Source organism: Pelophylax lessonae, assembly GCF_965119305.1.
Source record: "Pelophylax lessonae genome assembly, chromosome: 5".
NCBI classification, from domain to species: Eukaryota; Metazoa; Chordata; class Amphibia; order Anura; family Ranidae; genus Pelophylax; species Pelophylax lessonae.
This window is the reverse complement of record NC_138772.1, coordinates 457,204,285-457,326,180: the sequence shown is the minus strand read 5'-3', so window position 1 is coordinate 457,326,180 and position 121,896 is coordinate 457,204,285. Positions and strand designations below refer to the sequence as shown.

At 43.9% G+C, this 121,896-nt stretch overlaps 1 protein-coding gene across 2 annotated transcripts; it reads right to left on the bottom strand.

Annotated features, from left to right (window-relative positions):
• Positions 1–10,648: 10,648 nt before the first annotated feature.
• PKIA (cAMP-dependent protein kinase inhibitor alpha) lies at positions 10,649–103,565 on the bottom strand. 2 transcript variants are annotated; one of them, XM_082259153.1, is made up of 3 exons: positions 103,402–103,565; positions 27,195–27,369; positions 10,649–11,749 (listed from the first exon to the last, which is right to left on the bottom strand). In XM_082259153.1, exons 2-3 carry the CDS (start codon positions 27,340–27,342, stop codon positions 11,667–11,669), a joined length of 231 nt encoding a protein of 76 aa, XP_082115279.1. In that variant the 5' UTR covers positions 27,343–27,369; positions 103,402–103,565; the 3' UTR covers positions 10,649–11,666. The 2 variants fall into 2 exon arrangements, with proteins under 2 accessions (XP_082115279.1, XP_082115278.1); XM_082259152.1 differs by lacking the exon at positions 103,402–103,565 and adding an exon at positions 63,149–63,281 and having other exon boundaries at positions 10,650–11,749.
• Positions 103,566–121,896: the final 18,331 nt, after the last annotated feature.

The following is a 121,896-nucleotide window of genomic DNA, read 5'->3' as shown; positions in this document are numbered from 1 at the left end:
GGGGCTCTGCCCCTCAAAGCACCTTGTCCCCATGTTGATGGGGACAAAGGCCTCTTCCCCACAACACTGGCCTGGTGGTTGTGGGGTTGCGGAGAGTGACTTATAGGAATCTGAAAGTTCCTTTTATCAAGAGGGCCCCCAGATCCCAGCCCCCTCTATGTAAATGAGTTTGGGGTACATAGTACCCTTACTTATTCACTCAAAAAAATATCAAAGTTAATAAAAACACAACATAGTTTTTGACAAGTCTATTATAAAAAAAAAAAACATCTATTCGCTTACCTAAACAAAAAAATAAAGTCTCCTGTTGAACATGACTGCTCCTGTCCAGGGACACAGCCAAATTAAATATAAACATAGGGGCGGGGGTTACCCGGTGATGTAATGGGGTCACCCAAAAAGTTGCCCGCCAAACACGACCAGGGATACAGCCGCATGACAGGTAAATTTATTGGTGAAGTTACCCGGTGACATAAGTGGGTGTTCCCTCCCGCATGTCTACCTCTCATTGGCCAAATGTCATTATTGGGCGGGATCACCCGGTGATGTCACCAGGTAATCCCACCCCATGCTTATCTGTCTTTCAGGAATGACACTCGTCCAATGAGAGGTAGACATGGGGGAGGGAACACCCGCTTATGTCACCGGGTAACTTCACCAATATATTTACCTGTCATGCGGCTGTATCCCTGGTCGTGTTCGGTGGGCAACTTTTTTGTTTTTGTTTGGGTCAGCATTTTTGTGGTCTTTTTAAAATAAAGGACTTGTCATTAACTGGTGCTGTGTTTTAATGAACCCTTTGAGCACTTTTAGGTGAGTGAGTAGGGGTACTATGTACCCCTACTCATTCACATGTGGGGGATCTTTCAAATTCCAATAACCCCCATCACCCGCAGACCCGTACAACCACTAGGCCAGGGTTGTGGGGAAGAGGCACTTGTTTCTATCAACATGGGGACAAGGTGCTTTGGGGGGAGCCCCCCTGATCCAAAGCACCCCTCCCCCCCAACTCCTTAACAACTAGCTATTCTGATTTCTGAAAATACAAAAGGAATGCCGAAGATACAAATTGAATTCCAAAATTCCGAAAACAAATTGGTCCAATATTGCGGAATTCTTTTTTTTTTTGTATTTATAGCATTATTTATTCAGAATAGCATGGAACCTTTTTTTTTAAAAAAAAATAGTGAAGGGTCCCCTCCCTACGTCAAGAGTAAAAAAATTATTTTGTGGGGTCCCCCCCAAAATCCATAGAAGACCATAGCAGCCCAGCAGGCCAGGAAAGGGAGCGAGACGCGTGAGCCACATGCCTTCAACATGGGGGGATGCTTTGGGGCATATGCCCCATCCCAAAGCACCTTGTCCTCATGGTGAGGGAAACAAGGGCCTCTTTCATACAATCCTGGCCCCAGATCCCACCACCCCCCTATGTGAATACATAGTACCCATACTCATTCACCAAAAATCTGCTCAAAGGGTTAGAAAAAACACAACACCGTTTTTTGACAAGTCCTTTATGAAAAAACCCATGAAAACCCAGACCCAAATGGAAAAAAAAAATGCCAATCTCCCCGAACACAACTGGTCCCGTCAAGGGCCACAGATGAATGACAGGTAAACATTGGTTCGGGGGTGATATAGCCCCATAATGAATCTTGCCCAGTGAGTTGTAGGCATGGGGATATGGTCACCCGGTTACATCACCGGGTAGCCCCTGCCCCTATATTTACCTGTCATTCGGCTGTATCCCTGGACAGGGGCACTCATATTTGGCGGAACTCCTTATCCCCAATCTGTCTGACTATCTCCTGCTCTATCAACCTTTAGGCAATTCCTGAAAACCTCTCCTTGGGCAAGTGTTATTCCTGAATGACAGACAAACATGGGGCAGGGTTACCTGGTGACGTCACCAGGTGATCTAGCCCCATAATGAATCTCGCCCAATCCCTGGACTGTTCCTGTCCAGGGATACAGCCGAATGACAGGTAAATATTGCGGTGGGGTTACCGGTGACATAAGCAGATTTTCCCATCCCCATGTCTTTCTCTCATTGGGCGAGTGTCATTCCCAAATGACAGATAAACATGGGGTGGAGTTACCTGGTGGTGACATCACCAGGTTATCCCGCACAATAATGACACTTGCCCAAAGAGAGGTAGGCATGGGGATGGGGTCATCCGGTTGGGTCACCAGGTAACCCCCTGCCCCTATGTTTACCTGTCATTCGGCAGTGTCCCTGGACAGGGGCACACGTGTTCGGTGGAAATCCTTACCCCCAATCTGTCTGACTATTTCCTGCTCTATCAACCTTTAGGCAATTCCTGAAAACCCATTTCTTTAGAGAAGCCTATCCTGCTTCTGACTAATGAACTGTCTTTCTTACTTTCTCTATCAGCTTATTACCCAGAGTTATTGCCTTTTTTATCACTTGACACTTCTTCTTAGATCGGAAGCTCCAGCGAACAAGAGCCTCTGATTTCTCTTGTATTAAATTGTATTGTAACTGTACTGTCTTCCTTCATTTTGTAAAGTGCTGCAAAACTGTTGGCGCAATATACTGTAAATCCTGTATAATAATAATCCCTGTTCCATTTAGTCAGTATTTGCTTATGCTTGAGTTCAACTTTAAAATGTGAGAGCTGCATTTTTTTATACATCAAATGTACAGTATGTGGAAGGGATAGTAGTAGGCTACATCAGTGGCATACCTGCATTTGTGCCACCCAGGGCCCAAGGCTCCGAGGGGCTCTTGTTTGCCATACCATTGTTGCTGGACCTTGTTCTTTCTGCCCTGCACTGAATGGCAAAAACACTACTTTGACAGCTGGGTCCCACTCTGCATGGCTGAAGCACAGACATTGGCTTAAACGCAGCCGGCAAACATTATATAATTTAATATCATTTTTAGTCCTAAACATACATATACATAAAAATGTATATCCAACACTCCACTTCTCCTTTACCACTTCAGGACTTTAAAACATCAAAAACATTTCTAGGACATATTCCCAATGCTCTGCTCCTCTGCCCCTGCTGCTGCTTCCTCTGACACTGTTATAGGCAACTACTGGCTGCCAAAATGACAGCCAGTAATTGCTATCTATAACATAGCAGGGGTAGCTGTCAAAATCCAGCTGCCCCTGTGTAAAATGACACTCACAAGTAGCCAGCATATTATCACACTGTAGTTAATGTTTCATTCAAATGTAGATCAAAGGTGCAACCTTTATTCTTCATATGACATCGGTTAAAAAAAAGTCTTATACAAATAGTATCTCTATTTAACTTATTCTCTCCTGGATAAACCTAAAAACTCCTAATGAACTCTTTCCCTTAGCTATGTGTTTTCTGCTGATTATATGTATTGTGATAGGAAGTCAGGTAAATCTGGGAATGTAGTCACAGGCAGGAGATACATTTCCACCTGATTTAGAAAGTTCACCAATTACTATAGGGTGTTGGCTACAGAGCTAGCCAGCAGGAAGTTGAACAGACTTCAGCTGTTCAGAATGAGGAAATGAAGGCCTCTATAATTTGTCCAAAGGAAGTCCTATTGATTGCTGCCTCCTGTCGCCGTGTGGGCTGGGAGAGGAGGACAGACAGATTTGTGCCTCCCGACGCTGAGGAAGCCTGGGAGAAGGACTGCTGCCTCCTGTTGCCGTGTGGGCTGGGAGAGGAGGACAGACAGATGTGTGCCTCCCGACGCTGAGGAAGCCTGGGAGAAGGACTGCTGCCTCCGGAAGCTGTCTCCTGAAGCCATGTGGGCTGGGAGAAGGAAGACAGTCAGATGAGTGCCTCCCGACAAGCTGTGTGGGCATGGGAGAAGACCCCCTGAAGTGATGTGTGCTAAGGAGGGTAACCAAGTGTGAAGACGTCTCAAAGGTGAGAAAACAAACTATTCCTATGTGAAAGAAATAAAGGAATGTTTGCCCTGTGAAGAGACAAGCCAAGAGACATTCTCATTGTGATGAGTTAAGCGACATGTTCAATGGACATTTGTGCTGTGTGAAGAGATTATAAATGAACTATTGATGGTCTGCTGTAGGATCAGCAAAGTCTGCCCAACAGTAGGTTGGGGACAGACTCTTAGGTAGGTTCCAGTGTGTGAAGGTAGCCGCCCACAGTGGCAAGGATTTATTTTGTCTTTTATTTTATTTTGCTGGTTTTTTGACGCTTGCAGTCTGGTGAAGAAAAAATGCATTAATAAACCAAACTGTTGTTTGCAACCACTTATCGGCTATCTTCTTGTGAAAACGCACCCCCCAAGGGGTCATCCACACCCGCCACCGAGCTAATCCCTCACATATGGTGGAGGTATGCAGTGGGCAGAAGCAGAGATCCCTGCAAAGAAGTGCATATGTTTGATGAACTTTTGTCTGGTGCATGAGATTGCACAATCTATGTGTGCAGGAGAGAAGATCCTGAAAGAGAAAAAACGTGTTTTAAAGAGACAGCGGTCTCAAAATTTTTGATGAACTTTGTTGTGTCTGGTGCAAGGGACTGCACAAACTGTGTGCGCAGGAAAAGAGATCTTGCAAGAGAGAGAAAAACTACATGTGTTAAAGAGACAGTGGTCTGAAATTTTTTTGCTGGACTGTGAAAAATTTGTTTGTGGAGTTACTGAAGATGGGGCGATCAAAACGCCTGAAAAATGCAAAGATAGATGAAATGAGAGACCGGATTCTATGGATGGAGGGGATGTTACGGCCTGAACGAGCCCCATCCATGCCTAAAGAGAGTCTACTAAAGAGGAAGGTTGTTGTCCCTAGCAACACTGATGAAACTGCTATGGAGACGCAGTGTGCTCAGATGAAAAGTAAACTCAAAATGGGGGAGATGCTGAAACAGCGGAGCTTTGCAGCTCAACGAAAGGCTCACCAAGAGAGCATGGCAGGCTGGAAACAGAGACGCCAGCAGCCAATGGAGGCCATTGGTTTGGAGGAAACCGAGTATGTGTGCAGGGCTGAGTTGGATGCCTTGCAACGGAAAATGGAAGAAAAGGAACAAGCCTTGGAATTGCTTAAGATGGAGCATAGAAACTTGCAGGAAACAAATGAACTACTCAAGTCTCATGCGTCACAGTGGGAAGAAACCACTGCTCTTCTTTTGGTCAAGTTGCAAAAACGTCAAGACACTATAAAGGAGAAAGATACCATCCTCATGGAAAAGGAAATTGAAATTCAGACTTTGCAGAAGCAAAGTATGTGTGAAATGTTGGAGTTGCGTAATCAGCTGGAAAAAAGTCTTCAGTGTTTGGAAGCTACAAAAATAGACCTGCAGGGGGCGCAGGAACAGAATGTTGCTCTGAAAACTACATTGTCTCTCAGCGACAACGAGAAAAGTGAAAGAGAGGCTAAATTACTGAGTACTGTGTGTGAGCTCACCACTTTGAGCATTGTGGTAGATGAATTATGTGCAGACTGTGAAAGTTGGAAAGGTGAAGTCCAACGTTTCCAGCAGCAGTTAAAGGAGAAAGAAGCCTGTGTGGCAGAATTACAGTCTCATTCCCAGAAACTAGCCAATGAGGTGAAGGCTCTTATGCAGGGAAAAGGAGATTGTGAACATAAGAGGGAAAAAGTAGAGGCACAGCTTCTGGAATCGCAAGTCAAGGTGTCAGAAGGTGACCGAGTGTGTGCTAAGCTGTCAGAGAAGGCAAACCGACTGCAGGTTGAGCTGGACAATGTTACAAATCAGCTTTCTCAAGCAGACAGCAAATCTAGAGAAATTGCGGAAGATTTTTCTATCTTGGAATCGCAGCTGCAAGACACGCAGGAACTCTTACAGGAAGAGAGGTGTCAAAGGCTGAGTTTTAGCACAAAGCTCAAACAAATGGAAGATGAGAAAAATGGCTTCCTGGAACAATTAAAAGAGGAGGAGGAAGCAAAGAAAAACCTATCAGAGCAAGTCGCAACATTGCAAGCTCAGATAGCGGATATGAAAAAACGCATGGAAGAAAGCGTTGGTTCATTAGAGTGTGTTGAAGATGTGAAAAAGAAGTTTGATCGTGATCTTGAGATACATTCCATGTGGAATTCAGATAGAGAAAAGGAACTAGGTGACCTTGAGCGGTCAAATAGTTCAGCAGAAAGTGCATTGAAGAAACCTGTAAAAGAATGTGTTGCAGTTCCATGCTTTTTCACTGATGCAGAGAGGAGGTCTATAATGGATACCACCCAGATCGCTGGGTTCAACTGTGTTGTTGCCTTTTACCCATATGTTGGTGGAAGGAAAGTTGATGATGTCTCTGGAAAAATGAACAGGGCTCACTTTGAAGAAATGTGTGACAGCCTGTTGTGGCAAATGGAAGGCCCTCTGCACAGCATCTTAGAGCAAGCCAAGCTCAAGAAGGCATATCTTGGAACAAAGCTAAGTGAAGCAGAGGTTCTCAAAGTGTTGTGGAAATCATTTGTTGATTGCAGAGAGAGGCGGCTCAAGAATGTTGAAGACATTAAGACTAGCCCAATTGAGTTGCCTATGGATCACGGTCCTCCATGGCGGATAGGACAAACTTGTATGCAAGAGAAACTTGAGAAGAAGCGAAATGATGCCAAAAATGCAGTGGAAGAATATGTATATGAGATGAGAGACAAACTGTGTGACATTTATGAGAAATCTGTCAATGAAGATGACAGAAACAGTTTCATCCGTCAGCGTGAGGATAATAGAAGGCTTATCAGTGAGAGTCAGCAGTGCTTGACACATGCGTGCCTGGAAATCTGTGTCCCAACCCTAGGGTTGAAACAAGAGGGGGGGGGGTATGTGACAGGAAGTCAGGTAAATCTGGGAATGTAGTCACAGGCAGGAGATACATTTCCACCTGATTTAGAAAGTTCACCAATTACTATAGGGTGTTGGCTACAGAGCTAGCCAGCAGGAAGTTGAACAGACTTCAGCTGTTCAGAATGAGGAAATGAAGGCCTCTATAATTTGTCCAAAGGAAATCCTATTGATTGCTGCCTCCTGTCGCCGTGTGGGCTGGGAGAGGAGGACAGACAGATGTGTGCCTCCCGACGCTGAGGAAGCCTGGGAGAAGGACTGCTGCCTCCTGTCGCCGTGTGGGCTGGGAGAGGAGGACAGACAGATGTGTGCCTCCCGACGCTGAGGAAGCCTGGGAGAAGGACTGCTGCCTCCGGAAGCTGTCTCCTGAAGCCATGTGGGCTGGGAGAAGGAAGACTTTCAGATGAGTGCCTCCCGACAAGCTGTGTGGGCATGGGAGAAGACCCCCTGAAGTGATGTGTGCTAAGGAGGGTAACCAAGTGTGAAGACGTCTCAAAGGTGAGAAAACAAACTATTTCTATGTGAAAGAAATAAAGGAATGTTTGCCCTGTGAAGAGACAAGCCAAAAGACATTCTCATTGTGATGAGTTAAGCGACATGTTCAATGGACATTTGTGCTGTGTGAAGAGATTATAAATGAACTATTGATGGTCTGCTGTAGGATCAGCAAAGTCTGCCCAACAGTAGGTTGGGGACAGACTCTTAGGTAGGTTCCAGTGTGTGAAGGTAGCCGCCCACAGTGGCAAGGATTTATTTTCAGGCTCCTCCCTCTCTTATTTTGTCTTTTATTTTATTTTGCTGGTTTTTTGATGCTCGCAGTCTGGTGAAGAAAAAATGCATTAATAAACCAAACTGTTGTTTGCAACCACTTATCGGCTACCTTCTTGTGAAAACGCACCCCCCAAGGGGTCATCCACACCTGCCACCGAGCTAATCTCTCACAGTATATACATTATATATATATATATATTGTGGGAGATTAGCTCGGTGGTAGGCGTGGATGACCCCTTGGGGGGTGCGTTTTCACAGAGAGATAGCCGAGAAGTGCTTGCAAACAACAGTTTGGTTTATTAATGCAATTTTCTTCACCAGACTGCAAGCGTCAAAAACAGCAAAATAAAATAAAACACCAAAATAAATCCTTGCCTCTGTGGGCGGCTACCTTCTCACTCTGGAACCTACCTAAGAGTCTGTCCCCAACCTACTGTTGGGCAGACTTGGCTGATCGTACAGCAGATTCTCAATAGTCCATGTTTTATCTCTTCACACAGCACATGTTCATTTAACAGGTCCCTTTTCCTCTTCTCATTGAACATGTCCCTTTGCTTGTCTCTTCACATAGCAAACAGTTCATTTATTTCTTCCACATAGAAATAGTTCAAGATCTCACCTTGAGTAGTCTTCACACTTGTTAATTTCCCCTTCACACAGGAAATGTCCATTGGTTTCTTTTCACCTAGAAACGATCCAAGACCTCACTTCGAGTAGTCTCCACACTTGCTACCTTCTTCAGCTTCACATCGCTTCAGGAGGTCTTCCCCATGCTCACACAGCTTTCAGGGGCACACGTCTGAGTGCTCTACTGTCCCCAGCCCACACGGCTTCAGGAGACAGCTTCCGGAGGCAGCCCTCCATAGACTTCCTTTGGACAAATTATAGAGGCCTTAACTTCCTCATTCTGAACAGCTGAAGTCTGTTCAACGTCTTTAGACATTTCTGCTGGCTTCTGCAGCCGACACCCTATAGTAATTGGTGAATTGTATCTCCAATCTGTGACAACACTCACAGATTTACCTGACTTCCTGTCACATTTACTTGATGTCCTGTCACAATATATATATTGTATGTCTACCATAATTATTTACATAGAAAATAAATGTTTTTTAAAATGTTTTATGTCTTTTTTATATAGAAAATAAAACAATTTTTGCAAAATAATATTGCAAAATAAAGCCTAGTCTGTCTAAAAACAATATACAGGAATAATTTGTTATCTTAAAGTGGTTGTAAACCTCATACATTAAAAATGAACAAAACACATCCCAGAAGGGTGAATGCGAACCGGAATTCAAAGCACAGAGTCTGGTTTCTCTAAAATTCTCTCCTCTCTCTGCATGACTCACTCCTAATAGATTAAAGCGGTATTGAACCCCAAACCAAAAATGTAATATATTACAGCTTACCAAGCATTAGATGTGGTGGCGGCATTTGTTTTTTTTTTTTTTTTTTTTAGGCATTTCCCCCTCTTTTTTTTACCTGGTGATTTAGCCAGTAACACACCTCCTGTAATGAGACACATTTCTGGAGGAATAAGAACAGGAGGCACAGTAGGCAGCAGCATTGCCATTCAGGGGGGAGGGGAGTGTTAGATGGAATACCTTATAATCAGTTACAGCAAACAGCTTTTTTCCTTTTTGGGATGAATAAATAAAAGCTGATTATTTTAAGCACCCCTGCAAGTGTTAAATGGTTTGTCTTATCCCTGTAACTACAGGAGAGCTTATTCTGTTGAAAAACGACAGATACTGGCTGGATCACCAGATGAAAATAGAAAAAAGAAAGCCTAAAAAAGGAAGCCAATATGGCCATCACATCGAATAATTGGTAACCTGTAATATATAAATATTTGCTTTTAGGATTAATACTGCTTTAAGCCGACACCATAGCTTCCTTCTCTGCACACAGCAGGTGACTTATAGGGAAGCAGATGATTCATAGATGACTGAGGGCAGTTCTGTGTTTCTCAGAGCCTGTGAAGGATGGGGGGTGTCACTTTCCTCCAGTGAACTCTTAGATTACACTCAGCTCTGTGCTCTAGCTATGTAGTGTGTGTGACTTCATATCCCCACCCCCTTTTTCCTGCTGCTAAAAAAAATACTTCCATCTGTGTGCTGAAGAAGGCTGTACAGGACCTATGGCAGCAGATAAACAGGCACCACTTATGTAGGAGGATTTGTTCAATCTCTGTGTATCATCTGAGGTTAGTTTCTTCAGTGGGTATACATCCACTTTAAAGCGATTGTAAAGGTAATTTTTTTTTTTAAATAACAAACATGTCTATACTTACCTGCTCTGTGCAATTGAATTACACAGCGAGGCTGCAAACTTCCTCCTCTCGGGTCCCCCGCCAGTGCTCCTAGCCCCTCCTTCCTGTCCAGTGCCCCCACTGGAAGCTGTTTCACATGGGGCACTTGTGTGTGCTCGTTCCTGAGCTCAGATCCCTTGCTCCCAAACTCTGATCCCTATGGAGTATATTAAAGTGGTTGTAAACCCTCACATATACCCAGTGAACAAACTCAGATGATACACAGAGATTAAACAAATCCTCCTATATAAGTTTTACTTGTATACAGTATCTGGAATCTTCCCCTTTCCACACCCTTTGAAAAGTGAAGATTGTTTTAAAAATCTTTCTTCATTATTCAGTAGTACATATGGGTGGGTGGAGAATCTGCAGTTACACTGTGTGAGAGTTGATTGGAGGAAAGGGACACACCCCTATTCCCCATAAGCAGAGAAAAGAAGGAACTTGCAGAGCTGTAGTCTGAATAGACAAGCTCCCTGCTTATCTACCTCTATGCACCCTGCCCAGGAAATTTTGAGCTACTATTATCTCATGTGTCGGAGAACTTGTCAGAAGTGACTCATGCGGATAACCGAGGAATGAAGCACCAGAGAGACACAACACTTAGAGCTTTGGAGAGAGATAAGTAAACACTACAGATATAGTTTAAATTATATGAATAGGGGTTACAACCACTTTAAACAAAACATTTAAAACAACCTTTTCTATATTAAAAAATATTTAGGGAAAGATACACAAGACAGCGCAATCATTTTTGTTTTATTTGGTTAACTTTATTGGTTATTATAACTGATAAAACAACCACACTATTCATTATTAAAACGTACAAACATTAAAAAGTGCACTATTACATTTGTAACAAGTACAGTGTTAGAAATCAATACTGATTCTGGAAGGAATAGGTGTGCTTGGATACCACCACACACTTCCTAAGTGCATTTATACTTTTATCCATTATTGTAGTGCATTACCCCTTTGTGTAACTATTCAGCCAAAAAAAAAAAAAAACACATACAGATTTTGTATAAGGTAAAAAAGTAACAAAAATGTGTGAATTTCATTTGCAATTTTGTGAAAAATTGACCTGTGAAAATTGGCTTCACCATTGTTTAAACATCAAAGCCACAGTGAAAATTTTAATGGACAAATCACATGACACAGTGAATTAAACTGCTACTGAACAGACTGTGTCTTGCTCTAGAAAACAGCTCATTGAGTATTAGGACTATGGTGATGAAATGTTATGTATTTCAAGGTGATTAAATAATCCATTGAATAAGAATATCCAGCCCTTCATTTGTGTGATAACCATATGACGTGTGCACATCTTAATTAGGGGCAGTGTAGCTTATTAAAATGTACCGTACAAAACATCTGTAAACAACAAAGCTATTGATATGCAAATACAATATTCTTGATTTTTTTTTTCTCATCTTACTTTGCTTTTCTACATTTGGGAAATCTGAATATGTACTAGAGTTCTAAAAATTTGTGGAAGCCTTTACAACAGCACAGAATTGAACCCTTCATGGGCTTCTATGCCACAACAAGAGTTTCTGTGGCTAGCCGTGGTGTTTCACTAACATCTCATGTGATTAAGTGAACATTGTCCGTATGTCAGCCATTGCTTATGATAAAATTGGGAAAAAATCCTTCCCACGGCTTCAGAGCCAGCCATTTCTTTGATATGATCCAGTCATTTCTGGCATCTATACCGTATTCTTTGCTTTCGATGCTAGTGGATTTCATATTGCTTTGAGGCTTATCACAGGTATGATTGGTTAAAAGCTATCACATTGAGTCGTTAGCTTTCCTGTTTTGGTGCTTGGCTTTGCTCATCTGTGGTTTTATCACTTGGAGTTGCTTGTTCATTTTCCCCATCACCCTCTGTAATAAAAAAAAAAATATACTAAATATATAAAAATATATAGAAGTGAGAAATACATTTTCAGAGCCATACTACTGTAACATACCACAAGACAAGCATAGGGGAGCACCAAAATGCACGCTCCCTTTTTTCATTTATTTTCTTAGCCATTTTCTCTGGCAAGCACAGGCCACTTGTATACAAATTCACTATCAAGAATAGGAGGGCATTGTATTTTCAATGGTTGGGCAACTTTTCTATGAAAGCAATAATAGTTAATTCTATAGTATGGATATATTGGGGGCTTAATTAATTTTGGGAAGGCATTACCTCCTATTGCCTTTACACAACATCAAATATGAGGTTGTGAAAATCATACAGAGCAGCATAAATGAATCACAAGACTCTTTGCAGCTCAGGCATCATCTCTATCTCAGCAGAGTTCCAATCTATGGATTGCGCATTCTTGCAGAAGCATGTGGTCAGGTCAGAGCTATCGTGAGTCTAGGGGATGTGTGTGCATCATGCAATGACTTGTATAAATGGGAGAAGGTAAGGTTTTTAATGTGTCTTACCGCTCCTTAGAGCAATGAGCATGGACCAGAGGCATGACCAGAATAGAAGTACAGTGAGAAGAACTAAGATTTAACCACTTGACCTCTGCAAGTTTTTTACCCCCATCATGGCTAGGGCATTTTTTGCTATTCAGCACTGTACTACTTTAAGTGTCAATTGCTCCATCATGCAACACTGTACACAAATTCAATTTATAAATCCTTTTTTCACACAAATAGAGCTTTCTTCTGTTGGTATTTAATTGCCATTGGGTTTTTTTTTTTTTATATAATTAAAAAAAAGACCACAATTTTTGAAAAAAGAAACCAATATTTTTTACTTTATGTTAAAAATAAAACTATAATACTGTATATAATATAAATAAAACAAATTATCTTTCTTCATAAATTTAGGTCACAATGTATTCTGCTACATTTCTTTGGTAAGAATAACCCAAACCAATGTGTATTATTTAGTCGTGTGAACGTTATAGAGTCTGCAAACTATGGTATATACTATATATTTGAACATTGAGAAATCCTGATGTACTGAAGACCTTTCTCATTTCCTGAGGCCCTAAAATGCCAGGACAGTACAAATAACCTCCAAATTGTACCTTTTTAGAAAGTAGACAGTCCAAGGTATTTAGTAAGAGGCATGGCAAGTTGTAATTTTTTTGCCACTATTTTTTTGAATTTTTGTTTTACAATCTTTCTTTACATAATGTCATCAATGCAGTACAAGCTATGACATGGTACAGGGTGCTGTGATTGGCTTAGGTACCATGTGATCACTGGTGACCAGATCACACACGCATAGCGGCCCAATGTCGAGCACCACAATCAGCTATGTCCATGCACATAACGCCACTGTGCACCCCCTCTCTCTTTCACCCCCTCTCTCTTTCCCCCCCTCTCCCTCTCTCACCCCCTCTCTCTCTTCTCCCCCCTCTTTCTCTCATGACTTCTCTTCTAGCCCCCTCTCTCTTTCTCACGCCCCCCTCTCTCTCTCTCCCCCTCTCTCTCTCTCTCACCCCCTTCAGCCCCTCTCTCTTACCACCCTCTCTCTCACCTCCCCTCCCTTTACCCTCTTTCTCTCTCTCTCTTTCTTTCTATCACCCCACCTCTCTCTCTATTTCACCCCCTCTCTCTTACCCCCCTCTCCCTCTCTCCCCCCTCTCTCTTTTTAACCCTCTATCTCTCTAAACCCCCTCTCTTTCAGCCCCCTCTCTCTTTCTCATCCCCCCCTCTCTCTTAACCCCCTCTCTCTCATTAATTCAATTTGTTTTAACAAACAATTGTTTGCATTTTAATTTTATTTATTTTCATAAAAAGGCCCACCAAAACCTCCACACCTGGCCCATGACACTCTAAATCTGGCCCTGGAAGTGTTGTCTCTGCCTACCGAGTGAACTAAACCTGCCCTTTTTATTGACCATGTCTCTGCCTGCCACCTGAACTGACCCATCTGCACGTCCGACTGACTATGTTCCTGCGAGACAATAGTCCTAGCCATCCTGTGGACAACTGCACTCTTGGAATCACAGCAACTCTTTTTTTCTTCCTTTCTTCAGCCTCCTGTACTTCCCCGCTAGTGACATGGTATTCCTGGGGCAGCCATGTACCAGTAAGCTAGGTTTCTTGGCTTATAGGAACTAGGACTTCTATAGGTGATGCTACACTAAGCTATTTCCTGACCATTCATACAGGGGTAACTATTACAGTACATTGGTTTTGACACAATTGTTTGACTGGAGGTGATACAGAAGATCACAAGATAGAATCGTAAGCAGGGCCGGTGCTTCCACTAAGCAAACTAGGCAGCCGCCTAGGGCGCATTGCCACTTAGGGGCTCAGCCATGACTCGGCACTCTCTCTCCATCATGAATGATTATTGTGAGCTGAGGGGAGGGGTGGTGGTGGGGGAGGAAGAAGGGACAGAGGAATATGCCAGGTGTCTTGGGCAGTGGCGGAACTACCAGGTCCTGGCTTTCCACCACTGTTGGAGAGGCCCCAAGAGGCAGGAAGGGAGCCCAACTTTGTGTAAAAAAAATTACTTTACATTTTATTTATGCTTTTAAAAAAAAAACGTGTGGCAAAAAAGGTAAGGATTGAAAAGACTCACCATGCCTCCTAAAAAATACTTTGTGGTGTTTACTCTCCAAAATGTGGCTATTTTTGTGTTTTTCCACTGTCCTGGTTCTCCAGGGCCTCAAAATAATAATAGGTATTCGGGAAATTAGATGCATAATTTATTCCCCTAGAAAGCTTAAAGGTGCTCCTTAGAATTTGGTTCTCTCTATGTGGTTTTCCTAGACATGTGATATTGCCACACTGGGAAGGAGTAGAAGAATGTGCTTTAGAGAGCAATTCTAAGTATGCCCATGCTGTGTGTTAGAAAAATCCTATTATTGACAACTTTGTGTAAAAAAATACATTTCCATTCCCCATTTTCCAAAAAAATGTGGAAAAAAGAGAAAGCTTTCAAAAGATTCACCATGCCTCTTAGAAAATACCTTAGGGAGCTTGCTTTCTAAAATGTTGACATTTTGTGGGTTTGTCCACTGTTCTGGTTCTCCACGGCCTCCAAAAATGTGATAGGTAGTCAGGAAATTAGATGCATAATTTATGCCCCTGGAATGCCCCTGGAATGAGAACAATGCTTCTCACACATGTGGTATCGCCATACTCGGGAGTAGTAGCAGAATATGTTTTGGTGTGTAATTCTAAGTATGCCTATGATGTGAATCAGAAATATCTTATTCATTGACACCTTTGTGCAAAAAAATATGTTTTCCTTTTCTTTCCTGCATTTTCCAAAAACTTGTGAAAAATTAAATATGCTTTTTGGAAAATACCTTGTTTGCTTTCCAAAATGATGTCATTTTGTTGGTGTTTCCTCTGTCCTGGCATTTCAGGGGCTCAAGAAATATGATAGGTAGTCAGGAAATTAGATGTGTAATTTATACTCACTCAAAGCCCAAAGGTACTCCTTAAATTTTGGGCCACTCAATGCATCTAGGCTGTGAAAAAGTCTCACACATGTGTTACTCTAAACTGAAGACGCATTGCAGAATGTGTTTTTGGGTGTAATTGTAAGTATGCCTATGCAGTGTGTGAGACATAAAATTACAACTTTGTGAAAAAAAAATGTATATTACTTAATTTTTCTAATTTTTAAAGAAATTGTGACAAAAAAAATGACAACTACAGAAAACTCACCATGCCTCTTAGTAAACACCTTGCAATGACTGTCTACTTTCCAAAAGGGGGTCATTTGGGGGGTATTTCTACTGTCTTGGCATTTAGGGCCTTAAAAAATGATGTATGCAGTCAGTATATTAGGATTTTCAAATATATATACCATAGTTCAGGAGTCAGCAACCAGTAGATCGCGGACAGGTGACAGGTAGATCATGGTCTGGCTTGCTGACCTGTCATTCCAAAGCATCAAACAGAGTGCAATGCAGAGGGGCTACTTGTAAAGTTGGAGCTGTAATAGGGAGCAAGGGACACATAAGCCAATGTCTCCTCTGTAGTGCTGGCTCCTGTCCCATGTGGAAGAACACCAACTGAACTCCACCTGCGGTTTTTACCCACACTGTGGGTGCTGTGCAGTGTACCTGCAGCTTTTCTGTGCTTAGCCATAGACTTATATTATATCCTGTGGGTTTGGTGCACTTTCTGAAAGTACACCACACCTGCAGGATATAATATAAGTCTATAGCAAAGCACAGCTGACCCAGGAAAGTTACAGGTGCATTGCGTTGCACCAGCGGTGCAGGTAAACCACAGCACATCAGTGTGAAAGCAGCCATATAGGGGGCTGAGAACAGTAAGGGTTAATTTACATTTGCAGTCTGGGGGGTGGCAAAAACCCCATAGTTAAGACGTGTTTTTATCACCTCCGCCCCAACCGTACCCCTTTAGCTGCAGTGGCCAGGAGTGTACACATGTTGCAGCCCCAGCAGGAGTAATACACCCTGTCATGGTTGGTGGGTGTAGCACCTGCCAATAATTGCCCATTCAAGTGAATGAGGCCCCTCTAAGTGCCTGCAACCTTGTGCAGTACAGCAAACAAGGGGTTAAAGCAAGCAGGGTTGTGTTGTTCTCATCACCTGCTTTAAGCCCTTGGACCCCGCAGAAGCATGCAGTTGCGGGGCACTTGCAGAGTGGCCAAATTTACTTAGAGGTTGTAATCCTCCCCAAAAAATAAAAACAATAAAAACCTGAAAGGCAAAGGCCTTTCAGTATTTCATAATGTGCAACTAGCTGAAATACTTACCTTAAAATGAAGCCCCCGCAGCGCCGCCCGCACAACACTTACACAGCGGACATGTTAACCCGTCTTCCTTCCGGGTTTGCGTCCTTCGGCCATCTGATTGGCTGGAGCTGCGATGATGTCACTACCGTGAATGCGCACGGGAGCCGCCGTTCACGGCACAGGGCTCTGAAGGAATGGCACGGACGGTCGTTCCTTCAGAGCGTATGCGCCAGTGATGTCACTGGCTGAATGCAAAGTAAATATCTCCTAAACGGTGCATGTTCAGGAGATATTTACAGTTCCTTTAGGTAAGCCTTATCATAAGCTTACCTATAGGTACTTCCTCTTTAAATGGGTTGCAATAGGAAGTCGATAGCATCCACCAAAAGCAACAGGGTGCCTTAATTACTGCTGCGGTATGTATACACCTTTGGCTGTTACCTGAGCAGCTAAAGGGGGTTAGGGATAATGAGCCCTAAGGGTGCCACTGCGGAATGCAACTAAGGGCTCATTCACAAGCGTAGCAGACACTGCTGCTCCTCTGAAATGTGATCTGAGTGTGTTTGACAGGTGGTGAGAGGGCGATATGTTGCCTCCTCACCACCTAATTTAAACCCAAATTTGCTGTGCAGTGCACATGATTGCAAAGCCGTAATTCGGCAATTAGAGGTTTAAATTAGGTCTGAGGGGGCAACACTGTGCCCAGTGATCTTTGACTTCCCCCATGTTGTTCAGGCAGATCTCACCTCTTTTAGGTTGCCTGCCCCTGCCATAGTTTGTAGACTTTGTTGTAAACTTTCACACAGGCTAAATAGTATACCCTGATTTGGGTTATTTTTAACCAAAGAAATGTAGCAGAATACATTGTGGCCTGAATTTAGGAAGAAAGGTTACTTATTTGCCAACTTTGCTAGGAGAAACTAAGAAAAACTTTCAACATTTTTAGTCTTTGTTTTTTCTTCCCAAAACTTTTTTTTAGCTAAAAATAAAAAAACTCACTGGTGATTACTTGCCATCAAAATTAAGCTTAATCTTTCTCAAAAACTGATAAAAATTTCATTTGTGTAGAGTTCTACATGCCTGTGTAATTGTCATTCAAAGAGTGACAGTGCTGAAAATTGGAAAATGGCCAGTGGAACAGTCTGGTCTTGAGGTGGTTAAAGGAATGGAGCGTTTTTCACACCTGAGCAGAGCCTATACCTGGAGATTTTGTACCTCTTTTTTCAGGTGTTTATCAGGCATTTTTCAAGTCTTTCTTCCCATGTTTTAAGCTTCAGGAATTTTTGTCCTGGGCTGGGCAAGGGGAGGAGAGCAGATTTATAGGAAGAGAAGAGTCATTCAGGCATAAAGTAATACAAGGAAGTGACCAGCGCTATGAAGTTAAATATATAGAGGGTATTATGTCATATAAATTAGGTGTGAGCTGCCACCAACCGACCCCTGGAGTGCAAGGGTAAGAAAGAAAATAATAGTGCTTGAAGGCTGGTTACGGGCGCTACCTATAAACGTGGCTCACAAATCAGTGAGACTGGGTGGTGTGCTGTGCCAATATAAAGTGACAAAAATGAGCTTAGCTCATGGTGCTACCCAATTCATAAAAAATGTGAGAGAAAGTAATGCGATAATCAAAGGTGCTTTAGAAGTTGGTTTATTAAAGTGCAAGTTGTAAACATAAAGGAGTGCACAATTTTTAAACAAAACTTAGGACAAATCCCGCAAGGATGGTGGATATATCCTCCAAATAAATGGTGAACCAAAAACTTAGTGGTGGTGAAACAATGTGTTTGCTAATATCACCAACTAATGGATATAAAGTGACCTGTGTCAACATGGACCAAAACCTCAGTCCCTAAGTGCCAGGTGTAAAACAAAGAAAAAAAATAAAAATTAAATAAAAAGTAAAAAAGAAAAAATGAAATTAAACCGTATACTGACAGAATCAGTGTGCATATCCGTGTGAAGCCACCAGATGGCGCACTTAAATACGACCTGTATTGGGCCAGTGGGGTGTTTCAAGAAGCAGAATACAAGCTCCAGCTTTGAAACACCCCACTGGTCTATGTAAATCTAATCCTAACTGCTGTACCACGAATGTTGTATTCAAATACTTTTCAAATAAACGTTTTTAAACAAAAAAAAAAAGAAACACCCCACTGGCCCAATACAGGGCCACTGAGGTTTTGGTCCGTGTTGACACAGGTCACTTTATATCCAAAGTTTTTGGTTCACCACTTATTTGGAGGATATATCCACCATCCTTGCAGGATTTGTCCTAAGTTTTGTTTACAAATTGTGCACTCCTTTATGTTTACAACTTGCACTTTAATAAACCAACTTCTAAAGCACCTTTGATTATCGCGTTACTTTCTCTCAAATTTTTTATGAATTGGGTAGCACCATGAGCTAAGCTCATTTTTGGCACTTTATATTGGCACAGCACACCACCCAGTCTCACTGATTTGTGAGCCACGTTTATAGGTAGCGCCCGTAACCAGCCTTCACACAGTATTATTTTCATTCAGGCATAAAAATGCATTGCATTTGCAAATTTAAAGGTGCTCCTACTGAAGTCTCTTGGACCAACAATGCCTAAATACACGTAAAAAAGCTCATGTACTTTTTTGAGCATAGGGTGACTGATGTTAAAGGGGTTGTAAAGGCAGAAGGTTTTTTTCTTAATCCATGCTTTGCACAAAAACCTTCTGTGTGCAGCAGCCCCCCTCAGCCCCCCCCCTTATACTTACCTGAGCCCCCTCTCGATCCAGCGATGTCCACGATTGCCTCAGCTGTCCTTGACTCACCATCCCGATTGGCTGAGATACAGCAGTGGCACCATTGACTCCCGCTGTCGTCAATCAAAGCCAGTTAGCCAATGAGAAGAGAGAGTGGGTGGAGCAGAACCATGGCTCCACGTCTGATTCGACACACAGAGTTGCGGCCCGGCTCGGGTGCCCCCAAAGCAAGCTGCTTACTGTGGGGGCAGAAGGGCAGGGCCAGGAGCACTGGTGAGGGACCTAAGAAGAGGAGGATCCAGGCTGTGCTGTGCAAAAACCAACTGCACACAAGAGGTAAGTATAACATGTTTGTTATATTTAAAGTAAAAAAAGGGGACTTTAGTATCACTTTAAAAGTGTGCACAGGGAGAATTACAAAGCAATGTATTCTGAATGTTGAGTGTAGTCAGGCATAGGAAAAGGAACAGAAAATGTGTGAATGGACTCAATGTTTTAGTTGAACCACTTCAGCTCCGGAAGGTTTACCACCCTTTATGACCAGGTGGTTGTGCAATGCTGTACACAAATTAAATGAATTTCCTGTTTTCCCCCACAAATAGAGCTTTCTTTTGGTGGTATTTGATCACCTCTGCGGTTTTTATTTTTTGCGCTAGAAACTAAAAAAAGACTAAAACAGTTTTAAAAAAATAAAAGATTTTTTACTTTCCGCTATAAAACACATCCAATAAATAAAATGTAAAAACTCAAATTTCTTTATCAATTTAGGCCAATATGTATTCTGCTACATGTTTTTGGTAAAAAAAAAAAATCACAATAAGCGTATATTGATTGGTTTGTGGAAAAGTTATAACTCTAGAAACTTTTTATGGAATTTTTATTTATTTATACATTTTTTTGTAGCACCCTCCAAGGTAGGTTCTAGGTAAATTATAGTGGGGCCTTGCCTGCTTAACAGCAGGGCCATATTGTTCAGCTAAGCTGACATGTGCGCTCAGGTGTGTCTGTTGTGTCAAGGAGTCTTCCCACTGTAACCCCATGAGGGCTCTCATTGGGCAGTAGAGGAAATCTGACCAATAGCACACCAGGGCTTGTATCCATCCTGGAAGGGCAGATTCTGCCGCACAGCATTCTGGGAGGGGGTACAAGTCTGTGAGGGGCGCATGTCAGATTGTCTTTGGCGGGAAGCCCAGGAGGGAGGTGACGGCTGTCTCTCCTCCTGTCAGGAAGAATCGGGTGTCCCAGGCAGCTTGCCTGAGGGGATACAGGGCTGAGCTGAGCTGCAGAGAAGGATCCGGGAGTGCTGAGGACCAGCGAAGCTGATGGGTATGAGTTTCATGAAAGCATTCTGAGTCGTGAGTACTGCAAACTGCCCCAGGGGTCTGCCTAGGAGAGGGGACCACTCCAGAGAAGGTCAGAGGGATCCAGGAGCTAGCTAGCCGGGCAGTGGTGACAGTAAAGGGGGTGCCAGAGTTAACCCTGAAGAAGAGTAAAGGGGGTGCCAGCGGTTGGGCCCTGAAGTGTAAAGTGTTAAGTGTTGCAGCAGTAATTGGAAGTGGCTACCTCAGTCAGGGAGGACTGGAGGAAGCAGTGAAAAAGGACTTTTGAGCTAACAGGAGTGTCAGAAGTCAGTTTCAGTTGAGTGACAGCAAGTCAATGTTCACAAGCGCCAGTAAGCGTTGGTCGGCATTCAGCCGGCATCAAGTCAGCGCTAGAAGGCATTTTTTCTCAAGTGTCCCATTCTTGTAACTAGTTGAGCCAGAGGAGTATCCCACTCATTCCCTTCTCCCATCCAAGTTCCTAAAATAAAACTAAAAACCAAAGATGCCAGACTGGTCATTGTCTCAGTATTCACACTTGGGCAACAAGCTTAAATGTGCTGTTGGTGTTAATGGCAGTGGCGGCTGGTCCATAGGGGGCGCCAGGGCGCCGCCCCCCCTAAAAAAAGAAGAAAAAAAAAGAAAGAAATTACAAAAGAAGAAATAAAGTTTTCAAAAAAAAAAAAAAAAGCAGTCTCGCACCGGCCGCCGGAAGAAGCTGACCGTCTGACGCGAGGTGACGGAGGACCGCAATGTTCGTCTCCGGCCGCGAAGGTAAGTTAAAGCACCGGGACCGGCTGCACTAGCGCTGGCAAGTGGCAATGGATGGAGCCATGGAGGATGGTGCTGGATGGTAGAGTGCTGCGGGAGGTGCATGCATGGCTGCACTGTGCACAGTGCAGCCTTGCATGCACCTCCCGCAGCACTCTACCATCCAGCAACATCCTCCATCCATTGCCACTTGCCAGCCCACTAGCCCAGTACTGTCTGCTTTGAAGGGGGCACGCACACTGGTCTCTGCATTGAAAGGGGGCATTATACTGGTCACTACATTGAGGGGCATGTACGCTGGTCACTACATTTAAAGGGGGCATGTATGCTGGTCACTACATTTAAAGGGGGCATGTACGCTGGTCACTACATTTAAAGGGGGCATGTACGCTGGTCACTACATTTAAAGGGGGCATGTACGCTGGTCACTACATTGAGGGGCATGTACGCTGGCCACTACATTGAGGGGCATGTACGCTGGTCACTACATTGAGGGGCATGTACGCTGGTCACTACATTGAGGGGCATGTACGCTGGTCACTACATTGAAAGGGGCATGTACGCTGGTCACTACATTGAAAGGGGCTTGTATGCTGGTCACTGCATTGAAAGGGGGCCTGTATGCTTGTCACTACATTGAAAGGGGGCATGTACGCTGGTCACTACATTGAAAGGGGCATGTACGCTGGTCACTACATTGAAAGGGGGCATGTATGCTGGTCACTACATTGAAAGGGGCATGTACGCTGGTCACTACATTGAAAGGGGCATGTACGCTAGTCACTGCATTGAAAGGGGGCATGTACGCTGGTCACTACATTGAAAGGGGCATGTACGCTGGTCACTACATTGAAAGGGGCATGTACGCTGGTCACTGCATTGAGGGGCATGTACGCTTGTCACTACATTGAAAGGGGGCCTGTATGCTTGTCACTACATTGAAAGGGGGCCTGTATGCTTGTCACTACATTGAAAGGGGGCATGTACGCTGGTCACTACATTGAAAGGGGGCATGTACGCTGGTCACTACATTGAAAGGGGGCATGCACGCTGGTCACTACATTGAAAGGGGGCATGTACGCTGGTCACTACATTGAAAGGGGGCATGTACGCTGGTCACTACATTGAAAGGGAGCATGTACGCTGGTCACTACATTGAAAGGGGCATGTACGCTGGTCACTGCATTGAAAGGGTACATGTATCCTGGTCACTACATTGAAAGGGTACATGTATACTGGTCACTACATTGAAAGGGGGCCTGTACGCTTGTCACTACATTGAAAGGGGGTCTGTACTGTGGGGTTTGTGCTAGGGGGTCTGTACTGTGGGGTTTGTGCCACTCTCAGTCAGTGTATCCCATAATAGGGTGTCTCTCACAGTATATCCCATAATAGGGCCCCTGCTTCCTATTATAGGATATACTAGTACTGATGGGCCCCTTAATATGTGATATATTGGGAGAATTTGTTCACGCAAGCAAAATACAGGAGACAAAATGGGTGGAGTCTATAAGGGGTGTGGCTTCTGAGAAATGGGAGGGGTCAAAATAAAAGGGCGGGGTCTTGCGCCCCCCATCTTAAAACTTCACCAGCCGCCACTGGTTAATGGTAACCATGGCAGACCCACATCCAGCACTGATGCTGGAAATACTGCTGCATTTACTAGTAATGAGCGACTTACTGTATATCAGGACTGTGACATTGCTGCAGACAAATTGGACACTAAGGGGTTTATTTACTAGAGTTAGAGAGGGCAAAATTTGTCACAATTCTTCAGAGAAACCAATCACCTTCTAACCTTAACTTATTTAATTAGGCTTTAGTAATAAAACCTGGAATCTGATTGGTTTCTCTGCAGAATTGCCTTCTCCAGCTTTAGTAAATAAACCCCTATGTGACACTTTTGATATTTTTTTGGGGACCAGTGACAATAATACAGTGATCAGTGCTAAAAAAAATGCACTGTTGCTGTACTAATGACCCTGGCAGGGAATGGGTTAACATCAGAGGCACTTCCTAGTGAGTGCTTTCTAAATGTATGGGGTGCTTTAGCTGTGGGAAGACAGAGATCCATGTTCCTGCTTAGCAGAAACACAGGATCTCTGTCTTCCCTTGTCACAGAACAGCAATCTGCTTTATTTACATAGGCAGACCGCAGAACGATCGGCAGGGTCTAGTGGACATAGGGTCCACCAGATCCAATGATTGGCTCCCGCTGTGTCCAATCACAGCAGGAGCTTGTCGCCGGCAGCGCACATGCACGCTGCAGACCTAAAACAGCAAGATTAAGTACCTGTATGTGATTTCGCGCAGAAGAGCTGCTGTCACGCACGTGGGGCAGTTGGCAACTGGCTAAGCATTAATAAAAATGCCTCCTGAAAAATAGGCATTGGTACATGCCCTCCCTGGCAGTGTCCAGCTCCCCATGCCCTTTGTTTGAAAAACCCTTGCTTTGAGAATGAAGAGACACAGATTTCAGAGTTTGGTTCCCATTGACATCTGTTGGGTTTACATTACCGTTTGCAATTTCTGAACTTTTTTATCAGTTTAGTGAATGTCCCACGCATTGAACCCAGGAACATCCCTAGTCAGTTCTGCAGAAGGAAGGATTGCGTGTGCCCCCACTGCCCAGTAGTATGCACGTGAAAAGATATGCAATCTGTAGCACTTTGTCTCTATGACCTCTTTCACACTTCATCAAACTGTGACAGCTGCAGTACCTCTCTAATAACTTCCTCTTCACCATTCTCTGACACACCCAATCTGAACATGATACTTGCATGGATCTTTGGCTAACAAATATCCAACACCACTCAATTTAAATTTCCTGAAGGAAGTGCTTTGATGTCAGCTACATGACAAAGGTCTGTAGACTGCAAAGCTGGCCATAGATGGATCATTTTGTTAATGAGCTGCACAGTAGCTCTTCCTATGTATGGATGCTGCATTATAGCATTTTCCGGTTCTGTATGCTGGGCATAATTCTCACCCTAAAACCTGGTCATAGGCGTGCGCACAGGGTGTTCCCGGTGTGCCTGGGCACACTCTAATTACCCTGTGCAGTGCCAATCTCCCCTGCTTCCTGGTGCTCCCATCTCCCCCTTGCAGTGCTGCCAGCTTCCCTCCTCTCCTGCCAGATGCTGTGGGTTATTTTTCAGGCTGGAGAGCGGGGGAAGAGTCCTGTAAATATTTATTTACCAGCCCCTTCCTTTTCTGAATGAACACAAGGAGTGATCTGTACCGGTAGCTCCTGTGTTCATTCTTAACTGAAGCATAATAAATTATGTTCACTATGCTTCAGTTTGTGAATGAACAGGAAGCCGCTCAGCACAAAGCACTTCCCATTAGTTCACTGTTCAGTGCAGATGAGGCTGCAGAGAATATGACTGGGGAGGCTCTGTCCTCAGTACCCTTCTCTGTCTCAAAAGTGAGACATCAGAGGTCTGTTTAGACCATAAATTTTTCGCCAAAACCCCTCAACGGGGCGTCTTAAAAAATTGTAACAAAATAATAAAAATAATATTATCAAAAAAAACCCATAAAAAAATAAAATTCTAAAAAAATAATAAAAATAAAAACTACTGACACCAACCTCTGCTCTACTGACACCAACCTCTGCTCTGCTGACAACGTCCACTGCTCTGCTGATATACATGCATGTGTGTTTGTACTCTGGGGTGCACACCCTAATGCAATAGCCTGGGCACACCAGTGAACCTGGTTATCTAGTTTGACATCTCTGCATGTTAAAATCATCCTATAGTTATATTACAGACAAAACCCAGCATTGGAGAGTGAGCCTCACCCTTACCCCTACATGTGGGTAAGGGATCAGCATGGAAAGGGGCAAGGTGATGGCATGCAAGAAGAGGTTTATTCATTTTTTTCTTTGGTTAAAGTATATGTAAACCCTCACCTTGAAAACAACCATTCAGTTTAAAATAGAAATGAAAAGCAAAATATTTGTATATACATATAAAAACATTTTAAATACCTTTTTTTTTCTTTGTTTTTATATTTTTATAAGTGATCACATAATCTCTGTTCTCAAGTGCATAAGGAGCTCCGATAGGGAAGAGAAACAACAGTACATTGGTCCTTCCAGTGAATGGCTGTGCAAGGGGGGGTGGCTTTCAGTACAGGTTTAATCTAATCTCATCATCACTAGTTATTGAAGGAGAGCAGGCTGAGTTCTCAGTACAGCCAGAAAACTGACCACTCTGTTTTCGACGAGTGACCCATACCAGGCCACATGCCCTCAACCTGGGGGGCTGGGTGCTTTGGGGCATGGGGACAACCGTGTCCCCATGTTGATCAGGACAAGGGCCTCATCCCCACAACCAGGGGGCTTATCGGAATCTGGAAGCCCCCCAGATCCTGGCCCCCCATGTAAATGACTCACCAAAAAAGTGTCAAAAATGTATAAAAACACAGATACAGTTTTTGACAATTCCTTTATTAAAAAATAAAAAAAAACAGTGTCCCCCAATGTAGATCCATCGTCAATCATGGCGCTGCCAGGCCCTAAAAAAAGAAAACAAAATGGTTCGCCATCAACTAAGGCAAACCGCTGAATGCCTGGCTTGCCGTTCGACAGTTCTTATATAGGTAAGGGACAGAGCCACCTGGTGACGCCACCTGGTGGCACTGACCCTCTTGTGACAACACCGACCACTGCATGTTGGGTCAGTGATGTCACAAGGGGGCGTTGCCACTAGGTGACAGTGCCAGGTTGGCCCCGCCCTTACCTATTTAAGAACTGTCAAACAGCAAGCCAGGCATTCGGCAATTTGCCTTAGTTGACTGCGGAGCAATTTTTTTTCCTTTTTCGGGTCTGGCAGTGCAGTGGGCATCATGATTGACGATGGATTTACATCGAGGGACACTGTTTTTTTACTTTTTTATTTTTAATAAAGGAATTGTCAAAAACTGTCTCTGTTTTTATTACTTTTTTGGTGAATGGATAGGGGTATTATGTGACCCATGCTCATTCACATAGGGGGGACCTGGGATCTGGGAGCACCCCTGTTAAATGAAATGTTGGGATAACATACACTGTGATTCTGTCACTGACAAAAACATGATCACTGATAGCTGTAAAGAAAGTTTACACCTGCTTCTACATGTTATTAACATAAAACAACCTACAATGTAAGTGGCCAGTGAGGGGTTGGATCATGCTTATTCAGCAATGAGAAAATGGCAGAACATTGAGTAAAGGCCCGTACACACGTACCGATTGTCGGCCGTAAATATTCGGCCAACGTCCGATCGGCCAATTGTCGGCTTGTTAGTATGATGCTTCCGACAACCGACTGCGACTTTTCGGCCAAACAAAATCTGGTGTGCAGGCTATAAAATTTTTGTAGGCAACCAAAGAACGGCCGATTGTTCGTCAGTCAGTACAGATTTCGGCCGACAAAAAGCAGATGAGCAAGACTGGGCATGCTCAGAGAAGAAAAAACACACGGAAAGTTAACCATCACATGACATCACTTCTGCAGTCGGTTGTTGTTGGCTGACAAAATTTGTGTGCAGTCTTTAGCACTTTTCAACAGACACGACAGCACCGGACAAAAGACAGCCGAACGGTCGGCCGACAATCGGTGCCTGTGTACGGGGCTTTAGTCTCAAACTGTTTGGCCCTGTAAAGCAATCCTGTTGTTGTCAGTGACAGAATTCTATGTCCCAACTCATGGCTGCTACAGAAGCAAATGATGGTGTCACACTATGGATTGTATAAGATGCAGATTCAATTAGGAATTGGCCATCCCAGGCTAAAATTATACAAGGACACCGTACCTTTCACAGTGGCAGACACTTACCTGATTTGTTTATGTCAAGCTCGGATAACTTTATGGCTAATTCACTTGTGTTCCCTCCTGCTGAGGTGAGTATATCATGGATAGCATTCCTTCTTCCAGTTCTCCCTGAGGCTATGAAATCTGCATATGTAGATTCCACATCAGTCATTGCTACCAAGTATCCACATAGCAGTGCCTATAGAGAAACAAAGAAAAATATTTATGAAATATTTTACAATTTAGAAAAGAATACATTCAATGCCAAAGGGTCAATCAACCCCAAACTGATTGTGAAAATGTACCCACAGTGACCATCAAGGTTCTGAATGGACACTTACTGTAAATGCAAAGAGATCTACAACTGCCTCAAAACTTTACAATGAAAAAACATCCAAGTTCTGCAAGGAAGTATGGATTTTGACCTATGCTCCTCTGCCTCATTACTGGTCAATAAATCTGCCCATCATATTGAGACGAAAACAGTGGGTCAAGGCGAAAATTCCTACAAATAAGGGCAGAGCCAGAAAAAAATACAAAAAACCACCTGATAGTGGTGTAACTCTTTATAGAGTTTGCTAAAAAAAAAAAAAAACACACACACACACAACGAAGGATGACTGCAGCAATATGGGTTAGCTAAATCTCAAACACCATCTTACCTACCTTAAGGCACTGCTTCGTCTGACACTTATGACAGAGTCATCTTAAGGGTTGTACACAATGAGAATATCGGATGAATGATCGTCCATTTTTTTTTTGCATGCTAGTCTCCGTATCAACAATGAAGAGGTTAACCAATTTACAAAAATTCTCGTACGACAGAATACAACTTAGGAAGTGATGTAATGTATTGTATTGTACTTTCAGATGAAAATTATATTTAATAAATGAAAATCATACAATCTGGTATTGTACGCAAAAAATGTTCGTATTTGACCCTTGGGAAAATTTTGGATGAACTGTCATGATCGGCTCTCGAAAGCTGAGTACTAAAAATCATATTATCGTACAATCGCTTCGAAAGCAGTATTTTTTGTACAATTGTCTCATCATGTGTACTAGGCTTTAGGCTGCTTGCACATGGACAGAAAAAGGCATAAAAAATATTGGGTGAAGAAATCTGAATGTTTTCCTCCCTGGAGCCGCAAGTGCTGTATGCAGAACTTAAGGCTCCCTCAGCACAGAAAAACAAATTTTTATGCCCAACATTTTTTTTATGTATCTCTCCGTCCATGTGCATGAGGTCTAATTAAAGGATCTAATAAATGTCAGCTTGAGAAATTGATCAACAGACTTTCTACAGCAGGTGGAAAAGATAAAGGAAAAACTATGGATAGAAGACTCCATAATGTTTATTCACAATATTAGATATTTATCTATATTTATGTTTTACATATATGTTTTCAGTCCTTACCAATTAAGAAAATATATACAAAACTCCTATACATTTCCTTAGGGCTCTTTCACACGGGCAGATCCGCCTGTCAGTTTTTTAGGCGGATCTGATCGGATCCTCCATGCAGCTCTATGGGGCAGCGGGTGTCAGCGGAGGTCACCTCCGCTGACACCCGCTGCCATCCGCATCCGATCCTGTGCTGAAATCTGGACGGATGGAAACCCTATTTTTCCATCCGTTCAGTAATCGGAGCGGAGCGGATCTGATGAGAGCGGACAAGCGGTCCGCTCTCCTCCGATCCCCCATAGAGGGCAGCGGGTGCTGAAACACCTCCCTCTCCGCTCTGCAAGTGGAGACGGAGCTGTCATCCGCCCGGCTCAGCAGGGATCGCGGATCGATCCCCGCTGAGCAACACGGATCCGCCTGCGGAGGCGGACCGTGTGAAAGAGCCCTTAAAGTTCCAAACAAATGCTAGCTTTCTGAATTACTTCCTGGCTTCGTTTACCAGGGGCGCTGTGCTCTCAGGTTTTCCTATTGGCCAGATCTTTTATAAGGGGCCTCAAGATCCCAGATGCTATATTTATTCTCCATGATAAAGAAGGTAACATGAAGACTAACACGTTAACTACTACACCAAGGAGACTCTGTAGTGAAGATTGATGGGGGCAGACCAGGAACTATCATTCATGCCTCTGAAATTTTTAAAGGATGAAAGCTGGCCATACACTATGCGATGAACTGGCTGATATTAGCTCCATGGTGGCTTTATCGCTATACTCCCACATGACATCCTTTAAATGAAAAATTAAAGAAGCCTCCAAAATTTTTGACCAAACAGCAGCGTCATCCAATCAGATGCAGCCACTGTCCAGGTATACTGACAGGTGGCCTTTGTAATATAATAGGAGCATTGGGAGATGCATCTCTCTGTGCTGTATAGGATGGATGGAGGAATCTGTTACATTTTTTTTGGTTCAAGATCACTAGGCTAATTTTAGGAAGCCAGAAGGTAATTCAGCTCATCTGTCCGTGAACAAGAAATGGGTTTTTGGTGCCCTCTACTGTTAGCTGCTGACATCATAGTATTATGTATACAGTAGTTATGTATTAACACTGCCTGTCTTGTGGAGGGGGTTTTGAAAACCCAGAAGGAGGAAATGAAGAGAAGGACGGAGATCTGAGCCACATGGTCTTATACACACTGCTTCTACTGCTGCTGTATTTTCACCCAGATCAGACTCAAAAGACCATTATGTAAGTATTCTCATGTCATAATAGTAATACAGACTTTTTCAACACAGAGAAACCCTTGAAATAACTTTTTGGTCTCAGGGAACCCCTGCTAAAAATGACAATATCTACAACTCATGATATGTTAGTGTGATGGTCAGTGGGAAGAATGCTCATTACATTTGTGGTCTTAGGGAATAATTGCCCCCTTACAGATAGCTAAAAATATAGTTGGTGTCAGTGGGAACGTATCTGAGAGGCAGAAATTGGTCTTTGCTCAAGGAACCCCCAGCAAACTTTGGAGGAACCCTATGGCTCCACTGAACTCTGGTTTAGAAACACTGGTATGAAAGTTTAACTAAAGCTGCCCATAGCTTCTCAAGTGTATTTCTAAATCTTTGCAACAGACAGCTTTTTTCTGTCCTTATTGCTATAATTTCATACGCACAGTGCCAGATAGCTAGGTGTGTGCTACTGTATGTGTATAGTGACCACCTTGCTGCATGTTAGTACTGTAGATGAACCTGTTTATTGCAATATAGTTTATAAGTAGCTCCTGTTATCTAGGTTAAACGTGTACCTTTGGGTCTGGGATTCTATAGCTAGTTTAGCCTAAGGCTAGATAACCGGCATAGGATAGAGCCAGGTTAGGTTTCCTTGGCCACATCTGTATCATAAGCATAGAGGTCCAGTTGCAAGCCAGGTTAGAAATTATTAGGAGGGACTAAAGTACAGAGAAGATAGGCTGACTCTAAGTTCCAGTGCCACACTACATTTCTTGCCATGAGAAGCTTCTTTTTTTTACCGTGTATTTTTTATTAAGTTGTTTTACAATGCAAATCACAATTCACAACCAAAAAGAAAAAAAAAAGAAAAGAAGAGAGAAAAAAAAGGAAAAAGGAGCATCCATCTACAATTCCTTCAATATATAGATATATACATAAAACGTGAGCAAGAAATAATCTGCACCATTAGTGTTCATAATCACTCAGAGCAATTAAAATACACAATTTCCTCCTTGGAATTTATATCCTTGCTAGTCAATCCTTTAATAACCAGTCTAGATGGTCCAAAATTCCCAATTTTTTAAGAACATCAGCATTGTGTTTAAAAACACAACGCCAATGCATTTTCATACTCATACGTTAATCTAACAGATGTTATTGCCTCCGCTAATTTATTGACTTCGATGCTTTTCCACTGTCTAGTTATCATTAACCTCGCAGCTACCAATATATGGACTATAATCCAGCGTATCTTTATCGGATATCTATCTATCCCCAGATTTAAAAGGGCTAATGCTGGGTTTGGTTCAATAACTGTGCCTGTTATTGTTGCTATAAAATTTAAAATTTAATTCCAAAAGCTTGTTAGATTTTTACAAGCCCATAATGTGTGGTATAAATTGCCTGTTTGTCTGCACATTCCCCAACACAGTGGCAATTGTGTCTGATAAAATTTCGAGAGTCGATAAGGAGTAAGATACCATCTAGAGAAAATTTTCTGTGTTAATTCCCAATGATTAACACACTGGGATATATTATAGGAATATTTGATGGCTTGGGCTCATTACGTATGCGTAAACGTTTGACACAGTTCTTCCTCCCATTTTAGCATAGGCCCTGTCTTCTGGAATATGGATTTAGAATTTCATGTGTTATAAAATAAAGAAATACCTTTCCTGACAGACTCCATGGCAGCATACGTATCGGGTTTGGCCCCGCCTCCAAACCTACCCATAGGACCTCACTCCCATAAATCTTTGCTCCTGTTCAGCACACGTGTTCTTTTTTTGTCCTCCAAAGGATTACCTGATATCCTACCTGAAGATGGATTCCGGGTGATGGATGGCTCTACCAGTCGGGTATGGAGCTCTCCAATAAGCCCCAGCTGCTGCGGGGTATGGAGGAGGGGCGAAGATGTAGCAGCCTTGGCCAAAAAGCCCAGCTGCTGCGGGTGGCCGGTACCCTTGAAGAGATAAGTCCGGTGTGCATCCATCCCTGGTGGTCTGCGGTTCGTGAGTACACTCCATGGCAGCTATTTTATATGCTTGTATTGTCCTGGATTTTGTATTTGTCTCTTACCTGGTCTTTCCTGCCTTCCCTGGTGGCTAGTGGTCCGGGGCCGGTCAGCGGTTCACTTCCTGACCGGCCGCCGGTGCGGTACGCTACTGCGCATGTGCAGCGCCTCGAGAACGAGGCTTGGCTCTCGCGCGTGCGCAGTAGGAGCTCGGCGCATGCGCAGTGAGTCGGCGTCAGTGGCGATCGCTGATGACGTCACCAGGCGCCATATTTAAACCCCAGAACTGTCAGCAGTGTTGTGTTTATACACACTGCTGATACTGGGTGTTATATACTCCGCATCCGATCGGTTTTTGGACGCCTGCTGTTCGCTGCCGCTCTACCTGCTAACCTCTGGTTCTTGGTGAGTACTGGCCCCAGTTTGGGAGCGCCCCCCCCCTCCTCTTTTGCTGGTTTTCTGACATTGCTGTCCGGCTCATTCTTGTAGGTCAGCATCAGAATGGAAGCTACTTTGCCCTCCGGTGGTCAGCCCGCCCCTAACAGGTATTTGGGGCTTCCTGGTGGGGTTGTGGGTCATAGGGGGTGGGGGTAGGAACTCAAGTGTTCCTAGCTTCCTGTCTGTTTTTTCTGTTTTTTCTCTTGTTCACAGCCCTCCTCGTTCAGAGACTAGGCACTCTTCTCAAAGAAGTGAAAGGCGCTCGAGCTCTCGCCACCGGCACTCTACAGGAAAGTCCCGTTCGGGCTCACATCATCGAAAATCGTCTACTTCAGCCAGCCACGCACGGAGACCTGACAAAGCAGGTTGCAGAGGCTGTGGCGCTAGTGTCCCGGAGAAGAAGCTCTTCTGTGATAGATGTTTCTCCCAGGCTGCGGGAGAGAGGGATACTTCCGATCAACGCATTGAGGCCTTGGTCAAGAGAGTGGTAAAGGACTCTTTGGCAGAGTTGGGTGTCAGTCGTTCTCAAGACACTGCAACGGCTTCCCCAAGCCCTTCCCCTGTAGCACTACAGGTACAGGAAGATTTCGAGTCGGCCCACACAAGCCATCAGTCGATGCTCTTGTCGGGTAGCGACTCTGAAGATGAAGATCCCTGCTTGGGTTTTGAATATACCTTGGTGCCTTCCCTGGTTAAAGCGGTCAGAGAGACCTTAAATTGGGAAGAGTCAGCTGTTCCCCCTCCCAAGCAGAAGAAGTACTTCAAACAGCTCAATAAGGAGCGTGTTAATTTTCCCTTCCTGGGAGAGTTGGGTGAAATCATCTTGGAGGAGTGGAGAAAGGTGGAACGAAAGAATTCCTTAGTATCCAAGATGGCTAAACTTTACCCCTTCAAAGAGGATGATGTGAAACATCTTGAGTCTCCTCCCCTAGTTGACGCAGCAGTGATGAGACTGGTCAAGCATGTGACCCTTCCCTTAGAGGATACGGTCTCATTTAAAGACCCGTTGGACCGAAGGATGGACTCTGATTTGAAAAGAATCTACCTTACAGCAGGTATGGCCTGTAAGCCAGTCCTGGCTTTAGCCGCTCTATCCAAAGCCATGGAGTCTTGGGCTGATGTGGTAGACGAATCGGTCAGATCGGTTTCGGAGGAGGTGGCCAGAAGCGCTCCAATCCAGGAGCTTAGGCTGGGCGCGTCGTTCCTTGGGGAGGCTTCCATAGACCTGATCCGTCTGTTGGCAAGAGTTATGCTGTCCTCGGTCACAGCTAAGAGAGCTCTTTGGCTCCGCCCTTGGGTTGCGGATCCGGCATCAAAGCAAGTTTGGTGCCGTATTCCCTTTGAGGGGTCCTCCCTTTTCGGGAATAAACTTGACGAGGCCATAACCCGGGCTACAGGCGGTAAGTCTGGGTTTCTTCCCCAGGATCGGCGCCAGTTCAACGTCAAGAAAGGACAGCCTACCAGAAAATTTGTGCCTGACCGGGCCAGGGAAGCTCGTTCTTATAGACCTGGTCGGGAGTTCAACCGGAACTGGAGATCCAGACAGTCTTCCAGGAAAACGACAAAGAATGTCTCCTCGGGGGACCGTGAGCCCACTAAGTCCTTTTGAAGGTGGGCCCGCTCAGACATGTCGGGTGGGTGCGCGTCTACGCTCCTTCCGACATGTCTGGGCGGCTTCGATTCAGGACCCCTGGGTCGTCAGGACGGTGTCCTCAGGCCACAAGTGGGTCTTCAAGGAGATGCCAGGCTCAAGGTTTCTGCCTACTGCCATTCCATCCCTAGAAGAAAGGCGTCAGATTTTGTTTTCTTACGTCGAAGCTCTCATGGCTCAAGGGGCTGTCATCTCCGTTCCAGAGTCCGAGCGAGGCCAAGGAATATATTCTCCGCTCTTTCTGGTCCAAAAGAAGAACGGATCATGGAGACCAGTAATAGATTTGACCTTCTTGAACAAATTCATAAAAAAAGAAAGGTTCAAAATGGAGACCCTGTTGTCCATACAGCAGTCAGTCCAGCCGGCAGATTGGATGGTGTCCATCGACTTGAAAGACGCCTACTTTCATGTCCCTGTGGACGAAGATTTTCAAAGGTTTCTCCGGGTCGAAGTGGGAGGATTACATCTTCAGTTTATCTGTCTCCCATTCGGGCTCTCAACATCTCCACGGACCTTTTCAAAAATCTTATTGGCCGTGGTGGCCCTACTGAGATTGGAAGGTATCCGTCTTCACCACTATTTGGACGATCTCCTCCTGTTGTCCCAAGACAGAGACCAACTATTAGTTCATCTGGAGCAGGTCGTGTCCACTCTCCAGAAGTTTGGTTGGTTACTCAACAAGGAGAAGAGTCACCTGACTCCAACTCAGTCCCTGATCTACTTGGGCGCTCTGTTCGACACAGAGAAGGCGACTATCTCTCTTCCAGAGGAAAAGATAGGGACACTTCGAGACAGGATTCGCTTTGCCCTCTCATCCTCTCATCTTCAGGCACGTCAATGCCTGAAGGTGATCGGGACTATGGTCGCAGTAGTCCCCATGGTGAAGTGGGCCCTGTGGAGGATGAGACCCTTCCAGAAGGGATTCCTTCAGCAATGGGATACGTGGCATCTGGATCAACGCATCTTCTTAACCCCTTCAATGAGAGCGAGTCTCCCCTGGTGGTTATGCAGAGGCCACCTGCTGAACTGCCACTCTCTGAAGCCAGCTCCGTGGGTAGTGGTTACCTCGGACGCCAGCAACATAGGCTGGGGTGCCCACTGTCTGTCGGAGGTGGCACAGGGCAGGTGGGAGTTTTCCACTCGAGGATTAGTATCCAACATACTAGAACTCCGAGCAGCATTCCAAGCTCTTCGGGCTTTTTCTCACCTGACAAAAGACCAACCTGTCATGCTGCGTCTGGACAACACCTCAGCAGTGGCATACATCAGGAAACAAGGGGGAACACGCAGCTGGTCCCTATTGAGGGAAGTGGAGCCGATTATGTCCTGGGCACAGAGAAATCTCTCGAATCTTTCGGCGGTTTATGTTCCAGGAGTCCAGAATGTCAAAGCAGACTTCTTGTCCAGAGTGGATCTGGACAACAACGAATGGTCCCTTCACAAGGAAATGTTCGACTGGATCCTAACATTGGGGCTCTCTCCAGAGGTAGACCTCTTCGCCTCCCCCTGCAATCACAAACTGCCGAGGTACTATTCAAGATTCAGAGATCCACAAGCATCAGGGATAGATGCACTCTCGGATCAGTGGAGATTCCACAGGGCATACGCCTTCCCACCGATTCCGATTGTGTTACAGTTTCTTCGGAGACTCAGGTCGGAGCCAGTGGAGGTAGTGGCGGTGATTCCCTTCTGGCCGAACAGGCCATGGTTTCCCCTTCTGACGCTACTCAGTGTCCGAGACCCAATCCCGCTACCCTTCAGACCGGATCTGTTGTCCCAGGGGTCTGTACTCCTACCAGACCGTCTACATCTCAGGGTCTGGATGTTGAAAGGAGGAGGTTACAGGCTTTAGGCTGTCCAGATACGGCAATCTCGACATTGCTTAGTGCTAGAAGAAGCTCAACGAATAGGGTTTATCAGAGAATCTGGGAAAAATTTTCTGCACAGCTGACTACAAGGCCTGATCCTCAATCTTCAATTAAGATCCAGGATGTGTTGAGTTTTCTCCAATCAGGACTGGACTTGCCTCTATCAGTAAGTTCGCTCAGAGTCCAGGTCTCGGCTATTTCCGCTTTTACAGGGATCTCCTGGGCCACTCATGCCCTAATTCGTCAGTTCTTCCAAGGGGCAGTGAGAATCAGACCTCAGAGAAAACCCAGGTTTCCCAAGTGGGATCTGCCACTAGTTCTGGATTTCCTGGCGGGTCAGATTCAAGACACGTCTGATTCTTTGACCATAAGAGAGCTTACACTGATAACAGTGTTTCTGGTAGCTATAACCTCAGCAAAAAGAGTGTCGGAAATTGGGTCCTTTGGGACACAAGAGCCTTTCTTAACTTTTTTTCCTGACAGAGTGGTGCTCATTCCCATGCTGGATGCGAGACCAAAAAGGACCTCTGTCTTCCATGAAAACATAGAAACAGTATTACCAACCTTTAGACAGGAAGAGGAAGAATCTTCGGTTCATCCGCTGGATGTTGGAGAGTGTATTAAGAAATATTTAGATGCCACTTCCTCTTTCAGAAAATCAGAACATCTTTTTGTTACTTTCTATGGAAAAAACAAAGGTTCAAGAGCCTCGACGAGATCCATTTCTTCTTGGATCATCCAGACCATCCAGTGGGCTTATAGGGCTAAGGGCTTGACCCCTCCAGCAGTAGTTACAGCTCATTCGACGCGGAGCATCTCTACCTCCTGGGCAGTATCCAGACATGTGGCTCCTGAAGTCATCTGCAGAGCAGCATCGTGGTCCTCTATTAACACTTTTTTATCCCATTATTGTGTTGAGCCAGCGGCTCTTTCTTCTGTGAATTTCGGTTTGCAAGTCCTGTCTGTTTGACAAAATGCATTAAACTTTTCTGTTCAGCACCTGCCCACCCTGTGTGTGCGGCGAGTTATTTCCCGATACGTATGCTGCCATGGAGTCTGTCAGGAAAACGGAAAATTTATATCAAATACTTACCGTAATTTTCCTTTCCTGATGGACTCCATGGCAGCAGGAGTTCCCTCCCGGATTTCTGTGGAGGATAGTTACAGAACACGTGTGCTGAACAGGAGCAAAGATTTATGGGAGTGAGGTCCTATGGGTAGGTTTGGAGGCGGGGCCAAACCCGATACGTATGCTGCCATGGAGTCCATCAGGAAAGGAAAATTACGGTAAGTATTTGATATAAATTTTCCGTTTTCTTCCTTTCGGGAAAGGCGGTATAGTAATCATATAACTGTTGGGGCAATAATAATGTTGGTAATGGGTATTGACTAAGAAATTTAGTTATTCGTATGTAAGAAAAATATTCAGATTTTGGAAGTTTATATATCTGCTGAAGTGTTTCAAATGATTTAGGTCTTATACCTTCTAGCAAATCTTCAATCCAGTATATATTATAATCTCTCCATTTAGAAATATATATAGATAGGGTATGAGAATTTCCATTGTTTCTATAGGTATCTCTATTTTTTGATTTACAGAGTCTGATCTATTTTTCGTTAGGAGAATTCTCCATGCTAATAACGATGTTTTTACTGTAATAGGGATATTTTGAATTGGGACCATTTCCAGTAGTCTGCTATCATCAAGTGTATTAGGTGCTTTGTTTTGGTTAAGGTTTTTTTCCACCTGAACCCATCGGGTGTCTATATCATTACAGAACCATGGCTTGAGAGATACCAACTGGGATGCCCAATAATAATCTTCCAAATGAACCATACTTATACCTCCTACTGATTTATGTTTAATCAGGTGAGACCATGCGCACCTTTGATGTTTACCCTGCCAAATATAATCTTTAAGAAGAGTTGTGAATTTTCTCATGATCTGAGATGGAATGGAGTGGTAGGGAACGGAAAACATATAGAATCTGTGGTTGACTCATCATCTTGAATGCCGCAAGACGGCCTATCCAAGATGGTTTCTGATCCAATTCTTTCTGTAATTTATTTAATAATGGTATATAATTAGCTGTGACCATGGACGATGTTGATGGGGTGAATATTATCCCTAAATAGGGAATCTCTTTAGATGTCCATATATATAGGGTAATTGGGATTTTAAATATGATCTATTGTGTGCCCGTACTCCTAGATCTAAAATTAAAGATTTTGAGAAATTAACTTTATAATATGAGATTGCACTAAATGTTTGTAGTACTTGATTGATTGCAGGTAGCGAAATAAGTGGATTTTTAAGTGTTAATATCACATCATCAGCGAATAAACTGATTTTATGTGGGGTATCTTGAAATCTAAACCCTAATATATGTGGGTGTATGCGTATCATCTCGGCCAAAGGTTCCATCATTAAATTAAAAATACTTGGGGACAAGGGGCAGCCTTGGGGGGTGCCATTGGTGATGGAGATAGTTCTAGAGTATGTACCTGATATAAATATTTGTGCTGAAAGATTGGAACACAATGCCCAAATGGCCGACAATATCCTGCCATGAAAGCCAACCTTCTCCAGCACCAATGCCATATTCCGCCAATACACCCTATCAAACGCTTTCTCAGCATCAACTGATAAAAGAATTGAAGGAATCTTTGATTGTTCCACATGATTGATAAGACTTATTACCCTTCTAGTGGCATCTGCCGCTTGTCTGTTTGCCATAAACCCTGTTTGGTCTTTATTAATTAGGGATGGAAGAACAACTGTTAACCGTTTAGCCAAGATTTTAGCATACACCTTCACATCTGTGTTAAGTAATGATATCTGTCTAAAGTTTGCTGGTGTATCAGGGACTTTTCCTGTTTTTTGCAGTGCTACTATGTGAGCGCGAAGCATCTCTGTTGTTAATGAACCCAATGTCATAGTAAAGTGAATTAACTTAAGTATATATGGTGCCAATATCTGTTTAAATTGTTGGATATACTCATTTGTAAATCCATCAGGACCAGGCGATTTGTCAGGAGGGAGTTGATCAATTGTTAATAATAGTTCCGTGATGGCCACTGGTGTATTCAAATAAGCCAACTGTTCATCAGATAGCGTGGGTAATTTTAATTTTTCAAGGAATTTGATTATTTTTGAGTCAGATGGTTTCTTGAATGTGGGATCCAATTTCTTCTTCATTATATAAAGCATCATAATAATCCGAAAACGCATCTGCGATTTCTTGTGATTTTAACAATTTTTTTTTTAGAAAAAGGGTGGTATACATAAGGGATTTTATTTTTTATTTTCAGAGATTTAAGTTGAGAGGCTAACAGTTTACCTGCTTTATTATTTTGAGAATAATATATTATTTTCAACAATCTCATGGCTTTATCGTGGTCTTGTACTAAGAGGCATCATAGTTCATTACGTAGTCTTGTGAGAACAAAAGAATCTAAAGAGTTAGGGTTTAGTTTATTTTTAATTTCTCTAATATGAATTTCCTGCAATATTTTAGCTATAGAGGATTGTAGTAATTTTTTTTATTTTTGTCCCTAGTTGTATAAGGATACCCCACATGTATGCCTTGTGGGCATTCCAAAATATTGAAGGGGAGATGTCTGCAGTGTTATTTATATCAAAAAAAATTATTCAGAAGCTTCCAGGCTGGAATTGGAGGATCTCTGACAAAAATAAAGACATTGTATCATCAAGATAGCTCTAATAAAATATATATAGTGTATATACACATGATATATATGCACAATTCCACCAAAACTCCTTTTGGGTCCTGCTGATAATACCTGTTTGTACATTGGATGTACAGTATGTACAGTTAATCTTTTCTTATAGTACTTGTATTATTTCCATACTGGTGTTCTTCTATATGCTTATGGTCAATGCTATATGCTGGTTGTAGTAGTTCTTCTGCTCCAAATTACTTTGTTTAGATTACTGATTGTTTTCCCAGGAATATAATCTCCACTGCTCACAGAGGCCCTGTGCTGGTTGGAGGCACTGTCAACTTTATTATCAAATCCACTTTCCACTAAGCAAAGGTCCTGATTCTCATAAACCTACAGATTTAGCTCAATATCCTGTTTGAGGGCCATTTCTCGTACCCCCACCAAAAAAAAAGATGGCTACATTCGCTTGAATTTACAAGTGCTTGAAATGTGTAGTATACCAGGATCTGGAACTCTAGCCAAAACGTTTGCCCCCAATTTCAGACTGTGGAGGGTTAGAACTTCTGAGATTTTTTTTTAGTGAAGTCTTAAGACCCATTATGGAAGAAGTTCATCTTCCATAATGGGTAGGGGGGGGGGGGAACATCCAATGAGGGCACATGGTCCAGTGATAGCTAAGGTGGGATTTACCAATATTTGGCCAGTGTTTGTTTTATTTCCAATTTCAGGACAGGAAGTGCTGAGAAATTTTAATTGGGGACAGACATTCTACCTTTTCCTCATCATACCCAAATACTGTAAAAATTATTTGGCTGGAGTTTTACATTGATGTGCAGCAGCACAGTGGCTTAACCACTTTACCACCGGAGGATTTTGCTGTCTTACGTCCAGGCCACTTTTTGCGATTCGGCGCTGTGCAACTTTAACTGACAATTGCGTGGTCGTGCGACGCTGTACCCAAACGAAATTTACGTCCTTTTTCTTCCCACAAACAAAGCTTTCTTTTGGTGGTATTTGATCACCTATACGATTTTTACTTTTTGCGCTATAAACAAAAAAAGAGCATTTATTTTGAAAAAATAACAATATTTTTAAAAATTTTTTATATGAAATTCCCCCAAAAAAAATGTAAAAATCAAAATTTTTTTAAATTTTTGGCCAATTTGTTTTCTGCTACCTATGTTTTGGTAAAAAAAATCACAATAAGCGTATTTTGATTGGTTTGCGCAAAAGTTATTGCGTTTACTAACTAAGGGAAAGATTTCTGTCATTTTTGGTGGGTTTTTTTTAACGCGTAATGGCGGCGATCTGCGATTTTTTTTGCGGGACTGCGACATTGTGGCGGACAGATCGGACCCTTGACTGACATTTTTGACACTTTTGGGGGTACCAATTGACATTTCTATAGTAATCAGTGCTATAAATATGCACTGTTACTGTAAAAAATTACACTGGCAGGGAAGGGGTTAATTTTATTGGAGAGGGAGGGGTTAATGTATGCCTGGTGTTTACTGACATGTGTGGGGGGAGGTGACTGAGTGACACAGGGACAGATCGCATGTTCAGCTATGCTGAACACTGCAATCTGTCACTCCTTGTCACTTAGGAGAGCTGCCCGCTCTGTTTACACAAGCGGGCGGATCTCCAAACTCGATTCCCCGACGATCAGGGAAGAGCAGCGGCGATCGCCGCCGCTCCTCCCCTGGCCCGACTCCCCTGGCCCGACTCCCGTGGGCGCCGCCTACAGGGGGAGGAGTCCAGCGACGTAGGTCTACGTCGCTGGACGGAATCGAGCCACTTTGCCGCAGTACAGTCCCAGTGACTGGTCGGCAAGTGGTTAATAGTTAGCTCTTCTGCTCTGCAGCTGTGGGGTCCTTAGTTTGAATCCTAGCAAGGACACTGTCTGCATGGAGTTTGCATGTTCTGCTTTTGCTTCCATGAGTTTTCTCTAAAGACATGGTGATAGGTAAATGTGTGACTGTCTAAATTGGTGTATGTGTGTGTGTATGCACCTTAGATAATAAGCTCCTTGAGGGAAGGGACTGATATAATTGTACAGTATATAAAGCACCTTGTAAATTGTGGGCACCATATAGATGCCTGTAATAAAAAAAAAATGGCAGTAGAAACTCTTACGAGGGCGTACGTTTTATGTTTTCCTACTAGAAAAAAAAAATGAAATCTACCAACAAGAAGACTGACCTGTTCCTGTTCATCTCTATATAATGGCTGTACTCTTTGGTTTTTATGATTTACATTTTTTATTTGTATGTATGTTTATGTGCCCCAGTTTTCATTAATAGATTTTATATGGTTTAAACGAAGACCAGTAATAGAAACCAAGTTGACAACAACTGTGTGTACCATTCTAAAAATAACGGATTAAACAGATTGCTGAGTAATGACATATTCAAAGTGATAACCTTCAGCACATTAAATGTTGTAATAAGATCTGTGCTTTTCAGACACATTTTCTATAACAACGGCTGTTTCTGTTCTGCAAATGGACCACATACAATAAATGAATGGAAGCTGATTACAGGCAAGCTTGAAAAGTGCATCCGTTTTCTGTAATGAAGAGTATAAGATACACGGTGAAGATTTGTATCTGCTATTAACAAAGCAAACTTTTCATTTTCTCAGATATCAAGAGGCTCTAGTGTGGGTCATGGAGCCCGGAGGCTTTTCAGAGCTTTGGGTCGGATAAAGCCTCTATTCCTTGGTCCACATCCTACCTGTTAGTCATTATAAAGCTGGCCACAGATGGTTTGAAATCAGCAGGGAATCAGACAAATTTCAAATCACCTGTAGTCTTTCATGTTTGACAGAAGTCAACTTTTGTCGAACACGAATGTTGGAAAACGTTTGTTGGTCGGGCAATTGACTGCAGCTGCTGATTGCGGGAAAAAAGGGACATGAATTTTATTTGAGTACAGCGTCGCACCACTGCGTAATTGTCAAAGTAACACAGTGCCGTATTGCAAAAGGCGAATAAGGCGGATAAACCTTCCAGAGGGCAAGAGGTTAATGTTTACAATAAGGAAAGGACCACAGTCACTCACAGGGCTTCCCCATTTGTATTTTTGTACAGTAGATGTCCCTGAAGACTCCTATACAAATGTGTAATCAAGCAACTCCCTCAGATTCAGGATAGGATAGCAGCAGTCATGCCCATAGTTTGGGAACATATGCAGTAAGCCCAAGAGGCATCTTTCTCCACTCTAGTAGACATTTCCAATCACTTCCAGTCCTGAGAGGGAGTGAGGGAAAATCTCCCCAGTAGGGACACAGACAGCATTAAAAGCCTGAGAGACGCTCTAACTCTTCTTGATTCAAAACAAAATAAAATACAGCAAATAGCAAAAGTAAATTTAGAGAAAATTGAAATGGTTATAAGGTTGCTGGAGAGCAATTTAGTTATAACCAGAGATATATCAATAGGCTATCAAGTTAAGCAACAAAATATCAATGTTTTATAGGTACTAAATGGCTGCTGGCTTACAATTGTCATTACCAGAGTCTCCTAAACGGCTGCCTTTCCAAAATGGCATCTTGCTAGGTTGGAGCTGTATCTTGGTGTCCCTGAGGTGTCAGATGATGAGACGTGATTATGTGTGTCTCTCTGAATAAATAGCTGTCTTGATGGATGAATTGTGGTTGGATGGGTGTATGTCGGATCCCTAATGGCTTCCTATGGTTCATTTCTGAACAATAAGCTCATAAATATTCTAATAAGACTAGCCCAGAAGGTGGAACTTATTTTTCATTGGTTCATCTGGTTAAGCATTGACTTGTTGTTTGTTTAAGCATTGCCTCTCTGAACCACCAGGTGTCATTCTAAGACCAGGAATGTCTGTTCTAAAATCTTGTAAAATAATCTGGTAAAAGAATGTTCATTTTTTTGTGGCCATGTGATATTTCTAATATATATATATAATGTTTAGGAGATCTGGTAACTGCCAATATATGAGCACACATTTCTGATGCAGCAATATTTAACAGTAAGGATTTTTGATTATCAGGAGGTGGAATTTCATATATAGCAATTGGAATACATAAAATACTTAGAACACTTAATAATTGAATATAGTTGCATCACAACACACATTTCCCTATCAATATTGAATACAAATAAACAAACTGTTGTCATATTAACACCCTTTTTCCAGCCTTTTAACATGTATACTGTGTAGTACTGTGTTATAATTTAAAATCATATGCATATGTCCATGATGTTTGTAAGGTAAAAAAGCTTATAATCCATTGGCTTGTAAGATATACTGTATATATCGCAGGGTCCTAATGATTTGCAGTATAGAGTTTGTGAAGTGACTTATATTATATAAATGCTTTGAGTTGGTCAGGGATGTTGATTCTTCTTTCACCTGTGTATATAGGCATGCGGGGGAGTCCTTCATTCTCCTAAACACAGAGGTATAATTTTAATTACTTTCTGTTTGGACACTGTGGGGTTAATTTACTAAAGGCAAAACGACTGTGCACTCTGCAAGTGCAGTTGCTCCAGAGCTTAGTAAATTAGCAAAAGCTATGCTGACTTCCATCATCCAATCATGTGCAAGCAAAAATGCTGTTTTTCTTCCAAATAGTGATTAGCTGATCACCCCCCTGTTCGGTTTGCAACCAGAATAACTCGAAACAGGGGAAATGTTCTAACGAAAATGCGAACTCCATTAAAGTCCTTGCATGGCTACTTTCAAACAAGCAACACAGCCACACAAGTATGCAAGGGACTGAAATGATAATGAACTCTTCACATCCAACTTCCAGAGAAACAAAGTCCCGCCGCATTTATAAGCACATCTCAGCCTCTTTATGGCAGGACACACTGACAATCCAGAGCAACAAGTCAGCATGTCACTTTTCAGGGCACGATACCTGCAGCTGCTGGTATCAGGAGCACAATCCAGCAGTAAATAGCACAAGCAGGAGTGTCCCCGTAGTAAGATTTTCCAGTAATGACACAAGAATGCAAGACGTTAGAGTGCTTTCAGCATACCTGGGAAGTAATTCTTGATGCAGTATGATAGGAGTAAGAACAGCACTGACTCCGAGTAATAGCGACAATATGCTTTTCAGCCCCTGCCACGGGTTGCGAGCACAGATTGCATAACTTTTCTTCTTCCTGAAACAGCAACTATAATTGCCGTAGGTACTTTATTCAAGACAGGACCAGCAATACCCACTGGCAATAAGTGTCACGGCCATCACTATGTGACAATGGCTGTAACCTCAGCAACTTAGATATCTTCACAAAAAAGGCACATCTCAGAAGATACATTCTCTATTCCGGCACATTCTCTATCCCGGTTTGGCTTACCAGCTTCAGACACCGGTGGGGCAAGACACAGGATCCACTCTTCCCACGCCTGTGGTACAAACAGGCATGCCTAGCCTGACTGACAGTGACGGAGGCACTCTGATTTCCTCTAGGATGACTGGTGCTGCAGGCACCAACTGATCAGAGCTAGTGATGGCTGTAGAAGACTCACAGTGAACGATGGCAGTGGGAACTAACACTTCCACTGCAGCAGCAGTGGTGGACACGAAAAGACTGGCAATGACCCTCGGATCAGACTTAGTCGAGGAAGGATGGATGAACCCGGACATTTCCTCCGCATTCAGCCCCTCTTTCCTTCCACAACAATCTCGCAGCATGGGGATCAATGATGGCGGTGCACACGACTGCAATTCCATCTTCTCCACGTTGGAGCAGTAACCCTTCTCCCTGCCAAGGGATTGGTCCGTCTGCTCTGCAGGAACTTCAGCGCCCGCCTCTTTCTTCCAGTAGCGCGCCAAAATTCCCAATAAGTGTATGTTGATTGGCTTGCACAAACGTTATCGCATCTACAAACTAGGGGAAAGATTTATGTCATTTTTATTCATTTATTTATTTTTTACTAGCAATGGCGGTGATCAGCGATTTTTAGCGGGACTACGACATTGCGGCAGACAGATCGAGCACCTAACTGACATTTTTGACACTTTTAGAGGGACCAGGGACATTACTACAGTAATCAGTGATACAAATATGCACTGTTACTGTACTAAAGACACTGTCAGGAAAGGGGTAATCAAAGGGTTAAATGTGTCCATATGGGGGTGCTTTCGAACTGTGGGGGGGGGGGCTTTCTGCATGAACACAGAGTTCAATAATTAATTTTAATATTAATCAATCAGGGCGGCCTCCTCACTGCTTACAACCAGTTAAATAGATTGTGGAATCTGCTTTGTGACGTCCAGACGAAGCTATGCATTGCCTATGCGAAACATGTTGACGTCATCCGCACACCGGCATCTGCATGAGGAAACCCGGCTACTGGCAGGCTTGTAGACAGCAGCGCAATGTCTCCTCTCCTCCACCACCGCATCTTACCCCCGGATTTCAGCAAGTCCACGGACACCACAAGAGCCCCACTCTGACCCACAGGACCCCAGGAATCACCACATCAAAGGACGAGGCTCAGGAAGGACTATACAGTAGCAACAGCAGAGCAGCAGAGTACAGCGGCGACTCATCCATACCATCGGCTCACAGAAGTGCATACTGCAGAGAAGCAGCAGGAATCGGGCGGGTACGGCTCACAGGACTTAGGTACTGTCTATTTACCCCTACACAAGGGCTGACTCATTACCCCCGCAGGATCCGATGCATATACCCCCCATCCTCCTCCAAACTTTCCTGGCGACTGGAATATCCCACTCTACCAGCTCTGCCAGCAACTTCTATACTTCTTGCTCTACTGCTTCTCACCCCCTTTCCCTCCCCTCCCCCACTCCCCACCTGGTACTTGGTCCTACTTTCAGGAATCCCTGCCAGGATCACACCCTAGCTTGGCTACCTGTGGGACATCCATATCCCTTGTGGCACCACACTGTTGTTGGTGAACCTGTGCATCCTAGCCAGATCCCTGGCACCTTTAGCTCGTGCACACCGGGTCTTGTCACTGACATTGAACTACCTATGATCCCCCCACATACCGAATAACCATACGGTCAATACAAGGCAATTCACCTGAAGGATCTCTCTGTCAGTACCATCCCCTCCCCCCACTGGACGTCTGGATGATTCATTGCAAATTATATGTCTTTTATTGAACTGTATTGTTTATCACTGTCATTTTTCATCATTACCACTTTCACTGTGTTGGTTACACTACATAAGCTACCTAAGTCACCCCTTGGTTGCACAACCTATACCTCTGTACTCCTCTGCTTGAACCATAGTAAACTGCTATCTGTGTTTATACTACTTACACATAAATAAAACACACTTTATTTGACTAATCCATAGCCCTGTGGTTTCATTTATCCATCCCCAAAAGGTGTAACGCTCCTGCGTTTTACGTATGATGTGGATTTTCAGCTGCAGAAATATTCCACTTCAGTAGTCATGTAGAGAAACGCTGAGACACCATTCCCAACTCTCAATGACTCATCATGTGTGGATGATCTCAATTCAGCAAGTAAATACACACACTCAATAAGATGTTTCCTAGAGTGACTTATGTATATAGTAACACAGTGATGATAGGCTGAAGAGACAGGTTGGGTAGAGATGGTAGATGACAGACACTTGAAAGGAAATGTTCTTGAAAGTAAGATAGTAGCAGATGGGATGCAGATAGGTTTAGCAATCATGTATGGTAGTAGATGACAGAGTAGCAGGTGGACATACAAGAGAGATCAACCCAGTGCAAGAACAGGTGGTAGTAGGCTCAAGAGCTAGCAATCTTAGATAATGCAGATGTAGTAATAGTCCTTAGTATGCAGAGCTAGATAGTGTAAGCTTTAGTATAAAGGTTATAGAGGTTTCCCCTGTGGGGTACTTATCACTAATAGCAATGTAGCAGAGGAGAGGTTCGGCAAGAGCGGATGATCCGGTAGCGGGATACAGGGATCAGCGCAGCGTGGTTCCGACAGTGAGGTATGCTTGCAAGCATGAGAGCTTCAAGACAGGTTAGCATCAAGGCACAAAGCAGTTTGAACGAACACATGTGAGTGAGAGCCGGCGATCTAAATAGCCATCCAGTCCGGCGCTCAGTGATGACAGCATCAGTCTTAAAGGTGTATGCGCACCTTACCAAAAGAGAATGGTGGGGCGCATACACTTATGAAAGAGTAATTAGGGTACCCAAAGGTACCAGAACATTACAGTACCCCCCCCTTAAGGCCGGCTCCTGAAGGCCTCTGGAGCTGGTTTGTCTGGGTACTTCGCATGAAAATTGCGGATTAATCTAGAGGCATGTATGTCAGAGGTGTTTAGCCAGGTGTCGTCTTGGGGCCCATAGTTCTTCCATCGAACCAAGTACTGAAGTCTTCCTCTGTGGATACGAGAATCCAGAATCTCTTTTATCTCATATTCTTCTCCACCTTCAACTTGTACAGGAGGAGGAGGTGGGATAGTAGGCCTTATTCCTTGGTCAGGAACATGGGGCTTCAGTAGCGACACATGGAAAATGGGATGTATTTTGAGGTCTATTGGCAATGTAAGCTGCACTGCAGCTTTTCCAATAAGTTTCTTGATTGGGAAAGGTCCCAAGAACAGAGGTCCAAGCTTTTTGCTAGGGATTTTCAGTCTTAAATTTTTTGTTGAGAGCCAAACGAGGTCCCCGATAGCGTACTGAGGAGAAGGTCTTCTGCGAAGATCATAGTACTTCTTTTGTTGACTATGAGCGTGTGCAATGGTAGTATTAAGCAAACCTAGAGAGTCCTTTATTTGGGTAAGATAGTCTGAAGCTACTGGGTTATTTGAAGGAAGGATGCGTGGTGGAAGAATAGAGGGATGAAACCCATAGTTCAAGTAGAACGGACTCTGCTTGGTCGTACTGTGGGTTGCGTTGTTGTAGGCAAATTCTGCCAGAGGGAGAAGATCCACCCAATCATCCTGTTGGTAAGAAGTGTAACAACGTAAATATTGCTCGATGCATTGGTTGACTCTTTCAGTCTGTCCGTTGGTCTGCGGATGGTAAGGAGAAGTGAGCTTCCGCTCGATCCGTAGTATGTGACATAGTTCTTGCCAGAACTTGGAAATAAATTGTGATCCACGGTCAGACAGAAGAGTTTTTGGGATACCATGTAACTTAAAGACATGTTTCATCAGGAGTTCTGCCGTTTGTTTGGACAAAGGTAGTCTGCGAATAGCAATGAAATGTGCCATTTTTGTCAGATGGTCCACTGACACTAAGATGGTATTAAATCCTTTGGAAGGAGGCAATTCCACTATAAAGTCCAAGGACACAACTTCCCATGGAGTTTGGGGTATTGGTAGACTGCATAGTAGACTGGATGGTCTCGTAGTGTCAATTTTGGACCTGGCACAGACATTGCATGAAGAGACGAATTTTTGTATAGATGTTTTCATGTCAGGCCACCAGAATTGCCTGGTAATCAGATTAAGAGTCTTTGTCATACCCATATGTCCTGCCATAGGCACATCATGCGATAATTCCAAGATCTTGGTGCGTATGGTAGGTGGTATGTAAAGTTTGTCGTTGTAGTAGAGGAAGCCTTCTGCATCAGTATTTAGTTGTGGTGGGGGTGAATCCAAACTTATACCATGCAAAACCTCTTCCTTCAAGGAACGGACAACTCCAATAATGCGTTTGTGAGGTATTATAGGAACGGAAGGGATTTCGAAGTAGTTTTCTTCAGTTAGTCGTGATAGTGCATCCGCCTTTTTGCTCTTATCTGCAGGTGTGTAGGTCACTAGGAAGTTAAACCTTAGAAAGAATAGTGACCATCGTACCTGTCGGTGCGAGAGAGATTTGTTAGTCTGAAGATATTGGAGATTTTTATGGTCCGTGTATATAAGTATTGGTAATTGGGTGCCTTCGAGTAGATGTCGCCAATTCTCCAGAGCCAATTTTATAGCAAGCAGTTCCTTTTCACCCACGGGGTAATTTATCTCTGGACTGCTTAGGGATTTAGAAAAAAATGCGACTGGATGAAGTGGTGAAGTGTGAGTTGGTCGTTGGGAGAGTATTGCTCCTACTGCCATGTTTGACGCATCTACTTCCAGAATGTATTGGAGGGATGGGTCTGGATGGCGTAGTATGGGAGCAGAAGTAAACCTTGTCTTTAACAGGTGAAAAGCTTTATTTGCTTCATCTGACCATTTGAATGTTTTTTTAATGCTAGTGAGCTGTGTGAGGGGTCTCACAATGGCAGAGAAGTTTCTAATGAACTTCCTGTAGAAATTCGAAAATCCAAGGAATCGCTGTAGCGCCTTGCGTGTGGTTGGTGTAGGCCAATACTGAATGCAGGATATCTTACTCATGTCCATCTCGATTCCTGTTTTGGATATGATGTAGCCTAGAAACAGTACCTCTTCTTTATGAAACAAGCATTTTTTCAGTTTCACATAAAGGTTGTGTGCAAGCAATCTCGATAATACTAGTCTTACATGTCTTATGTGTTCAGACAGGGATCGTGAATATATAAGTATATCGTCCAGATATACCACAACACAGACATCTAGTAAGTCTCTGAAAATATCGTTTATAAATCGTTGAAAAACTGCAGGGGCGTTGCATAGCCCGAATGGCATTACAAGATATTCGAACAATCCGTATCTGGTTCTGAATGCAGTCTTCCACTCGTGTCCATCACGGATTCGAATGAGATTGTATGCTCCTTTCAGGTCCAATTTTGAAAAATAGGTAGCTCCACGCACCTGCTCAATGAGCTCAGGGATAAGCGGTAGAGGATAGCGATCTTTTATTGTAATAGCATTCAATTGCCTATAGTCGATGATAGGCCTGAGACTTGAGTCCTTATTGCGGACAAAAAAGAGTCCTGCTGCTGTGGAAGAAGTGGAAGGTCTAATAAAACCTTTTTCCAAATTCTCATCCAAATAGTCTTTGAGATGGGAAAGTTCATCCTGTGAAAGAGGATAAACATGACCGAACGGCAATTTGCTATTTGGGAGTAGATCAATGCTACAATCATAGTCTCGATGGGGAGGTAGCGCTTGAGCATTTTTCTCAAGAAAAACCTTTAGAGAGATCCTGATAACATAGTGGTGCAATCTCATCTGTCACCACAGACAGGATCTTCCCGAAAGACGGGAGGTTACAGGTACCCTCGCAATAGCAAGAGAGGAAGGTCAGGGTCCGTTCCTTCCAATCTATGGTTGGTTGATGTGTGTGCAACCAGGGAAGTCCAAAAACAATGGGAAAGTGGGGTGAAGGTATTAGATCGAAGGTAGTGGTCTCCATATGAGACCCGTTAGTAGTGACTAGGAGTGCCTGTGTCTGATCAGTGATCGGATCAGAGGATAAAGGAAAACCGTTAATAAGACTCACTGAGACAGGTTTAAGTTTAGAAATAATAGGAACTTTATTTAAAGCAGCAAAACGTATGTCAATATAATTTCCACAAGATCCTGTGTCAATCATGGCCTTAGTAGTAATCCTGTTCTGGTCCCACTGTAATGTTAAGCAAACAGAAAGGTAAGGGTTAGTGATTGAAGTTGTCAATCCCCCTAGGAGGACATGTGAACACTCACCCTTCTTTTTGTAGACTAGGGGACAGACGTTTATCTTGTGATCCAGGGATGCACAGTACAAGCAGAGATTACCAGATCGTCTTCTGGCTCTTTCCATAGTTGATAGAGGTGGGCGTATGGTTCCTACCTCCATAGGAACGGGGTCAACGGCCGAAATCCGAGAAGAACTGGATAATGGCATTCCCATTTTCTCAGCCTTTCTTTCTCGTAGTCTTCTATCTATGGTGATACTGAGTTGTATCAATGCATCCAGGGTTTTTGGCAGATCCGCTCGGGCGAGCTCGTCTTTAACGGCCTCTGATAGGCCAAGCCTAAATTGGGATTTCAGAGATGCATCATTCCATTCTGAATCAAGGGTCCATCTCTTGAATTCTGCGACAAAGTCTTCTACAGGTCTCCCACCTTGTTTCAAGGATCTTAATTGAAGATCGGCAGTACTCTGCCTATTGGGATCATCATATAGGCTAGTGAGTTCTGCTAGGAACAAGGCATAGGAGTTGAGAAGCTGGTCGCTTTTCTCAAAAAGAGAGTCTGCCCAGGCCCGAGGATCGCCTGTTAGGTAAGAAATAATAGTACAAACCTTAATGTGATCAGTAAGGTAGGTACGGGGTTTTAGCAAGAAAAGTAACTCACATGCGTTTTTAAATTCGCGAAATTTTTTGCGATCGCCTGTAAATACCAAAGGAGGATTTATTTTGGGTTCAGGGGACTGAGCAGTGGTAAGTTGTGTCAGTCTAATTACCTGCTGCGACAGAGCCTGATTGTCTTCTTTTAATTCAGCAAGTGCGTGTATTAACTGGTACTTGCTGTTTTAATTGTGTCATCTGAGTGGATATTTCTGCTGAATCCATTTGTGGTTCGTTCAATCTGTAACGCTCCTGCGTTTTACGTATGATGTGGATTTTCAACTGCAGAAATATTCCACTTCAGTAGTCATGTAGAGAAACGCTGAGACACCATTCCCAACTCTCAATGACTCATCATGTGTGGATGATCTCAATTCAGCAAGTAAATACACACACTCAATAAGATGTTTCCTAGAGTGACTTATGTATATAGTAACACAGTGATGATAGGCTGAAGAGACAGGTTGGGTAGAGATGGTAGATGACAGACACTTGAAAGGAAATGTTCTTGAAAGTAAGATAGTAGCAGATGGGATGCAGATAGGTTTAGCAATCATGTATGGTAGTAGATGACAGAGTAGCAGGTGGACATACAAGAGAGATCAACCCAGTGCAAGAACAGGTGGTAGTAGGCTCAAGAGCTAGCAATCTTAGATAATGCAAATGTAGTAATAGTCCTTAGTATGCAGAGCTAGATAGTGTAAGCTTTAGTATAAAGGTTATAGAGGTTTCCCCTGTGGGGTACTTATCACTAATAGCAATGTAGCAGAGGAGAGGTTCGGCAAGAGCGGATGATCCGGTAGCGGGATACAGGGATCAGCGCAGCGTGGTTCCGACAGCGAGGTATGCTTGCAAACATGTGAGCTTCAAGACAGGTTAGCATCAAGGCACAAAGCAGTTTGAACGAACACATGTGAGTGAGAGCCGGTGATCTAAATAGCCATCCAGTCCGGCGCTCAGTGATGACAGCATCAGTCTTAAAGGTGTATGCGCACCTTACCAAAAGAGAATGGTGGGGCGCATACACTTATGAAAGAGTAATTAGGGTACCCAAAGGTACCAGAACATTACAAAAGGCTCCCTTTTTGTCTACTGGTCCCTTCCAGTACAGCTTTTTTTGCATATGTTTTAGAGCCAGGGGCAGGACCACCATACCTGTGGTGTTCCCAGGGAATTTCATCAAAACCACTCAAATTAGACCCACCCTCCTTCCTTATTGGTCATGTGATCAGCCTATCCTTCCAGTCCCTGGGCAGTTACTGGCTCTTTAGTAAGGACGGGCTGCACCTTAATGGGGATGGTGCAACTCTATTGGGAAGAAAGAAAGAAAGATGGCTATAAAGTTGGAGGGGATTTTAAACTAGGTGTTGGGGGGGGGGGTTAAAAGGTAGTGACAGCCAGCATTATGGGAGCCAGTAGTGATATTATAACTGTAACCTCAAAACCCGGGGTGAATGAGTGCTCAAATAAAAAAAGAAGCATGAGAGAACTTAAAGAGAAATCAATATCTGCTCAGCCTAGCTAACAAAATGGAGGAATTGGAACTGCTATCACAGGAAACATCTTATACTTTGTGTAAATAAAGGAAACTTGGTTTGACAGCTCACACGACGGGAAATGGGAAATATACAGGGGTTTCCCTTGTATCAGAAGGACAGGAAAGGTAGAAGAGGGGGAGGGGTATGTCTCTATATCAAAAATTATGTAAGGGTGATAGAGAGGAGTGACATTGTGAATGGGACGAAGGGGGAGGTAGGATAGATCTCCACAGGGAAGAAGCAAGTGGGAAATTAATAGTGGGGGTACGTTATAGCCCCCCCCAACCTGAAGGGTGAGTAGAAGCTGGACCTTCTATCACAGTTAGGAATGGCGGCGAGGCAGGGAAATGTCATCATAATGGGGGACTTCAATTATCCCAAAATTGACTGGGCAGAAGGGACAGCTCACTCATTAAATGCCCTTCATTTCATCTGATCTCAGATGTGGCAATACAGGAAAACTTGGGATCTAGAGATAACAGGCTGATCACATTTAGTGTAAATCATAGGAAAAGGAGGCACGAGGGGAGCACAAGAGCTCTAAATTTCAAAAGAGCAAACTTTTCTGAACTGTGCTTAATACTACAGGGCAGCAATTGGGACCTAACACTAGAAACATAGAACACGGAGGAAAAATGGGAATGCTTGAGGAACATACTAAACAAAGGTATCACCCATATTTATTCCAAAGGGTAATAAATATAGAATAGCGAAGGTTAAACCTGAGTGGCTAAACCGTAAATTCTTATTAGAGAGAAAAAATGGCCTTTAAAAAGTAATATAAAACGTATGGGGCATGGTCAGCATGCCAACAATACAAGGAATGCAACAAGAAATGTAAGAATGAAATTAGCAAAGCAAAAAAAGGCTGCAAGAGACACATAGCAGAGGAGATTAAAAGGAATCCCAAGGAATTCTTTAGATATTAATAGTAAAAAAGTGAATTTAGAGCACAATAACATAACAATAAAAAATGATGCAGGGAGGATGGTTACAGATGACAAAGAGAAGGCAACTGTACTAAATGCTTTCTTCTCCTCAGTTTTTACACAGGAAAAGGAGGGGTATACTGATCACAACACTATTGTTAGAAGCACATCACAGGATGTACTGTTATGGCTAACAGAGGCTGGAATCAAGGAAAGACTTGATAAGCTTAACAAAAATAAATCACCAGGACCAGATGGCTTACATCCGAGTGTAAGATTCCGGTACCTCCGGTACCCTTAATCACCACTTTCTCTGTAATGCGTCCCACCTTTCTCTTCAGGTGGTACGCATATACCTTTAAGAATGATGATGTCACTGCTGAGCGCCGCAGAGCGGCTATTTCAACCGCCGGCGGTCTCACTCACATTGTTCGTTCAAACTTCCTTGTTATCCACATGCTTTCAAGCCTGTCTCTCGATCGGAACCTCCAGCTATTCCCTTTACCTGGAGCAGACCGGAACCTCGCTACTGATCCCTGTATCTCGCTACCGGATCATTCCTTATCTACTGGACCTCTCTAAACTACTAACATTACAAGTGATAAGTACCCCGCAGGGGAACCCTCCATAACCTTATTGCACTATCTACCTATGCACATTAAGGACTGTTACTACCTATCCATACTATCCTATCACCTGCACTGTTACATAGATTGCTAGCTCTTCAGCCTACTACCATCTATCATCTGCACTGCTGCATAGATTGCTAGTTCTCCTGTCTACTACTATCTATCCTTGCACTGGGTTAGTCTATCCTGTATTTGTCATCTGCAGTCCTCACCACCTGTTAGCATACTCGATACTAACATATCTGCATTCCTAAATACCATCTTGAACTCTCCTATACAAAACCTATCAAGTGGTTACCATCCTTGTCACTGTTCACACCTGTCCCTTCAGCACATCACCTTCATACTATCACTACATCTCATTGAGTGTGTATATATCTGTATGTTGAAGCTGACAGGCCCACGGTGATGAGTCCTGGAGAGTTGGATCTGGTATTCAACACATCTCTACATGACTACTGAGTGGAGATTTTGCAGCTGCAAATCCAACCTATAATAAAAACGCAGGAGCGTTACAGATTGAACGAACCCTAAAAATGGATTCAGCAGAATTACCCACTCAAGGGACACAATTAACACAACAAGTAAAAGCGTTAATACTTGCTTTGACTGACGTACAAGAAAGAATCAGACTCTGACACAGCAGGTAACCCAGCTCTCACGGCTTACTGCTGTTCAGCCTCCTGAACCTAAAATAAACCCTCCTCTAGTGTTTACAGGCGATCGGAAAAAATTTCGTGAATTCAAAAACGCATGTCAATTGCTTTTTTTGTTAAAACCTCGTACATACCCCACTGATCAAATAAAAGTCTGTACCGTTATTTCATACTTGACGGGTGATCCACGGGCCTGGGCAGACTCTCTCTTTGAGAATAATGATCAGATTCTCAACACCTATTCCTTATTCCTAGCGGAACTCGCTAGTTTATACAATGACCCCAATAGGCAGAGTACTGCTGATATTCAGTTGAGGGCCTTAAAACAAGGAAGGAGACCTGTAGAAGACTTTGTATCTGAGTTCAAAAGATGGACCCTTGATTCAGGGTGGAATGACACATCTTTGCGAACTCAATTCAGACTCGGGTTATCGGAAGCTGTTAAAGACGAGCTCGCCCGAGCGGATTTACCTGGCACCTTGGAGGCCTTGATACAACTTAGTATCAACATCGACAGACGACTACGAGAAAGAAGGGCTGAAAAGATGGGAATGCCATTGTCTAGTCCTTCTCGGATTTCGGCCGTTGACCCTACTCCCATGGATGTAGGAACCATACGCCCACCTTTAACGACTACTGAACGAGCTAGAAGAACATCCAGAAATCTCTGCATGTACTGCGCATCCTCGAATCATTTGATAAGCACCTGTCCCCTTGTCCGCAAAAAAGAGGGTGAGTGTTCACATGTCTTGCTGGGAGGATTAACGACTTCCTTTTCTAACCCCTATCTTTTTGTTCATTTAATATTACAGTGGGACCAAACTAGGATCACCACTAAGGCTATGGTCGACACTGGATCTTGTGGAAACTATATTGATACACGCTTTGTTACCTTAAATAAAATACCTATTATTTCAAAATCTAAGCCTGTTCCTGTTAGTTTCATTAATGGTATTCCACTGTCTTCTGGTCCAATCACCAACCAGACACAGGCACTCCTTGCCACTACCAACGAATCACATGTGGAGACCATCACCTTTGACATACTATCCTCACCCCATTTTCCTATTATTTTGGGACTTTCCTGGTTACACACACACCAACCAATCATAGATTGGAAAAAACGGACTTTGGTTTTCCCTTCTCACTATTGTGAGAATACGTGTAACCTCCCATCTTATGGGAAGATTCTGTCTGTGGTGTCAGATGAAATTGCACCACTATGCTATCAGGATCTGTCCGAAGTGTTCCTTGAGAAAAATGCTCAAGTGTTGCCTCCCCATAGGGATTACGATTGCACTATCGATCTACTCCCTAACAGCGGATTGCCTTTCGGTCATGTTTGTCCCCTTTCACAGGATGAACTTTCTCGTCTCGGGGAATGCTTGGATGGGAATTTGACGAAAGGGTTCGTTAGACCCTCTACTTCTTCCACTGCTGCAGGACTTTCCTTTGTCCGCAATAAAGATTCCAGTCTCAGGCCTATTATCGATTATAGGCAATTAAACACACCTGCAGACAAAAATAAAAAAGCGGATGCGCTATCACGATTAACCGAAGATAACTGCGCCGAAATCCCTTCCATTCCCATAATACCCTATGAACGCATTATTGGTGTTGTCCGTTCCTTGAAGGAAGAGATTTTGCACAGTATAAGAATGGATTCACCTCCACCACAACTAAGTACTGATGCAGAAGGCTTCCTCTATTACAATGACAAACTCTACATACCCCCTACTATGCGCACCAAGATCTTGGAGTTATCGCATGATGTGCCCATGGCAGGACATATGGGTATAACGAAAACCTTTAATTTGCTCACCAGGCAGTTTTGGTGGCCTGATATGAAGACGTCTGTACAAAAATTTGTTTCTTCATGTGACATCTGTGCAAGGTCCAAAATTGACACTACAAAACCATCTGGACTACTTTGTAGTCTACCAATACCCCAGGTTCCATGGGAAGTTGTGTCCTTAGATTTCATAGTAGAACTACCACCCTCTAAAGGATTTAATACCATCCTAGTGTCAGTGGACCACTTGACAAAGATGGCACATTTCATTGCTATCCGTAGACTACCTTCATCTAAACAAACAGCAGAACTACTGATGAAACATGTGTTTGAGTTGCATGGAATTCCAAAAACTCTTTTGTCCGACCGTGGTTCACAATTTATCTCTAAATTTTGGCAAGCACTTTGTCAAATTTTACGCATTGAGCGAAAGCTCACTTCTCCCTACCATCCTCAGACCAACATACAGACTGAAAGAGTCAACCAATGCATTGAGCAATATCTACGTTGCTACACATCATACTTGCAGGATGATTGGGTGGATCTCCTTCCTCTAGCAGAATTTGCTTACAACAACGCAACCCACAGTACTACGAAGCAAAGTCCGTTCTACTTGAACTATGGGTTTCATCCCACTCTTCTTCCACCACGCATCCTGCCATCGAGTAACCCAGTAGCCTCGGATTACCTTACCCAAATAAAAGACTCTTTGGGTTTACTCAATACCACTATATCACACGCTCACAGTCAACAAAAAAAGTACTACGACCTTCGTAGAAGACCTTCTCCTCAGTATGCTATTGGGGACCTCGTTTGGCTATCGACAAAGAACTTAAGATTAAAAATCCCTAGCAAGAAGCTTGGACCTTTATTTTTTGGACCCTTCACAATTAAAAAACTTATCGGAAAAGCTGCAGTACAGCTCACCCTACCAGCAGATCTCAAGATCCATCCCATCTTCCATGTGTCGCTACTGAAGCCCCATGTTCCTAACCAAGGAATAAGGCCTACCATCTTGCCTCCACCTCCAATACAAGTTGAAGGCGGAGAAGAGTATGAGATCAAGGAAATTTTGGATTCTCGCATCCATAGAGGAAGACTCCAGTATCTCATAAGATGGAAGAACTATGGACCCCAAGAAGACACCTGGCTAGATACCTCTGATATTCATGCACCTAGACTTATACGGAACTTTCACTCGAAACACCCAGAGAAACCTGTCCTATAGGCCTTCCGGAGCCGGCCTTAGGGGGGGGGGGGGTACTGTAAGATTCCGGTACCTCCGGTACCCTTAATCACCACTTTCTCTGTAATGCGTCCCACCTTTCTCTTCAGGTGGTACGCATATACCTTTAAGAACGATGATGTCACTGCTGAGCCCCGCAGAGCGGCTATTTCAACCGCCGGCGGTCTCACTCACATTCTTTGTTCAAACTTCCTTGTTATCCACATGCTTTCAAGCCTGTCTCTCGATCGGAACCTCCAGCTATTCCCTTTACCTGGAGCAGACCGGAACCTCGCTACTGATCCCTGTATCTCGCTACCGGATCATTCCTTATCTACTGGACCTCTCTAAACTACTAACATTACAAGTGATAAGTACCCCGCAGGGGAACCCTCCATAACCTTATTGCACTATCTACCTATGCACATTAAGGACTGTTACTACCTATCCATACTATCCTATCATCTGCACTGTTACATAGATTGCTAGCTCTTCAGCCTACTACCATCTATCATCTGCACTGCTGCATAGATTGCTAGCTCTCCTGTCTACTACTATCTATTCTTGCACTGGGTTAGTCTATCCTGTATTTGTCATCTGCAGTCCTCACCACCTGTTAGCATACTCAATACTAACCTATCTGCATTCCTAAATACCATCTTGAACTCTCCTATACAAAATCTATCAAGTGATTACCATCCTTGTCACTGTTCACACCTGTCCCTTCAGCACATCACCTTCATACTATCATATACATCCTATCACTCCAGGAACATCTCATTGAGTGTGTATATATCTGTATGTTGAAGCTGACAGGCCCACGGTGATGAGTCCTGGAGAGTTGGATCTGGTATTCAACACATCTCTACATGACTACTGAGTGGAGATTTTACAGCTGCAAATCCAACCTATAATAAAAACGCAGGAGCGTTACACCGAGAGTCCTCAAAGAACTCAGTTGGGTTATAGCGAGACCATTGTTCCTAATATTTGCAGGCAGCATACTGATGGGAACTGTACTAGCTGATTGGAGAAGAGCAAATGTGGCACCAATATTCAAAAAAAGGGCAGAGACATATTCCTGGAAACTACAGGCTAGTCAGCCTGACATCAATAGTAGATAAATTATTGGAATGGATGATAAGGGACAATATTCAAGAATTTGCTGATGAAAACAGTATCATTAGTAGTATTCAGCATGGCTTTATGAAGGGACGTGTTTGCCAGACCAATGTGTTAACATTCTATGAGGAAGTGAGCTGTGATCTAGATAGGGGAGGCCTGTGGATGTGGTGTATCTGGATTTTGCAAGGGCATTCAATATAGTTCTCCATAAACACTTAATCTACAAGCTAAGGTCTGCAGGCATGGACCATAAGGTTTGTTCTTGGATAAAAAAAAACTGGTTCCAGGGGCACGTCCAAAGAGTAATGATAAATATTGTGTACTCAGAATGGTCTGGAGTGGTAAGTAGGGTACCCTAAGGTTCTATCTTGGGACAAATTCTGTTTAATTTATTCATAAATGATATAGAGGTCAGTATGAATAGCTCAATCTCAGTTTTTGCATGCGACACAGAAATAAACAGGGCAATAACTTCACAGCAGGATATAGAAACTTTACAGAAAGACCTGAACAAAATAATAGAGTGAGCAGCTACATGGCAAATGAGGTTTAATGTGGAGAAATGTAAAGTAATGCACTTTGTGGCTAAAAACATAAAGGCAAATTACTCACTACGTGGGGGGGGGGGGACCTCTGGGGGAATCAAGGATGGAGAAAGATCTGGGGGTCCTAGTGGAAGACAGACTGAGCAATAGCATGCAATGTCAGCTACCAAAGCCAGGAGAATACTAGCATGCATAAAAAAAGAAAATACTTTAGAGCTAAAGATCAATGACACATGGGTAAGCAGCAAACAGCAGTAGTATGTTGTTGTTAAAATGACACTAATCCCAGGTTCACACTTGTGCCTGGAAAACACCACATGTGATTCGCACAGGACTCGCACCACATTCCTGTGCACATCACATGCGATGTCTGTGTGGTGCGGTTTCAGCCATACATTTATGTATGGCTCAAATCGCATCACACAAAAATGGTGCAAGCCCCTTTTTTTTCTGCGCACCTGAATCTCATTGCATGGGTGTTCACACCCATGTGATGTAATTCTGGCAATGGCACTGCATTTTTCAATCTGTTTGGGGGTGTGGTTAATCTAACATTATCACCACCCGTAGCAGATCCCATGGACGCCATGCGATTGCCAAGCAGTGCAATGCAATGCTGGGGAAATGCAGCAAATCTCAGTGTGAACCAGGGCTAAATGATACCTTAATTCTACAAAAATAATAAATGCACATTCACTACTTAATGGCCATGTAATCTATTTATAATGAAATTGCTTCTTGCTGTGTTTTTCAGCCTCCCTGTAATGTCCCCTGTGAGCTCCTGAACCTCTCCTTTTCCCCCTTGAAATGAGTAGTGCATATCAGTTGTGGTCACGTGTATTGCTCTATGCACACTACACATCTCATAGTCCATTTGGGAGGGAGCACCAATGGATGGCTAAGTTCCTACATACAGTCGGAGGATGGAGAATCAATGTAGCCACCTTAAAGCAGGAAGTCAGATCACGGGAAGCCAACAAAAAATGGAATTTGAAGATTTGGAAGTGGCTGAGAGCAATACAATCAACAGAGCTTTGTGAGTAAGTGACTGTAAAGTCTCGTGTTTTTTTTTTTAAATGACAAACATATTATGCTTACCTTATCTGTGCAGTTAGTTTTGCACAGGACAGCCCAGATCCTCCTCTTTTCGGGTTCCTCTTCTGTTTTCCTGGTCCCTCCCTCCTGTTGAGTGCCCCCACAGCATGCAGCTTGCTATGGGGGCACCTGAGTCAAGTTGCAGCTCAATGTATCCATTTAGACACATAGCTTCCCATTTGGCCCCACCCCCTCTATCTCCTGATTGGCTAACTGACTTTGATTGACAGCAGCAGGAGCCAAAAGCACCACTGCTGTGTCTCAGCCAAGGCTTTTTTTCAGCTGGAACTTGGTGGAACTCAGTTCCACCACCTTTGGCTCAGGCCCTCTGCTCCCTGCTAACCACTATCACTCATAAACACAGAGGTCTGGCTTCTTGTGTTTTCCAAGTGCAGTATGGGGACAAAGGAGATGGTGGTGCCTGGGGTGCAAAGCAAATGCTGACACCCCCACTTGATGATCTCTCTGCAAGTGAGATAGGCAAAGCCATCTACAGTGTGAGGGGAGGTACTAAAGAAGGATAGGGGTAAAAGTGAGATGTGGATGGGGGGCGCAGAACTAAGCAGCTGTTGAAGAAGGCTGAATTCTGTACTCTGTGTGCAGTGCACCCCTGAACCCTGCACTGTATATATAGCACACTCCCAAACTCTGCATGTAGCACAACCCTGAACTCTGCATGTAATCCCACGAACTCTGCGCTCTGTGCATATTGCACTCCTGGTATTTGATGCCCCTTTAAGACCCTCCCACACCATTTTTTTTTTGGGGGGGGGGGCTGGGGTGTCATGGTTGAGTTCCTGCACCTTTTCTCTTAGAAGGAAAGCCCTGGTCACAATCAAGGAGAGTCTCAAATGGCTGAGGAACTCCTGCACATCGCTGGATAGAGATGGGACTCAGGTAAGTATTAGGGCAGGCATGTCCAACCTGCGGCGCGGGGGCCGCATGCGGCCCGGAACCGCAGGCAATGCGGCCCACTGCCCCCTGACAATTTTTTTTGTTGCTGGGGAGGAAGGAAGTTGGGTCGGGGGCACAGCCACAGCAGCTTCCAACTAATGGTAGGCAAAGGCTGCCTCGGAGGGGGGGGGGGGGGCGAGCATGTGCAGTGTTTCTGACTTCTACCACCATTACCACTTCAAATCACTGAAGTGGTCATGGTGGTTAGAGTGTTCCTTTATTATCTCTCAGAAGAAGTAAACCTCTGTATACTGATTCCATTTAATTTGATCATGCTCTAGTTGTGCTAAATTAGTGCGGGGGGGGGCGCATTGGCGCGGGAATGGGGGCGGCGGCATTTTATTACTTATATACCTTAACTGTAGTATATATTTTATATGCGGCCCGAAAACATTTCTCTACACTCAATGTGGCCCAGAGAAGCCAAAAGGTTGGACATCAATGTATTAGGGGGTGCTGGGGAGGCTGCCGTACACAGAAGACTTTTTATCTTAATGCATAAAATGCATTAAGATAAAAAAAACCTTCTGACTTTACAACTCCTTTAAGAACGCATACTTGAATAAACTTTAGTTTTTTAAACCAGATTTCAGTGTCAGTGACCAGAATTATGTTACATTTATAATAATTCTTCAGTACTCAGGTAGTCGTACTATGTGCTATATAACTACAGAGCAAGAGATTCGAAAGGTGTCAAAAGCCACTGATGTTGCACTGTCGATGATGACTTTGCAATGACAGAATTGCTATTTAAAAAAAGTAACATAGATTTCTTCACTGTATGCAGAGAATGTCATCAATCCACCCACATTTCTAATATACAAAATAAAGAAAAATTAATATATTGTTCATTTTGAAACCATTTCCCTTACACTAAATAAACTATTGCTCCAAAAGTGGCAGCTTTAAAATATATCTGACAGCAATCAGCATGCATTACATGTAACGTCAGCTCTACACATACCTAGTGTATAAAAGGTATAAGTAGTAGGGGTGTGGAGGCCAACTGTTCACTACAATAGTGTAATAAAGCAGAATTACTCACTTTTCGGTTTCTTGCATACAGAATCCTGGTGGAGGAGGCCTTAGGAGTGCTATTTACATCTCACTGCTGGCAGATTGCAGCCTCCATTGCGGCTTCTCTATTTATGGATTGCTATGTCATCACCTTGCTAAAGACTGTGACAGCTGTCCCTAGAAGTGACGTTTCAACCAACTACCAAGGGCTGGATAGAAGCACTCCCTGCAGCCTGATCATACAGTCTTTGGAGGTCCTGATCCAACACAAACACTTATATAATGTGCATGGGATACACAATAAATGATGTGTTTATGAACAATGATGCAGCTTGTGCAGATTGACTTTTCCTTATATCATATGATGTCCTCCATGTTTATTACGTAAATAGGGCAGCTATTGCATACAGTCACAATGGAGTGATTTGCCTCATACAATAGAGTATGCTCAACAAGATCATGCATGGTACATATGATGAGATTATCCGCCGAATGGTAATCCATTTTTTTTTGCTTGCTAGTCTCATTTATAAAATGCAGATGTTACTAAAGTACAAAAATTCTTGTACGAAAGAACAAAAATTTGAAATTGATGTAATGTGTTGTAGTGTATTTGTATTGCATTTTTGGATGAAAACTGTACTAAATTAGATAAAAATGCATGTTCTGGTATTGTATGAGAACAATTTTCGTGGTTTTCCCATTGGATAATATCGGATGAACTGTCTCGAAAGCGGTGTACTAACTATCAGCATATCGTACGATCGCTTCCAAATCGGTATTTTTCGTATGATTTTCTGATCGTATGTACGGGCCATTAGACTCACCTGCCGAATGAACAGATTTGTAAATGTGTGGCTATTACAGATATTAGCTGATGCTCTCAGGTAGTCAGGACATGACTGGCTTGTCCCTGCAGACTGACAGACAGATAAACACCATGCACATGTCATGTAAGGATAAGTTCAAGGCAGTTCAAGCACAGAATGTAGCACAGTGTTTCATCCACTTAGTAGTACACCCAGCAGTCATTGTTCCTGGTTGATATGACAAATGTCACACAGGGGGCTTAAGGTTTATAGAATATATACACTGATCAGCCATAACATAATGAACACCCACCTAATATTGAGTATGGCCTCCTTTTGCTAAAACAGCTGTCCCATTGAGGCATGGACACCAAAGTAACATCCACATGAATGGCAGTAGACCATTGCCCAAAGCATCACACTGCCTCTGCCGACTTGCCTTCTTATACCCTATCCTGGTACCATCTCTTCCCCGGTAAGTGACGCACACGCAACCGACCATCCACATGATGTAAAATTAAACGTGATTCATCAGACCAGGCCACCTTCTTCCATTGCTCTGTAGTCAAGTTCTGATGTTCATGCGACCATTATAGAAGCTTTTGGCTGTGGACATGGGTCACCATGGACTTCACAGCCCCATACACAACAAACTGCAATGCCCATTTTTTTCAGCTTTCACCACATCAGCTTCATGGAGAACATGTTCACTTGCTACTTAATATATCCCAACAATTTTCAGATGCCATTGTAACGAGATATTCCCTTTACCTGTCAGTGGTCATAATGTTATGGCTGAAAGGTATATTAACGTTTCGCGCTGGTGTAAAGGTGTAAAGTAAAATCAAACCACACTACTGTGCAATGAATATAGCGATTCTGCCGTGAACAATATATGTATAAAAATGCATAAAATCTATTCCCAATAATGCTACTGACAGTCCTATTGGGAGGTATAACCACACTCCCAGTGCTACACACCAATATAGTCCAGTGATATAAAACAAAGCGCTACTGAAAAAAATAAAAACGCTCCCAATGTTGTGCTAATTATATAGTCCAAGCAGTGTGATCCCCTAGTCCCGGTTCACATATATGCGTCACGGGAACCCTGCAAATCCACTGTGGGTTCCCGCACTGCACTCAACTCTCAGGCAGTTCACACTGCCATATGCGAATCGCTGGGGGTTTCAATACAAAGTTAGTGACACCCCCAGATCAGTTCGCATATCGAATTGCGAACTGTCAGTTCGGACAGGAATTGGATTGCAGAGGTGTGAACACCCATGCGTTCCGATTCTGGTGTGGACCCGAAAAAGGGTCCTGTGTGAGTTTGGTCCAAATGCGATGCGAATTCAGCCATATAATCTGTATGGCTGAATTTGCATTGCATAGACATTGCATGTGATTTGCAGATGTCTGTCGTCGCATATGTGTGAACCGCCTCTTAATGATAGTGAGTTCCATCGCAGGTATTATCTTTTACCCCAAGCGGACAAAGACAGACAAAATTCTTGTTGGTGATTGAGCACCCAATACCAGTGCTGTACAATAAGGGCGAAGATTTTTGATCATTCCTTGATGGCTCATACATCTGACCACCCCAAAGTTGGGGATCAAACATTCCTAGACCTGTTATATGGCTCTATGGAATAAGTACAGGTCCATCTTATATTGGTGCACTGGAGAGGAAATTGGTTTTACAGCACTGGGATTGGTTGCTCAATGAGGGGAAATTCCCTCTTTGACAGTTATTACCATTACAGGTGTTCCCATTGGACGTTTTTGTTCTGTTGACAGCTGTAAAATTTTGGATTGACCATAACTTGCTGTTTCAGTGACAATGGTCTCCAGGACAAACAGAGACAGGGAATCTTTCCAGTTGGAAAAAAAAAAAAAACTGACAAGGATTCAAACTTCTCCCCCCACACCCTAAACTAAATAAATGTTTTGGCAATACATACACTTTAAGTAAATTACTTTTTATCTATGGGGTTTGCTCAGTAGAACTAAAGTTGTTGCATAAGTATTGTCATGAAGTTTTGGATGACAAAATTACGTTGTACAGCATTGTGGTGTGCTATATCCAAACAACGTCTGGACTATCACTTGACAAGAAGGTTGTGTTCCCTATATATTTTCATTCTGAATACCAGGCTTCATTGGAGTGTACCTGTTGGTATACTGTATGTTCTCTATTAGTTCTACCGGAGATGCATTGGGCATAGCTGAAACAATATTAGATCAATATATAATCCAACAGGCAGAGTGGGAATCTCTCATATTGTCTACAGGGGGTATGGATCAATGGTGTCACTGGGAGCAGGGCCGGATTAAGAGCATCATGGGCTTGGTGCTGAGGATTTTGAAGGGCCTTAAGGGCCGTGCCTTGGCATGCACCCAGAGGAGGAAGGGTGCAGCCATGCATGCCTAATTCAACATGGGATGCTGTCTCTGAAGCCCATAAACACATCCATACATCGGCAACTGTCCCTCCTTGTCCGGCCTTTGTGCTGTGTGGGGAGGTTCTGAGGGAGCTGCCTGGGGAAGAGAGCATAGAAGCCAGACTTCTGTGTTTACAAGTGACAGAAGAGCGGTAACAGTGAATATGGCCAACCTGGGGCCTATATTAAGGTAGGGGCCTGGAGCTGCAGCTCCAATAGCCCTTATGTTAATCTGGCCCTGACTGGGAGATAAAAGAAATGATCAGGTGGTAAACTGTCCAGTATCTACTAAATTCTAGGTGCAATGACTCCTTAGAGCCTCTTTCACACCGGTGCCCTACAGACTTTCTCAGCAGGGAATCCTAGACGTAACTCTTGCTGAGTTGGAGAAGAACTGAAATTGATGTCACATAAGCTGTAAGGGGAAGCGTGTTTGCCTATATTGGGTCAGGTCTGCAAAAATGACCTGGACACAAATTTCTTGCGTTTGGTCTGACAAACCTTAATGGACCTGGTTGTAAATGGATGCACATCCACTTAGTGTTTTCTTTCTTATTACAACACTGAGACTACATAAATGCTGATAACAGAGGCAAACCCTACGTCTAGCTCTGTTATTTTAAGTAAAAACTAAGTAAAGGTTGTTCTTTTCAGATAAGAAAAAGGTACTCATTTGCAATAAGGTTTGTAAAAATTCTAGCATATGTGTATAGTTTACCTGGAGTGATTGATTTTTCTCAACGAAACTGGAGTGTTAAAGTGGGTATAAACCCACTTCAAAGACTTTTACCTATAGGTAAGCCTATATTAAGGCTTACCTATAGGTGCTATAAATATCTCCTAAACATGCACCGTTTAGGAGATATTTACAGTGCATGCAGCCGATGACGTCATCGGTGCATGCGCTCTGAAGGAACAGCCACCCGTGCCTTTCCTTCAGGGCCCTGTGCCATGAACAGGGGCTCCCGCGCGCATGCGTGGGAGTGATGTAATTGCGCCTCCGGCCAATCAGATGGCCTGAGGACGTGATCCAGGAAGCAGGATGGCCGAACATGCTGCGGGGGCTTCGTTTTTAGGTAAGTACTTCATAATGAGCTAGTATGCAATGCATACTAGCTCATTATGCCTTTGTCTTTACAGGTTTTTTTTTTCCACATTTTTTTCAGAGGGTTTACTTCCCCTTTAATTTGTTAGCATTAGATTTTTTTGTAAATTATTTCTTTGTTAAGGATAAATTCATCTTTAGGAGCATGTTACTGGCAGACATACTTGTAGTTTGAATGGGCTGCTAGCACACTGCTCAAGACTATCGTAGTTCATTCATTCTTCCTCTAGCTTTGTAACTGAAAGCCTGTATGGGATATGGGCACAAATGTAGAGGAGGACTGAGCTGAAGGCTAACATTGCCCACACACTGCTGATTGTGGATGCAATTCTCTGCAGGCTTCAGTAAAACCAAAAAAAATATAAATGCACTTTTTTTCCCTCCCAAAAAATATGTGCATTGATAAGTGGTGAACTTATCCTTTGATGTTAACTTAGATTTAGGGGGATCATTTTACCATGACTCAGTGCTTTGTCCATGCAAGGTAAAGCAACAGGTTCACTTTAATTTTCCGTACTCCTCAGTAGTGTACACTTTCCTTTTGCTTCCCTGCAGATTTGTTCAGCTGCAAAGAACAAAAGAAATTCCTTTGTTAACTACTAGTGCCAAAGTCATAGCTTACACAGGGCTATGGATTTAAAGTGGTTGTAACCCTAAAAAAAAAAAAAAAAAAAAAAAAATATCCCGATCATTTAAAGCATGACAGACAGCATAGTGCATGTGCTGTGTCATTTGCCCCTCTCTATGTTCTAAAAAAACCTGGTTAATCCTGCTAGTTCCTGTGTCCCCTTGTCTGTGCTGACCACTGTAATCTTGGCTGCTGATCCCAAATTACCGTGGTTAGTTTGCGTGCCTCCGTCAGCCTGCTGCTCTCCTTTCTTCCCCTCCCTCCCTGCCTGTCAGCTTGGGAGTCTGTAACATTACTATTAAGAAATCCTGTAATCTGCTCTGTCACAGGATAATATAATGTGCAGTGTGTGTGTTTGTTTAAAATGATTGCACAAAATACCTTATTTACAGCACCGCTGGGCACTCATGTGACCTCCCGCTGCTGTTCTCCTCCTCACCTCCCGGTTGACATTGGCAGGGAATCTTGGCCCCTCTCGCTGTAGTGCTCAGAGTGAGAAAGGACTCCGGCAGGTCACGTGAGCGCACAGCGGAGCTGTAAATAAGGTATTTTGCGTGATCATTTTAAACAAACCCACACACTGCACATTATATTATCCTGTGTGTGGATTACATTATTTCTATGCTGACTTTACAACCACTTTAAAGTCCACAAGCATTTATTTCTGAATGGAAGTCCAGGGTAACAAATAAATTGTGTTATGAGGGCTTGTACAGTACACCCTTCCTCAGGGCTTAAACATTTATGAAAATGGCAGCCTCAGATGGCTTTGGTGTGAGCAGGAGTAAAGTGTCTCACCCCTTCAGGCTCCTTGTGGATCACTAATTTACTAGCTGACATATCAGTATATATTGTGGCAGTTCTGTGCCCTGCCATGGTGTGAAAAGACTTAATGACCCAGGATTCTCATCCCTGCAGGTTGAGCGGCTCCAGAGAACTTGTATCATTCAGAGGAAACTGACTTTTCAGGTTCCTCATCAGTTGCTAAAAGCGGATTTGGGACCTGGAGCCTGGAGATTTCCTAGATCTGGGTGGCTTAACATCTCCAATCCTTGGTTCGTGTTTTGAGAACCCCCAGCACTATAATTGGAGAGGTGTGTGCTGGGCATTTAGCAGTGTTAATTTTGTCGACTAAAACTGACTAAAACGTTTTCGACGACTAAATTAACACAATTTTAGTCGACTAAAATACGACTAAAACTAAAACAATTCAGATGACTAAAATACAACTAAAACTAAAATGGCATTTTAGTCAAAAGACTAAAACTAAATCGAAATTTGCTGCCAAAATTAACACTGGTGCATGCTCAAAGCTTAATACCATAAATAATAACATATTAGATTTTTCACTCCAGGACCAGCAGTATATATAATGAGTTTGCAAATTGTAGAGAAATGCTTAAATAATGCATTACAAATTACTATTGAACTACACCCAGTCGATTATAGATGACTAAAATGAGTTATAGTCGACTAAAATGTAGGACGTTTTAGTCGACTAAAATGTAGGACGATTTAGTCGACTAAAATGTAGGACGATTTAGTCGACTAAAATGTAGGACGATTTAGTCGACTAAAATGTAGGACGTTTTAGCCGACTAAAATGTACTGGAGTTTTAGTCGACTAAATACGACTAAAACTAAAACACTTGCAGAAGACTAAAATTGGACTAAAACTAAAATGCCATTTTAGTCCTAAGACTAAGACTAAAACTAAATTGAAATTTGCTGCCAAAATTAACACTGGCATTTAGGAATGACCTGACTCCGGCAGACAGAGGAAGTCTTTGCTAAAGAGTCAGGAGGACTCCACCTAGGAGAGGCAGGTGAGAGCCAGAGCAGCAAGGGGCTTCTAGATATGTGCATTGAGTTGTGTATGAAGACGGTCTGTAGGAGACAGACAAAGGGCCTAAAGATTAAGGTTGGAGAAGCAGTGTTAAAGGTAAAAGCCGGGAGGCTAAATGACGTTTGTTTTGTTGATGAAAGAGAAATGCTAAATACCCATGCGAGGGAAATTCATCTTTTGGTGTTTTTCTGATCTTTCTTTTATTAAAATTGGTCAAGAAAAGCCCTCACAAAGAAGAAGGATGCAAGTGACTAAATCCTTAAAGCTCTATCACTTGAAACGAGTTATTTACCCAATGAAGCACATCCCAGTGATGCTCAGCTGGATCACCAGTAGAGCAAATGTCCTAATATTTGCTCATCGCTGGTCATAATATGAAATGTCTGCATTTTCTCATTGGCACAAATCATATTTAGATTTCCAGGTTCCAGCTGCAATTTGTCTGATAAATTTTAAATCGAATTGGTGGTTATGGGGTAATAATGACGATTCTTAGTAACAAAATTATGGTAAATGAGGTCATGGAATATAAGCTAAATGAAGGGAGCGGGAAGTGGGTTGCCAACATATACAGTGTATTCATTGGTTAAAAATGCCCGTTATTCAAACAGTTAAAGAGAAAGCATGCCCCTGACCAGCAGCAAAATGTCTGTACATATTATGTTCAGATGTTGGCAAGTATGGAATTTATCTCTTCCTCATGCAGAAACAGCTGTTGTTTTATACAGGGTACAAGTGAAAACGAGAAATGGATAGGCTTATCAGCTGCTGTTTGGAAAAAAAACTTTACTGACTAACACACTCTGTAAATACTTAGGAGGGCATGCAATGGTGCAGATTGCCTGCAAATATAGAAGCTTTCAAGATGTTTCACTTCAAAGTGTTGATTGAAATCTCAGCTTTTACAGTAACCCCAGTTATAAAAATAACTACAGTCATTATACAGACCCCGGTTATTAAAGTTAACCTGTCATTTTACATCAAACAATACTATGAATAAAATGCAGGTAAGAATGGCTATGGTTTTCCAGTTACAGAGGATACAACTATGACAGCTATGACTGCTGGCATGTTTTTTTTAGCTACTTTCTTCCCAGCCACCATTGAAAACATTGTTGGAACGACATATCTATATCACCCAGCTTGGTGCAGTGGCTGATTTTCATGACTCTGGTGGATTTCAGGATTATTTGTGCTGGAACTGCTGCTGTCAAAGAAAACTGAATTCCTGGTTTCCAGCTGAACGACTTCTGATCTCACTATAGAATGCTTTTAGGGGCATTTTGGTTACAGGGGAAATTCTGTGATGCGCACAGGGTATACCTGGGCACACCTTAATTACCCTGTGTGGTGCAGATTTCCCATTTAAACCTCTGATATTTCACCAAAGCCCCCTAACTGGGCTCCTAAAAATTTGTAAAAAATTAAATTGTAAAAATTAATAAAAATAAAAACTGCTGACGCCAATCCCTGCCCTACTGACACCTTCCACTGCTCTATTGACACCGTCAGTATAAATACACATGCACACAAACATATGTGTTTGAGGCGCACACCCTTATGCAATAGGCTGTGCACAGCTATGGTGATGTGATGTCATCAGGATTACCCGTGAGCTGCAACCTTCTTAAAACAAGAAAAATCTAAATTGGCTGGAAAACAAAACAAAAAAATCACAGGATTTATGCTGCTATTTTTGCCAACTTGTCTTCCAATCGACTGCTTTAAATAAGAACTCCTTCCATCTCTGTTCAAAAGATTTTTACTTTAAAAAAAACAAAAAACACTTGTGTTGCACTACCCCGTAGGAGGCGCTGGAAATTGCAAGGGCTCTTTTTCCCAGTAATTGCCCCGCAGCCAGGCAACGCTGACAGAGGTTGACAACCCTGAGAAGAGACTTTAGCAAGCAGTTGATGATGTAGATGTGGAGGGTGGGAGCAGGGCCAGTGCTGCTGCTAGGCGAACTAGGCAGCCGCTTAGGGTGCACTGCTACCTAGGGTGCAGCCACAGCCACTGGTTTCCCTACTAGCCCGGCCGGGAAACATGAGGGGCTGCAGGCCACCACCCTACACTGGGCTGGGGCGCTGACTGACTCTCTGCTGGCCAATCCAGGGAAAGCAGCTGCTGTGGCGGACGCTCGCCACAGGAGCAGTGGAGAAGGTCAGCAGCTCGGCTTGTGAGGAGGGTGACACCGATCTGTCTCCCAGGAGTCTTATGATGGCTGAGCGTGCTCCCACCTGTCACACTGTCCCCCACCTGACACACTGCTCCCACCTGTCACACTGTCCCCACCTAACATACTGCTCCCACCTGTCACACTACCCCTACCTGTCAAACTGCCACCCCACCTGTCACACTGCCCTCCCACCTGTCACACTTCCCCCACCTGTTACACTGCCCCCACCTGTCACACTGTTCCCCAACTGTCACACTGCCCCCGTTGTCACTCTGTTCCCCACCTGTCACACTGCCTCCACCTGTCACACTTCCCCCATCTGTCAAAATGCCCCCCCACCTGCCATACGCCCCCTCATCTATCACATTCCCCCCCACCTATCACATTCCCCCCACCTATCACACTGCCCCCCACCTGTCACACTGCCCCCCCTCCTGTCACACTCCCCCCACCTATCATACTCCCCCCACCTATCACACTCCCCCCACCTGTCACACTTGTCCCCCCACCTGGTACACTGGTTCCCCATCTGTCACACTCCCCCCACCTGTCACACTGGCCGCCCACCTGTCTCAAACCTCCCCATTTGTCACACTCCCACCTGCTGTTACACTGCCCCCCCCCACCTGACACACTGCCTCCCTCCTGTCACACTGGCCCCCAACCTGTCACCATGGGCGTCCGCAGAACTTTTTTCAGGGGGGGACAACATTTTAAGGTAATCCATGCTCCGCCCTTTTCAACAATGTCATGAAGGGGAGGGGCTTATTCCATATACTTATTTTGAGTATTTAATTTTAAAGAGCAAATAGCAGCATTTATTTTTAAAGCATTTGTTAACCTAAAAAAAATAAATAAAAAAAATTGATTCTGTTCCCTTAAATTATGTTATACAACACAGTGCCTGTGCTGCTGTAATTTGGCCCCTTCTATCACCTAAAATACCTGGCTGATCCTGCCTGGCTATGTCCTCTCCTCTGTACCACGGTATACCATGGTGGCTAAGCCCTGACACTGTGGTCAGTTTACGTGCCTCCATCATCCACAGCTCTCCTGTCCTCCTCTGTCCTCTCCGCTGCAGGCAGCTGTCAGACGGGGAGAGGAGAGAGCCGACGGGTCACGTGAGCGGCCTCAGCCCTCTGAAAACTGGTAAAGAATGGCTTATTTTTTTAAAACACAGACACAGGGGCAAACAGGATTATAAAACAGACCAGACAGGATGGTATAAAGTGGCTTAACAATCACTTGAAAGGGGGAAGCTGAGATTCCGGGGGCATTCACCCCCCCTCCCCCCTTGCCCCTACCTGCAGACACCCATGCCTGTCACAATGCCCTCCTGTCACAATAGTAGATGTAGCGGGAGGAGGGTGTGGGGAAGGGGTGTCAGATGGATGGGGGGGGTTGCCAAAATTAACTTTCGCCTAAGTAGACAAATATCCTTGCACCGCCCCTGGCTGTGTGCAACATCACTTCTTTCATCTCCCAAGTCACTCTCCACATGGAGTTAATGTTGGCAAGGAGGTAAGAAAGCATCCATGCACTGACTACATTTGCAGCCTTTATTTTGCATGCCTTTATTTATAATTGCATGCCGAAAATATGACATACTGGTTGTACCCAAGTGGATTGCTGGATCAACTTAGGAACAATCAGCCTGCCCATAGATGGTTGGAATCTTGGCCGGTCTCTGTTGACCCGGACTAATTTAAACCATCTTTGGTCGGCTTTAGAGTGACTCAGTTATGCCAGCTGGGCAGGAAATCTGAAAGTACCGCTTACAGATCTTGTCCCTGCCCCAGGCTGTGACTGGACATTGAAAAGAGAAACAGCTGACTGATGAACTCATCTCTCTGGCACAGATTTGCATCACATTCTACTTCTACCTTTCCCAGCCTGAGCTCTGCTGCACACGTACTGCAGGAGGCTGTTACCCAGTCAAATGCAGATAATTACACTACTTGCATTTAAAAACAAATTAAATGATATATCATTTGTGTTATTTACAGTATATCTGTCTGAACTTCAGCAATACAGCTATAATGCATGTATTCTTTGCCAAAGATACCACTTGGTGTAAAGGAACCAATTAACTGGATTTCTGTTGGATGTGTGTTGATAGAAATGTTTGGGCAATAAAGGACTTACATTCCTCTATGTGTCCTAACTGTGCGTATGTGTACTTTATGTGCGTGTGGGGGTATTTTATGCATGTGTATGGGCTTTTTCAATGTTTCTTTGTTTTTATTTTAAGGTACAGCCATGTGAAAACATAAGTATTTCCCTAAAGCTGAGTTCCACCCAAAAATGGAACTTACTCTTATCTGATTCCTCCCCCCTCCAGTGCCACATTTGGCACCTTTTTGACAGGTACCCTGTTCCTAGTTCCGTCGGACCTTGCCGCGGCAAAGTACGTCAGCAGTTCCGTCTCCTCCTCCACAGCAGAGCACAGCGGGATTTGCGCATGCGCAGTAGAGAACTGGCTGTGAAGCCGCAAGGCTTCACTGCTGGGTTCCCTTACCGGCAAGGGAAACATCGGCTCGGGTGCTGACATCGCTGGATTCCAGGACAGGCAGTGGTGGCCCGTGCATAGGGGGCGCCAGGGCGCCGCCCCCCTGCCCCTAAAATAAAAGAAAAAAAAAAACAAAACGAACAAATAAAGTTGTACAAAAAAAAAATTGGGTTCGCCGGCCTCGCCTGAAGGAACTGGTGGCTGGGGGGGGGGGGGGGTGGGGTTACGTCCCAGAAGAGGCGCCGATTGGCTGCCTTCTGGGGGGTAGGGGGGTATCCTGGGCGCAAGTCTTTGCGGTTGGACACCCCCACTTTCTGATATCCTGGCTGTGATTGGTCCAGTCTACAGCCTGGACCAATCATCATCCAGGATATTGCTGACGTCGCAATGGGGGCGGTGCCGGTGCGTGCGTCAGTCACTTACCGTCACCGCCGCTCAGAGAAAAGGAGAGGCCACCCGCCGGTTCCCGCCGCCGAGACGAGGGAGAAGGACCCGCCGCAGAAGAGGAGGAAGAAGCTGAGCCGCGCCGCCGCCAGGTAAGTTTGAAGGGAGCAGGCCGCCCGCCGGTTCCCGCCGCCGAGACGAGGGAGAAGGACCCGCCGCAGAAGAGGAAGAAGCTGAGCTGCCCCGCCGCCAGGTAAGTTTGAAGGGAGCACGCACACTGGTCTCTGCATCGATTGGGGTACAATGCTGGCACTCTGCAATCATTGGGGGACAATGCTGTGGGCACTCTGCAATCATTGGGGGACAATGCTGGCACTCTGCAATCATTGGGGGACAATGCTGTGGCACTCTGCAATCATTGGGGGACAATGCTGGCACTCTGCAATCATTGGGGGACAATGCTGTGGCGCTCTGCAATCATTGGGGGACAATGCTGGCGCTCTGCAATCATTGGGGGACAATGCTGGCACTCTGCAAACATTGGGGGACAATGCTGGCACTCTGCAATCATTGGGGGACAAAGCTGGCGCTCTGCAATCATTGGGGGACAATGCTGGCACTCTGCAAACATTGGGGGACAATGCTGGCACTCTGCAATCATTGGGGGACAAAGCTGGCGCTCTGCAATCATTGGGGGACAATGCTGGCACTCTGCAATCATTGGGCGACAATGCTGGCGCTCTGCAAACATTGGGGGACAATGCTGGCACGCTGCAATCATTGGGGGACAAAGCTGTGGCGCTCTGCAATCATTGGGGGGCAATGCTGGCACTCTGCAATCATTGGGGGACAAAGCTGTGGTGCTCTGCAATCATTGGGGGACAATGCTGGCACTCTGCAATCATTGGGGGACAATGCTGTGGCACTCTGCAATCATTGGGGGACAATGCTGTGGCGCTCTGCAATTATTGGGGACAATGCTGTGGCGCTCTGCAATCATTGGGGGACAATGCTGTGGCGCTCTGCAATCATTGGGGGACAATGCTGTGGTGCTCTGCAATCATTGGGGGACAATGCTGTGGCCACTCTGCAATCATTGGGGTACAATGCTGTGGCACTCTGCAATCATTGGGGGACAATGCTGTGGCGCTCTGCAATCATTGGGGGACAATGCTGTGGGCACTCTGCAATCATTGGGGTACAATACTGTGGCACTCTGCAATCATTGGGGTACAATGCTGTGGGCACTCTGCAACCATTGGGGTACAATGCTGTGGGCACTCTGCAATCATTGGGGGACAATGCTGTGGCGCTCTGCAATCATTGGGGGACAATGCTGTGGCGCTCTGCAATCATTGGGGGACAATGCTGTGGCACTCTGCAATCATTGGGGGACAATGCTGTGGCGCTGTGCAATCATTGGGGTACAATGCTGTGGCACTCTGCAATCATTGGGGACAATGATGTGGCGCTCTGCAGTGATTGGAGACAATGCTGTGGCGCTCTGCAGTGATTGGGGACAATGCTGTGGTGCTCTGCATTGAAAGGGGCTCGCACCGCTGAACTCTGCATTGATGGGGGCACGGAACAGTTGCATTGAAGGGGGCACGCACGCTTAACTCTGCACAGTGTTTATTGCATAAAAGGGGGCACAGCACAGTTGCATTGAAGGGGGCATGCACGCTGAACTCTGCATTGTGGGGGCACAGCACAGTGTTCATTGCATTGAAGGGGGCACAGCACAGTTGCATTGAAGGGGGCATGCACGCTGAACTTTGCATTGTTGGGGCACAGCACAGAGTTCATTGCATTGAAGGGGGCACAGTGTTTATTGCATTGAAGGGGGCACAGCACAGTGTTTATTGCATTGAAGGGGGCACAGCACAGTGTTCATTGCATTGTGGGGGCACAGCACAGTGTTCATTGCATTGAAGGGGGCACAGCACAGTGTTTATTGCATTGAAGGGGGCACAGCACAGTGTTTATTGCATTGAAGGGGGCACAGCACAGTGTTTATTGCATTGAAGGGGGCACAGCACAGTGTTGCATTGAAGGGGGCATGCACGCTGAACTCTGCATTGTTGGGGCACAGCACAGTGTTCATTGCATTGAAGGGGGCATAGCACAGTGTTTATTGCATTGAAGGGGGCACAGCACAGTGTTTATTGCATTGAAGGGGGCACAGCACATTGTTCATTGCATTGAAGGGGGCACAGCACAGTTGCATTGAAGGGGGCACAGCACAATGTTCATTGCATTGAAGGGGGCACGCACGCTGAACTCTGCATTGAAGGGGGCATGTACACTGGTCTCTGCATTGAAAGGGGGCATGTACGCTGGTCACTGCATTGAAAGGGGGCATATACCATCTCCTGTACCATGACCTGTGACATGCCTATACCATATCTGTGCCATGCCTATACCATCACCTGTGCCATGCCTGTACCATCACCTATGCCATGCCTGTACCATCACCTGTGCCATGCCTGTACCATCACCTATGCCATGCCTATACCATCACCTGTGCCATGCCTGTACCATGACTTCAAAGTCACGCAATTTTTTACTGCGTTTTTTGACGCGAAGCAATACCTATTACATTTTTCTTTTTGCGCCCCCCCCCCCAAAAATTTTGAGCACCAGCCGCCACTGAGGACAGGTAAGTGTCCTAATATTAAAAGTCAGCAGCTACAGTATGGAGGGGCCAGGAGAGCCGAAGAGGGACTCGATAAGAGGTTGAAGCTGTTATACCTGCAAAGGGTGGGCCAACTCAATATTGAACCCTACAGACTAAGACTGGGATGCCATTAAAGGTCATGTGTGTGTAAAGGCAGACGTCCCAATACTTTTGGCAATATAGTGTGGATCCAGATTAGAGACCAACACATTTAAACACCATGATGGACTTGATTTTATTGTATTGTAATCTTAAAAGTGCTGCAATGTATGCCTTTTAGGCCCTTTTCACGTGTGCGACTTGTCCTGCGACTTGGTACTGCAAAGTCGAATGAAAACTTGTACCCCATGATTTCCAATAAGCACCGTTCATATGCGTGTTACTTAAAGTCGCAGCAACTTCAAAGTAGTTCCTGCACTTTGGTCCAACTTTGATGCGACTTGAGGTCCATAGACCTCATGTTTACACAGGCATTGCTTCAAGTCGCGTCAAAGTCGCTTCAACGTTGCGTCGAAGTCCCGCGACTTTCAGGTTGCACAAGTGTAAAAGGGGCCTTATTGTTTATGTTTGTGACCAACAAACGTGCTAGCAGCTTCCAACTATTTGTTAGTTGTTCCAGCGGGGACATACTCCTTGTTTGTGAAGGAAGCCCCTGCACAGAGGCGACATTTCACACTGGATTAATGCACAGATCTGCAAGAAATACACAAAGATTCAAATAAAAATAAATGTGGTTTTTGTATTTAGACAATATTTGCCTTTCCTGGACTTCAGCTTTTAATGTGCACTGCACAGTCTGAGGGAGATTTCAATATTTTCTGTCCATTTAGTTTCCACTTATCTATTGTATTGCTAATGTTCTGTCTAAAAAAATCATTTTTACCCATTAGTACTTGATGGTATAATTTGCCCACTTGCATTCTGTCTTGCGTTTGCCAACTAATGGAGCAGACAGCAGTGTTTACGAATAAAAAATACAGTGTATTCCAACACAGTTCTTACAGACCTTACCATCAAGACGAGTGTTTTCTAAATAGAAAGACACATAAACCCAAACACTGACTAACTGCCTACTATCATTTATGCTGATGCCGTCCATCCCCATGGGGATTACTTGTTTCCTGATGATGGATTAATTATCACAGACAATTAGGGTCTTAAGCCCCGTACACACGTACCGATTGTCGGCCGTAAATATTCGGCCGACGACCGATCGGCCGATTGTAGGCTTGTTAGTTTGATCCTTCCGACAGCCGACAGCGCATTTACGGCCGAACAGAATCTGTCGTGCAGGCATTAAAATTTTTGTTGGCCGTCACCAGAATGGCCGATTGTTCGCCAGTCAGTACAGATTTCGTCCGACAGACAGCAGATTAGCAAGACTGGGCATGCTCAGAAAAGAAAAAAGACAAGGAAAGTTAAAGTGGAGTTCCACCCTATTTTTATACTTACCTCCATCTTCTCGCTCCGGGTCACCTGAAAAAGAAATGGATAATCGCATATTTTTTTTTTTTTTACTTACCTCGTAGCGAAGAAAATATACTTACCTTACTTCCTTCTTCCTCCTTCCTCGGCCGCGGCCCGTCGTCACTTCCTGGCTCTGCAATGATTCCTGGGAGCTGGACGTCATAGCTCCCAGGAATCATTGCGCCTGCACCGGCCCCGACGTCAGTTCCGGGTCGCGCGCGTCATCCCCTTCTAAACAGCTTCTGGGCATGCCCAGAAGCTGTGGAGGGGTGACGCGCGCGACCCGGAAGTGACGTCGGGGCCGGCGCAGAGCATCGTGGGACCACAGAAGGCGGAAGAAGACGCCGAAGAGGACGCGCTGGCTTCAAGCTGCCCACATCTGAGATGGCAGCGCTGGACAAGACGTTTGCAAGGTAAGTATTTCGTCTTGCAGGTAAGTGCAACCCGGGACAGATCAGAGGCTAGCCATTGTGGAATGCACTAGCCCTGACTGTCCCGGGGGTATTAAAAAAAAAAAAAAAAAAATCCAGGGTGGAACTCCGCTTTAACCATCACATGACATCACTTCTGCAGTCGGCTGTTGTTGGCTGACAAAATTCGTGTGCAGTCTTTTGCAGTTTTCAGCAGACACGACAGCCCTGGACAAAAGACGGCCGATCGTTCGGCCGACGATCGGTACGTGTGTACGGGGCTTTATACGGACCTCTTCTGCCCAGCACTGGATTCCTGTATAGCCAAAATAGGCCAAGGCAGGGACGGCAAGGCTGAAAACGGCGCTATAAAGCCACACACACACACATACCTCCCAACTTTTTGAGATGGGAACGAGGGACACCTATTATCAAAAGTATGTAGGCATAGGGCACCCCCCCCCCCCAACATCTCCTTAACCACTTCTGGACCAGACAATTTGGCAGAAAGGAGATACCCCCTAAGTGGAACTATAACGGGCAATCACTCACGTAAGTGAGTGATTGCCCATTATTGTCCCACTTAGGGGTATCTCCTTTCTGCCAACTTGTTCAATGCAGGGATGAGGGCAATTTAACTCTAATACTCTTACACAGACCCATTTGTTTACTTCTGGACCGGAAGGATTTGCCCCCATAATGACCAAGCCATTTTCTACGATTCGGCACTGCGTTATTTTAACCGACAATTGCGTAGTCGTGCGATGATGTACCTAAATAAAATTGATGTTCTTTTTTTCCCACATATAGAGTTTTCTTTTGGTGGTATTTGGTCACATGTGCGATTTTTATTTTTGGCGCTATAAACAATAAAGAGCAACAATTCTGAAAAAAAAAAAATATATATATTTTTCACATTCTGCTATATAACATTCCCAAAAAAATATACAAATCTAAATTTTTTAACATTGTAGGCCAATTTGTTTTCTGCTACATATACTAATAAGCGTGTTTTGATTGGTTTGCGCAAAAAGTTATCGCGTCTACTAACCACGGGAAAGATTTATGTCATTTTTATTGTTTTTTTTTATTTTTGTTACTAGTAATGGCGGTGATCTGTGATTTTTATTTGGACTGCGACATTGCAGCAGACAGATCGGACCTCTAACTGACATTTTTGACACTTTTGGGTGCGCGACCGACGTAGAGCAAAGTCGGTTCGCGCAGGAGGGCCAGCCTGCCGCAATAAAACTGCGGCGGGCGGTCGTTAAGTGGTTAAAGAATTATTTAATAATAAATGATTAGTGAAACCCACAAGTGCTTTTTTAACCACTACTATTCCTTTCCTCTATATTGCTTTTTGAAATGTACAAATGCAGCAATTTAGAAATTTGCTGAAAGGTTTAGCACTGGGAAACACTTTTTGATAGAATAAAAGTGAATTTTATATACAACTATGTCGATCAGACCAAAATGAATGACACATCAGGAGGATAGAGGGACAGAGGGACTTTGTTCCAAATTAGGGACAGTAGGCATACTGAAGCTGTGTCTTTGGGCCTGTCTTCTCCCCAGTTTCGGGATGACTTGTGTGGCTATTATATAGCCAGTCACTAGGGTAGGAGGGAGCAGCAAAACACAGTTGGCTTAGAGGAGTAAGAAGTATATATGTGATCCTGCTTATGACTTGGATTGGGTGTTCAGAATTGTGCCAAACCACCTAAAGCTAATGTATGGGTATTGCAATTTTCTACATTTTGTAGTTACATTGGTCCAGCTTAGACCGATGTAAGTATGCATGTGCCATACCTGTGGGATCCTTGTGAAAGCTGGAAATCACTTTTGTAGGCAACGCTACTACTAATGATTGCTGTTAGCTTCTTGGTCTCATTCTGAGGGGCTGCCCTGCTGCTGACTGAATCCAGGAGGTTGCTCACTTGGCATGAGTGCTATTCATAGAACACTTTGCATTTTCTGAATGTAAATGCAAAGAGTTCTCTGACTGAATGAGGTGGAGATTGTGATGTCACTGTCCTGCCTCCCCACCTCATCTAATGCTTTTCATTCACTGAGAAAATGCTGTTCCCTGAATAGTATCCATGCTGAGCAAGCAACCTCCTCTTTTTGCAATGCAGCAGGGCAACTGCTTGGCATGCTACCCAGAAGCTAGTGGAGACTACAGTGATTTCCAGATTCCAAGGGGATCCTACAGATATGGCACCTATATGCTTATGTTGGTCCAAGATGTAACTATGTAAAAATTGCCATACCTAAACTGTAACTTGCAATAGGCCATCACATGCTTAAAGTGAGCTTTCAGCTTTGCAGCCAAATTAGGATAACACCTACTTTATATTTTTCACATGTTCCCATACACATAGCATACAAAATATTAAAAAATTGCTGCTTGCATTTTTATAGTGTTTTCTCCAGAAAAATTAAAAGCTTAAAAATCCTACTTGGCTTTTTCCTTCTACATAATGTTAAGCAGAGGGCTGGGAAATGATGTTTACCCTATTATTTCTGTCTGTACTGTGCTTTGCTGACAGATTTTCATTATCAGTTATAAGCTAAATGCGCACACTGTCTGCCCTTACAGAGGGTTAAAAATGGATCTTCACTGCATCTAAGCATCACAAACCAAAAATGTTGGAGATACAACAGCTTTCAGCTTAGCAGATTAGCCTATTGCAGTTCATAAATAGGACACTAGATGTCCCTAATGCTCAGTGATATGCTATGCATTTTCTATGATGTGTTGTATTTCCTGTACACTGTACTATTTGGTTACCTCTTCCTATCTGTGTTCTTCTCAACATGAGATGGTGATATCTTTGATTTCTGTGTTATGTTCCAATAAAGAAGCCAGTTCCTGTTTACTCCACAATGTCTGATCTGAATGGACTCCGCTGCACCCAGTGATCGCACTCTGCAACAGGTTATGGGCCCAGGATCCGGATAAAGATCAACATAAGGAAGCTTTCCAGTGACATCTCCTTTAGACAAGTAAGACTGTTTATATATAAAGGAGGGAAAAATGTCTGGAAACTCAGAACTTAAACTCTCAGTGGCCAAGCTGAACAATGACAATTATCAGCTATGGAAGTTTAAAGTGGAAATGCTATTATCTAGAGATGACTTGTGGGAGGTTACCACCACAGAGAGGCCACAGGACAGTAATCAGGACTGGGACAAGAAAAACAGACAGGCACGGGCCACCATAAGCTTACTAGAGGAGGATGATCAGCTCATACATATACGCCATGAGGACACATCGAAAGGCATGTGGGATGTGCTGAATACACTGCATGAAAGATCCAGTTTAAACAGCAAGCTGTTTCTACTGTGGAAACTTTACAAAATGAGACTTAGCAGAGAACAGGGCATGCAGGAGCATATAAACGCAATGCTGGAAGTGATTGCGCAACTCAGATCAATCGGGGAGAATATAACAGACAGTCACGCAGCAGCCATGTTGTTATGCAATTTGCCCGATACATATACTGCACTGATCAATGCACTGGAGACACGACCTGAGACAGATCTGACGCTAGCATTTGTAAAAACCAGGCTCACAGATGAGTATCAGAGAAGAAAGGAATTAGTGCATGACTCCACGAAACCGACACCAGAACCGCTCTTAATGCTACAGTCGCAAGGTTACACAGGAAAGAGACCAGAGTGTGTTTCAGATGTCACAAACAGGGACACATAAAGAAAGACTGTACTGTATGGAAAGCAGAGCAAAGAAGAGAGCAACAATAAATGTCAAGGCTGGTGCATCGATTCGGGGGCAACCAGTCACATGACGAGTGATAGAAGTTTTTTCACAGAACTTGATCTGAACAACAAAGAAATCATTTATCTTGCAGATGGAAGCAAAATACATGCAGAAGGATATGGGCATGGAACCCTTGTATGCCCTGATGATGCGGGACACAATCTAGCCATACCAGTGAAAGATGTGCTTTATGTTCCTAATCTAGAAGGAGGACTCTTATCTGTGAAGCGTCTAACAGCCAGAGGACTCACTGTAAAATTCCAAGGTGACAAGTGTTCTATTCTAAATGGCAACCAGACAGTAGCAAGTGCCAAGCTGGATGATCATCTATATCACCTCAACACAGTGAAGGAAAAGGTGAGACTATGTACACAAAAGCACAATGACTGTATACATATATGGCACAGACGTCTAGGTCACAGACACCCAGAATGCATACAGGAACTACAGAGGAGAAATCTGACAAGGGATCTAACAATATCCCCTTGTCCAGTTACTGTTAAGTGTGAATGTTGCAGTAAATCCAAAGCTACAAGAGCAACACTTCCCAAAGTCAGTCAGAAGAGAGCTTCAAGACCACTTGACTTAGTTCACAGTGACCTGTGTGGTCCCCTAAACCCACCCACACCTGGAGGCAAAAGGTACATAGTGACTTTCATAGATGACTATTCAAGATACACAGTCACCTACCTAATGCAACACAAGAGTGAAGTTTTTGACAAATTACAAGACTATATAATAAAGACCAGTAACAAGTTTCAGAGGAAGCCTCTCATACTTCGGAGTGACAATGGAGGTGAATTCACAGGATATAGGATACAAGAGTACTTAAAACAGAATGGAATAGAACATCAAAAGACAGTCCCATATACACCAGAACAAAATGGGGTAGCTGAAAGAAAGAACAGAACTCTGACTGAAATGATCAGATGTATGCTGACAGACTCTGGACTACCACAAAAATACTGGGGTGAAGCAGCTATGACTAGTGTTGAGCGAACACGGACTGTATTATTCGTGTTCGTACCGAATAATTGGATTTTTTTTACCCGAACACGGACACGGACACTTTACTGTATGTTCGGGTAAAAATCCGTGTTCGGTCGTTTTATTTCCGGGTTTTGCATGCTTTGGCGCTCTTTTCATGGCGGGCTTTCAACAGCCAATCAACAATCGTTTAACTGGTGTGCCTTAAGCCATCCCAGCCATGCCTGCAAATGTCTTAGTAGCTGTGATTGGCCGTCTGAAGCATGTGACCAAGTCTTTATAAGTTCGAGGCAGCCGCCGCAGTAGCGTCATTCTGCTGCTTAGCTAAGGGACAGAGCACACATCAATGTGCTGGCTGCTGATTAGGGAAAGATAGGCAGGAAAAAACCATTTGTGTCCGGATAGAATTGAGGGACAGGTCGGAGTGTTTAGGCAGGGCGAGTTGTAGGCATTTTAGGGATAGAGTCTGCTGAATTATAGGGTCAGTGTCTTCTACAAACTACAATCGATATTGCTGTGTGGGGGGTGGGGTGAATCTGCACTCAATCCTGATCTACGATCTCTTCTCAATCCTGTTAGGGACAGAGTCTGCTGAATTTTAGGGAAACTGTGTTCTACAAACTACAATCGATATTGCTGTGTGGTGTGGGATTGGAGATAGGCAGGTGTCAGTGATCCACATCCATTTTTCTGTGTGTGAACTGCAGTGAACACAATCTTTTTGGGCTGCAGTGAACACAATCTTTTTGGGCTGCAGTGAACACAATCTTTTTGGGCTGCAGTGAACACAATCTTTTTGGGGTGCAGTGAACAAAATCTTTTTGGGGTGCAGTGAACACAATCCTTTTTGGTGTGCAGTGAACACAATCTTTGTGGGGTGCAGTGAACAAAATCCTTTGTGGGGTGCAGTGAACACAATCTTTTTGGGGTGCAGTGAACAAAATCCTTTTTGGGGTGCAGTGAACAACATCCTTTTTGGGGTGCAGTGAACACAATCTTTTTGGGGTGCAGTGAACAAAATCCTTTGTGGGGTGCAGTGAACACAATCTTTTTGGGGTGCAGTGAACACAATCTTTTTGGGGTGGAGTGAACAACATCCTTTTTGGGGTGCAGTGAACAAAATCATTTTTGGGGTGCAGTGAACACAATCTTTTTGGGGTGCAGTGAACACAATCTTTGTGGGGTGCAGTGAACACAATCTTTTTGGGGTGGAGTGAACAACATCCTTTTTGGGGTGCAGTGAACAACATCCTTTTTGGGGTGCAGTGAACACAATCTTTTTGGGGTGCAGTGAACACAATCTTTGTGGGGTACAGTGAACAGAATCTTTGTGGGGTGCAGTGAACACAATCTTTGGGGGGTACAGTGAACACAATCTTTTTGGGGTGCAGTGAACACAATCTTTGTGGGGTGCAGTGAACACAATCTTTTTGGGGTGGAGTGAACAAAATCATTTTTGGGGTGCAGTGAACAACATCCTTTTTGGGGTGCAGTGATCAAAATCCTTTTTGGGGTGCAGTGAACACAATCTTTTTGGGGTGCAGTGAACAAAATCCTTTGTGGGGTGCAGTGAACAGAATCTTTGTGGGGTGCAGTGAACACAATCTTTGGGGGGGTACAGTGAACACAATCTTTTTGGGGTGCAGTGAACACAATCTTTGTGGGGTACAGTGAACAGAATCTTTGTGGGGTGCAGTGAACACAATCTTTGGGGGGTACAGTGAACACAATCTTTTTGGGGTGCAGTGAACACAATCTTTGGGGGGTACAGTGAACACAATCTTTTTGGGGTGCAGTGAACACAATCTTTGTGGGGTGCAGTGAACACAATCTTTGGGGGGGTACAGTGAACACAATCTTTTTGGGGTGCAGTGAACAACATCCTTTTAGGGTGCAGTGAACACAATCTTTGTGGGGTGCAGTGAACAACATCCTTTTAGGGTGCAGTGAACACAATCTTTGTGGGGTACAGTGAACAGAATCTTTGTGGGGTGCAGTGAACACAATCTTTGGGGGGTACAGTGAACACAATCTTTGTGAGGTGCAGTGAACACAATCTTTGTGGGGTGCAGTGAACACAATCATTGTGGGGTGCAGTGAACTCAATCTTTGTGGGGTACAGTGAACACAATCTCATACTTCTGAAGATTTGAGGGTGCTGCCTGTTCCATACTCCCCCTACTCCTCATCTAGCCTTTTAGGGGTACAAACAATAGTAATTGGGGCCTAGTGTGGTTGTGTACGTGTGATATACATACACTTTTTTTGGATCATATTTTCTATTCCGCTATTTAATCAAAAACCTTTGGGGATCAGTTAAATTGGGGGATAGTCTGTGTTGGTACGTGTGAGAGAGATCCACCTTTCCAAGTTGTTGGGGTTCATCTCATACTTCTGAAGGTTTGAGGGTGCTGCCTGTTCCATACTCCCCCTACTCCTAGCCTTTTAGGGGTACAAACAATAGTAATTGGGGCCTAGTGTGGTTGTGTACGTGTGATATACATACACTTTTTTTGGATCATATTTTCTATTCCGCTATTTAATCAAAAACCTTTGGGGATCAGTTAAATTGGGGGATAGTCTGTGTTGGTACGTGTGAGAGAGAGCCACCTTTCCAAGTTGTTGGGGTTCATCTCATACTTCTGAAGGTTTGAGGGTGCTGCCTGTTCCATACCCCCCCTACTCCTCATCTAGCCTTTTAGGGGTACAAACAATAGTAATTGGGGCCTAGTGTGGTTGTGTACGTGTGATATACATACACTTTTTTTGGATCATATTTTCTATTCCGCTATTTAATCAAAAACCTTTGGGGATCAGTTAAATTGGGGGATAGTCTGTGTTGGTACGTGTGAGAGAGATCCACCTTTCCAAGTTGTTGGGGTTCATCTCATACTTCTGAAGGTTTGAGGGTGCTGCCTGTTCCATACTCCCCCTACTCCTCATCTAGCCTTTTAGGGGTACAAACAATAGTAATTGGGGCCCAGTGTGGTTGTGTACGTGTGATATACATACACTTTTTTTGGATCATATTTTCTATTCCGCTATTTAATCAAAAACCTTTGGGGATCAGTTAAATTGGGGGATAGTCTGTGTTGGTACGTGTGAGAGAGATCCACCTTTCCAAGTTGTTGGGGTTCATCTCATACTTCTGAAGGTTTGAGGGTGCTGCCTGTTCCATACCCCCCCTACTCCTCATCTAGCCTTTTAGGGGTACAAACAATAGTAATTGGGGCCTAGTGTGGTTGTGTACGTGTGATATACATACACTTTTTTTGGATCATATTTTCTATTCCGCTATTTAATCAAAAACCTTTGGGGATCAGTTAAATTGGGGGATAGTCTGTGTTGGTACGTGTGAGAGAGATCCACCTTTCCAAGTTGTTGGGGTTCATCTCATACTTCTGAAGGTTTGAGGGTGCTGCCTGTTCCATACCCCCCCTACTCCTCATCTAGCCTTTTAGGGGTACAAACAATAGTAATTGGGGCCTAGTGTGGTTGTGTACGTGTGATATACATACACTTTTTTTGGATCATATTTTCTATTCCGCTATTTAATCAAAAACCTTTGGGGATCAGTTAAATTGGGGGATAGTCTGTGTTGGTACGTGTGAGAGAGATCCACCTTTCCAAGTTTTTGGGGTTCATCTCATACTTCTGAAGGTTTGAGGGTGCTGCCTGTTCCATACCCCCCCTACTCCTCATCTAGCCTTTTAGGGGTACAAACAATAGTAATTGGGGCCTAGTGTGGTTGTGTACGTGTGATATACATACACTTTTTTTGGATCATATTTTCTATTCCGCTATTTAATCAAAAACCTTTGGGGATCAGTTAAATTGGGGGATAGTCTGTGTTGGTACGTGTGAGAGAGATCCACCTTTCCAAGTTGTTGGGGTTCATCTCATACTTCTGAAGGTTTGAGGGTGCTGCCTGTTCCATACTCCCCCTACTCCTAGCCTTTTAGGGGTACAAACAATAGTAATTGGGGCCTAGTGTGGTTGTGTACGTGTGATATACATACACTTTTTTTGGATCATATTTTCTATTCCGCTATTTAATCAAAAACCTTTGGGGATCAGTTAAATTGGGGGATAGTCTGTGTTGGTACGTGTGAGAGAGATCCACCTTTCCAAGTTGTTGGGGTTCATCTCATACTTCTGAAGGTTTGAGGGTGCTGCCTGTTCCATACCCCCCCTACTCCTCATCTAGCCTTTTAGGGGTACAAACAATAGTAATTGGGGCCTAGTGTGGTTGTGTACGTGTGATATACATACACTTTTTTTGGATCATATTTTCAATTCCGCTATTTAATCAAAAACCTTTGGGGATCAGTTAAATTGGGGGATAGTCTGTGTTGGTACGTGTGAGAGAGATCCACCTTTCCAAGTTGTTGGGGTTCATCTCATACTTCTGAAGGTTTGAGGGTGCTGCCTGTTCCATACTCCCCCTACTCCTCATCTAGCCTTTTAGGGGTACAAACAATAGTAATTGGGGCCCAGTGTGGTTGTGTACGTGTGATATACATACACTTTTTTTGGATCATATTTTCTATTCCGCTATTTAATCAAAAACCTTTGGGGATCAGTTAAATTGGGGGATAGTCTGTGTTGGTACGTGTGAGAGAGATCCACCTTTCCAAGTTGTTGGGGTTCATCTCATACTTCTGAAGGTTTGAGGGTGCTGCCTGTTCCATACCCCCCCTACTCCTCATCTAGCCTTTTAGGGGTACAAACAATAGTAATTGGGGCCTAGTGTGGTTGTGTACGTGTGATATACATACACTTTTTTTGGATCATATTTTCTATTCCGCTATTTAATCAAAAACCTTTGGGGATCAGTTAAATTGGGGGATAGTCTGTGTTGGTACGTGTGAGAGAGATCCACCTTTCCAAGTTGTTGGGGTTCATCTCATACTTCTGAAGGTTTGAGGGTGCTGCCTGTTCCATACCCCCCCTACTCCTCATCTAGCCTTTTAGGGGTACAAACAATAGTAATTGGGGCCTAGTGTGGTTGTGTACGTGTGATATACATACACTTTTTTTGGATCGTATTTTCTATTCCGCTATTTAATCAAAAACCTTTGGGGATCAGTTAAATTGGGGGATAGTCTGTGTTGGTACGTGTGAGAGAGATCCACCTTTCCAAGTTGTTGGGGTTCATCTCATACTTCTGAAGGTTTGAGGGTGCTGCCTGTTCCATACCCCCCCTACTCCTCATCTAGCCTTTTAGGGGTACAAACAATAGTAATTGGGGCCTAGTGTGGTTGTGTACGTGTGATATACATACACTTTTTTTGGATCATATTTTCTATTCCGCTATTTAATCAAAAACCTTTGGGGATCAGTTAAATTGGGGGATAGTCTGTGTTGGTACGTGTGAGAGAGATCCACCTTTCCAAGTTGTTGGGGTTCATCTCATACTTCTGAAGGTTTGAGGGTGCTGCCTGTTCCATACTCCCCCTACTCCTAGCCTTTTAGGGGTACAAACAATAGTAATTGGGGCCTAGTGTGGTTGTGTACGTGTGATATACATACACTTTTTTTGGATCATATTTTCTATTCCGCTATTTAATCAAAAACCTTTGGGGATCAGTTAAATTGGGGGATAGTCTGTGTTGGTACGTGTGAGAGAGATCCACCTTTCCAAGTTGTTGGGGTTCATCTCATACTTCTGAAGGTTTGAGGGTGCTGCCTGTTCCATACCCCCCCTACTCCTCATCTAGCCTTTTAGGGGTACAAACAATAGTAATTGGGGCCTAGTGTGGTTGTGTACGTGTGATATACATACACTTTTTTTGGATCATATTTTCTATTCTGCTATTTAATCAAAAACCTTTGGGGATCAGTTAAATTGGGGGATAGTCTGTGTTGGTACGTGTGAGAGAGATCCACCTTTCCAAGTTGTTGGGGTTCATCTCATACTTCTGAAGGTTTGAGGGTGCTACCTGTTCCATACCCCCCTACTCCTCATCTAGCCTTTTAGGGGTACAAACAATAGTAATTGGGGCCTAGTGTGGTTGTGTACGTGTGATATACATACACTTTTTTTGGATCATATTTTCTATTCCGCTATTTAATCAAAAACCTTTGGGGATCAGTTAAATTGGGGGATAGTCTGTGTTGGTACGTGTGAGAGAGATCCACCTTTCCAAGTTGTTGGGGTTCATCTCATACTTCTGAAGGTTTGAGGGTGCTGCCTGTTCCATACTCCCCCTACTCCTCATCTAGCCTTTTGGGGGTACAAACAATAGTAATTGGGGCCCAGTGTGGTTGTGTACGTGTGATATACATACACTTTTTTTGGATCATATTTTCTATTCCGCTTTTTAATTTAACTGGGCCTCCATGCGAGACCTGTGTGCCTTGTTGCGCTGTTTTGAGTACTCCACCAACATGGCCAGTGGCAATGACGCCGTTCTCAGCTTAACTATCCCACTTCTATGCCTCCTTGAAAAAACAATTCGGGCGATGATGGAAGAGGATGTGGCACAGGATGAGGAGGAGGAGGAGGATGAAGAGGTAACATTTCCAAGGCTTTCAGGGCAGTCATTCGCAAGGGGCTCCGAGGGTGGGTTCCTGCACACGCAAACGCCAGGGACGCAATTGTCCAGCAGGGGCACAGTTCTGGAGGATGAGGAGGATGAGGAGGAGGAGGAGCTGGAGGAGGAGATGGAACCATGTTCACAGCAGGGTGGCACCCAGGCCAGCTCATGGCCATCACTGGTGCGTGGCTGGGGGGATACAGAGGACACGGACGATACACCTCCCACAGAGGACAGCCTTTCGTTGCCTCTGGGCAGCCTGGCACACATGAGCGATTACATGCTGCAGTGTCTCCACAACGACCGCCGAGTTGCCCACATTCTAACTTGTGCTGATTACTGGGTGGCCACGCTGCTGGATCCCCGTTACAAGGACAACGTACCGTCCTTAATTCACTCACTGGAGCGCGATCGCAAGATGCGCGAGTACAAGCGCACGCTGGTAGACGCCATGCTGCTGGCATTCCCATCTGACAGCGGGGCCACAGTGGAAGCACAAGGCAGAGGAGGATGAGGAGGAGGTCGCCAACGCAACCAGGGCACCGCCAGCACCTCAGAAGGCAGGGTTAGCATGGCCGAAATGTGGAAAAGCTTTGTCAGCACGCCACAACAAACAGCAGCACCAGCAGCTCAGATGGAACGTCTTAGCAGGAGGCAGCATTTTACCAACATGGTGGAGCAGTATGTGTGCACACGCCTACATGTAGTGAATGACGGGTCTGCCCCCTTCAACTTCTGGGTCTCCAAATTGGGCACATGGCCTGAGCTTGCCCTTTACGCCTTGGAGGTGCTGGCGTGCCCTGCAGCCAGTGTATTATCTGAACGGGTATTTAGCACGGCTGGGGGCGTTATAACAGACAAGCGCAGCCGCCTGTCCAGAGACAATGTGGACAAGCTCACGTTCATTAAAATGAACCAGGCATGGATCCCACGGGACTTTTCCGTACCTTATGCAGAATAGCAATGGATACCGACCTTACCCACCCATTGTTCCATTTTTGCTCTTTCTCACTCTTTTGGGGTGTACCCTCATTTAAAATTTTTGAAAAGAAGCAGTGTTGGCTACCTCGTCCTCCTCCTCAGGGCCAGATTAATGTAGGGGCTATTGGAGCTGCAGCTCCAGGCCCCTACCTTTTATATAGGCCCCGGGTTGGCCATATTCACTGTTACCGCTCTTCTGTCACTTGTAAACACAGAAGTCTGGCTTCTATGCTCGCTTCCCCAGGCAGCACCCTCAGAACCTCCCCACACAGCGTGAAGGCCGGACAAGGAGGGACAGTTGGCGATGCATGGATGTGTTTATGGGCTTCAGAGACAGCATCCCATGTTGAATTAGGCATGCATGGCTGCACCCTTCCTCCTCTGGGTGCATGGCAAGGCACGGCCCTTAAGGCCCTTCAAAATCCTCAGCACCAAGCCCATGATGCTGTTAATCCGGCCCTGGTCCTCCTCCACCGCCGCTTCCACCTACACCGCCCATAGGTGTGCGCAGCCTATTGCATTAAGGTGTGCACCCCAAAGTTGAAATACACATGCATGTGTTTGCCAGCAGGGAGAGTAATGTATCGGGGCCATGTACCTGTAGGCAAGGAGAAATAGAGCAGAGCAGGTCCCAGGGATATCTTTCCCATCTCCTCACTGGCAATGCTATGTGCCCTAGGTGATTAGGGTGTGCCCAGGCACACCCAGCACACCTTGTGCGCACGCCTATGTCACCGCCACATCCACCACCACCTCAACCTCCCTCCTACTCCATATGGGCCTCGTCCTTCAGAGATGAAGAAGAACATTGTTTTATTTTTCTGTTTTTTTTTGTTGTTTTAAGTTATTTCCCTATCCACATTTGTTTGCAGAGCACTTGCCATGCTCTTAATTACGTTTTGCTGCCATTTGCAGCACTCTAGCCCTTTCCTTTGGTGTTTTAGAGCCATTTTAGTGCCTTAAAGTTCGGGTCCCCATTGACTTCAATGGGGTTCGGTGTCCGGGAAAAGTTCGGTAAAAGTCCGGGACACGGACCCGGACTTTTTTTTAAAGTTCGGCCGAACCCGTCGAACACGGACATCTAGGTGTCCGCTCAACCCTAGCTATGACAGCTACATATTTGCAGAACAGACTTCTTTCCAGAACAATAGAGAAAACTCCATATGAACTTTGGCACAATGAGAAGCCAAATGTAAATCACCTAAGAGCATTTGGATGCAAAGCATTCATCTACATACCTGAAGAAAAACGCACCAAACTCCAAAACAGAGCATTTGAAGGTATCTTCATGGATATAGTGACAATGTCAAAGGTTACAGAATCCTTAATCCCAAAACAGACAAGGTTACCGTTAGCAACAGCATAACTTTTGTTGAAGATTTCAGAGAAAATGTAATGACAACAGTAGAAGCAAGAATAGAAGATAAAACTGACATTTACCAGCCTATCTCTGTAACTTTAGAACAGACAGTTGAAGTGAGTGCAGACTCTACCAGTACTGAAGAGCAGACACAAGAAGGCTCAGACACAAAACCGAGACGTTCAACAAGAGAAAACAAAGGTAAACCACCTGTACGTCTCTCATACAAAGCAAGTACTGCCAGTATCAACGAACCTGCAACCTGGGAAGACATATCTCAGCTTTCAGAACAAGAAGCAAGTAAATGGATAAAGGCTGCTGATGAAGAGATAAAATCCATGCATGACACTAAAACATGGACACTTACAGAACTACCACCCGGAAGGAAAGCCATAGGCTGTAAATGGACTTTTAAAGTGAAATACAATGCAGATGGCACAATTGAACGATACAAAGCAAGGCTAGTAGCCAAGGGCTATTCTCAAAAATACGGAGAGGACTATGACGAGACATTAGCACCAGTAGTCAAGCACACTACAATATGGACTTTACTGACAATAGCCGTCACAAGGAAAATGCAAGTGAAACATTTTGATGTGAAAACTGCGTTTCTACATGGCGAGCTAACAGAAGAAATTTACATGGAACAGCCACCAGGGTTCAAAGATGAACAAAGGCCAGACCTAGTATGCAAAGTTTGCAGGAGTATATATGGTCTAAAGCAAGCAGCCAGAGCGTGGAATATAAAAATAAATGAAGTGCTTACACATCAAAACTTTCTGAGGAGTAAAGCAGACCCCTGCTTATACACAAAGAAATTGGCAGACAGATGGGTCTATATGCTTATTTATGTGGATGATATCCTGATTTGCTTTGAGCAAGAAGAGGATGAAGCAGAAATCCTAGAAAAACGAAATCAGAACTTCAACACCAAAGATCTTGGCAACATAAAGAATTACCTCGGCATCCAGATTGAGAGAGAGGAAGATGGCAGCTTTCTTCTGAACCAAAGACACAAAATACAAGAAATAATTGAAACATTTGGAATGGAAGACGCCAAACCAGTAAAGTCTCCTATGGAAACCAACTACCTAAAGGAGATGAATTGCCAAGATAACCCATTACCTACTAATACTCAATACAGGAAGGCAATTACACTCAATACCAATATAATGAGGACATTTACACTCAATACCAATATAATGGGGCATTTACACTCAATACCAATATAATGAGGACATTTACACTCACACTACTAATCTAACAGGTGTTTAAAACTGACCACCAATGTAAAAGAGGGCTCTACACTGGCCACCAATGTAATGTGGACCATTGCTGTACACTGATCCCTAGGGAAATCATGGGGCTGAGATTGCTGGATGAATTTGTTGAGGGCATCACATAGGAGGAGATGGTGGTGTAATGGTGAATAAATAATAGGGGATACACATTGGGGTACTGTGGTAGGTGGATATGAAGGGTCTTCACATCATATAGGCTTCCGATAAGTAATTAAGCCATCGCCCACTCTAATTTAAAACTAATTCTGGCTTTAGATACACTTTCTGTAAAGCGTTTTGGTGGACCTTACAAAGGTAACAAAAGGGAAAACAATACTGATTGAAATAGTGGATTTACATCACAGAGGCTTACCGAGTACATTCCCTACATCAGCCTGTAATGAAGGGACAGATGGCTCACATTATATTATGTCACAGGGTCAGATCTCTTAATGCTGTTACATTGCCTGTGCCAAAGAAAATCTATGTGAGAGGGAATAAAATAAGTGTTCCACACTGAAGGCAAACAAATGGGTAGACTGCCTGTACAGTAGGTGTTGAAGTACACTTTACATTTATGAAAATATATAATGCTATAGTTAAAAGTTGAATGACAATGTAAATTTCTTTACTTTTTGGCAAAATGTTTAAAAAACAAGGTTGTAACTAACACAGCTCATACTTTTTCACTTCTTAGAGCACTGAGACTGACTGGGGGGTAATACTTAGCTTTTCCCATGCTTTGTTACCTAAACAACACATTTGTTATATTGCAGCTCATTAGTTCTTAGGTATGATGGCTGCATTAGTATTCTTTTATTAGAATTTCTTTCTATTATTTTCACCCAGTGATCAAACCAGTAAGTCTGTTGTTTTTAAACAGAACAAGCTGTCCTGCAGATATAACAGTGAGAGGGCTGAGATAAACCTTTAACAATTGACAGGGGCACTTACTATAGTCAGCTTTGAGCTTGAGTTTTGCTTCAATATGTTAGTGTATCTAAATCGGTTAGCGTGTCTAATACCCCCCCCCCCCCTCCAAGATAGACAATGCTACTGTCTAAAGGTGTCTCTGTTGCTCCTTCACCCAGAGTGTAGAGACTCTAAGAGAAAAGACAAAGACACTCTAATACAGGAGGTGTGTTACTGGCCAGATCACCAGGTGAAAACAGAGGAAAAGAATCCTAAAAAAGAAAACGAATGTAGCATCTAAGGATTGCTAATTACTTTTTTGGTTTTGGGTTTAATACTACTTTAAACTGTAACATGCAGCACTTGTTTTAAACTTTTATCTTCTGGCAGTTCAGTGTGAGCTGTGCCACTGTAGTACCTAATGTGCTCTAATTTACCTAATGTAGACTTTAGAGGTATGATGTACACCCTAAAATATGACATTCATGTACCTAGTACTTTTTTCACACTCCATGTTCTTCCTTCCCCGCTGCGAACATTGTGTCTGCTGGACTGGCAATCAGTTTGACAGCTAGGTCTTGCTCTCTGCTGCAAAAGAACAGAAAGCAACTTATGTATAAATGAAACCAACAATGTTTGCAGGCTTCATTCGTAAATATGTTGTAACACTATTATAGGTACAATGTATTTAGTCTGGTATTTTATGTGCAGATTAAAAGACTGAGCACCAATACACCGTTGAAACAAATACAGTATATCTGTATATAATAAATGTTCATGTATTATATATTATAACAAATGTTGCACTAACTCCCAAACATGACATGGGCGGAACCTGCTGTGATGTCATCACGCGAACTGCAAATTTGCGGGAGGCCATTTTGCTGTTACAGTACCTTGGAGTTTGTTTATATTCATAAATGTGAGTGTTTTTACTATGAGGAGCTTCTTGCTTTGTTTTTGATTTATCAAATACCTGAATGCATATGTGATTAAGGAGTTAAGTTAAATGTCCCCTGAGATGGTTTTGGCACGTTTTACTACATTGAAAAAGGAGACCCGTATGATGTCTGATGTTCTAAGCGTGCTTTGACCTTTCTCTAACAAGAGGGTCATATCGATCTGGAAAGCCTATAAGGGGTTACCTGGTTGAGGAATTTACACAACCTTTTGGATTTCTTTTTTAAAGTAGATGTGATCACTACTTTTTCTGCTGCATACACCTGTTGCACATTTTTTATTTTTGGGACTCAATTACAATTTTATTTCACTTGTGGACTCTGATATCTTTATTACAGACTTTCCTATTATTTTCTGCATTTTTCAAGTTTGGGAGTTAGCACAACATTTTTTGTATGATTATGTTTATTTCACATAATATGTTTAGCTCTTTCCTCTTAACCTCCCTGGCGGTCTGATTATGTCAGGATTTTTGTGCTAAAAGTGGTACATTGTTTTGCATGGAAATCTGTTGTTTTATATTTTAAAACTCACCTACCCCTGCGATCCCCCGCCGTCCTCCCCCGCCGTCCTCCAGCCATCCTCCCGCTGCCCTCCCAGCCGATGCCGACACCAGGGTCGTTCTCTATTTTCCAGGCACAAAGCATTGGAAAAGCACAGGCAGGGCACTGGAAAAGTCCCCATGTGCAATCCTGTGGTGAAATGGCATGATACAGTGTAATCCGTTAGGATCACAGCTTTGTATCATGTCATTTAGTGTATTTACATTTTTGAATTTTCCGCCGTTTCCACCCCCTGTGTCGCAACGCTTGCAGAGAAGGGAACTGGAAGGCAAGTGCCGGCATCTGCCGAGCACAGAGCAGGCAGAGAATGTGGGGACAGCGAGAGGACTGTGGGGGAGGATGTTGGGGGATCGCAGGGGAGGTGAGTGTGCTTCTGGGGTAATCCCGAGTGTGGCTCGGGGTTACCGCTTTTGGTACTGAAAGTTAACCCCGAGCCACACTCGGGAATACCACCAGGGAGGTTAAAATATAACTACAGTGCCTTGAAAAAGTGTTCATATCCCTTGAAATTTTTTACATTTTGTCATGTTACACCCAAAAACATAAATGTTTTTTTATTGGGATTTTATGTGATAGACCAACACAAATTGGCACATAATTGTAAAGTGGAAGAAAAATGATGAATGGTTTTCAAAATGTTTTACAAATAAATATCTGAAAAGTGTGGCATGCATTTGTATTTAGTCCCCCTTTACTTTAATACCCATAACTAAAATCTAGTGGAACCAATTGCCTTCAGAAGTCACCTAATTAGTAAATAGAGTGCACCTGTGTGTAATTTAATCTCAGTATATATATACAGCTGTTCCGTGAAGCCCTCAGAAGTTTGTTAGAGAACCTTAGTTAACAAACAGCATCATGAAAGCCAAAAGGAACACACCAGACTGGTCAGGGATAAAGTTGTGGAGAAGTTTAAAGCAGGGTTAGCGTATAAAAAATATCCCAAGCTTTGAACATCTCATGGAGCACTGTTCAATCCATCATCCGAAAACGGAAAGATATGGGCACAACTGCAAATCTACCAAGACTTGGCCATTCACCTAAACTTACAAGCCAGGCAAGGAGAGCATTATTCAGAGAAGCAGCCAGGAGGCCCATGGTAACTCTTGAGTTACTGCAGAGATCCACAGCTCAGGCGGGAGAATCTGTCCACAGGACAACTATTAGTCGTGCACTCCACAAATCTGGTCTTTTTGGAAAAGTGGCAAGAAAAAGCCATTGTTGAAAGAAAGCCATTAGAAACCCTGTTTGCAGTTTGCGAGAAGCCCTGTTGGGGACACAGCAAACATGTGGAAGAAGGTGCTCTGGTCAGATGAGACATAAATTGAACTTTTTGGCCTAAAAGCAAAACACTAAACATCACCCTAAACACACCATCCCCACCATGAAACATGGTGGTGGCAGCATCATGCTGTGGGGATGCTTTTCTTCAGCAGGGACAGGAAAGCTGGTCAGAGTTGATCAGAAGATGGATGGAGCCAAATACTGGGCAATCTTAGAAGAAAACCTGTGAGAGTCTGCAAAAGACTTGAGACTGGAGCAAAGGTTCACCTTCCAGCAGGACAACGACCCTAAACATGCAGCCAGAGCTACATTCGAATGGTTTAGATTAAAGGAAATTCATGTGTTAGAATGGCCCAGTCAAAGTCCAGACCTAAATCCAAATGAGAATCTGTGGCAAGACCTGAAAATTGCTGTTTACAGACACTCTCCAATCTGACAGAGCTTGAGCTATTTTGCAAAGAATGGGCAAAAGTCTCACTCTCTAGATGTGCAAATCTGGTAAAGACATACCCAAAAATTATTGCAGCTGTGTTTGCAGCGAAAGGTGGTTCTACAAAGTATTGACTTCAGGGGGCTGAATACAATGTGCACGCCACACTTTCCAGATATTTATTTGTAAAACTTTTGAAAACCATTTATCATTTTCCTTCCACTTTACAATTATGTGCCCCTTTATGTTAGTCTATTACGTAAAATCCCAATAAAATACATTTACGTTTTTGGTTGTAATATGACAAAATGTGGAACATTTCGAGGGGTGTGAATACTTTTTCAAGGCACTGTAAAGGCAAAACTTTTCTTTAAGCTTTGGATAGAGTGGATAGGCATTAGACCACCTGTCAGTTTTTATTGTTGTCTGTGTCCCTTTTAAGGACATTCAACCTCTCTATTTGTCCTGTTTACCATTATCTTTCAAAGTGAAAGTAAGATAAAATTCCAAATTTTGGGTTGTACCCTGGAAATGTAATAGAGGGGAAATATTCCAATGGAGACATTAGTTCTGGTGACCTGGGGGCCCCCAAGGAATTGCTCTAATTTGCAGGGATTTTCTTTTATTTCCGGTTTGGCTGTGGGACAGGAAGTGAAGGGAAACCCCCCCCCCCCCAATGGGACACAGATGGTGGAAAAAGATCTGGCAGGGTTATAACTCTCTCTTACTCTATTAAAAAGAAAAAAAAAGTTTTTCCTATAGTTCTACTTTATCAGCAATATCATTCCCACTTAAAGAGGAGCTCCAGCCCCCCACCAAAAAATTAAAAGTTAGCAGCTACAAATACTGAAGCTGCTGACTTTTAGTATTAAGACACCTATCTGTCTGGGGATCCCGAGATGTCTGCACCCCAGCCGATTTTCCTTGTAAGGGAAACCAGCAGTGAAGCCTTGTGGCTTCACAGCCTGTTCCCTACTGTGCATGCAGGAACCAAACTGCACTTTGTGAATGGCCCGGCAGTGGGGGAAGGAGGAGAGGGGCTGAACTTCTGGGGGACCTCGCCGCAGCGAGATCACCCGGAAGTGGGAGTGGGTACCTGTCAAAAACAGGTACCTGCCCCCCCACAAAAGGTGCCATATGTGACACCGGAGGGGGGGGGAAGACAACAAGCAGAGCTTCCCCTTTTGGGGGGAGCTCCGCTTTAAGCACAGCTTACACTTCCCATTTTTTTACAAGTATTACATGAAAGTGGTATTATCTACAAAATGATTTGTAATTCCATGCAGTTAGATTTACGACCCACAGCCCCCTCCCAGAAAGCATAGGCAGATCCTCAGTCTTAACAGTAGAAGCATAGCATAGCCAAGTGCCAACCCTGGCCTTCTGTATGGACAATGGGCTTTATCTGCTGCCTTCACCTGTCAGCATTTCCACTACCAGCACCTATGGACTGCAACACAACCTGATTGGTTCCCAGTGCTTCCCTGCCCTCTCTAAATGTTGCTGTATTGCAGAAAGCTTATGTCAAGACAGATCTGAATACTTACATTTTCATTTAAAAATACATTTAATCATTTTTCATTGAACACTTCCAAGAGTGTAGACAGATCTTCAGTCTCAACAGCAGAAGCACAGCATAGTCACCTACCCTGGCCTTCTGATTGGACAACGGGATTTAACTGCTGCCTTCAGGGCTGCTGTTAGAAATCGCGGGGCCCCGTACAGACTACCTGGCAGGGCCCCCCCCCCCCCAAAAAAATATTAAAGATATATTTAGCTAGAATTACAACAAAATCACTATTAGCAGACACAAATATAACATAACTCGTATAATTCCTGCTAAATCTAAAAAAAAAACTACGTTAAATAAAAAAGAAGATGAGATGAGAAAAATATTCAGGCTGGGCAGTTGGAGCTCAGTGATCAGAGACAGAGAGAGAGAAACAAAGTTACAATTTACAAATAAACTCCTGAGCAGAGATAAGTGCTGGGAGGGGGGGGCCCACACAAGGGAGGGGGATTAGTGAGGGACAACTGTCTCTTTCTCAACAGATAAAAGCTGATAGCAGGGAGAGGGACAGATCAGATTCAGGTGCTGGAGGAAGATTTCTGTATTTGTTGTCCATCACTAATCCCCCTCTCTGTGTGGGCCCCCCTGTGTGCTCGGGCCCCCTACAAGAGGGCTGGTGGTCCCCCCCTATCAGCGGCCCTGGCTGCCTTCCCCTGTCAGCATTTTCACTGTCAACACATATACACTGCAACATGGTCTGCTTGGTTCCTAATTTTTCCCTGTCCTTTCTGAGTGCTGCTGTACAGGGGATTACAGAAAGCTTATATCAAGATGCATCTGAATACTTCATTCATTTAAAAATAAATTTGTGAGTTTTCAATGAACTCAGCATAGAGAGCACCACATTCTCAACAGCAGATGCAGAGCATAGTCAAGGAGCAATCCTGGCCTTCTAAATGAAATGCTGCCTTCACCTCTCAGCATATTCACTGTCAACACATATGCACTAAAACACAGCTAGATTGGCTCCTAGATTGGCCTGCCCTCTCATTCCCTGAGTGTTGCTGTGCAGGGAATTGCAGGAAGCTTATATCAAGACATAGCTGAATACTTACAATAGTTTAATTTGAACACATGCAATAAAAGATCTGAACTTTTTGTGGTTTGGTAATGAAAAGCCAAGGGAGGAGAACACCCACAACCAGAAACAGGAATTTCAATGTATACTCAGATAGCTGACAGTGACTATTAGAGGCAGGGGACACAATATTTTACATTTCTATGAATTGATTGACTTTTTCCAGAAGCTGTCAGTGTTATATTTCACAATTGTTTTCAGTACAAATTCAATTTATTACCGTTTTTAGCTGCAACTTTTTGATTATTATCCTTGCAACTTAAAGCAGTATTAAACGCAAAAGCAAACTTTTATTATAATGCAGCTTATAAATTCTTTGATATGTTTGCTGCATTGGTTTTCTTTTTTAGGCTTTTTTTTCCTTAATTTTCACTTGATGAGCTGACCAGTGATTTTCAACAGAACAAGCTGTCCTACAGAGGTAACAGTAAAGCCCCGTACACATGTACCGATTGTCGGCCGTAAATATTCGGCCTGCCGACCGATCGGCCGATTGTAAGCTTGTTAGTATGATGCTTCCGACAGCCGACAGCGCATTTTCGGCCGAACAGAATCTGTCGTCACCATGACGGCCGATTGTTCGCCAGTCAGTACAGATTTCGGCCGACAGACAGCAGATTAGCAAGACTGGGCATGCTCAGAAAAGAAAAAACACACGGAAAGTTAACCATCACATGACATCACTTCTGCAGTCGGCTGTTGTTGGCCGACAAAATTCGTGTGCAGTCTTTTGCAGTTTTCAACAGACACGACAGCCCTGGACAAAAGACGGCCGATTGTTCGGCCGACGATCAGTACGTGTGTACGGGGCTTTAGAGGCTTGAGACAAACCATTTGACACTGATAGGGATGCTATTGCTTTTGCTAACCGTCAGCTTTTATTCATTTATATAAACCTTTAACCTAAAAGAAAAAAACAGTTTGTTGTAACTGCGCATAAAGTGTGAGCTGGAGTTTAGCTTCAAGTTGTTAGTGTATGTAAATCTGCTAGTACATCTACCACTCCCCCCAGCAATGCTACTGTCCAAAGATGTCTCTGTTGGTCATTCATCCAGAGTGGAGGAACTCTAATACAGAAGGTGTGTTACTGCTCAGATCACCAGGTGAAAACAGAGGGAATAAACCCTAAGAAAAGAAAATGAATGCAGCCACCATATCGAATGAGTGGTAAGCTGCAATATATTACATTTTTGGTTTAAAAATAGCTGTAAATGCTACCAAATAACACGTTACAGTGCCCTTTAAAAAGTCAGGCAACAGATCTGAAGAGCTTTCTATAAGTCAGAGAACCTGCCTTAAGCATTTCATCTATCATTCGCTCGGCAGACCGCACACTTCAGTGTCTGTGCAGTTACTGCCTCCCTTCCAGCATCTCTGATCGGGGCCAAGGAGTTAATTAATGTCAGGAAAATAAATCACCTGAAAAAAAACCTAAATTTTCAATACAACCTAGACTTTTAGGAAGAACTGCAGCATCTCTTTTATTTCCAGTGCACCATTCCGCTCCCTTTGCTGTGTGCATGTTCATTTCTTAGGCATCTGTAATTTAAGATCAGGCAGATGCTGTTGCCTGGCAACAGTGCATGGCCTACATGGTACCCGTCCTATGAACCAATGGCTAGCTGGATTTTTTTTTTCCTCTGTACACATGCTGCAAAAGAGGCCATTGCACAATTTTAATAATTAATGATCCACCAGGAGGACTTGAGATTTTTAGCCTAGCGTGAAGCCGCCTGGTTGCAATTAATCACTGAAATGTAACCAAGAGAGTTCTGATATGTACAACGTGCCACCCTCACTATTATCTAATGGGAATAGTAGTCTCTCCCCGTGAGCTGGATAATTATGGATTTATAGCCAGGACATATGTTGTGCATTGCTTACATAACATGTTTAATTATTAATGCAATGTAATAGGAAGTCTTCACAGGAGTGCAGCCTTTTGTTTTTAATAGAATGAGCCCGGGGTTGGATTTAAATGTCAGTTATAGCACAATGCATCTATCTATAGAGACACCAGCATGCATTGTCACATTAACACAGATGACACAAGCACAAATCACAACTGATTTCAACATCACAAATAGAAATAAAATCTTACCTTAAAGGGTCGTCTAATGCAGAAATTGTATCCCTGTTGGATTTGCTGATTCCGGCTCTGTGATTGTGTGGCTCCTGGGATTGGTTGATTGTAGACTGTTAGAATTGCAGGCAGACAATGTCAGTGTTCCTCATCCAGACAGCAGCTGCTGCTTCTCTCTTTTTTTTTTTTTTGGAGGCTTTTGTCACGCCTGCCTAGTGGCCTTTTTTTCCTTTTTCAAGAAGCTTTATTTGTAGGAGGTAGAGACAAGCAGCAAATTTGGGGCATTCATAAGTGAGAATAGTGAACTAATATTATTTTCTGCATTTAGCTGCTCTAAAAAAAAAAAAAAAAAAAAAAAAAGAGTTGCCACACATATAGTAAACCAATTGCTTCTATATTTTGATTAAATAAAAAAAAAAAAAAAACTATCTCTTATATATATATATTTTTTTTTGCTGGAATTAAAATACAAGCATACAAGTTTGACAGACAATCAGACAGACTTTTCCTAAGAGGTTTTAAAATGCATACCATACCATTCCATACCATACCATACCATACCATACCATACCATACCATATTTTTGAAGATTGGCTTACAATTATATTTTATTGCATTGTCACTGCTTGTAATCCAATAGTTTATTTACAATATATTGATAAAACAAATTAAATCCTTGCTTACAATTCAATTTTTTTTTGTAGGTTGAATTAAAATGCAATCATACAGGCTGGACAGCAAGCAGATATACTTTCCAGAGAGGTTATAAAGCGTGTAACATAGCAGATATATTTTTGAAGATTGGCTTGCAATTATATTTTATTGCAATGTAACAGACTGTGCCTAAGAGGTTATAAAGTTAATACCATAACCAAAAGATTTTTGAAGATTGGCTTACAATTATATTTTATTGCATTGTAACACTTCACTGCTTGTAATCCAATAGTTTATTTACAATATATTGATAAAACAAATTAAACCATTGCTTACAATTATTTTTTTTTTTTTTTGTAGGTTGAATTAAAATGCAATCACACAGGTTGGACAGACATTCAGATATACTTTTCCTGAGAGGTTATAAAGTGTGTAACATAGCAGATATAATCTTGAAGATCGGCATGCAATTACCGTATATTTTACTGCATTGTAACAGACTTTTCATAAGAGGTTATAAAGTTAATACCATAACCAAAAGATTTTTGAAGATTAGCTTAGAATTATATTTTATTGCATTGTAACACTTCACTGCTTGTGATCCAATAGTTTATTTATATTGATAAAACATATCATGCCATCGCTTACAATTACACTTACACTTTTTTTTTTTGTTTGTAGGTTGAATTAAAATGCAATCATACAGGTTGGACAAGCAAGCAGACAGACTTTTCCTAAAAGGGTGTAAAGTATATACCATAATCAAAAGATTTTTGAAGAATGGCTTAAAATTATATACCGTATTTTTCGCCGTATAAGACGCACTTTTTCTTCCCCAAAACTGGGGGGGGGGGGGGGAAAGTTGGTGCATCTTATACGACAAATACACATTTCGCCTGCCAGTGGCAGAGCCAGAGGGCTAGCTGGGGTGGCAATTGCCACCCCAGAGGGAGTCCTTGCCACCCCTGTTGCCACCCCGGCCCCGCTCGCGCCTCGCGCTCACTGAAAATATACGCTCAGTCATAAATAACATTAGCTGCCCTGAAGTTGAACGAGTGGGCGCCTGCAGCGCCTAGTTCTCCTGACTCAGACTGACTGACTGTGACTGTGACTGTCTGAGCTGAGCGTGGTGAGCAGCAGCAGTGGGTGGCGCCGTGAGCTGCTGCACAGCTAACCAATCACGCGTGCCTGCACACCTGATTGGTTCGCTGTGCCGCTACTCACAACGTGGTTGGTTCGCCTGTGCTCACCGCTCGGTCAAGAGAAGAACTAGCTGCGGGCCGGGGATGGATGTCACTGTGTCAGGCTGTGTTCTTCACTTCTTCTTCTACCTGTAACCGTTACCTTAGGTAAGTCTCTCTGCCTCTGGTGGTCTCTGCATGATTGAACTCTTCTAATAGATTAGTCACCTCACACTTCCCAGCTCATGGTTCTGTAGAGCAACTCTCCCCCCTAATTTCAATGAAAGGGGTACCTATTTGGTACTGTGGTCCCTACACTCACTAGTGCCCAGCCTGTTCAGAATCTTTTTTTTCTAGATTTTCCTCCTTTAAAATTGGGTGCGTCTAATACGCCGGTGCATCTTATACGGCTAAAAATACGGTATATATTTTTTTGCATTGTAACACTTTAGTGTTTGCAATCCAAAAATGTATTTATATTGATAAAAAATAAAATTAACCACTACTTACAATTACAATTACAATTTTTTTTTTTGTAGGTTGAATTAAAATGCAATCATAAAGGTTGGACAAGCAAGCAGACAGACTTTTCCTAAGAGGTTATACAGTGTGTAACATAACAAAAATATTTTTGAAGATCGGCTTACAATTATATTTTATTGCATTGTAACACTTCACTTCTTGTAATCCAATTGTTTCTGTATTTTGAAAAAAAAAAATAAAAAATCTAAACCATTGCTTACATTTTTTTGTCGGTTGTATTAGAATGGAATTATAAAGTTAGGAAAATCAAAAAAAATTTTCCTACGAAGTTGAAATGTGTGTATTAAAACAGAAAGATTTTTGAAGATTGGCCAAGAATAACAGTTTGTTGCATTGTAACATTTCACAGCTTTGTCAAGTCAAGAGTAGCTATACATGTAATACATGTATAAAACTGTTTCTATATTTTGCTTAAAAAAATCAAACCATCCCTTAAAATTTATTTTATTTTTTGGGTTAAATTAAAATGCAATTATGCATATGAAATGGCATACTTCGTGTCAGTTCTTTGATGATTTGCTCCCCCCCCCCTCTTTCATTTGCTATGTTTCCCTTCGGCTCCACTATGTCTCTTATTCCTTTTGTATTTGACTGTGCAACCTCTGCAATGTATAATCACAGGACGTAATTTATTGCACCGCGACAGATTGCCCATGTTTTGTTTTTTTGTAGTTTTGAATAATCGCCCACTTCTGGGCAGTTGCTTCTGGCTTCTCTGCATACTAGGGTGCCAATGGGCGCCTGCACCACACATGTGCAGTGATGTCATGCACATAGGGCTTGCACAATGATGCAGTGCATCTCACACATACTTGGTAGGAACCTTTTGTTGCGGCTGTCATTTTTTATATTTTTTTCCATAGGCCACCATGTTAGTATGCCCTAAACTTAAAGATGTGAGTAATTTTTCAATGATTGTGATCTGATTGTGACCACAGGGGCAGTGTACTAGTAATCAAATACACTATAAATAGTATCCACACTAGGGGCAAGACCTCTTTGGTTCCTGAGCCTCTGGTTCTGTGGACTGTTGGATGTTTTATTGCTCACAGATCTTACGAGTATAATAATAGTTACATAGTTTGTGAGGTTGAAAAAAGACATCAGTCCATCCAGTTCAACCTATGATGTGTGTTTGCTGTTAACCGTACATTGTATACCCCTTTATGTTGTGGTCTTTAAGGTGCCCATCTAATAGTTTTTTGAAACTATCGATGCTCCCTGCTGATACGACTGCTTGTGGAAGCGAATTCCACATCCTTACTGCTCTGACAGTAAAGAAGCTCTTAAGTATTTTAAGGTTAAACCGTTTTTCCTCTAGTTTTAGTGAGTGGCCACGTGTCTTATTGTATTTCTTTTCTCAGAAAAGTTTGCTAGCACAATGCATCTATGCTAGGGTCATCCCCAGAACAGTATTTGTACATTGATATCGTATCCCCTCTCAAGCGTCTCTTCTCCAGAGAGAATAAGTTCAGTGCTTGTAGCCTTTCCTCATAGCTGCTGTCCTCCATTCCCCTAATTATTTTTGTTGCCCTTCTCTGGACTCTCTCCAGTTCCAGCACATCCTTCCTGAGGACCGATGCCCGGAACTGAATGGAATACTCCAGATGTGGCCGGACCAGAGTCTTGTAGAGTGGGAGAATAATCTCTTTATTTCTCGAGTGAATCCCCTTTTTTATACATGCCGGTATTTTGTTGGCTTTGCTTGCAGCGGCTTGGCATTGCATGCCAATGCCAAGCCTGTTATCCACTAGGACCCCCAGATCCTTTTCCATCTTAGATTCACCCAGAGGTTCCCCCCCCTAGTGAGTAGATTGTCTTTGTGTTTCTGATGCCCAAGTGCATTACTTTACATTTTTCAACATTAAACCTCATCTGCCATGTAGTTGCCCACCCCATTATTTTGTTCAGGTCTACTTGTAAGGTTTCCACATCCTGCATAGAAGATATTGGCCTGCTTAGTTTAGTATCATCTGCAAATACTGAGATTTTACTAGATATCCCATCCTCTAAATCGTTTATGAATAAATTAAACAGGATTGGTCCCAGAACAGATCCTTGGGGGACCCCACTTTCCACACCCGCCCAATCTGAGTATTCCCGATTTATCACCACCCTCTGGACTCCTATACTTCCTATAGGAAAAAAATCTATATTCCAGAAAATAGCGATAACATTTTATACTTTATTTTTTTTCTCTTTTTTTCTTTTTATCTTCTAATGTTGAAGTGTGATATGTTTGTTAGTTCTGGTGACACATCTGTTTTAAGTGCTTGCCATATGGATCGTGCCAAGGCTTTCGAACAATACTTTTGATGGCATTCTTTAAGGTCGCTTTTAAGCTGTAAGTATAATCTCTGTAGCCCATTACCAGGGTGGATGATGTAATTAAAGCATATTCTGGGATTGGGAACAGGGTCAAAAAGCATTGATGTCAGTGGTAACACACATGATAGGCAGAAATTGCTCATTGCTCAAGGAACCCCTTGCAACCTCTGGAGGAACCCTAATTTTCCATGGAACCCTGGTTGAGAAAGTCTGGTCTAAAACTAAAGAAAATGTTTTAGCTTGAGCTCCACTTTAACAGCAACTCCTCACATTTCTGTTGAATTCAATGTAACCCAGAGGTATAGCAGCCAGGACAGTGGAGTGCTGACATCACACTTTACAAAATTTAAAGAGACAATACAGTTATACTACAATTCTAATACAAGAGGGTTAGGAGGACCCTGCTTGTGAGAGCTTACAATTAGATTAAATTCACAAAGCATTAACACGAGTATTAGTAACTCTATTTTTAGCCATATGACTGTGGTTTGCAAATTTCACTGGACTCAAATGAAAATAACTCACTTAAAATAGGAATCCTTATACTGGTGGTTGTCAGGGTCCGGACTGGTAGCAGGAGAGGTGCAGGGAGTGGATCCGCTGTGTCAGTGAGGGATTGGCGTGGACCGTACCGGAGGATCGGTTCTAAGTAGTTACTGGTTTTCACCAGAGCCCGCCGCAAGGCGGGATGGGCTTGCTGCGGCGGTAACTACCAGGTCATGTCCTCTGGTAGCGGCTTAACCTCACCGACTGCTGATATAGGCGTAGTACAAAAGGGACAGGCAGAGGCGTAGTCAGACGTAGCAAAGGTCAGGGCAGGCAGCACAGGTTAAGAGGCGGTAGTCGTTAGCAAAGGGTTCGGCAACAGGCAAGGGATGACACAAATAACGCTTTCACTAAGGCAACAAGGCAACAAAGATCCGGCAAGGGCAGGAAGGGGCAGGTCACTTATATAAGAAACAGGAAACAGGAAACAGGACACAGGAAACAGGAAGGGAGGTTTGGACCAGGCACCATTACTGGTGCATTGGCCCCTTAAATTTCAAACAGCCGGTGTGCGCGCGCCCTATGGTGCAGGGGCGCGCGCGCTGGGAACCACGTGAGCGGGGAGCGGAGGAGAGAGCCGGAGCGGGCACAAGTGAGTGGATCTGGAACGAACACCACGAGCGCTCCGGTCCAGAAGCAGGGACCGGAGCGCTCAGCGTTACAATACCCCCCCCCCTTTGGTCTCCCCCTCTTTTTGGTACCCAGAAACCTGAGAATGAGGTTACAGTCCAAGATATTCTCCTCTGGCTCCCAGGATCTCTCTTCAGGGCCGCAGCCCTCCCAGTCCACCAAAAAATATCTTCTCCCCCTGACCAATTTAGAGGCCAATATCTCCTGAACGGAGAAGATATCCGAGGTACCGGATACAGGCGTGGGAGGAAGATTCTTGGGGGAAAAACGATTAAAGACCGCAGGCTTGAGGAGGGAGACATGAAAACAGTTGGGAATTTTAAGGGAGGAAGGGAGATGGAGTTGGTAACACACAGGATTGATCCTCTTCTTGACCTTGTAGGGTCCCAAATAACGAGGACCAAGCTTGTAACTAGGAACCCTGAAGCGGACGTACTTGGAGGAGAGCCAAACTCTGTCCCCAGGAACCAGGACAGGAGGAGACCGACGTTTCTTGTCCGCTTTGATTTTTATGCATGATGAGGCCTGTAAGAGGGACAGGCGTGTCTCACGCCAGATGGCAGAAAAGTCTTGCACCAGGTCATCCACTGCAGGTACACCGGAGGAGGAGGATAACGGCAGAGGAGGCAGAGGATGACGACCGTAAACCACGAAGAAGGGAGACTTGTTGGTGGCGGAAGAGTCTTTGTGGTTATAGGAGAACTCCGCCCACGGGAGGAGGTCGACCCAATCGTCTTGATGGGAGGAAACGAAGTGGCGAGGGTAGTCGCCTTCAGATTTGATTGACCCGTTCTACTTGTCCGTTGGTTTGGGGGTGGTATGAAGAAGAGAAATCCAGCTTGATTTTAAGCCGTCCACAAAGAGCCCTCCAGAACTTGGACACAAACTGGACTCCTCTATCGGAGACAATATGTGAAGGCAGGCCGTGTAACCGGAAGGTGTGTCGGAGGAAATGCTTGGCCAACTGAGGTGCGGATGGTAAGGCTGGCAACGGGATGAAGTGCGCCATCTTCGAGAAGCGATCTACGACGACCCAAATTATAGTTTTCTCGTGAGATGGTGGTAGGTCCGTAACGAAGTCCATCGCGATATTGGACCAAGGGGTCTCTGGTATGGGAAGTGGCTGGAGAAAGCCGGCGGGTCTTTGGCGAGGGGTTTTGTCTCTGGCACATACAGAGCAGGACTGTACAAATTCAGAGATGTCCTTCTCCAAGGATGGCCACCAATATCTCCTGGAGATAAGTTGTAGAGTCTTTCGGATGCCAGGATGTCCTGCGAGAAGAATGTCCCCACTTAAGAACCTTTAGGCGAAGACGGGGAGAAACATAGGTCTTTCCGGGAGGGAGGTTACACAAGTCTATAGGTGCCACAGTGACCAGACATTCCGGGGGACACAATGTGCTGTGGCTTGACTTCCTCTCCTGTGACATCAGACGAACGAGAGAGGGCATCGGCCCTGAGGTTCTTGCTCACTGGACGAAAGTGGATCTGGAAGTTAAATCTGGCAAAAAATAGAGACCAGCGAGCTTGGCGGGGATTTAGTCTCTGAGCAGACTGGAGGTAAGATAAATTTTTATGATCCGTGTAGATGTTCACGGGATGTACTGATCCTTCCAGTAAATGCCGCCACTCCTCCAAGGCCAGCTTGATGGCGAGTAATTCTCTATCCCCAATAGAATAATTTCTTTCAGCGGGAGAGAAAGTCTTAGAGAAAAACCCGCAAGTAACCAACTTGCCTCTCGTAGTCTTTTGCATGAGCAAAGCACCAGCACCAACAGAGGAAGCGTCTACTTCCAGGTAGAACGGCTTAGTAGGATCCGGTCTGGACAGAACTGGGGCGGTGGCAAAGGCAGACTTAAAGTGGAGTTCCACCCTATTTTTATACTTACCTCTATCTTCTTGCTCCGGGTCACCTGAAAAAGAAATGGATAATCGCATATTTTTTTTTTTTTTACTTACCTCGTAGCGAAGAAAATATACTTACCTTACTTCCTTCTTCCTCCTTCCTCGGCCGCGGCCCGTCGTCACTTCCTGGCTCTGCAATGATTCCTGGGAGCTGGACGTCATAGCTCCCAGGAATCATTGCGCCTGCACCGGCCCCGACGTCAGTTCCGGGTCGCACGCGTCATCCCCTTCTAAACAGCTTCTGGGCAGACAGTTTGGCAGGATCCATTTGTAGTCCCTTGGCAGAAATGATGTAGCCCAGGAAGGGAAGACTGGTACGGTCGAACAAGCACTTTTCAAATTTAGCGTAGAGACGGTTCTTCCTGAGACGGGAGAGTACTAAGCGGACATGAGCATGGTGTTGATCCAAGTTAGTGGAGAAGATGAGGATGTCATCGAAATAGACCACGACACAGGTATAGAGCAGGTCTCGGAAAATGTCGTTAACGAACTCCTGGAAGACCGCTGGAGCGTTACAGAGTCTGAAAGGCATGACTAAGTACTCAAAATGCCTGTCTCCGGTGTTAAAAGCCGTCTTCCACTCGTCACCCTCTCGGATGCGAATAAGGTTATAGGCCCCTCTGAGATCCAACTTGGTGAAGTACTTGGCGCCTTGTAACCGGTCAAAGAGTTCCGTAATCAGGGGAAGAGGGTAACGGTTCTTTACAGTAATGCTGTTGAGACCCCGAAAGTCTATGCAAGGCCTAAGGGTACCGTCCTTCTTCGCAACAAAGAAGAATCCTGCTCCGGCAGGAGAAGAGGATTTCCTGATAAACCCTCTCTGCAGGTTCTCCTGGATATACTCTGACATGGCTAGAGTCTCTGGAGGGGAGAGAGGATAGATTCTTCCCCTAGGCGGCGTAGTGCCAGGTTGCAAGTCAATGGGGCAGTTATATGGCCTATGTGGAGGCAACACCTCCGCTTGTTTCTTGCAAAAAACGTCTGGAAAATCCGCATATGGTTCAGGCAGACCGGGAGGAGGAGAAATAACAGGTGCAGACTTGACTCGTACCAACTTGAGACATCTGCCGAAACAAGCGAAGCCCAGCTTCGAACCTCTCTGGAGGTCCAATCCAGAACGGGACAATGGCACTGGAGCCAGGGTAGACCCAAGAGGAGTTCTGAGGTGCAATGGGGTAACACAAAAAACTCCAATCGCTCAGAATGCAGGACTCCGATGTCCATTTGGAGGGGTTCTGTACGGAACTGCACCATACCGTCGAGTCTGTCTCTATTAACTGTGGAGATGAAGATGGGCTTCAGTAAACGAACCACAGGGATGTTGAACTTGTTCACCAGCGAGGCGTCGATGAAGTTAACGGCTGAACCGGAATCCAGAAAGGCAGAGGCAGCAAAGGAGTTCTTGGCGGACACGGAAATCCGCACGGGTACCGTAATGCGTGGAGAGGAGGTATTTACACCTAGCAACGCCTCTCCCACGTTGACTAGGTGCGAGCGTTTCCCTGACGCGGTGGACGGAGAGGACAGTCCTTTAGAAAGTGCTCAGTACTGGCACAGTACAAACAGAGGTTCTCGTCTCTACGGCAGTTCCTTTCTTGTGTGGTCAGGCGAGACCGATCCACCTGCATGGCTTCCTCGGTGGGAGGCCCAGAAGAGGGTTGCGGTGGATGCTGGAAGATAGGCGCCAGACGAGAAAAGCGTCTGGGACGAGCACTTCCCTTTTCCTGTAGCAGTTCCTCTCTTCGCTCAGCAAAACGCAAGTCAATCCTGGTGGCCAAATGGATGAGGTCACTCAGGTTGGTAGGGACTTCTCGTGGGCCAGGACGTCCTTTATGGCGCTGGACAAGCCTTTCTTAAAGGTAGCACAGAGCGCCTCGTTATTCCAGGAGAGTTCCGAAGCCAGGGTGCGGAAACGGATAGCATAGTCTCTGACAGAGGAACTCCCCTGGGACAAGTTCAATAATGCAGTCTCTGCTGAGGCAGCCCGGGCTGCCTCCTCAAAAACACTCCGGAATTCCTGAAAGAAACTCTGGACACTGGCAGTGGCAGGATCGTTGCGGTCCCAAAGCGGTGTAGCCCAGGCCAGGGCCTTCCCCGAAAGCAGGCTAACGACAAATGCCACCTTGGCTCGCTCCGAGGGGAACTGGTCAGCCGACATCTCCAGGTGAAGGGAGCATTGGGATAAGAATCCGCGGCACAACTTGGGATCACCGTCGTACTTGGCCGGCATTGACAGACGGACTCTAGAAGTGGAGGCGGCCACAGGCTGCGGTGGTGAAGCAGATGCAGGCGGTGGAGGCGGCTGCTGCTGTGCTGGAAGAAGCTGCTGCAGCATGGCAGTCAACTGTGCCAGCTGTTGACCTTGCTGAGCGATCTGCTGCGACTGCTGGGCCACAACTGTAGCAAGGTCCGCGATACTAGGCAGAGGCACATCAGCGGGATCCATGGCCGGGTCTTACTGTCAGGGTCCGGACTGGTAGCAGGAGCGGTGCAGGGAGTGGATCCACTGTGTCAGTGAGGGATTGGCGTGGACCGTACCGGAGGATCGGTTCTAAGTAGTTACTGGTTTTCACCAGAGCCCGCCACAAGGCGGGATGGGCTTGCTGCGGCGGTAACTACCAGGTCGTGTCCTCTGGTAGCAGCTCAACCTCACCGACTGCTGATATAGGCGTAGTACAAAAGGGACAGGCAGAGGCGTAGTCAGACGTAGCAAAGGTCAGGGCAGGCAGCACAGGTTCAGAGGCGGTAGTCGTTAGCAAAGGGTTCGGCAACAGGCAAGGGATAACACAAATAACGCTTTCACTATGGCAACAAGGCAACAAAGATCCGGCAAGGGCAGGAAGGGGCAGGTCACTTATATAAGAAACAGGAAACAGGAAACAGGACACAGGAAACAGGAAGGGAGGTTTGGACCAGGCACCATTACTGGTGCATTGGCCCCTTAAATTTCAAACAGCCGGCGTGCGCGTGACCTATGGCACGCGCCGGGAACCACGTGAGCGGGGAGCGGAGGAGGGAACTGGAGCGGGCACAGGTGAGTGTATCTGGAACGAACGCCGCGAGAGCTCCGGTCCAGAAGCAGGGACCGGAGCGCTCAGCGTTACAGTGGTGTATTATCTTTGTGAATTGAATGTTTGTCCTTGTTTTCTAATTACATTTTTGAGGGAAGATGTCCAGTTTCTCTTCATGCACTAACTAAATTCAAACCTTTGTATTATGCGTTAATGTTTTTTTCTATGTTGACTCATGTTCTGCAGTTATCTGTGTCAAGTCTGCTGTCCTTCCTATGAAACTGTTAACAATGCTGATGAGTGGTGGATCTGAGGGATTGATTGGCTAGATTTTCCAAATATCCTGCCGATTTTCTACGGAGCCACATATAAAAGGGGCTCTTCAGTGCCCCAAGAGAGAACTTCTGGAAATGCTTACAGGATGTAGGCCATTTTGCTGCTGGATGGCGTCCCCAGCTGTGGGGGTGGGGCAATCTGGGTTTCCTGAGGGACTGGGAACCTGAAGACTCTTAACCACCAAGGATGGGTTGAGAGCCTTTTAATGATCTTTGTCAAACCGACTATATAGACCCTGTGCTAGCTCTTGTGGATTATCTACCATTCAGTGACTCTGCCTTTAATGGACACTAACACCTCTCTGCTGTTGTTCAGGTATGAATACCCCATGGGCACTAAAGCACCTTGTACAAGAATTAATGTGGGAATCTACCTGATAAGAACTGCCCCTGTATGCTGCCTTTCTTCAGTAAAGTCGCTGCTAACTGTTTAATGCCTGGTCTGAAGTTTCTCTCCTAATTGGTGTATTGCATTGTGTATCCAAAGAACAGGGCAGGCTAACTTGGGGACTGTAGGTTAGAGTAGATACAGTACATTTTAGTTAAACATTTAGATTGCTGTCTAGTGTAAACTATTTTGCAGTTGCTAAGGATAAATGTATATGTGTCATTAGCTTAGGGCCAACCAGTCAGGGAATGGGTGACTGACATAGGGTGATGGTTACTTTGGTAGTGAAGGGGTCAGTGCCTGCAGTGCTGCAGGGGGAGATTTCTCCATCTGCAGTTAAAAAAAGTACACGTGTGGCCAGCATTAGGAGTGTGGGGTGGTCAGCAGGTGGTAGCTTCTATGTTTCGGCATGTACTATTTCAGTTTTTTTTTCTGGCAGACTATTCTTCATCCACATCGATCAATGTGAATGGAGGAAGCTGTTCTTTTTTTCATTTAACTCACATGTTTTTTGAGATCCCAAAATGCCAGGACAGTTAAAACCTCCCCCCAAATGACCCCTTTTTGAAAATTAGACACCCCAATGTATTTGCTGAGAGGCATGGTGCGTTCATTTATGAATATGGTGTAAAACATTTTTTTTACACAAAGTTTTCACTTTAATGAGCTATTTTTCACACATAACATGCATATATGTAGAATTACACCCCAAAACACATTCTGCTACTTCCCCTGAGTATGAGGATACCACACGTGCAAGTCTTTTTGGCAGCCTAACCACGTACAGGAGCTTAAAATCCCATGACCACCTTCAGGCATTCAAGCGGCATTAATTACGCATAGAATTTCCTGACTACCTATCACATTTTCCGAGGCCCTAAAATGCCATGATAGTATAAACCCCCCCCCCATTACCTTTTTTGGAAATTAGACACCCAAAGGAATTTGCTGGGAAGCGTGTTGAGTCCATAGACGATTGTTTTTTTTGCCACAAGTTTTTGAAGAATTAAAAAAAAAAAAATGTTTTTCTTTTTTACACAAAGTTGTCAATTTAATGAGATATTTCTCACACATTGCATTACACCCCAAAAGTATGGTATGGTGCTAGCCACATACGGGGACCCAAAATCCGTTGAGCACCTTTAAGCTTTCAAAGGGCATAACTTGCGCGTTTGATTTCCTGACTACCTTTAGCAGTTTTGGAACCCCCTAAAATGCCAGGATAGTACAAACACTCACCAAATTACCCCTTTTTGGAATGTAGATATTCAAGGTTTTTGCTTAAAGGCATGGGGAGTATTTTGAAGATCGCATTTGTTGTCGCAATTTTTTGAAAAATGAAAAAAGATAACGAAAATTTATTTTTTTTATTTTCTTTTGTTTCACTTTTGTACAGTAGGTTCTCCCTAAGCCTGGTGGGTTGATTGCTTCAACTTGTTTTTGGGAGGACATTCAAGTAATCAGAGTGGGAAGACAAAAAATGGTATTAAATCCAGAAACAAAAATGTAATGTATTGCAGTTTGCCAGTCCTTGATATGATGGTTTTCTTTTCTTAAGGCTTTTTTCCTTTATTTTCACTTCGTGATTCAGCCAGTAACACACCTCCTGTATTAGGGTGTCTCCATTTTGATTGAAGTAGTAAAGCAGATACAGTACCTTTTGAAAGCAACATAGTCAGCCTGGAAAAGGGTAAGCTGAAGCGAGCTAACATTTTATAAACTGTTACGACAACAGTTTTTTTTCCTTTTGGGATACAGTTAAGACAACAGTTTTTTCATTTTGGGATACAGATTTTACATAAATAAATAAAAGCTGACCATTGAAAGCACTCCTGTCAGTGTTAAATGGTTTGACTCAACCCTCTAACTACTACTTTATTTGGATAACTTGGCCTGTTAAAGTAAGTTGAAAACGTAAGAGACAGAAAAAAATAAAAACGAATGCAGCAACCACATCTAAGAATTAGTTAGCTTCAGTTTAATAGATTTTTGTTTTGGGGGGTTTAATACTGCTTTAACCACTAGGTCATGAATATGTATCCGACTCAACCAATCCCTGATGGTGTTGTTCAGCATTATAGCTTGGTTAGATGAGAAATAATTGGAAGCACCTTTCCAGAGCTCTCTCCCCTAGGGTTTCTTCCTGGAAGGAGGCCTTTGTGAAGAACTTCTGTAGACTGAGCGATGTACTGAGGGCACCAGATACCAAGCCACAGGCTGAAGGACATGCCTGATGGGAGCTGGACTGAATGGAGATACTCTTGCCTGAAGAGGGTTGAAAAGGAGCTGGGTAGAAGCTGCCATTTGGATCTTGGAAGAAGGATTCTTGACCATGAACTTAGGTATTTTGCTTGCTTATAGAAGGACAGCAGTCAAATTCAGGAGTAACAGTACACTGTGACTGCTCTCAAAGGGTCACAGATTTATTTGGCTGTCCTTTGGTCATTGGCATCTATTTCTGGCTGTCCCTGATATAAAACCTACAGCTGATTCAGTATATCCGGCCTCCTATTTTGCTTTTTGGGTAACCAGCACCCCTAAACCCTCTCTCCAATTAGAATACTGCTATAAATAGTAAAGAAAACCCTTGTGACTTGATGCTGATTATTGCTAGAGGCTTGCCGATGAATGGTTGGATCCAGGTACAGGGTTGGTAGCAAAAGCACAGGCAGGAGGATCCAATTATTTCTAGCGGTTCCTTAGGGAGTCAATGCTACGTCTGTAAGCTGAATAGCTCAAAATAGCGCTCTTCCTAAATAGTTGCATAAGAAAGAGTAAATTAAAAAAAAAAAAGTTCACATATAAAGTATACACAAACATACACTTGTCCTTTTAATACTACCCTATCAGGTAGGTAAAACAGAAAACACTCGCTATTAGAGTTTTGATATATTAGACCAGTCATGGATGGGGGTGGGTTGGGGGAGGTTTGGGCTGCCTCCCTCCCTCCCACCTGTCTCCCATCCATCCATTAGCAGCCATGTGCTTCCATTGTGGAGACACTCAAATCAGAAAGTGTTAGGACTGCAGGTAACACAGGGTGCCCTGTAGTGGCCCTGCAGCTTACACATGTGTTTGCAAATGTGTGTCAACGAAACCCCTGTTCTTTATTTATATCATGAGACAGGTCTACTTGGTTGGTGGCAGACTGGAGGGTGAGTACATCAGACTGGGGGCTGGTTGGCTTCCATGCACCTCTTTTAATCCTTTCAACTTTCGTTTTTTCTGATACAGGGATGGAGACGCTGGGCATTACCTGCTGGTGTGTCACTCGAAGTCCCACATAGCCTACATTGTTCATGTAACTAGGGATGGAGGCGCCTTGCCTACAGGCTGGTGCCTCATTTAAAGTCCCACCGTGCGATTTTCGTGCGTTTTTGGTGGATGCAGTCTGATTTGACCTCAGTTTTTTCATATACAGGGATGGAGACCAATAGCATGACCTGCTTGTCTCATGTAAAGTCCCAAATATTTTATGAAATTAGGGATGGAGGCACTGTGCTTTACAGGCCAATGCCTCATATAAAGTCCCAATCTGTGTTTTATACTGTATCCTCCGCCAAGGGGATGGAGGTGTATGCTTCTCAGTTGGTCCTTTTTTTAGTTTGTACCATCGCTACAACATCGCTACAACATCGCTATTAGAGTTTTGATATATTAGACCAGTCATGTATAGGGGTGGGTTGGGGGAGGTTTGGGCTGCCTCCCTCCCACCTGTCTCCCATCCATCCATTGGCAGCCATGTGCTTCCATTGTGGAGACACACAAATCAGAAAGTGTTAGGACTGCAGGTAACACAGGGTGCCGTGTAGTGGCCCTGCAGCTTACACATGCGTTTGCAAATGCGTGTCAACTAAACCCCTGTTCTTTATTTATATCATGAGACAGGTTTACTTGGTTTATGGCAGACTGGAGGGTGAGTACATTAGACTGGAGGCTGGCTGGCTTCCATGCACCTCTTTTAATCCTTTCAACTTTTGTTTTTTCTGATACAGGGATGGAGACGCTGGGCATTACCTGCTGGTGTCTCACTCAAAGTACCACATAGCCTACATTGTTCATCAAACAGAAAACACTTAGCTTCACTTGCCCCTGCAATGAGCAGTACAGTATTATAATGTATGTAGCACATTTCCACAGAGCATGAGTTTTTATAAGCAACTTCATGTGAAGCGGGGGCTGGCAAATCCTCAGGGCTTTGTCAGATTACACTGTGCGCTGCAGTGACAAATTTGCTTTAAGATAAAACATGAAAATCTTTTCAAATCGGGCATAAAATGGAAAGCTGAGAAACATATTTTCTTATCTAGTGTGTAAGTGTATATATGTGTTTGTAGTTTCATGCTTACTGATTTAAAAAAAAATGTTTAAAATTGTGTTGGCCTTATGACTTTGCAAAGTAACTGGGACTACAATAGTTAAAGAAATGCTTTGAGCGTGTTTACAAATGCAAAAAATATAGTTATTAGGATCTTACCTCATGCTTGCCTTTTTTTGATGGCAGTAAGTGTGAATGGAAGGAGGCATGGAGTCCTTCAATGCATGACCGTCTACTAAATGCAGTCATCCTCAGCAAATCTACCAAGCTCTAAAATGTGCAACTATGTTTCCAGTTGTTTGTTGCATCCTAAAGAAAACCTTTTTAAAAGAAAATAGAGCCTGTTTATCACGTACCTGGAGATGAGCCTGATACCGTGAGGAAGGCCTCTCTTGCGCCTCCGACTCGGGACTCCTAATAGTGCAGACAGGGACTACCGGAGTATAGAGTAGCACGAGCGCCTGGATGTTGCTTGAAGCGGACGATGGCCACTGGTGAGGGTTGCCAGGGAAATCCGGTTAGCAGAACGATGAGCAGGCAGCAGGTGCTGGAGGCAGGGGTTCCTGGGTAACAGGAAAAGCCTGGTGAGCCTCCTGGGCAGGATGGACGGATCTGGGAATGACAGAAGCGTGGTAAAACAAGCCAGGTCTGGAACCAATCGGTAACGTAGAAGCCAGTAGGAGCAGACAGGAAGAGAGGTCACAGGACAAGCCAAGGTTGGTGCAGGCGGAGAGCAGAGAACCATCAGAACAAGCCGGGTCTGGAACTGGTAGCAAGATGCAGGTAAACAGGTAACAGGTATCCAAGGCTGAAGACAAAGCAGCACTGGAGCAGTGTAAGGGCTGGGTTTAAATAGCCCATTTGGCGCCAGTGTTTAATGCACGTTGCGTATTCGCGAACGTGGGTGCGTGGCTGCGCGAGTCCGCGCATGCGCAGCTGCGTGAATTTGCTCATGCGCATTAGCCATTGTCACGTTCCTAACGGGAACACGTCTTTGCACAGCAGACGTTCTCTTACACTGTTATTGCTGACCTCTTAAATGCTAGGTGCCTGGCTGTCGTGATATTTCACTGATTTTAGTATTGCCTAAAACATCTAAGTTTTGGAGAGTCCTGATAGAAGACTAACCTTGAGGTTCAGAAATTTGTTTATGAAATGCAGCCAAACAACAATTATAGGATAGCTCAGAAGGAGGGGAGACTGTTGAGTCCTGTTCCTTGGTCATCTAGGGCCAAGGTTGGCATGTGGATCAGTTGGAAGAAAGTCAGCTGTCAGTTTCTACTGTTGCAGACATGGGTTTCCCCAAGGAGTAAAGCCAAAGAAACACACTGTTCTTCTCGAGAGTCATTAAAATATGTTAATCTTTGCTGCAAAGTAACCTGAAAGTTTGGCCTACTAGTACTTTCAGAACCTATATAGTATTCTTGGATTCGGGTGAAACTGGGTAAGTAGAGGGTCAGGAGGACGCTGAATTGAAGCTAGGAGCCCTGTCGGAGTCAGTAAAAGAGAAGTGAGGCACTAGAGCATGAGAAAGGCCAGAGTCCCAGATCAAGTTGAGGTCAAAGAATAGCAAATGCAGACAGATAGTAAATAAATCAATGGAAGCAATTTTGCCGCAAAGTTCAGGGAAAGAAACATAACAGCAATATTCAGGGTCTCGAGTTACATCAGATGCAGAGAAAGGCACAGAAACAATGAGAATGTGGGTATAGTTAGACTGTCCAGCACGCACTAAGAATTCCTACATGGTGATCCCCAAACATCTGCACATACACTCCCATGCTTTCATGCCAGCTTAACGTTAGTACAGTACTTGTGCAAAATGTGTTCACATGTATATGAAAAAGAAAAGTCAGCCACAGATTTATTCTCTAACAAGTTCCTATGGAGGCGCTGACTGTAAACAAGTATGCAAAACAGGAGTTCTAACTTTAAACTTTCTAATCTGTGTGCTTCTTTCAGATCAGAAAGACGCATGTGGAAGCAGCAGAAAATGAGCCAGACAACTAGTATTCCTGAAATGAGACCAGAAACGGCAGCCACCAAATTATTTCTGTGCAGGTTTCCTTTCATTTTAGTATTGTTGCAGCAGCCATCTTTAAAGGGACAACTTTGCAATGCTTGTCTTTGGAGTGTCTCCAGTGCAAGAGCAGCCATCTTGGCTGGGTCTGATTGGATCCTGCATTGGCTGATGCAACAGAGCCTGGAGCCTGTCGGAAGACCCAGAGGAGGGCACCCAGGGTCTGGTAAGAGACTAACATCTTACAAGTTAATCTTTTGTCTGCTGGGAATGGTTGTGATTTCTTCAAAAGCCCTAACTTTGCCAACCAACATTTCTTTTTCATCATTCACTTGCCAGTGGGACAAAATGGGAACTGTTATGGAAGGTTAGGATTGTCTTTGTAAACTGTTGCTAGGTAAATGCAGTTTGGTTCTGTTGATTGCTGTTAGAATACTGCAGGTGTTTAATTGTATCTCTCAGCATAATGTTATCGTTTTCTTGAATGTTTGTATGAGTACACTTGCTAATCCTCTCTTCTTTTAGGCTATGCTTGGCCTAATACATTCTTTAAAATGCCTCAAAGTGTGTCATTAAGTAGTCTTCAGGTGTAAGGAAACATCACAAAACAATTCTACAGCTCCTCTGGGGGTAGGCTACATTACTTTGCTCTGA

Excerpts from the sequence above, each read along its gene's own strand:
- PKIA (XM_082259153.1), bottom strand. The coding sequence starts at position 27,342 with ATGACTGATGTGGAATCTACATATGCAGATTTCATAGCCTCAGGGAGA. Across the intron at positions 11,750-27,194 it reads GCTTGACATAAACAAATCAG|AGGGTGATGGGGAAAATGAA; the intron begins GTAAGTGTCTGC and ends TTTTTATTACAG.